General features: G+C 42.4%; 1 protein-coding gene across 1 annotated transcript; it reads right to left on the minus strand.

Moving 5' to 3' along the window:
• Window positions 1–50,940: 50,940 nt before the first annotated feature.
• NUAK1 (NUAK family kinase 1) lies at window positions 50,941–97,344 on the minus strand. Its single transcript, XM_056516279.1, has 7 exons — window positions 96,976–97,344; window positions 74,166–74,286; window positions 63,809–63,960; window positions 62,447–62,512; window positions 56,508–56,627; window positions 56,080–56,212; window positions 50,941–55,016 (listed from the first exon to the last, which is right to left on the minus strand). The coding sequence occupies exons 1-7, from the start codon at window positions 97,264–97,266 to the stop codon at window positions 53,863–53,865; spliced, it is 2,037 nt and encodes a 678-aa protein (XP_056372254.1). The 5' UTR covers window positions 97,267–97,344; the 3' UTR covers window positions 50,941–53,862.
• Window positions 97,345–119,044: the final 21,700 nt, after the last annotated feature.

Genomic DNA, 119,044 nt, shown 5'->3' on the forward strand with positions numbered 1-119,044 from the left:
ATCCAGTGTGTTTTATATCCATCATGTTTTTCTTTGTCTGATATATAAGGGTGATGCTGAGGTATGAAGAGGAAGAAGAGTGGATTCCTATGAAGAACAGCCCAGAGCCAAAGTACTACAAATCTCCCTTCTAAGAAACCCTTCCACATCTGTATCTGTAATTGCTATAGATTCTGTAATTTTTGAAGAGTCTCTTTTGTTATGTTTGAGCAGTTTTCTTCCTCTCTTTTCCTATTTGAAAAGACAGGAGCAGGAATGTGTCTGGCAGAGTACACAGATGCACAGATATTCTTAGCTGGAAGGGACCCACAAGGATCATTGAGTCCAACTCCATACAGAAGGATGATACTTTAACAGGAAAAGCAAATGATGCTTTGAAGCTTTGTGGCTTAACACAGATTTTTCATTTTATAAGGAGATGCTATTTTTGTATTACTGGTCAGGCTTATATTCCTGGTTGCTGGGCAGGGCAGTTCAAATTCCCTTTGATTCTGTATTACTTGATCTTTAACTACCAGTTTTGAAAGATTGTTTGGTCCTGTAATTTTTTCTCCATCTTTTCTTGCATTCATTATTATTTCTTAGCCATTGTATATTGCACTGTGAGGCACAATCTTCCTCCATATGTCCCCCCATACTGCAACAATGCAAGGACAATAATCATGATAGTATCCTTATTGCAGTAGACTATGTCAAAGGTCTTTTTCTAACCTTTCTAAGTCTGCCTTGGTGAAAAGAGTAAAGAAAAAAGCTGTTTGGGGTCAGTCAAGCCCTACAGCCAACCTTTTATCTGTGTGCAGCAATGGGACTAAATCAGGAAGAAATGGCTTGGAAATGCTGGCACAGAGAAACCCTTCTCTGTTTCATTCATCCTGCTTCCCCAGCAGCTTTCAGCTCAAATTTGTTGTGGTTTGTCCTAAGTCCTCCATGCTTTCTTCTTGCCTGCTAAAAAAAGTAAGCCACTGGTGGCCAGAGCTCTCCTCCACTGAAGTGTAACTACAACAGAAGCATTTGGGAGCCTGTTGCCTACTGCTGTTTTTAGTGCTTTTTTTAGTGGGGGTGGAAGGAAAGATTGCACTAAGTTTGGAAGTTAAACTGGGCTCTTTGTGGTGCTAAAGCATTTTGAACCTTCTCATTTACTTATTTACTGGAGAAAGACACAAGACTATACCTACTATAAAGGCATTTATAACACATGTCAGACTGCCCAGGGAGAGCCCTTCACTTTTCTCTTTGTAATTCAAAACAGCATTTGCATCCTTGCTGGAAGTGGAGCCCTCCTCAACTTTCCCTCACTCTGGGGAAAGGAAGTGCTGAAGGATGGAACAGTTAAGCATATATGAACCCAAGCATCTCCTGTGAAGGGGAATTTCACAGGAGAAAGGCATCTGTTGTGCTGAAATAGTTGCTCTCCAGAGCTGATATTTAAAGCTGCAGGCAGTCTGTCACTCTTTTGACATCTTGTTTTTACTGAAGGAGCTAACACCATCCTATAACCCAGATAACAAAGATCTATATGGAGTTTACCATATATTAAGTATTATGCAAAGCTGTTTGCAAAAGTCTTCATATGCATATTGATTTTACTAGAGTTAAAAAATCTTTTTACAGCAGGTTTGATTTGTTCCTATTGTTTGTTTGGAAGTTGGTCCTCACTAAGGCCTTAATACAGGAGGGGAAACAACTATATATATATTTTTTTTATCTTGGATTCAGACCTCAAGCTCAGTAATATTAATATTAGTTCATAATGGTAATGTTGCTTCATTGGCCCAAATATACCTGGATCAGGGGCACATAACATCAATGAAAAACATCACTTGCACATAGGTATGACAGCAAGAAGCTCTCTGAGCATGTCCTACCTGTTTTTACATGTCCAGTCCAGTCCATCACCAGTAGTACATTCGTCAAGTATTTCCCACTGACTATGGGCAATGCAAAGAGCATTCATGAATTAGAAAAATCTATTCCCTCTGCCCTGACAGACAGGGTAAAAAAGGTTGCCTCACCTTCCCAGTGCTGAGAGTTATCTATTTATATCCCCCTGTGTCCTGCATTATCAGATTTTACTGGCCCTATTAGTCATCTCTGCAGCAAAAGTTATTATAGATTCAATTAAATTATGCATTTCTTTAAGCTCAGATATAACATTTGGTTCAATGACTGATGCAATTTACCACTCAATTTCTCAGAATGGATTAATAACAAACTGCATGAAGAAACAAACCACTTTTGTTTGGGCTCATTTGTACTGATCTAATTATGTCAATATTCCTCTTTGCAGTCTCAGGAGAAAATCATATAAAGGAATTCATGCTTCTTGTTTTCAACCTCTGATAATTTAGATTATGCTAGTCAACCTTCCTTTTTCTTTCTGAACAAATCACTTACATTTTGCATCCTAATATGATGGTTCAAAACATGTATTTATTTTTTACTTCATTGCCATTACACTACCATATCTAGCATTCTTTGTATTTCAGGGTTTTTTCAGTCTAAATGACCAAGATCCTATTCACATATATTTTAAGCATGAAAGTTATTTAAAAAAAAAGTAATACTGTCAGTGAAGAATAGTAAGGTCCCATGGAAAAGTACCTGGATGAGAGTCAAGAAATCTAGATCTGGTTTATTATCTTCTTTTGACCACCCAGGAAGCTTTTAACAAGCCACCATATCTCTTTGTGCTTGTTTCTCATTCTACTCTGAAGAGAAACTGAGGCACAGTTGTGGTTTCTGGTTTCTTTCCTTTCCCCTACACAAGCCTTTTTTTTTTTTTCCCCCTGTGGTTTTATAATGCAAATGAGCAAGATGTGATAGTCCATTGTCAAAATACTTACTTTTCTCTATTGGGAAAAACAGCAGAGAGCAAATTATACTGAACATATCCCTGTACATGTGTGATTAACAGGACCAACACAAGCCTTTCTGGAAAAACATCTTTCACATCAGTAGCTCACAAGTCTCTCAATTTTTAATCAGATGGACAGTCACAAACTTCCTCTCAATAAATTCCATCTGGTCTTGCTTGGCCTGAGTCTTGCCAAGCACCTCAGAAAACTACAGCATGAACAATGAGCTGAGAAGCAGACAGAAGGTGAAGGCAAGCCCAGAGGAGCTTGGACCCCAGGGTGCCTGCCTGGCAGCTCACAAAATAAGAGTGCTCCTCACCAGCAGCACTGCAGGGAAGAATACCTGAGAGCAGCTCTACTGATAAATGTGGGGATTTAGGTTACCTCCCCACCCTTCCTTCCCAGAGTTGGGCACTGTCTTTCTGCTTTGATTCAGTTCTTTGCTCTGAACCAAATGGAGCATTTTTACAATAGAATAATTGGTTTATAGCAGCCACCAAAAGTCATTAGAAACCACTGCTTGCCACCTGTCATGGCTGGCCCTTTTCAGGAGGGCTTGTGGGTTGGGCTGGAGTTATGGAGAGCCTCCTGATCTTCACACAGGTTTGTGCCCTGCAGCTCTCCCCTCCCTGATGCTCTGCCAAAGGGAGCATGAGGTTGGGCCTTCCTGCCAAAGGGAGCATGAGGTTGGGCCTTCCTGCCCCCACATCCTCTTCTGAGCCTGCAGGTTGGGGGCTGACCTCTAGGGCACTGCTCCTTCAAGCTTTGGGAAGCCCCACTATGCTGAGCAAGCCCCTCTTGCCCAAATCCCAGCTGGTGACCTGTAAATGAGAGGTGCTACAGGAGGAAGGTGGGGAGCTGCCTACTGTCACTGATCTCCCCTGACTAGATTAATCTCCACAATCTGGGAAAACATGGTTTCAGTTTTCCTTTTGTAACAGCAATCCAACTTAGATTATAGAGCTGAATGGTCAGATTATGCTGTCAAAGGCTTATTTCTGAGAGGCTCTGCTGAACAGGCCAGGTGTTGCACCTCCTCTTGTTCTTTCCATAGCTCTTCTAGGTGATATTTTACACCCTGCTAAGACTGAAGATGCGCTGAACCAGACTTGAGCAGCAGAAAGAAGGGCTAACATGTCTCCCAGAGTGAAGGATTGCTGCTGATTGGAGCTGAGGTTTTCACACCAAAAGCAAATTTACACAGATATATCTCTGAACCACATGCAGGGCTTGGGACCAAGCAACAGAAATAGCACCGCTGAATTTTTTCTCTGTTTGGTCATTGAATTGAAATACCTTGAACTTCAGGAAAATTTGAATTTGGATTTTAAACACCTTGGGATCAGAAGCACCCTGGACTACTGGGAGATGGTTTTATGAGCCCAGCAGAGACGTGTACAGTCACAATGAGCTGTGGAACCCAGGCTTGTAGTTTCCAACGGACCCTCCTGCAACCTTTTATGTTGAAGTCTAATTAATTCAGTTGCACACAATATCTACTCTGTCCTACAGAATTTCATAGAGCATTGCACTGTTTCAAGGCTCATTTGAGCCTACAGTAATATTTTACCTGTTGGAATGGGCTTTTGCTCCAGCTAGTTTAAAGGCATGTTGGTGCAATGAGTAGGTGGGGTGTATTTAGCTGTAATGAAAATATTACCATTCTTGATCTGAGCATCTGAAGCAAGAGGAACCAGAGAGAAAACACCACCAAATGGGGCAAGGAGAGGGGCAGATGAGAGGAAAGAAGGAGTGTTTCTTTGATGAAGGTCTAATGAGTTTACAATTCTAGGGAGAATTGTCTTTGGAAAGACAATACATAAATTGGGAAAGGTCATGGACCCCTAAGCAAGATGATTCTATACATCTGCCACCCTGCTTAGTAAATAATCATGACAGAAAGGTTGCCTAGAGGACTGGACACAGGCTGATCCCCAGTGCTTCCTTTGCTGAGTCCTAGGCAGCATGCAGCTGCACTTGTTGAGTTAGAAGTTCTAGGACCCACTGAACAGAAGTGGACATTGCCCATTGCCCTGCAACACAGCCAAAAGATTTCAGATTTCCAGTTGTCCCATTTTTATGTTTTCCAAAATAAGTTGTCAGGTTGTTACACTCAAAGGTTTTATTATAACCTGTGGTATTTAGCAGGGAGTATGTCAGATTCACTGTGAATAAACTGTTTCAGAGGTCTGCTGTCCACTGTATCATTTTAAACCTTTTACTTTTCATCTCACAGCTGGAAAATGTTTCCAGTGAATGCCGAGAGCCAAGGGCTTGCTGAAAGGAGGGCACAGCTGGTTCCACTGCAAAACATGTGAAGCAGAGTGGTACACTAAAAAAGGAAAAAGCAAAAACAGTGGGTTAAACACTAACTAGTTACTGCTTATAAAATGATTTCACTTTCTAAGTGCTTTGGAGAGGAGCACCAATATGAAATGCCTTGGCAGAAAAAGAGACAACTCTCATCAAATGCTGACCATGACAAGCTCCACTTCCAGTTTGCTGTGTGCAACCACCCACTTGTAAGTGGTGCAGCTCCAAGCAATGGGGCATGCAGACAGGGCACATAATTGTACATCTGCTTCACAGGGATGTTTGTGTGCCTTGAACTTGGGATTCCCAGAACTGCTGTGCCTCTTGTGTAACAGCTGCTTCACTCTGAGAAAACAGAGAGTCCTCCCCCTCCCACATATGTTTGATTGCTAATTGCAAACATGAAGGACTGACATTCTGATGCCTGGTTTTTCAGCTTCCTCAAGTTCACACTTTCAGGCAGTTTGCTTCCAAGCTGAACTGCCTTCTTTTCATGAGTGTTTCCATGTGACTAGTTTAGACTATTCCACCTAGCAGCTTTCATAAATTTGGATGCTATGGACGTCTATGGTGGGCTTTTTTAGCCTTTTTTTAAGAATTATTAGGTCCACAGTCATTTTGGAGTGAGCAAGAAGCAGAAAACATACAATATGCTGGACACTTTTCTCTAAAAGGATGCAGTTGTTTGCCCACTTTTTCCCTGCCCATAATAGCAATAAATCCAGAATAAGCCAACTATGGCAAAGCATTGCCTCAGCCCAGAGCCTAGCAAGAAAAACATGTTTCCTTTTGTGGCAGCTGGGGAAGAGACCCCCAGACAAGAAGTTTTTGTTCCTGATTGTCCCAACTCTCCTGCTTTTCTAAAGCTAGGTCACATCTAGTCTCTGACCTGTTTGTCACTCCCCCCATCCCACCAAGCTGTTGTGAACATCTCCTGTCCTAGTCAGTTAAGAGTCTCTAATTAGTGACATAATAGTTAGGCAATGAATGAACCAAACCTGCATTATAATGAAGGATAAACATTGTTAGTGAGTCACTCTGCAGCAGGGATCCAGCACTGCTGGAGTGGTTTTTCCCCAGCAAGCTGCAGCTGGTTGTAACTGGGGTGTATCTTTTATATGTTCTGCCTCAGGGGCAAATTGCTTCAAACAGGACTTTGCTGCATGGCTGGTGAAAACAATCATTTGTTTGCAGTTTTCTTTTTAAAGGGATGAGTCTAAAATATCTTTTTCTAACTGAAGCAAAGTAGTACCTTCAAGGCCAATCCCTTTCTTGCAGTGGCAATTTTCAAAGGAATTGCTGGCTTTGTCCATGCAGGGCACTCACTGAAGGGGCTGTGTCTGTGCCCCAGGCTGCAGGCAGCTGTGTGCCCACACAGCGAGCAGGGAGTGGTGACAGGCATTCCCATGTCACCCACCACAGCCTGTTATGCCATTACTAGTGGAAGGCACAATGTACATTAACACTTCTCTGATTGCTGGATAAAGCTTTTCTAGGGTGAGGCTCAAACCAGTAACACTATACACAGTTGACTTGGGTTAGTGGTTTACCTCAAAAAATGGGGGAAATCACTTAGCTCTTTAACCAGAAGATTACCACAGCCATAGTGGTTTTGCAGCAGCATGGGTTTGGTGGATATTACTTAGAGATGGAGAAAAGGGAAAGTCTTGTGGCAAAAGTCAGGGATTTTCCATCATGGCCTTGGATGGGCAGGAATTGTTGCTGGGTTGTGGGTATGCCAACATCCACAACCAGAGCATCCCAGTAGCAACTGCAGAGAAACCAGCATCTTACCCACCTACATGTTTTTTCAGCAGATTTATTTATAGCCTGAAGCTGTCTGTCATCCAAACATCCTACCATCCAAGATCAGTCAGCTTTGGATCTCTGGGGATTGCACTGGACACCCCCACAGAGGGTGGAGAGGCTGCATGGCAGCAAGACACAGCAGGTAGAGAGCAAAACTCTGCTCTGTTTCCCACCTTGGGGGCTTCACTTGAGCAATAAGCAAATGCCTTCCAGTCCTGGTAAACCACCACCACCACACTGTGGATTTTGGGTGTGTGAGAGCCTGCAGGTCAAGGAGAAATGGGACTCAAAACAGATGTCTTTGTTTCAGTGAGTCTAATCACCCCAGCCTTCTCCAGTTAGCAGAGACAGCTTTCCCTGTGGAGAGATGCAAAGTGGCTAAGTTAGGTGCTCACTCTGAACCTTCCTGTAAAGGGTGCCTTTTTTCTTTGTTACACTTGAGAAAACTCTCACAGGGTTTTCTGGCTCCCATTTACATCCCTAGTATCACCTGAGTTTCAGGTTGTACATACTTCATCTATCTTCTTGCATGTTTTCCAGGAGCAGGCTGGAATTTCTTGGGATTTGAAAGGTTTTACTGTGTTTTCACTTAGCAAAAAAAAGTTGAGTGTTGCCTAAATCAAAGGGCCTCCAGACACGAAAGAAATGAATTCCAGCTAAAGCTGTGAGGAGACATGGATTGTGTTCCACATTGGCATGGAAACCCAACAATTAGAGGGTTTGTAAATAATGTGGAAGTGGATTATGGCACTTTTTATGCCTGATGATAGTGTTTTAGAGAGGCTGTGAAAAAGTGGCCTGTCCCTTTAGGAATCCATACAATTTTCATACCCATGGCTGGTCCTGGAAAAGGGATCTCTACACTGAAGATGGAGAGAAGGGCCTCATGCAGTTGGTGACACAAAGTAAGACACACTAGTGAGCCTATAAACTCCTTAGGTATCTCTCCATCTTCAGGCCATACATTTAAGCCTGGTCAGGCCTAGTTACACATTGCAAGGAAATGGCTGAATCGTCCATAGAAATCTGCAAGGGCAAACCTGAAAGAGGAAGTAAACCATTGCAGCAGCCCTGACACATACAAGAGAAAGGATCTCCAGATATCTGCTGCATGCAGAAGAAAGGTCCACCTCCTGTGTTAGAGAACAGCACCCTGGAAGAGACTCCTGGGTCTGGCAGAGTAAGGAAGACAACAGCTGCCAGATGGGGAGAGCAGCAAGAGCTCACTGGGGCTTCAGGGATCCCCAAGGACCAAGGAAGGAGGACACTGTAAGCCCACAGAGTATGCTTACAGTCCAGTTAAGCAGAGACACAGAAAGCAGATCCATGGCTTAGACACTGCTGGTTGGATGTCTGTCTGTCACTGAAAATCTCTGTAGAACAAAGAAAAACTGGGACTTTTAGTCAAAATAAAATTATCTTCAAAAGATAAAATTACCTGCATAAGCTATGTTCTCCACAGTACTAGCTCCTGTCACAGTTGGTTCTCATTCCAAACTAAAAGTGCTCTAGCATTTTACAGGAGGGGAAAAGAAAGAATTTCTAAGAAAGTGAGAAGATTCTTTAAAAGTCCCTCTGGAACAAGCATTAGCTGGCTCAACCATATGTGGTGAAAAGGATCCTGTCTTGCCCATCTCTTCTGTATCATCTGCCCTACTCTAAAAATAGCCTTCCATCACTGAAGGAACTCCACTGCTGTTCTCAATCCATGTGTTTTTCCTGCCTTGGATTTGTGCAGTGCTGTCATCCGTGTCAGATGTGCAGGCAGAGTGAAACAGCCATCTCTACTGACTGGCAGAGGGAATTAACTCAAACAAAAAAATGCTGCCTCACAGCAGTGAGCAGGACACCTTGCTCTTCTTGGACTTCCATTTTGGTCTTGAGTTAAGCTGGGTAACTTTTCTGCTTACCAAGCTTTGCAGGTGCAAAAATATTTGCTCTGACAGAGCAGAGAGCAGCCGCTATTTGCCACAGCCTCAATTCCTTGAAAATATTTTCTTGTGTCTTTGTATTCTCATGTCCTTCAGCTAAACTCCATCACAATAAGCCTTTGTAATGCAAACACCTTGGTATGACATGTTAGGATCTGTTGCACAGAGCCAATTTAGACAGAAAGCATGCTTGTAACTGTGTAATTGAACTACACTGATATGCATGTGCCAGGGAACATTAATGTCTTTAAACTCTCAATAGATTCACATTCAGGTATTTTTCCAGATGGATTGTAGCTGAAACTGTATCTTTAATGTCCTTAAGATACAGCACAGCAATCCATAAACTTATTGAGTTCCACAGAGCATTGGGTGGAAAAGCATTTGCTGTGCCAGATTTCTCCACTAAGTGTTTCTCCTGACAGTGGCATGTTGAAAAAACATGTAACTGTGACATGTGATAGTTACAGGGCTTTCAGAAAGAGTGAATAGTGTCATGAACAAAGGTTAACCTACAGTGATTGATTTACTTAAGTTTTAAGCAGTCATGCTGAACCTTTGGATAAATGTTTATTTAACATTGAAAATGTGTTGTTCATTTTCATGACACAACAACAAAGTCTCTGTGCTTGCTGGGACATAGCAAGGTTGGCTAAGTTCTCTGCCTTCAAAAACAGAGCCCTAGTACTAGGGAATAATATGAAAAACTACTTTGCCATTTAGTGGGATAACACTTCAGGTTAGTCTCCCATTTATGGGTTTGTTTGAGAGGTTGAGGAAAGAAATTGTCCCAAACAAGATGAGAGATACAAAAAAGTATTCACCAGCAAAGTGTAGTACTTCATAGGCCTGGTCTAACATCCATTAATCCCTTTTTCAGTTGAATGTCAATGTAATTAATCAAAGTGTAAATTTTGGAAGGGCGAGGTTTGAACATTATCCATCTCCCTTCTCTCTGTCTGTCCAATCTCCAGACTGGGTAACCGAGATGTTCCCCTTGATGCCATCAGCAGGAGAAGGTGATCAGCACCTCCACACACCAAGGATGCAGCAGAAACAGCTTGTCAGAAGAATCAGAGGCTGTGCTATGAAGGCACCAGGGAGCATTGAGCAGCCCCTCAGCACTGACTTGCTGAGGAATGGGAAGTTCTATGGCAGTTTTCTGGAAAACAGAAGCAGTGAATTTAATGCTGCTGCAGTTGCCATTGAGTGTTTCTGATATTTCCACGGCTTTTTAGTGCTGTGTGTTTGTTTTTTTGTTTGTTTGTTTGTTTAAGGTGAAGAAAATTCTTGTCAAGGTAGAATGACACAGGTGTCAGGGGACAGGCAATATTAATGGTGCTGACACCAACCAGGATGAATACTAAAGCTTCTACCAGCCCAGAAGAATTTTAGGAACATGACCTAAGGAAGGATCCTTATTCTTACCCAGAAGGACAATTCCTACTGGAGAATTAGGGAACAAGAAGGTTGCACACCAGGCCCCAGAATTGGCTTGTGATTTCACTGGATCTAAATGCTCCCCTCTCAAATGTTTTTGTTTTTGCCTAGGGGGACCAACCCAAACAGATGCAGTTGTTGCCTCTGGAAAAAGTCAGCCTCTTACAGCACTGATTTTAAATCAAGGGTCAGTGGGTAGGCTACTTTCAAAAGGTACATGAAAAACAATGAAGGAAAACCTTTCAACTTGACAGTACCTCAGGAGGTCTGCACTTCCCTTGGAAGTCATCTTGAGTTCTCCACAACAATAAAAAATATTGAAAAATCACAGTTCTTGAGAGATTTTCTGTGACATCCTGATTACAGGTGTTCTTGTTTCTGTTCTTCTATAGAGTCCTCTTCTGAGGAAAAAAAAAGTAAAAAGCAACCTAAATTATGATATCTGCAATAAAACCAGTAAATCCTTTTTAACTTTATATAAGTCCCATATTTCCATATAGACCATTTTACATTCATTAGAGTCTACATAGAATTTACTTAATGGGTAAGTAGAGAAGAACACAGATAATCCCTCCAGGCCTTAGTCTGAAGTTCTTATTCAGGCAAAACTCCAGTGACGTCAATGAGTCATTTCACCATGTAAGGATTTCAGTAACTATCAGATTAAATACAACTTTGCCCAAGACTTTACTCTACAAAATTATAGTAATCTCAGACCCTGGATCTTCTGGCTACAACTAAGGTGCAGAGCACTGCCAGTTTAAATCACAATCATATGAAATCTCATCAGACCTGCATGCTATATACATGTTTTAGTGTGGCACCAAACTGGCTGCCAAAATGTTTGTGTTTTTGGCCAAGTGTCATCTTTAGTAAGAAGGTGACAATTATGGTAAATTTTGGACTAGTTCACCATTAATTTTGACTATCTTATACTCACTTATATAACAACAGCTATGAGTCCTTTATTTTTAAATTTAGTCAACTTTATAGGTAATCTGGAGCAGTCTGGACCTTTTTTTTCCTTCTAAATGTGCAGCTTGTGGGCTTGGAGTTTCAAGAGGAAAGGGAGAAAATGGATTACCCTAATGTGATCTCTTCTATGTCAGAGTACTGCATTCTCCAAACTGCAACACGATTTTACTGAAAAGCTGTCCAAATTAGGACAGGGACATTGAATCCTGTGAGAAAGGAGAGGGATTGGGTAGAGATGAGCCTGACTTTTATGAGTGTGTGATCTCTATAGTGGAGGGAACATTGTCAGTGATTCATAAGCTGTTCTTCAGGTCAAAAGCAGAAAGGAAAAAGAATATGTTTCAGTGGTCAGTCAGACAGATCATCAGTCTTTCCATAATCCAAGATGTACAGAGGAATCTGGCTGAAAGGTCAGGTAGAGAGAGACTCTGTTTTTGTTTCCCTTCTGATTTTTAATAGATACTAATTTTCACACACATATTTAATCTTTTTACCATATCCTCATCATTGGTCCAAAGTTCCATAGGGGAAAAAAAAGCTTTTTTCAATGTGAAAAAACTCACATTAGGATGGAAGAGGAAAACAAACTGCAAAACCCAGGTGCCCTAAAAGTGAATATTTAAAGCAAATCTTGCTGGGCACAAATCTCGGTGATTGGATGGATCCTGCGGAAACTATTTTTTAGCAGTCTGGTCTCACTGGCACATAGGTCCAAAACTGTGTCATCTAGATATTTTCTGTATGAAAAATTAAATGTGCCTGATTTTTTTCTTGGGAGTTTGAATTATTGAAATGAAACCCTATCACCCAAAATTCTGGAAATCTGTAGTGAGGCAGGAAAAAAACAAAACCTTGCAAATCAAATAGAAAAATACATTCCTTCTAAATCCCAGCTAAACTCCAGTGTTTACTGGGCTAAAGTCTTGGAAACATTCCTTTGGAGAAGATAAATATCCAGGGTTTGTGACTTGTTCTCATCTATGTTGTAACAAGATGAGAGCATTGTAAGGTAATAAGCAGAGGTATGCTAATACAATGGTTAAATAATGCCTGGCATTCCCAACGGGAGTCTTTCTTCCACTGAAAGCGCAGGTTGGGCTGATGGACGAGAGAGCTGCTGTGTCTTCCACAGCCCTATTCACTACCAAGTCACAGAGAATATTTCATACCTGGAAAGCCTTCAGAATGTTGCCTGATTCGACACCCCCAGCCAAAGCTGGGCCAGTCTTGAGATAAGATGACATTTAGGTCACGTCATCGAGGATGTGAGCTTCAGTCAAAGTCGGTGAGGGAGCCCTTGATCCGAAATCCAATCCGGCTGCCGAGAGGGTCCCCTGAAAAGCATTTTAATCAGAGCAAAGGCTCACATTGACTTCCGTGGGAGCTGGGTCAGACATCAGTTCAGTGAGACTGCCTGCCACAGTCAAATTGCGGGATAATACAACTGAGCTTTTTTTGGCAGCGTTCAAGGCGCCAGATTGTGTTCTCTCCTGTATTGGTGTCTATCCAAAATAACTCCATTCACGTCACTACAGCAATTCCCTACTTGTTCCTGTGTAATTAGGAGAAGGATCTTTCCCACTAGGTTGGTGAAATCACTCAGCATCGGGGGTAGGGATAATCTGTTCATGTTCATCACTATCAGCATGAAAGGATTTAGGATCCTCTGCAGGACTGAACTTTTTCTGTGGGCTTCCATGTTGAAGTTGTAAAAAAAAAAACGGTTGCTAATAGGGACTTTTCAAAAATTAACCTCACCTGGCCCTGTATTTCTACACAGTTTGGGAATACCAAATTTTCACAGCCTGTCTCAATAACTGACACATATTGACTATGTGTGCCCTGACATCTCCTGGGAGCTATACTGCAGCGAAGATTTGAGTCTGTGCCCAACTCTGACTGATGCAGTAGGTACTGGAGACAGGGCAGAAGAGGTTTGTCCTTCCCATGTCTCCCACTACAGGTTTTATTCCTGTGATATCATGTAGTGGATGTCGTAAGCCAGAAGAAAAGTATTTAAAAGCTTTAAAATCAGAAACTTCTGAGCAAATCCAGAATCACAAGCAGAGCTAACAATATCAAAGCAAATGAAACCACTGTGACATAATTCCCTGAGGAAATTTTTCCCTGTGACATTTTCCTCTGAGGGAAAAATCTCAGAGGAACAGAGAGAAGAGAAGAGAAGAGAAGAGAAGAGAAGAGAAGAGAAGAGAAGAGAAGAGAAGAGAAGAGAAGAGAAGAGAAGAGAAGAGAAGAGAAGAGAAGAGAAGAGAAGAGAAGAGAAGAGAAGAGAAGAGAAGAGAAGAGAAGAGAAGAGAAGAGAAGAGAAGAGAAGAGAAGAGAAGAGAAGAGAAGAGAAGAGAAGAGAAGAGAAGAGAAGAGAAGCTGGAAATGTCAGAGGAAAATTTGGAGAAGTAAGAAAAAAGCAAAAATCCTTTAGAATTTGATGTCAGATTTCTCAAATACTACTACACATGCTATGGGTTTAGCATCATTGCTGTTATGGATGACAAAGTGCTGAGAATTTTTGACAGCACACAATTTCAAAGTAATACCTCTTTAAAAGAAGTCAATCACCCAAGAGAAGTTGCATGGTGATGTCGTTTAACTTCAGCCAGCAACCAGGCACCACACAGTCACTTGCTCAAAAACATAGCCCCACAACAGCCACTGTGAAGAAAATCGGCTCGACCCCTGCTGAAACCAGCATACATGGATACAAATCTTCATTTGCAGTACAAGAGAAACTTCTGTTATAATCTATAGACTAGATGTTTTTGTAGCACAGCACAACTGGGGCTGCAGCAGAGGGAGAGATGCTCGAGAACAGAACAATCACATCCTCCCTGACTGTGGCACAACTCACCCCGATCTCATCTGAGCAGTCAGAGGTAAGCAAAACAGGAGTCTCTGGGGTGTGAAGTGAACAGTGTTAATGCAGGGACAAGTGGCTTCATTCATGGTGATTCATGTTTCTCCATGCAGTAATGGGCATAATAAGGTTATTTTGGATCTGTGGTTTATCCCTTTCTTCCTGATTAGTGAACATCTCAGTGTAGGGATGCTTCTAAACATCAGCATTCAGAGGATCCTGTGAACAAAATGCACAGGAAAGTTGTGTTCCTTAATATTTCATGAGCACTGGGTAAACATCAGCTGTAAATTGATGCCAGAAGCCGACCCTTTGTAAAACTCTTCTTTTTAGGACATATACACCAAGTGGTTACATTTCACCTGGGTCACAAGACAGTAAATACCCTACTTAACACAAGTCACAGACAGTGTCTCAAGTTTTGAGGTGATGTTTTATCTTGCTATTTGTTTTGCATCAGGGCCAAGTTCATGTTCAAATCTCATTGCATTTCTTAAAATGTTCCTAGAACATCATGTGTTGGTATAATCCTATGATTGCTTGGACCACTCCTCGAAACATCAAAAACAGCTAATAATCCACAATTTAAACTAAAATTCTTTATGTGTGACAAAAAAAAGACTGGGCACCAGCAGAAGAATAAACCATTCATTGTGTGAATTATTTTCCAACCCAAGATGCAAAGCATATCACTGGCTAAGCCTTGAAGTAGGTCTGTGATGTGCGTAAGTGAGTAATAAGTGCCTTCTGATTTTTCAGGACCAAACTACTTTGGTCCTGGTTTTCAAACGTTCTGCCCAGCTGAAAAATATTCATGTTCATCTGGAGTTTCAAGGACTTGAAAAAGTCAGGTTTAGGGCTTTGACAGTAAGATGCAAAATAGTGACCGCTTATTTGAACCCTCTTATGCTTGGTTAATTTTGACATGATAGAAGAGGCCAGTGGCAGAACCTAGAGCTGAACCTGGGTGAGCAGATTTCATAATCTTATGATGCAATACTTTTCTCACATAGTGCATCTATTTTTTTACTGAAGTTTAGGGCTGCATCATAGCTTTGCTGATCAACAGGTCAGCAGCATTTTTATTTAGAAGAACACACTGCCAATTGTCTACTCTTTAATCATCAAATCAAACTGCTGAAACTTTGTCTTTCCAACTAGTATAATCGAGTAAAGAATCAAGCATACAATTTCCATTTGTCTTTGACTTCTTCCACATACTCTGGCTCAGACATTAGAGCTCTTCTGGAAGCCCCTTAGGTTTCAGGCACATGTGTGTGGTTGTCCTTGCTTGGTTGGTTTTAGTGGTTATAATGACCCTTTAATTTGGAATTTATTTCACATTACAGTAGTAGAAGGGTGCTTTAAAAACCCATGGAGGAGAGATGCTCTTTATTTAACTCTTTACAGATGTCACACTAATCATAATAGGTAAAGAATATATCACCTGGCTTTACTAAGAGCTGTAGCAAATGGCTTTGACCCACATCCTCATAAATTAGTACATGAGAAGAAACTTACACAACTATATCTTACAAATGTAATGAAAATCAAACCCCTGACATGTAACAACTCTATTTATCTTCTGTGATACCCTTTTGTGCCTCTCAATTATAGTCATGGACATAGTGATCAAATTGCAGAGAAGTTTTCAGTGAGGGTTTGGCTTATCTAGTTATTTGTAAATAAGAAGATTTGCTTTACACATTTTAGTACAATTTCATTATTTTCTAAATAGTATACTCTGCTTACACTGCAGAAATGGCCAAACAATTACCCTTAGAAATATTGTGCTGGCACATGACTTTTTTAATTGCATCATTTAAGGCTTGACTCTACACCTCTGAATTTAAAAACCATGTTATTACCATAGGACTACCACAGAAATTGTTCACAGCTCATGTCTTGGAGGCTTCTGCTTTCCTACATCAAAGAACTTACATAAAAAACATGATTATCTATAAACAGGTCTTCTGTCTAGTTTCTGGAATAAGTATGATTCAGAACTATCTGCTCTGCAGGGAGGATGAAGATAAAACTAAAGCAGCAGAGCTTTCTCTCATGTTTCTTTAGTGCCATGACACAACTTGCCTGGCATCTGCTGTCTACTCATTCCCTAGCTGCCCCAAAGTAGCAGAAACAATCTGCAGGTTTCCCTGCAGCTGGGCATTATGTGATCCTTTGTTCCACGCAGCCTGCTCCAGGCCAAGGTTATTATCAGTCCTTGCATCTGCAAGGGAGAAGGTGGCCCCAAGATTGTGGCTGGTTTGAGTCCCAGGTTCTGTGTACCCCATTTTTTGTGGTTTTGAGGAGTTTGGTGGAGAAGGATCAGCTCTGCTCTCCTCCATGCACCTACTCAGTAGAGTACGATGGTGAACCAAACCAGCACAAGAGTCTAGGAAGGACAGAAGATTGCTTTTCCCAGAGTTTCCTTATTAATCAGACAACACTGAAAAAACTCCTCTTTGCTCTATTTGCTGTAAAGCTCAAAGCATTTCATAACAGGTGAGAGTAAATCCAGTCAATATCTATTCTGTAAAGTGATGGGCTTGCGTGCCATGCTGCCAAAGGATCAGTTTACAAAATCGATTGTCCTGGCAGATCAAGAGAGAATTACCAATGCTTTCAGTGATTAGTTTCTCTTCCTGTTTAGTGTCCAGTTACTCTTAGAGCATAAAGTTTCCTCAGTAGCAATTTCTCTACCTACATATATTCCAGTACTGACCTTAATATTGGGTGTGTGTTTCACTGCAGGAGCTTGGTTCTGGTTTAAGTGTAAGACACCAAATGTTACCTTGAAAGAAAGCTCACTGGATTCAGGGAGCAAATATCAGTCTTGAATTTGGCTACATCCTGTGGTACTAAGGAAGAGGGCCACAAAAGTAATTGTTGATGTATGTACTTGCTAAATGGTATTTTCACCTCAAGCATACTTGAATCTTAGAAGAATGCGACTATTTCAGCTTTCTTGGATGACGTGCCAATGGTACGGCCTGCAGTTAATATGGATCATATCTTTCTTTTAGCTATTCCAGCCCAATTTTATTGACTCAATGTGCTATCATGTTCATTAAGAAGAAATACCACATATTCTAGATGATAGCTTTTTGAACCAGATCCTTGGCAGTGGAAAACTAGGATGAACTGCCTGAATACCCAAGTAAACCTATAAACTGCAGATCTTGCTGTGTACCTGCAATGTCTTGCTATCTGTTTTTGGTTATGCCATTGTAGCTTGAGAAAATAACATGAGAAGAAAATTGACATTACTGTTTGCTCAACCACATGACATAAAACTCACTCTATCATGTTTTAGGTGATCAAAAATGGAGAAGGCTAGGCAGATATTTACTGTCTACAGCAAGAACAAGGAAAAATAGAATTGCATTGCCTTATAGTTGTATTATATATATTATGTACACTGCATAAAAACACACATGCAAAGTGATAAATTAATTGCAGATGGAGTACAGTAAGCTCAGCCTCTTGAGAGTTAGACAGTAATATACAACAACAACACTACAGTCCTCAGGCCATGAATCCACCACCCACATCCAACACAGCACAGGGCTTCTTAAATAATTATGCCAAGTTGTAATGCAAACAGTGTACAGAAGGAGGAACAAAGAAAATAATTGACGTGTCTACCCTAAGGCTCTTCCAAAGATTAGAGAGAAAAGCCCCAGGACTGGCATGTTATTTTCTTTGTTCTTTATCTTTTTCCTGGTTGTTTGCATCAATTTTGGCACTGGATGATTTGGAGCACCCTTAGTTTTGATGGATGCAGGTGGTGGTGTGTGCATGGTCCCCTAGTAAATAATACTACCAGTGTGGGTTGCTTGAAGTGGCTCAGCTATCAAGAGTTCTGTCTTAATTTGAAAATGCATCTATATGATTAAATAATGTCTTAGAGCTAGATTCATTTGTCTTCTTTGATTTTCGTGGCATCTAATTAAAACTCCAAATACATAATTATATGAACCAGAACAGTGAGTGACTTACTTTCCCTCATTACAACTTAATGCATGGTGGAGATGCAGGAAGGAAATAATTTCACACACAGGAGCATTGCAGGAGACTGTGGGTTTACCAACAGCAGTTGAGTACCACAGGACTCAAAGCCCCCAGATGTGCAGCTTGGAAATACCTGCATCTGTTCTGGTCACAGAGGAGCAGGGATGTCACCATCATGGTCACAACAGCTGTTGCCTACAGAAAAAGGGGTAGCCTACAGGACAGGTCTATAAGAAGTTTAAAGAGAAATGTATATAGTGGTCAGGCTGTTGCCTGAACAGTACAGAGAGAAGGAAAAACATAGCAGCAATTACCAGAAATGTGAAGGGCTTCAGAGGAAAGTTTGAAGGCACTGGCTGAGTGATGGTATGAGGAGAGGTGTGCATAAATATTTGCAAGGGCTTAACACTCAGAGGAGAGTGGAATTACTTATCTAGGAACAACAGGATGAGCACGATAAAGTGGCTCTGTAAATGTGATACAGAGCAGTGCTGCAAGGTGGAATGTACAGCTATGTTTCCTGCAAAAACAGGAACCAGAAACAAGAGCTGCTGGTGGAACATGGTGCTTGGCATGATTAGGACAAATTTTGCCACATGCTAGTGAGCAAGAGGAGTTGCAAGAGGGAGCAACAGTTGCAGCTTCAAAATTCCCCAATATACCTATCACCTCTCATTAGAAAGACCACCCAGGCAAACCGCAGCACAGGAAGCCTCAGAGACTCACTGCATTCTCTCTTGCAGGGTTTTTCCCACATTCTTGGGGGGATCGTGTTCTGCACACTCACCTGAAATGCACTCATTTTTCTTGTGAATAGCAGTAGAGAATTAAGAGCATGCTGGTATCCAGAGGCAGGGGAAAGGGTAATGTGAAGAAGTATAGGAAATGCTTTGAGTCCTATTTCCGGCAGAGTATGAAGAGTTTTAAGGTCTTTCTAGATGGAGAAGGAAGAGGAGACTAAGAAGATAGCAAAGGAAAATATGCCCATACATCCCATATTGCATGAAACAACAGGGATTTTTTTTGTCTCAATAGGTGAAGGATTAAGATGATCTTTCCTTATTCTGCACATATTTTCAAAAAAAATAGGGGTATGTCATACTGTTAATTTACTTTCTCCAGAGAGAAAGATTAAATAAAATCCCAAAGAAAAACAGTAACAACAGCAAATCAAACAAAAACCAAAACCATTCTGTAAAACAGGGATTATAGAAGCTGAATCCAGAATGCTTACACTCTCTCAGCATGTTAATTCAAAACCTTGTAAATCTGGAAGTGTTGATGGAGATACTTCTCACACCCTATATAAATCTAGAACCAAAAATGTCAGAAGAAAAACAAATATTTATCACCAGCTGATAAAGAGTGGAAAAAAAGATATAAGGGACAATGGGGCACAATGCCTCCTGGGGACTGCTTTGTGCTTTCCACAGGCATCAGCAGCAGTGTCTTAAGGCACTGTGCAAACACAGCCCTTGTGATGACATGCACAGTCCTTTCCGTGATCCAAAGGCGTGAGATCGACATGAACATTTTTACTCATTCAATATGGTGATGAAAGCTCCCGCCTACAATACTGATCCACTGATTTCTTAAGGAATTTTCTAAGGATGAGAAAAATGCAAAAGATATTTATAAATTACACAAAATCTTATGAAAGGCTTCTGGGGTTTTTTCTCTTACATTTTTTTCTTTGAAAGGTAGGACTTGTTTTTATAGGTACTTCTTCAAGGGAAACTGCTGAATACCCCATCCTCTTTCTCATTCAGGTCCTTGGAATGAGTAATCTTCAGCTCAGCTTTCCTTCCTTCCTTGTTCCTGAGCCATTCAGAAATGCTGCTGTTTCTGTCTACCTTGTTTTGTCTTACCCAGGGTGACCCTTTGTATATAAGAGCCTTCCAACCACTAAAAATAGGCTTCTTTTTTTCTCTCTTTCCCTCTCTTCATTCTAAGATCACCAGTTGGTGTCTTTCTTCATTTTTACTGCAGCATTTGAAAGGACAGGATTTAACTTATTGACTACCTCTCCTGAGTTGACAGCCTAGCTCTTAATGGTGTCGCTCAAGTATTTTCCGTGTAATCATAGAATCATTGCAGAATCATAAAATAGTTTGGGTTGGAAGGGACCTTAAAGATTATCTAGTTCCAACACCCTGCCATGGGCAGGGACACCAGATCAAGTTGCTCTGAGCCCCATTCAACCTGGCCTCGAACACTTCAGCTTCTGCTCCTTGCACCAGCCACAAAACCCAGTGGAGTCAGCATGGCAACCCACCCAAGTCCAGGAAGAGCCAGCCCAGCTCCCAGCCAATATTACACCTTTTCCACTGGCTATGTTTTACTGGATGGGGAGAGAGGAGAAGGGTTACAGAATGAAGACCTTGGTATGCCTCCCACTGCTATAAATACCATTCAGTGCAGCACAGAGCAGTCTTGACTTTATTTCAGTTTTTTTCATAAGACACAAAAGTATGAGGTCACAGCTTTTTTGTATGAAAGTCTGGCCTAAGAGGCGAACTTTGCTGTTAGCAATATCAGCATTCAGCTTCCTCCTACTTTTATCTCATTCACCACTGAATTAATCTAGTAGGGAAGTCTATAAGAAAAATAAATTCAGGCTCAATTCCTCTGCTGGTACAAACTGATATTATTCAGAGCAGTTAACATCAGTAAAGGTCAACCTTTTTCGGTAAAATTTAATGCTTGATCTCATTTTCTTTCTTTCTTTCTTTCTTTCTTTCTTTCTTTCTTTCTTTCTTTCTTTCTTTCTTTTCTATCTTTTTGCTTTTGTCTTTTTCTTTTTCTTTTTTTTTTTTTTTTTTTTTTCTTTTTTTTTTTTTCCTGCAGGCCTCCCTTCAAAACGCAGTTGCTGAGATCATATTCTTTGCCTATCAATTGCCCATGTCAGTTCCTCCTGTCCTCTTTGATTCACTCTTCAGACTCCCTTGGCTTCAGGACATGAAGGTCAGGCTTTTTGTACACAGTTTGAATGCTGTCCACAGGCTGATCTTTCTGCCTACCTGCTCTTACAAAGCCTGCACTGTCAGAGGGTGCCTGAGTTCCCACCCTTTATGAATAGAAGCAAGCAGAAGAATCCATTGCCCTCTACTCCTTGGGGACCTCCAAATGAACAATGAACCAAGTCAAACTAACCAACCAAATAAAATCTCAAACCCAACAGGTCACCAAACAAGCTGCAGGATTCCCATATGGGTTCATTGTGGTCTGTGAACCTGAAACTATTTCTAAGCATGAAATACACTGAAAAACCAAACCTATGGCAAAATTGGCTTAGGAGAGTTCAATTCAGTGCAGAGCAATCTTGATGATGTATGGCAGGAACGCCAGTGAGCTAACCATTTTCAGCAGATTTTCCCTTTTTCTTCCTGAAAACCAAAGTAAAATTCAAAAGATACAAGCTCATGCAAACCAGAACCAGGAGACAAGCTTTACTGTGCCCACAGACGCCGTGCCACAGCACAAACTCCCCATGCTTCCCCATGCCCTAGGAAGAACACCAGGCTGTGTTTGAATGGCAGAGCTGGGCAGCCCCCCTTAAGTGCCAAGGAACAGAGGGTCAGGATATCCATAGGATGCTATGGAAATTCACCTTTGTAAAGCTTCATCTGCTGCTGCTCTCTGGCCTTAAACCTGAGGCAATGGTGCTGCCAGCTGTGTGTGCCTGGCTCCTGGCTGGGCCACAGGTCTGACTTCTCATTGCATGGAAATCAGGAGACAGGGATGGAGCAGAGGAAGGAGGGGAGGAGGGAGGAACATGGCCCAGGCAGTTCTTAGCCCTACACAGGTTCTAGACAAATATCCATACCACTAGACTTTCTTCCCTTCTAGATTAAGGACGTTGAATTAGAGCAATGAATGATCTGTTAAAACCTCTTCTGAATTAGTCAGCTCAAATCTATTCTCTTTTCCATTCTGTCTGCTTCTTTCAAAGGCTCTGGCCTTGTTAATTGCCAGAGTTTTCCCCCTGCCCTCACTTGATTATAGATCATTTAACAGGCATGAAGAAAAATATCATTTGGTTGCCCTTTAGACACTAGCCGGAAAGTGACAATAAATTTAAAGCAGAGTTTTGGGATAAAGCAAAAACTATTTCTGAAGAATGACAGTATGTACTAAGCATAAATCTTGAAGCTTAGCAGCTGAATTCTGAACCCATGCAATATTACTCTGCCCTGTGTCATTAGCAAGCTGCCAAAATGACAGCAAGCTGGATTATCTCCTTCATAATGTAGTCTGTTCAGCACAAAATAAATGACTGCTGACTTTTAACAATGTGCAGCACCATTAGAATGAAACTGTGTTGTGACCAGAGGCAATCCTACATGGAATTACCTTGGAAAATGAAGCTGCAATTAATCTTTTCTAGCTACACTTTACCCTAGGTTCTTCTTATCAAAATCATCTAATTAAGCACTGCATTATTTCCAGTTTCATACAAGCCTTACTCCCTTGATGTTATTGGAGAAATAGCACTATTGACTTGGAGCAGTACCAGAGGAAAGCAAGGCATATTTCCCACATATTGCCCAGCACAACCACATCATCATGGTTTCTCCCTCTCAAAGGTTGTCTCCAATACATTCTCAAATCACCACCTTCCAGGAGAAATTCAAAATTTAATACTGCTGTTCTCAGACCAGAAGCTTATGCTGTCAACCAAACCAGTAGAAATACTTGTGCCAGAGGGGAAAGATGACAGACCTTTAAACAGCTACTGTATTTTGGTTTATAAAGTCTCTGTTGTATACTGAGTCATAAGGAAACTCTGTAGAGATCTTCCTACTCATCATGAAACTGAGCATGAAAATCCAGATGAAGTTTTTCTAGGGCTTGGCAGAACAGGACTTCTTTTCACTCATTCAAGATGAAAGATTTAAGGAATTATATTGTCAAGCCTAAGTACAACATCCTGCATGTGTTCCTACGGAATTTCATCCTACTTTCTCCAGTCGGTTTTCCTAAGGTGATAATCTTAAATTCCATTCCTCACCCTGAGGCACTGCAGATCAAAAAAAACTCCATCACACCTTCAATATCACTACTACCAAACTTCAGTGTCACTACTGAAGACACTGAGCTATGCTGGAGTCAGAGCAGCCTCAGCTGTCCCTATAGTGCCACCAAACTGCCCTTCAAAGCCTCATTTCTCTTGCTAGTGAGAGATGGCACCAGAAATGGTGCAGGTCCTCAGCAGCCCAGAAGGGGAGGGGGGGTCCCAGGTATGGGTGTTGGCTGAGCCTTGGAAAGCATCTCCGTGGGAACCTGCATGGATCACCTGGGTCTGTAACAGACTGGGGCAGAAGGATGGGCAGCAGTCTAGCTCAGTCACTCTACATTGTGTTGTGTCCATCTATGGGAAGCCTCCCAAATGTTGACACCTGGTGTTTTCTCCACAGGAACCGGCAGAGTAAGCAAGTTCTCCAAAGGCAACCACCAACTGTGGTTGTTTTACCTTTCTGAGAGAATGAAGGCAGTGTTTTTGCACAGGAGCTGGGTGTGTCATTCCAGGCAAGCCCAGGCAGGTGGGCCACATTGCATGTTCACCTTCCTTTTTGGCCCTTCCCTGCATGTGTGTGTGGGCAGCCTGTCAGAGCGTCAGCCAGGCCATGGCTGCCTCCAGATTTGGAAGGAGCAGGCTTCTGCCGACCAAGCATGTGCTTCCTCAAAGCAGGACTCTTCAGCAGGGCAGGAGTTTTGCTAATTTTCTGTGTGATGTACACATCTCCACATGAGCACTCTGCTTGCTTGGCTGCATCCAAACCATCAGCACCTTGGAGGAGTCACAAGGGAGAGGCTGCCCACCAGTGCCAGCTGCCTCATCGGTCCTGACTATGCGTGACTCCCAAATAAGAATTCATCATGCAGCAAAGCTGACATGAACTGAGAAGGGATACAGATGCCCAGAGTCAGCCACAGGCATTCTTCCTAACCCTATCCCAGTTTTAGAAGAAACACCTGACTACAGAAGAAAAGACTCCAGATCCCAGCTCTTTATCTCTTTGACTGGAATCTGAAATAAAACCCCCAAAGAGACTCTTAGATGATCTAGATAACCATCTCCTATATGCTTATTTAAATTATAAATCCTGGAGGATTAGAGGTGTGTGTGAACAGAGCTTGGGGCAATAGGGCTTTGCCTGTGGTGGGGGCACTAATAAAACAAAGAAGTCCAGATTTCAAAAGCAGTTAGGTGTTTTATTAGGAGTTAGTAGTAGATCCCTGTGAGTAGGTGGATTTGCAGCATCTTTCTGGGTGGCAATAAAAATAGGGGTTTTTTACAAAAGGACTGTCCTCTGTCCCTACTAAAGGTATTTCTGCTTTGCTAAAATTCCACAATGATACACCAGGAGACATCACAATGCAACGCACTGAATTCAGAGGCGAGTATTGAGTGTTCATCCTCATGATACAAAATTGTTACATTGCTACATTTCCTCATGCTTAGGATAGGTTCTGCATTTTGCTATACTCAGTGGGAAATTGCAGGTAAAATGGGGGTGATTTCACCAAAAAGTATGCTGTGACTCCCCTGGTTTTTCCTGGGTACAGTTCCAGCCATATGCATGTCCCCAAGTTTTCAGCAGGGGAACGGTTCTGTTACAGACTGAGCTGCTGAGCCAGCACTTGAATTCACGGAAATTCTTTTCACCTGTGTCATTTATTTAGTAAAGCTTCATTCACATCAGTGACTAAGAAGATATTTTTACTTTTGCACATTTGTCCTTGATCTATTGAATTTTTTTTTTTTTCCAACTACCAGTCACCAAAAGGGCACGTGTCTTTATGCATGCGTGCAGGACAGTTTTGCCTAAATAATTGCCATGTTGCCTAGATGTCATTAATTAAAAAATAAAATAAATAAAAAGGATTCATTGCTGCAGCTCAGAAGTCTGAAGGGCTTAATGACAGATGTGAAACCCAACAAGACTGCAGTCTAGGCTCATGAAAACATATACAATCAATTTTCCATTTCTTTTTCTCTGTTCACCTCCCACAAAGAAATGCATGTTATTCACTGAGGTAGAACCTATTTTCCTTTTTATGTCAGGTGCTGGTTTGATGACAGAGAGTTGGGATAATTCCTATAGACTGCAATACCCCAGAAAAGCTGAAAGGTTGAGCCACTGGAGTATAAGCTATGGATTTGAGGTGTTCTAACTAAAATGCCAAGTGCCTCATCTCTACTGTGAAATAAATAGCATGGAAAGGTCTGGATTGCATGCATACAAAAACACAAACACACACTCAAACAAAATAGTTGGTGACAGTAGCAGAGCATTCCTTGGTCAGTGCAGGGCTTCACCACTTTAACATGACCACAACTGAAGGATCTTTGCAGGAAAAAGTGCCCCCTAGAAGCTTGCTCTTCAGGGTTTCAATGGATATTATTTCTGTCTTGGTACCAGGACACTGGAGAATTGCATAATGGGGCATACTGAAGAGTTTCTGAAGAGGAAGTGAGTCAAAGTTTGTTATTTTCAGCACAGCCAGGATTATGTTTTCTGCCACTTGTTGGGGCGGGGTGGGGGGGTTGATTTACCCAGCTATAGGAATCACAGCCAGGATGAAGAGCAAACATCTCAATTGCGACATCCTGGCAAGAAGCTTGTTCTAACAAGTAACTATTTTGAGAAGAGGAAGAAAAAACAACAAAAGTTGGCAAAAAGAGCTGCAAAGGGCTACATTGCTTGCAGATGCTCCCTCCTGCTCCCCAGACCTTGCAGACCTGGCTGTTCTGTCCAGGCTCCTGCTGCTTCTGCTCTGCCAAAACAACTTCTCTGTCTCTGAACACCCACAGTCTTTCTTAACTCTGTCTCTCTGTTCTTCCCGATCCATGGTTCCCATCCAGCTGCCGGCACTCCCGTGCACTGTTCCTGCACAGTGTAGTTGCAGGCAGATCCAGTTTTCCCTGCCTTGTTTGTTCCCTAATCCCTCAGCGCCCAGGTGCACTGAGGGGTATTGCACCATGTACCTCAGGCAACACTGCCTGCCTGTCACTACCCACAAGATCTGAAATATTCATGGAGGGCTTAACTTGCCACTGCCAGGCATCTCCTTGGGTCATTTACATCTGGGCAAAGGAAACGAAGGGGCTGTGAGATAGGACCAAAAGTGAGTAGCTGTAAATTGACAAGGGCCATTTGTCACACTGCCTCCAGATATTTCCTGTGTCACTGCTATTTTTACTTCTTTGCAAATAGACTGGAGACTTCAGTTTGCCAGTTTGCTCCTGCTCACATCAGGCTTGACTCAAGGCTCTGACAAGGAGAATGACATGAGCAAACTTGCATCTGCACAGGTTGGAAACTGTATCCTAGGTTCTCCACAGTTTCGAAATTATTGCAAAATGTATGTTGGTGCTGGAATACTAATCAGCATAAGGAACTAATGTGATATTAACAGTCTCTTGTAGACAGACTAAAAAGAGACTATTTGAATATTTCAGAAAGACTGGATTCTAGGTTCAGCGTTGGCTTTTTTCTTTTTTTTTTTTTTTTTTTTTTTTCATTTATTCATTTAATGCTATCTAACATCAAAGGAAATACTTTCAAGCATTATCCCAAACAAATCTCTGCAGCTGAGGTACAGCAGACGTCAGGCAGTGCAAAGTGCAGTAGCCTTGAAAGTGTTTGAGCCATGTGGACCTTTGACATTAGCATGAGGTTTGCTAAATCACTGACTTAGATGCATGGCAAAATGCTTCACACTGGAACAACCCTCAGTTGCTTTCCACTGGCAATTGATGGCAAAATAATTTGTGTTTGTGATATTTATATTAAAGACTTAAAATATGAACAGGCAGGATTTGATTAGGAATAGTGAGAGTGTACTTGTGGAAGCAAAATTTAACCTTTCTCTCAAAATCCTATAGTAAGTTTTAAATTTAAACTGAGAGCTTCACTAATTAGCATTTGCTCTGAGATCCCTATACGGCAGAGTATAAGTGTGAAGACAGAGAAAATCAGGATTATTGTTCCTTCATATAATGGGCTTCAGATTAAGCAAGCCAGGCATACATTGAATTGCAGTGACCTGGAGTCCTTATCTACCTCCAACAGTACAGCACAGCTCTGACTAATAAAGGTTTCTCAAACTCAGGCATTGAGTACTTGGTGAGACAATGATAAAGAGGGCGCCAGGACATGCCTCAGATATAGCAGGATCACTGAGTCACAATAAGGGACAGCAGAGTTTTAGTGACTTGGGTTTATAGTCCTGTGGTTACATTACCTGCTCAAGTGATATTCTTCCTTTCCTCAAATGACAAGTGACATCTTGTCAACTACTGACCATAGGAAGAAAAACATCCCAAAGTGGGAACCCAAAAGAAAAAGAATATTTTCACTCAGTGCTTTGGGAACTTGGCTGGAAAAATGTTCAGTGAACACCCCCAGGACTGAAAGATATCAGATGAAAATCAGCTAGTTCTGTCTCTTACAGATAAAAGGGATTCTTCTTCCTCACCAAGGGGATTTAACAGGTCTTTAGAGATTTGCAGTCAATAGAAAACTGCTTTACAAAATTGGCAGTTTTCTGGCAAAATACTTTATTCCAGTTAATCATTCTGTGCATTCTCTGGAAAACTGGTGTGATACCATGTCTGGTTATAGCTCTGGTTTTCTCTCTCTTGAGAAATACTGACACTGGCTATCACAACCACAGCACCAAGCAGCATCCCTGAGGGATTCCTTCAGCTGTTCAGCCCAGGAGTTGGCCCTCTGTATCTTCCCTCTAGGACTCCAGCAGCTGCATGACTGGTGGTTTTATCAATTTCCTTCCAGGTAATGGGTTATCTACCCAGGTGGAAGGTCTGAGAAGTTAAGCCTCAAGCCGATACATCAGTACAATCTGCCTGCACCCATTTTATTGTGCCTTTAGCCAGCTTCGTACTCAGCGTTTTCTCCAGTCACCCCTTTGAACTTCCTGTTGATGCTTGAGGTGTCTGAATGTCAGGCATGTTTTCCAGCCACAGTGTCATTCTTCTTCCTGCACCTATTTTTAAATTTTATAGCTCCTTTTGATGGTGGGCACAGTATCATTCATTGCAGTAATGCAATGGAAGAAGAATGCACAAGCAGATGAAGCATCTTTTGGATAAAGCTATAGTAACTAAACCAGACTGTAGTTCCTTTGCAACATTTGTTTCAGGTCTTGGCCTCTCCCAAAGTATTCTCAAGGAAACCATAACAGGGTAAGATGTTGCCCTGGCTATTTGTGTGACAGTTCCCAAAGTCCTGGTCACTAAGGGTCCTATATTTGGGCTTATGCTTGGCCCTTCAGACAGGACAGTCATAGCATCCAGGGGATGCTCAGGGAGTAATTGTATACTCCTGGTGCAAGGAGCATACATATAATTATGTATTCCCAAAGTGTGCAATGCTTGGTAATTGCACACAGTAGACCCAAAAATATCATTTAACACGTGTGCTGGTTTTTAAGGCAAAAATACTGGTGAATTTACTTTGTGATTATATGGTCCTTACCACATGCACTTTCTTCCAGTATTTGATGCTTACTATGTCATTAAATGGTCAGCAATTGCTTTGGAGGCAAAGACTGCTTGGAAAATTGCTCTGCAAAATGGAGCATTATTTTAAATTCATTAACATTTTTCACCACAGCATTTTTCTTAAGGAAAAATATATAAATCTTGCAATTTGACTTCAGCCTACATTCTTCTGGAGATCTGTTGTGTTCCTGTTATTATGAAAGCATAATGATGTTGCTTTCGGACTTTTTTAATCAATGTTTCTCTCTATCCATTTTCCTCTTTAAGTCTTTCCCTCCTAAGCCAGAAATAAAAATTGGAAGCTGACTGTATTTTTAAGCCAACAATATCCCTGTTTCTCCTGAAGCCAATGGATGTGGCATAGTTCCCACTGACTTCCCGTAGTCCAAGTTCTCTTTTAGGGATTCTTGCCATGTGGATGGAATAACTCCACCAAGGTCAACAGGTTTGCACAGAAAATGCCTGGGTACAATTGCAGCACGACCCATCCTACTGGTAGGAAGATCTCTTCTAATTTCTTCCAAACCAGGCATATCTACAGATCCCTGCACACATCCCAGAGTGAAACTTGCAGTCCACAAGTTCTCTCTATGTTTGCTAGTATGGTATGTTATTTTGTTAGATTGCTGGGCTGCAGCACAGAAACAAAAATCAGCCCAACTCAGCCTGGTTGCAAATTAAGGAAAATGTAGCCTGAAAGAAACAGAGAGGCAATTCTAGTCAGAATATTCTATATCAAGAATTATAGGGCTCTAACTAGAGTAATTTTTATGACTCCTAATGTAAGGACTAAATTCCTATTTAGCTCTTTTGCTTTTGCTTGAGTTTTCTATTTCTTCCAAGAAGCACTGAAAATATTTAAGTGGTGATTCATAACAATATGACACCAGTTAAGTTCTGAGACTGGAATTCATTCATTTTCAGAGGACCAACAGAATGGCTGTACATTACTGCATTGTCAAAATAAAGCTCAAAGGAGACTGTGGTAAAGCATGCACCCCATTCTGGCTGCCTACACAGGGGAGAGTTTCATCCTAGTTTGCAAATCTTTGCCAGCATGGCATTCTTCAGGTCAAACTGTACCCAAAAGCAGTGTGAGCATGGAGACATGACTCTCTTTAGCTCCTGTGGTCATGGTATCCATCCCTGCAAACAGGATCTGTTAATTTGTGATGGCTCCTACCACATCTTGTTTTCAGTCCTGGTGAAAGCAATGAGTGGTTTATGGAAGCCAAGACCAGAGAGCTAAGGACAGCTTGGGTGGAAAAGGAAGATATGAACACAGCACCTTGGCCACAGAATTACTTGCTGGCTGGTAGGTGCAAACAAGTGATTTTAATAGCTACAATGCTGGACCACATGGTACAGTTCAAATGCTAAATGTCAGACTAAAAATGTTTTGAGGACTGGATTCTTTAATAATAATAATAATAAAGTATTTCTCCTCTGAAAGCCACATGCTTTCTTTAGCCATTTTCCTTTTGAGGAAAACCACCCTTTTTCAGATGTTTCTCAGCTGACAGATTGCTACATCGCCTGCCTTAGAAAACAGATGCATCCTTCTTGTGCATGCCTGTGTCAGAAGAGTGAGTTGAAAATAGCTGGCCCTATGAGAATGACCTCCAGATCATATGGCAATGCAAAGATACTTCAGGGGTTCAAAGCAACTATTCCCCTCAGGCATCTTTGTATGGGTCCAAGTAATATCATAATCATTTTTTCCTTGAACCACTATTTTAATTGCCTGGGACAAGCACAACCCAGTATGGCCACAGAATGACTGCCCTCAAATGTTTGTTACCAGCTGGGATAAAACCTAGGCTTTGGGGCACCTGTATTTTATAATACTACTAAAAATACTATGTGAGCCTTTAGGTTTCATCCTTTCCCAGATTCTCTCTGCTCTCCCACAGAGAACAAAGTCTACCCCTGTTTAAACAGCAAGAAGCTCCAAAAAGCATCTCTGCAGCCTCATCTAGCAGCAAAGCCAGCAGATCTGCTCTGAAAATAGAAGCAGCAAAAGAGAAATAGATGGTGACTCACATCTTAGCAGTGCTCTTGTTTATAGTGGCATAAAACAAGAGTAACTCCCTTGACATTGGTGAAGTTAACACCCTTTCAAGTAGCCACATTTCTTGGGTAATTTTAGATCAATCTACATTCATTCATCATTCCTCAGCTTTGATATTGGATTGGCTCAACTGGTTTAAAATTCAGTGAGGCTCCAATGCATCTGATCATTAAGAATAATGAGAAAAGCTGAGCTGATTTGTACAAGTGCAAATAGTGACACTGCTTGGGGGTGACACAGACCCTACATCATGCAGACTATACTTTCCCAGAGAGAAGCTCCCCTGCAGTCACTAGATGGGTATTAGTTTAAAACAAGTGGAAAAGAGTGGGAAGAAGCTTGGCTGAGGGATGAACGAGAGTGTTTGTTGGTTTCTTGAATTTCCTTGGCATTACACAACACAATTTTTGCAGACATGGCTAGATTCCTTCCTGGATGAACTTGCTGAGCACAAGGGTGGGTTGAGGATTTTGCTTGCCTGTTTGTTTTCTTCCAAAAAGCAGGAGGTTTCTCATTAAGAGCTTACAGGAAATTCAGTTATATAAAGGTGTTTCTGTTTTAGTGAATATATTTACTAGGGGGAAAATGTTTCTCATCTGTCTGTGTGGTGTACTTTCAGTTCCTGAAAAGAGATAAGAAAGGTGCCTGACCTCCTGTGGGAAGTCCCAAAGGAGGACAGTATCACATATGCGCAATAACCCAAAAAAAGTTTGGCAACAGACCTAGCGCAATCAGAAGTACAAGAAAAGCTCTAAACAATGCCCCACTTACTGAGCTATCTATTGTCATTGCCTATGTAAATGCTGATGGAGGTATTCTGCTGATCCAGTAGTGTGCTATTCTCTGGCCAGACCCCCCACTTAGATTTCTGGGCCACCCCACAGCAAGCAAGAGAAGTTACCAGACCTTGTTGATTGTCCACTGAGGAGTGGAAATGAAAACAGCTAAACATCTGCTATTCTTCACAGCAACATTACAGCTCAGCTAGGCAATCCACCTAGCTCACTTCCATGCAAATGAAATGTAGTGCCAGTATTTCCAGAATTATAAATCAAGGTTACAATCTGAGACGCTGTTAGAGATCCTATAAATAAAGATAAGTATATGTGGGATGGGGGCAAAGATAATAAAAAAGATCCCACATGTGTGGGGATTTGTGCTGTTGCTCAAACAAAGGGATGGGATTCAACAGGCACAGCTGTTCCCTGCCTGTTGCTGCCTCCGCCCATTTATTTTAAATAATATCCATATTTAATTGGGCAATCTCAATGATATTTTCTCAAGTGCTTTTGAAAGGTCTGTTTGGTTCATTTTCCTTGGCACCTTTATCCTCCAGCTGCTGATTTTCCTATTATTAGGGACACTATCACTCACAGGAGGTCTAAATCTTGACTGGTCCTGCATTCGGTAGATTTTAAAGCTGACGTGGCAGGATATTATCCATTGTGATATAATAGTATTTTTAAAAAGTAATTGTAGTCAGCCTTTAAAGATGTATATGGGAAGTCAATGCCCAGGATTTGTCCCCCTTGGAACAACAGTCAGCAGCAACCAAACACCATGCAAATGCTGTTCTATGCCTGCCTCCACACCTCCTTTTGGGCTCATCTCTGTAGTAATTTGCTGACAGCAGAAAATAGCAACTTATGGCTTGCCCTGCATTTGGCTACTGCACTGTGGAGCTGAAGCCTGAGAAAAAGGACATGTGTGGTATCCACACAACTGTGTGCAGAGTGAGGTGAGGAGACAGGAGCTGGAACAGAGCAGTGGCTTTTAACCCCCACGGAGGACCCTTGGCACAGATTGCACATGCTGGATAAAGGAGACTTACCCTGAGTCTGGGCTACACTGCATGGATCTGCTCTGACACCCTGGAGGAGCCACAGCAGGAGAAGGGGAGCCCATAGGGAATCAAACCCTCATATATCTTCATAATTTCTGGATGCTAAGCCATGCTTCTAACCCACTGTAAAGTCAGATATACAGGAAGTATGAAAGGCAAAGGAAGCCAAAAACATCTTGGAAATTAAGCTGTTTTTACAATTTAGAGTTGCTTTCATTTTTGCTAAAGCACTGTCCAGTCAAATCTGGTCTATGATCCCAACTCCAAACATCAGGGCACATTAAGTTCTGGGCTGGACACTATTCCCCAGCCAGCTCTTGGGAGTGAGGAAGGTGATGGGTGACTGCTGAGATATCCCAGAAAAGGGAAAAGCTGCTACCTGAGGCATGTGGTGCAGACACCTCAATGTCTCTGCAAGTAGTCAGTTTGAGCCAGTCAAGCTCAGCTCCTGCCAGGTTACTGGCATTTGAGGCCAGCCAACAGAGGCAGACATTCCTGCCCCAATGGCCCCCACCCTGGACTGGGGAGGTTAGAGAACACCAGCAAACAGGATGAATGAAGCATAAGATCAGTGTAGATAAGTGCTAGAGACTGTCTAGTGCTCCTTAGAGGTGGATTGCCTTTGTTGAAACCAATTAAATTTTGCTCGACAGAGTGTACAATTTCAGGACTTGTTCTGGGATGTCTGAATAAATTCAAACAATGGAAAAGAATCACATAGCAGTTGCAGACAAAGTCAGCATGAAGGCAACACTTTTTATGTCTTTAGTCTCCTTTATGGCTCTTTCCATCAATTTCAAAGTAGTTATCACCTCTTTGAAATTCAGTACTGCTGAAGGGCATGGTCGGTCTGTGACCAAGTAATAGGATAGAATTTTAAGGGGAATGAAGACATGAAGCAGTGAGACAGAACTATTCAATCTGCTTTGCTTAATGCATTTCTGCAAGCAATAGAAGTGGCTAATGCAGATCAGAGGTAGGGGAAACATTTAAAATCTGTAAGTTAAATATTTATATTAAAATTAATATGCTTGTGCGCCATAAAGTATATAGTTAAGAATTGTTTGCTGAAATGTACAGTTAGCAAAGATTAGATGTAATTGCTATGGCAGTGTTGTGTTCCAGTATTGCAATACCATTACATTCCACTTTGTTTCCCAGGGAAAACCTGGGATATAATTTATTGCTATGTAGATGAACACAGGAGAAGAAATTGTTTTCACAAGATGGGCATTTTTAATTACTTAGAACTAAACTGCAGTGTCAGTGACATTTGTTTAATTTTGAAATGCCACATACTAGGAAAGCATAAGAAAAGTTATCTGATAGATTTTGTGCATGCCTGCAAAGGAAGACTCCTTCTCTTTTTAATGGTCTAAAAAACCCCAAACCCACTCATAATCCCAAAATGGGATTGTGCATTTAATCCAATTATGCACTAGACTCTGGAAAATCCTGAGAGTTTCCTGTTATGCTGTTTGGCTTTATTCTTCATCTCGGCTGAAACCTCTGAGCTCACTTTGAGTCTCTGTGACACCATGGATCCGATTCAGCAAAACACTTAAGTATACTCTCAGCCCAAGCACTTTGAGGACTTGCATCCTTGCTTGGCAGCACTTTTAAGCACTTACAGAATTTAAAGCATATACTCAAGTCCCTTCAACTTCATTGAAGCATAAGATCTACTTAAGTATTTTGTTTAATGAAAGTATAAGTGATTAAAATATTACCAATGCAAGTGTATTTTTCTCTGGCTTGCATTGCTCACTTCTTTTTCAAGTAACCCAGCCTGTCCAATCTATTTGTTTTTACTCACTTTAAATGCAGAGCTATGTGTGGGAACTCTACAATTAATTTCTCCAATCTGTTTGTTTGATTTTCCCTGCAGATGTAGGGCTCCTAGCTTTTTTGGGAAATGCTGTGCTGAAAAGTATTTAGCACCATGCTGAAGCCAGAGCAGAGCTACAAGTCAGGTTCACAGCATGTGACAGCAGCAGATGAGCAAGCTAAGCCCTGTTTCAGCCTTCTTAGGCAAGATTTGTGCATCTTTGGCTCTAATCTTGCAAGCCACATATGAGGAAATAATCTTCATCCTCTCAAATACATCCTTGAAGTTGGTGGAAGCAGTTGATGCACAGAAAGCTTGCAAGGACTGATCCTTATTTAAGCCAAAAAAAGAGAAAACAGTGCAAACCCAATCTGAAGGAGATTGTGTGCATCTGCCACTGGAGTTGGTGGCAATTTAGTACCAATTTCAGCTTCAGCAGGCACAGTGTCAAGGGCAGGGCTGCACCCTTTGCTGTCTGGGCCATCCACAAAAACAAGGAGAAAGATTGCTTTTCCCACAATATGATATAAATGAGCTCAGGCGAGACTGTCTATAAACCCTCTTCTCTGCAGTCCCTTTCATAAGGCTGGGTAATTATATAGGAATTACCTCTCAGTCTGATTTTTCAATGGCTCCTGAAAAATACAAGGAAGGTATTTGACTCCATCAGAAAGCAAGTTTTGTACTGCAGAACTGTTGTGTTAAACCCATGAGAAGAGCCCAGGCGGCACAGCCTATGTGTCAAGTTGTCTCCCACTAGTCTTTCCCTTTAGCAGAGGAGTCCATCCTAATTTTGCTCTGACAAATTAAGAGACAGCTTAATTCCTAAAGCTACAGGATGACATGCCAGCTGCTGGGAAATTCTGCATCTGTGATGAAGCAGGAGGAATTTTGGCACTGGATTGTGCCCCACAGGAGAGCAACTCTGTTTGGCAGCTTGGCCAGAGAGAATTTTAAAGCAGGATCTTTTCTGAGGACATACTTAAGAGAAAAGTCATCTTAGAGGAGGGAAATGCAAGTGGTAAAACTGTACCAGGTTCAATAAACTATGTTGACAGAGACATTGATCTCAGCACTAAAATGAAAAGAAGATTAATCTAGTTTTGGAGATGCTAATGCACTGGGGAATCAATTAGTACAAAGGGACTGCAGAAATCCCTAAAAACTCTCACTATACAGAATTCTAGTCAGAAGGTTCTTTTCTAAAAGACCAAAACACCCAGGAAACCAGAGAGAGGTACAAAGACAGAGGTCAGCCAGAGAAAGAAATACTACTTTTTCTCTTAGCTTTGAAGGGTTTTACCCTTGAACAGAGCTGGTCAGCAATACCAAACAACATCTGTAAGAGGAAGGGTAGCTAAGCACAGGACAGACCTCAAGGACACACAGTTTTATAACCATCATCTTAAACAGGATATCTTAAATCCAATTTAATCTGGGCATCTTGAGTAATTTATCTGAAACATCCATACAAAGTGTTTTTTTGGCCTATGCTCTTTTTGTATTTAGGAGAGAAGATGATTCAGCTCACCCCTTTTTCACGTGCAGACTCAGGTGATGGTCTAGGCAGTCGCATCAGAGAAAGGATTTAAGCCTTGCAAGTCAGGACTGGGTTTCCTTGTCTTACATTCTTCACAATTAGTGATAATAACTCTTGGTACTACTCTTCCTTTGACTTTGAAGATTTTTTCCTGCCTGAGACTAGATAATCACCATTTTTAATATTTAATTTTCAGGCAGCAGTAGGGCAGGAGGTGGAAGTCCTTGGACAGCATTGCCACAGAGTGGATAAGTCGTCCTTTCCCTGCTCCCTTCAGGGAGAGCAGGAAAGTGGCAGGGCCCAAAGTCTGGCTTCTCCTCCACCTTGTTCACCCTGTCACTGACCCCCCAGGGCCACCAATCACATAAAAAACCTAGTTTTCAGAACTGCCTGATACCTGCAAGTCTCCAGCAGGAGCTGCCAGTGCTCCTCATGCTGGCAAGTCAAACACGAGGCCTGCAGCAGCGATCAGCTCCATCCATGCATGGCCAAGCTCAGGTCTGGTCGGGTTGGCACTGTGGTGTGCCAGGGAAAACCTGAGTACCCTTCCTGTCTTCACAAGGAGAAGAAAGAGGTGACTCAGGGTGCCAAGGCAAGCCCTGAAGATGCCTGTGGAGCAGCGCAGCCCCGCGTGGTGACGGGACACCCTGCAATGGCTCTGGCCAGCCCAGCCCAGCTCAGTCCTTCTGGGCCCGCCTCAGCAAAGCCCCTCAGAGGTGCCACGAAACCCGCAGTGTCACCCTCCTTCCACCCACCTGCTGCCAGGTAAGGCCCTGGGCTGAGCTTCTGCACCTCAGGCACTGCCTGGGCTGGCCATGGGCTCCCGGGCAAGCCGGGACAGCCAGGGCTGTGCAGGACCCTCGCCATGCCGCGGGTGCCCCTCGCAGGCCCCAGCGGGTCCCTCATGGCACAGCAGCGCCACGCCAGAGCACCTTATTTAACCCTGCTGAGGGAAGCACCAGCTCTTTCCCCTCTCAGCATTTGTTTTCAGTGGCTAATCCAGGAAACACACGTCCTTTCTATTTACTTAGCAAAGAATGAATAACAAGCACGTTTCTCCCCGTCGCCAGCCCTCTCCTCGCTCCCCTCCCCACCTTGCTATTAAAATGGCAACCTCTGTGCTGCAGACATGGCCAGGCTGCTGGAGCACTTAAGCAGCGCCCTGTGAGCTGCAGCCATTTACTACGTGCGATTGTTTCTGCGAGACCTAATAATTCTACCATTGTTATTACAACACTGTGCACTAATACAAATGAGCTTGTAAATAGGAGTCCAACTAAAATAAAACCATTATAATCACAGCCCAGGCTGTAAATCACAGACTAGTGTATTCTGCTGTGGTTTGACCCAGAGCCAGGCAATAGTCAAATAATCAAACTGCAGATGTTGGGATAGCAAATCTGCTTAAATTTAAACAGTGGCAAAGATCCAAACAACAAGGGGGGAGAAAAGAGTCCTTTTCACAATGTAGGAATTCCTCCCCCCACCTCTCTTCTTGTTAACTGGGTCTGTAAAGTAACCAGACATGTTACCCGGTAATAGCGCGGCTCCTTGTGCAGCCAGCCCAGCTCGCAGGAGCCGTGCCCTGCAAAGCATCCTCAGTGACTGATAACTGGCACCATCTGCCAGGCTTGCAGTCCCATGGCCTGTCGGGTGAGCCATGGCCAATGGTGGGATCAAACCTTCCAAACCTTCCCAAGGGAGAGACCCAGGGGTATCCAATAATATTCTGTACCATGAGCTGCATTAGAGTCACCCCAGAAACCAACAATGCAGAGTCATGGATTGACTCAGTCTAATTTCAGGAGCTTCTTGATATGAGTAAATCCTCTCCCTTCTCTGTCTCACTCTCAGATATCCGTATTTCCCCACAATAAAGCCCAGGACACAGCTGCAACCTGGTCTCTTGCTCAGGGGAGCTCATGGTGGGCCGAAGGTTTGTGTCCCTACCTCAAAGCATCCTTGGCCAGGGCACACAGAGAGACCTGCCTAGAAGTGGCATGCTGGGGGTCATTTCACTGAGCAAACCATCATGCACGGGGCAGCAGGGACTCTGATGCAAGTGTGGGGCAGCTGGGAAGAGGCTCCACATGAGGCTGCCAGGCTCTGCCAGCTGTTCCTATGGCTGTGGGAGGTGCAGTGTGGCTGCCTTTCCTCCAAGCCAGAAAGCAGGATCTGTGTCGGTAGTGCTCACAGGTGGTGTGTTTTTTGTCTGGAGAATACAAAGAGCCTTGGCTCTTGCCCCATGACATTTGAAATGATGCTATAAGCTTCTTTAAGAAAAGTCCACGGTCATTTGTTTCTCTGACAGCCCAAGGCAAACAAGTTGGATGGGTCCTGTTGCTCACCACATTGTCACATGTGGTCGCAGGAGGACTGTTAAATGTGAGAACCTCCTTGATGTAACTTTAACTTACTAGGAAAGAATTTTTTATGCTTTTTATTTTTTTAATGTAATATTTTAGCCACTGCCAGCAAGTCATAAGAACAATCAATCACACAAACAGATGCCGTGTAAATACAGCTTTCAAGCAAGTAGCTCAAAAAATCATTGAGGGAATGAAGTAGTGATCTCTCGAGGGGAAAATTAGCAAAATGAGCTCGCCAGTCTTGGATGAAGGCTGGACAGGATACAAACCAGCCATCCTCGTGAATCTTTCTTCTCTGTGGCACTGACACAGCAGCTGTGAATATTAATATTATTTCCCTAAAACCTTGTGACTAAATTCCACTAGCAGAACAATTTGCCCTTCCTGCTCAGGAAATATTTGCTGTTAAAATTACTTGAAGGCAACATGAACCAAGCTGGAGGGACCCCAGAAGGAGATTTTGGTTATAAAAAGCTCTTTCACTTATTTGGAACATTTTCCTTAGAAATTGAGAAACCAAGTTGGATGAAAGTTCTCTTTCCTCTGTTTTCCCTCTATTATTGGTTCTTTTTAAGGGATAGTCTATCTCCTGAAGGTGGCAAACCTTTTTTGGCCTCAGTCTCCTCCTGGAGGGAATACAATGTTAGAAACAGAAAAATGTGCCACTCCAAGTACATACTGCAAAATTAACACCTTGGCGTGCACTCCTTGAAAAGTCATTCTGCTGCATCCAAATTTTCACAGATTTTCCTGCTCCATTTGTCAAGGGCACCATTTTTTAAAAGTGCTATTTTTTTAGCCTTTGATTTACAGTAAGCCCATTGCTCAGAGGAAGCCTGCAGAAAGAGACCGGTTTCCTTTGATGCATTCCTAAGTGTCTTGGTGAGAGGAATTGTTCTGGTGTGTGAATCACCTCTGCTTCCTCTGCCTGTCAGAAAAACAGTGCTACCTTGTTCTGCTGATATATGCCACGCTGCATGGGATGTGGTTGATCTCCTCTGCTGCTGCTGCTGCTGCTCTGCAGAGATCTGTTTCACAATGTGAGCAGTAACCAGATTAAAATCAATGCTGGAGGTTGTTGTGAACATTAAGCATTAAATAAACTCCAGCATTGTACCATAATTCCTCATGAATGATTAGATCGTCCTGCTGGGAGTGCTACCATTATACATAAGGCAAATGTCACTGGGTGCCTCATAAATTTAGTATACAAGCACTAAACATATTAGGTCTGATTCACTGCTGCCTAGCTTCAGTTTATCCTAGTATGAGGCAGAGGAGTTACACCAGCACAAATGTGCAGAGAAACACTAGTTCCCTTCTCATTTTAAGGGATCAGCTGTTTCCACTGACTTTCATGAGACTGATGCTAAGTAGATTCACAGTTGCTCCACTCCAGCTATATTAAGTCTCAGTTGTGGTAGATCATGCAGGAGAGCCAGTCCTGGGGAAAAATATAGGCTGGTATTTCTGGCATAGAAATGCAACTCCTAATAGTGAAGGCAGGTCTAGATTGCAAAGAAATAATGTGCTTGAGAGCTGGGTTGACAAAATCAAATTAGCTGATTTAGGAGGAAAAAACAGACTCAAGGCAGGTTGGCTTTTGACACAGGATAGCTGCTCAAGTGCAAGTCCACCATGCAGCTTATGTTGAGCAGGAGCTACATACATGATCCAAACCCCAGATTGTCTCCAATTCCCTTGCACTTCCATGAGAGCACTCCTGTCATCTGTACTGAAACTTTCCTGGGGACAAGGAAGGTTGGCACAGCACCGTTTCGGTGTGTTCCACTGCTCCCATTCCAAATACAGTGACTTTCTCTTGATGTTTCAATTTTTCCATAGAAAGTGTAATTTCCCTCCAAGAGAATTTTCCTCCATCTACTGTTTGTCAGGGAAGAAATAAAAGTCTCGTGCCTCAAAAACATTGTTGGAAAAATCTTTAAAATTATATGCTGTTGACAACAGCAGCAATAATGGAGAGAATGTGGCCTGTGAAGCTCCCTGGTCCCTGACTTTCTCACTGAAGGATTATTCCCTGCAATCCCCCTCAGTCCATGTTGTCCAAGGTATTTTTTTTAATGAGGTGTTGACTAATTCCCTCGGGAAATTTTTCTGCAGTCTGACAGGTCTCATTGTTAGCATTCTACCCAGAGTAAATTTTGCTTTACCAGACTTTGTCTCAAACTATTTCCCTTTTTCCTTGGTGTATTATGCATCTTTCAAATATTTGTAGGCAGTTATCATATCCCCTTTTTTAGCTGTCTGTCAGCCAAGTTAAACATAATTAGCTTTTTTAATCTTCCTCCATAAATCCAGCTTGCTTTCTTGAAATCCAGTCCCCTTCTCCTACTTACGTGTCTTTTTGGTATGATGAAGCTACATATTTTGTGGTTCCTTTTCACACGCTATCACTGATACCAGCAGGAAGAGATATCAGAAAATCAGACAGTAGATCAGGGATGGTTTCTAGTCTAGGTCAATTTTTTTGCTTTTTGTAACACAGACTTAACTTCACTGTCAAATAACTGAGTGTTTCCTTTGAATTTTTATATCAGTTAATATTCACAAAATTCAAACCCTGCAGAGTACTTTCAAAGCTAATTGCTATAAAAGATTAATTAGGAATTTTGTGCACATTCTATGGGTAGACTTGGAACAGTAGAACACTGCTGGAAAATTAATTTACCTGTCATGACAATGTTCTAACTGATGTGGAAAAAACTACTTTTTAAAATTTTATTTCCAGAAACAATTAGAAAATATTATCCAGGAATGCTTTGGGGGTTTTTTGTTTGTTTGGCACTAGTGAAACAAGTGTTCCAATGTCCCAGCACACATTCCCTGAGCATTTGCTACAGGATGCCAAAACCCCGTTTTTCAAATCTATATAAACAACAGGGAGGCATTTCCCATAATTTGCATCCCACAGGACTGGATGGAAGCTCAACCAGAGCATTGTTTTGCACTTACTGATTCTGGACACAGGCAGTATCTATTTACTCATTCACTCATTATTTTTATATATTATATATATATATATATATATATATATATTTGTGTGTGTGTGTGTGTGTGTGGATGGGTGTGTGTGTGTGTGTATGTAACCTTTGGGAAGAAAGAGACAGGGGATTAAATGCACACAGAAAACATTAATTGAGTGTTCACATTTTTCAACCACTTTTCTCCTTGAGATGAAAATACTTCAGGGACTTAAAAGCACTTTAATTTCAGCTAGGCTCCAGAGGTACACTATCAAAATGCTGAAGAAATTCCTCCATATGGAGATTTTAAAGATGAACTGCCTTGGTCTGCTCACTTCTCAGGGTGACTCTCAAAACCTCAGCTTCATGTATTAGTAATAAATGGCTGAAACAATTTCCCAAGGAATGTGATTGATTCTTCATCCACTGGAATGCTTGTACCCAGGCTGGATATTTTTTAAAAGATAAGCTGTAATTTAAACAGACACGAGTAATATCTGGTAAATCTGTACAACTTCTGTTTAGCAAAATGAGCAGATTAGAAGATAATCCTTTGTCTGCCCTTAAGCATATGCTAACACCTCCTTCCTTCATTGTATGCACGAAGATTTGTAGATTTGCACTTCTCTCCCTCAAATACCATAGCTATGAAAAAGTGTAAAGAGGCATCCTAGTTGTCAGAATGCCTTCAGGGAAATTAGCAACTGAAGCAGGAAAATCCCTGCTGGAAGAAAATCCCCTGAAGCAGGGACAGAAGCATGCTCAAGTGTAGGCCTCCTTCAATATTAATATCCTTCCTGAGGGCAGATGTCTTTGTTCTTCAGGCCTCTTACGGACAAATTCTTAAGTCTTCACTAAATAGGACTGCAGAATGACTGATCTGTGTGGCTGATTGAAGTTTTTGATATTTTCAATTTTCAATTACAAATTGAAGGTAAGCTTTTGTTTCTTTCAGTGTCTTGCAGTGTTTTCACAAATTTTCCTATGAAAATGTGTCTGTACCAAAATCACTGAGACAGTGATTGTGTTATGTAGGTCTCCAGTTTCTCTGGTTTAGCTCACAGTAAATTCATAAAGAATTCAAGTGTGGAAGACTGAGAGAAAGATCCAAGTCCAAGCAAAAGAAAATTAAAAGAGAGGGAGCTGCTTTTGTTATAACAATAGCTCAGAATTTCCTGAACTGCAGATTTTGCTCACTGACAGAGGCCAAAATCCTTGTTGATTTTAATTTCTTTAGCTGATGATGGTTTTTTTGCAAGATCTCCCCATAGTCATTTATGAAAGTGGAGCAAAAGGCCTGAAAGCCACCATGAGACATTTGACATCAGTGATCAGAGCTGTGCTCAGTGAAGGACTGTGGGACAAATGCACATAAATATTGCACAGCTGTGTAGGTATTGTACTCCCACAAGGAGTTCACAACCTGCAGTGTGCCCCACACAGACAGCAGAGACCAAACAACATAGGAGATGCAGCCTGCAGTCTGGTTTTGTAGTTCTTATTTTTACAATAAAAATAACATTACTGGTTTTTACACACAGGAAAAAAGCTGGATGAGCAGCCAAGAGCAGACGCTTTACCGAGCAAAGTCCACTTGGATGAGCAGGTGGGGCAGAGCCTGAGAACTCCACAGGTTAGCACAGATCTGAGGCACCCAAAGTGACCCTCCCTTCTTGCTCAGCAAACAAGAGATTTTGTTCAGCCTAATGGGGATTCCCAGAAAGGAAACCAACTGCTCCAACCTCCCCAGCCTCTCCTTCCTTCCTGAGCTTGGTTATCTACTCTTAAAGCAAATTGCCTGCCCCAGCAGAAGGTGTGAATTAGCCTTGGGTAAGGGGAGCCAATGAGAAAGAACTCAGGGATGTCCAGTTAAGAATCAGTCTCTGATGTTGTCTCTGCAAATCCACAAGTCAAATGAGCTTGAACAAACTGGAGGAAAACACATGGTCCAGACACCCTGGGCATTGAGTAGCAACGAGCAGCAGCAAGCCATGCTCCAAGGGGCAAAAAACAGAACAGTGGTGGAAGTGATGTACAAAAACACCCTTCAGGGGATCCCTGAAGTCATTCAGCTCAAGGTGTGCATGGTGCAGAGGGTATTTGTGAGGGACAGCACAACAGGGATCCTGGAGGTTTCTGGGTGTGATGGCACTTTTGGAGCAAGGTGTGCCCAGCCTGTGCCAGTGCTAGGAAATGCCTACATGGCCCATGGGGTGTCAAGGAAACTCAGCAGGGCAAGAGGTGAGGAAAGTCTCCTTAAGCTCTCCATTTGCTTTGAGATCTGACTTTGCATCTTCTTTCCTTTCAAGACTGTTCTGGCACTCAAAAAGAAATCAAGCAGGTTAAAGGCCAGCTCTATTATTTTTGTTGGGTTTTTAAAGAAGTTTAAACCACAGCCTAAGGAGCCTACCTATGCCATCTGGGAAATAAAGCACATAAAGCCAGTGATTTTAGATGTCCACTACAGCAGAGAAGATTTTATGGGCTATAAAATGAAATATGACAGTGACCCTGAATGTACTGGAACAACTTCTTCAGTTTTTCTTTTCATCACTAAGCTTTCTGATTTAATTCCTTCTGAATCCATAATTACATAAAAGAAGACCAGGGTTATCATTATTATCTTGCCAAAATGTTCATTCCTTATGCAATAACTCCTACAATGATTCTTCCAGAAATGGGGAAATACTCTTCTGGTTATAGGATAGGCATATGAGGGGCTATCTGCAGAAAAAGAAAAATAACATCTCTAGGGGTTTTGCCAGAAACTTGAACAAGAGTAAAGCTGGGCTTCTGCTGACTGTTTCTGAAAATTCCAGCATTGATTTGTTAATGACCATTTGCATGATGGACTACTGCAAGCCATTTATCTGCAGAAACAAATACTCAAAATAGAAGAAGAAAACAGGACATAGCCAGGCAAGCTGTGGTTTGTGCCAAAGCTCATATTTGCAGAAAGACAGATACATAATATTGCTCAGTTTTTTTCAGGAAAACCACTACTAAAGCATTTTTGCCAACCTCTTTGACTTCATGTCAAAAAATGATACTGAAAACTGACCCTTGGGGATTTTCCTGGGTAGCATTTCAGTCAGATAGAAAGCCATGGCCCTGAGTCAGCAAGCAACAGGCAGGCCTACCTTTAAACATGTGAAAGTTATTTATAGGAGTAACTTAGTGAATCAGGGTTCATATGAGAGAGATAAGGGGGAAGATTTAATTAAAAAGACTAAACTACAGGAAATACTGGCAGAGTTATAATTGAAATGTCTCATTTCAAATGGATCCTCTCCCTATCCTCCCTTTAAAATGAATTCATTAGTTGTAGCAAAACTCTTCTTAATAAAAGTGGTGGTGGTTTGCTGGAAGATGGACTTAACACGGTTGTTTACCAGCCTGGTGGTAGATTTACTTTATGGTGAAGTATGAAATCCAAGCAAAGCCTCCAGATATCAATAGAGAGCAGATTAATGGAGTTTGTTCCTCTGCTAACAACTAGCTGAACTCATAACTTCCTGAATGCACCCCTCAAAGCAGCAACCACCAAGACCTGCAAGGCAGACTGAGCATCTAAATTTGCTGTGCCCTCGTAGGAACCACTCATTCTCTAAAAATCAAACCTCCCCAGGGTTCCTCAAGTGGAACACTCAGGGACCATGATAGCTAAAGTTTTTATAAAACCTCTAGCCTGCACCTACAATTAGTCAAACACAAAAATAGAGATTTCTAACAAAACCTTGCCTGTTCTGATGAAAGACAGTATTTGTAATCACTGGTAAGACGACCACATTTGGTTATTTTTTCTCGTTATTCTTTACCCGTCAAAGCAAGCTGAAATGACCTTCCAACAACAGTTTATTTCTTCTTGGCTTAATCTAAACAAAGGCTTTCTATTCACATGCATGTGAAGGAGAGTATGGATGCTTTAGTGGTGAAAACCCAAATCTCTCCTTTGAGCTTTGAAGGCTTTCTGCTGTCCTCTCAAAAACCAGTCCACCAAGTGTTTGTGTGTGGTGAGGAGTGTATTGCAGGGCATGGGACTAAATTAATCTAGAGCCTTCTGATGCTTCCAACACCTCCATTTAGTGGGCAGTTAGTCAGTATGGTCTCACAGTATTTCTGGGAATTTGGCACTAGACATGGAATGGAGTGTGGACAAGTTTTGACTGGTCAAATGTCGCTTTTGTTCCATTCCTCAAACTGACTTGAGCTTAGTTTCTATAACTAGAGGACCTTGTTTCAGCTTTTGACTGAGGCTTCTTCAGAAGAAAAGGTTTAAAGGGAGAAGGCAGATAAACTAATGCAGGAATTCCTGTCTCAGCAGTACCAGCTCTGCCAGAAGAAAAGCAAGATAACTTTGTGGTGGAACAGTACAGTTTTAATTAAGGTTTAGTGAGTCCATTGACAAAAAAGGTTTTTCTGCTGTTTGAAGCAATCAGGTCTGCTCTCAATATGTGTGTTTTCTGAAGTATTTTTAGAGATGCCCTCTGTGGCAAGGGCGCTTTTGCAGGTGTTGGGGAGTGTGCTGATGTCAGAGGGGAAAACATGCAAATCTTTCTTTGTTTGCATGGCAGAACTTTAACAAAAGCTGTGCCTGGCAGCCCCATTAGAGCACATTAAGGGCTCTGATCCCTCTCTCACGCTAAAGTTGTCTTTGTCCCAGGGCTCCCGGGCGGGGCTCTAAGGGCTCTCCCTCAACATGCCAGCCAGCAGGGTCCTATTGTCTGGGCAACTGCGCTCCTGCTGCAAATAGTGACAAGGGACAAATCTGCATCTCTGGTGAGCAAACCCAACTGCTTGTACTTGCCCTGGAAAAGAGAATGACGGAAGCTCCAGTAAATCTGCTCCAATTTCAGCATGAAACAGTAGGAGGAAATGAATTTATTCACTCATAGCCAGTGCAAGAGAAGATTGTCTCTCTATTCTCTCACCAAGATGAAATGCTCCCCCTACTCTGCCACATTTTCTGTAATCATCAATAGTTTTGTTTGTTCCAGAGTTACCTACCTTAGTCATTGCTAGATCAGGATAACAATTTGGAACTTTTCAGAAAACAACATCCTGGCTCTAGTAAAAAAGGCAACTGCAGTTATTTCTTCATAGGCTAGGTGATGTTGTTCACGTGCTACTTATCTGGGCTTTTTTTGTCTTCTCTAGTAAAGCCAAAACAGGACAATTTCCATGCCTACCCAGACTAGTCTGGTGGGATACCCTGGGATAAGATCACGTTAGAAACTTGACCAAAGCATCATTTCCCTCAGGAAAGGACAGATTTATTGAACTGTAATGCTCAAATTCTGGGGCTGTTGAAAGCTTTGCAAGTGTCTTGTTTTTCTAAGGGAATGAAGATTCCTGTCTTCTATGCAGTACTCACAGTCATACACTCCTGAGAAATTAAAAACATTTTGGTTTCCTAAAAAATCACCACTAATGATAAAATTCCTATTCCTATTAAGCTGAAAAATTGTTCAATTTCCCCAAAATTTTACAATGCCCTGGTGTGCCAGTGTTTTGAAAGGCCCCAGACAGCTAAGGAAAGACTCAAGATTTCAGAGTATCTATTTTGAGATGTCCAGACTGAGGTCCAGTAAGCCTTATCCGTGTAAGCTCAGGCTGCGGTCACAGAGAGCAGATGGTGGCCATTGGTTTCAAAAATTCAGGTGTGGGCAGCTGAAATTGGCTTCTCAGAAACAGGTATTTCTAACATTACTTTTAAAAATACAGAATTCCTCATATGGAGAGATCAAATGGTGAACACATGGGGCTGGATGCCATTCCCACTCAATCCAGTCACAGTTTCACAATGATAGGAATTTGCTTTCTGAGGCTGGATGCTTGTCCAGGTTGGGTCACCATCAGTTTGCACCATCCGGGGATGTTACCCATAGCCTTTTTCCAGTCTGACACAATTTTGTCCTGAGAATGCAGGGGTCTTAACTACCTTGGGGCTTCTAAGGGCTGGAGCTAACCGAACATTTCTTGTGGCACTGGATTGTACGGGAATTTAGCAAAGATCTCTTCTCAGGCAGCAGATCCCTTGTCTCAAGAAATCTTCTGATTAAATCATCAAGCTGTGGGACGTGCAGCTAAAGAGAACAACAGAGTTTGAAGAAACATTTAAAGAAATATTTTTGACAATTCCCAGTGCAGCTGGGATGATGACACACGCTCTGGTCCTAGCAATCTTGCCTGGCAGGCGAGGACTAGGGCTTAATATGTAAATACAAATATATATTTACATATTTTCTAACATCTGTTATGAATTTGTTTTCCCTTTGGTTCTATTTAAAGTATGTCTTGTCCTATTATCTCTGAGGCTGAAATTTGGAAGGGTTTCTTAATAAACTCTATGTACTGCAGAGCCATAAGAAAAATTCTCCCTCCTCCACAGCTTTTCAGACAGTCCTTTACAGTTATTCCTTCCTCGTATTTCTAAATGCATAAACATCTCCCCAGCCTATGAAAGGACCAGTTTTCTTAGGGGATTCCTGCTGGGAAGGGTATAATCTCACCACCAGCTTCCAGGGATTTATATTGGGTCAGTCCAACCCGTTTGTCCTGGCAGCCCAGCTTTGTAATTGCCCCACTGCTTGGTGCCTCTTTCAGAGAGCTCCTTGCTGTTAGCTCAGGGTCCCATCCATGGTTCTGCATCCTGGAAGAAAAGCTGCCTGCTGCAAAGGACCAGTGCTGGAGCCACCACTGCAGAGATGGATCCCAAGGGCCTTTGAGGCCGAGCAATGCCACAGCCTGGGTTAGAGCTGCCAAAGGACCTTGGGAGCAAAGGTCAGCCCCCTGTCCTGACAGGAGATTTATGCAGTCTATGGAGCAAAGCTAAATAGGGCAGCAAGCAGGATTTGGACTATGTGAGAGAGAGATTCACGCTTTATTTGTGTTAAGTAAATAGGATAAAGTGAAAGGGGAAAGGGCAAAAAAGAAAATGTCAAGGCAGGTTGATGCCAACATTCCCACGTGGTCTCTGATAGCAAAGTCTTCAGTGCAGGGTGCTCATTGTGAGACAGGTCAGGCATGGATTTTTAAAGGTGCTCAGTGCTAAAAAAAACTGTGTTCACACTGGCAGTCAGGATGCTTTGCTGAATGAAGAAGTTGGGTGATGTCCTGACCCAGAAGAGCACCTATAGGCAGCACCCACAGCTGATTTCCTTATTTTGATAGCAGTCACCTACCTAACTCCCTCGTGGCCCTAAGCCTGGTGCAATACTCAGCACAAACTTGAGTTGGGATGAGGAGTCTTCTGGAGATTCATAAAATTGTCTTATAAAATGCTTTTCCAAGGAACAATTAAGTATCAGTGCAAATAAATATAATTTCCTTCAAAGTTCAGGGCTCTCTATGGCCACATGACATGCAAATCAAAGGGTTTTCTGCACTGATAAAATTCCAGGAAATATGGGGCAGGGAGTAAGGAATAGAGAGAGATAGCCAGAAACAAAATGCTCAGATCATCTATCCAAAAAAGTTGCTTCTCCAGCCAAATTACTCAGTCTTTTATGGGAAAGATGTCTTGGTTTGGCAAGAAGGAAAAAACAGCTCCACCAGACAATAAATAAAGGCTGCAGTTGAATTCTAAATATCAATAATGCAGTGGAAACTCAGCTTGTTCTCTGCTGTGGCAAAACTTCCAGTTGAAACCCTGAAATGAGTAACAGGTACAAGAGACCAGGAGACCAGGGGCTGATGCTAGCAAACATCGGAGTTTCTATTGGCTCAACAAAAGCATTCCTGCAGATTTGTCTCCAGAAGCAGCTCATTAAAATGAGCTGTGAATCACTGAGATAAATGTAGAATCAAACTGATAAGCTTCTTATATATACCAAATTTACATAAGTATCAGACATCTCCCTTCATTAGGCTAGCTATGACTTACCCTGTAGCTATAACTGGGGCTCTGCTGTTGCAAAGTTTTACTGCACATGCTTATGGAGTCAATTAACAAATTTATCTGCAAATTCATTTGTCTGCAGTAACTGAAAACGCTCCTCTCTTGCTTCCTTGCTCCTTTCTTGCCCAAACCATAAAAACTTTACAATTTCTGAGAACCACTGGAATGCCTACACAGTAAACATAAAAGAAGACCAGGTCTGTCTACAGATTTACTATGTGACTTCAGCTAAGGCATACTGCTCTGTACTTATCTTTTGTAATAAACAGGAAAATTAAATCTCTGAGCTCCCACCCCACCCCAGAGCTGTGCACTCTCAGAGCTGTACAAACATGTACTCCTCAGAGCTTGCCACAAATGTGCACCATGCCCAGCCATCCAGAACTTTCTAAAAGTCATTATTTTAGAAATGAAGCAGTTTGCCCTCAGCTTCACTTTCTAACTAGCGTTTTAAAAAAAAAAAAAAAAAAAAAAAGAAAAAAAAAAAAAAAAAGTTGTTTCATAATTGCTAGTACAGAAGAGACTTGCAGTATATTTTCCACCACCAGCACAATTAGGCCTTACTCACCTTGGGTGCAAGAACAGGCGTGCTGCTGACTTTGACTATACACCTCATAATTCCTGACTCAATCAGCACACAGCAGATAATCATTCCTTTTGTAATGTAACACCTGCTTACCCTTCTGCACCACTGGATTCTTCCCCTTATTCCCACTGGGTTTTAAGTGCTTGTAATCTAGCAGCTACAGCCATGGATTCTTCTTTTAAACAGCTCAAGAGAGAGAAAATGAATTGGAACAATTAAAGCCTGTTTCTTTTATCATAATATCCAAACCTTGGATCCTAATCCAAACTGCCTGTAATTTAAAAAAGCAGAATATACACCACAGGTATCTTGGCTGGCTGCATCAAGGGTGAAGCTTAATGGTGTCCTGCTCAGAGCCAATACTAAGACATTGCCAACCATTTCCTTTATTTTAACAAGTCCCCAGCACACACAGCATACCTGACACCCAGCTTCCCTTATGATGCTCACCTGTTTTCCAAGAAAAACAATCTAAAGCCTTCTGGTGGATCATGGGGATTCCAAAAAAATGAAAACTGACCCCCCTTTTTCCCCTCTCACCAGCTGATTACTCTGTCTGTTCAAAGCCATCTGACCAAAATCAACACACACTCAACAGCAGTGAATGGCCATCAGTCTTTTTTGATCAAATTACTGCTCAAACCCCCTAAATTTTACCAAGAAAAACACTGTCAATAAACTGTCCCTTTTCCAGATGGGGAAGAGAAAGGACCATGACCATCTGACTCTGAGCTACAAATGAGTTGTGCTGTGTCTGCTCAGCCAGCTCTGTCTCACCTGGCCCACAAACCTCATTTATCTTCAACAGAAAACCCCCAGCCAGCTATTCTCCACCAAGCTTTTCTAGAGCTGAAAGCTCTGCGTGCTTTGCAGTGCCAAATGCTTCACAGCAAGGGAGTCTCTGTGGCCACCCACATTATATTCAAATGCACAAATGAGCCAAGGAGGTTTGCATAAACAACTTGGTACAAAGTGCTGAGATGCTGCTGTATTTCTGCATGACAAGTTCATTACCATTTGGCATTGGCTCACGCTGATGTACAGCAAAAAAGAAAAAGGAGAGAGAGAGAGAGAGACTCTTCACAGTTACATTAATTTCATTTTATTTAATAAAAAACAGTATCAGATTAAAAATACAAACACTTCGGGTGATTATCCAGCGTTTTTCCCTGTGTGCCTCATAGAGCTCAAACCAACCAAGGATTGGGAGAAAAAAACAAGAAACCCCAAAAAATAACACCAAACAATTTTGGCCGGAGCTGTAAAATAATGTTGCACCAATTAAATTACACCAAATATATTATTATAACTTTGAAATGGCTTTCAGACCAATAAATAAAAAAAAAAAAAAAAGAAGACAAATTCAAATAAAAAAGTTGACTTTGTATTACAAAAAAAATTAAATAAGAATCACAACACTAATAGTAACAATGTGCAGTCAAGTTTTTTTTTCTTCTCTTCTAGGAATGATAACATGCCAGTAAACATGTAACATGCCAGTAACATGCCAGTAAATCCCTACATAACATTTCCAGTTTGGCAGCAAGCAGTCACTCACTCATTCACATTTGTACACAAGGAAGCAGGCCTGGGCAAAAGCCTTGGAGACAGGAGCCTTCAGAGTACTCCTCCTTCCCTGCCACAGCCAGCTGAGCTCCCTCCCCTTCCTCCTGAAACCTCTATAAATTCACTCAAGGTTTAGTGCCAGATGTTCAGGGAAGGTGTGATGCTCCGGCCTCAACAGGATAGCACTGACTCACACCAGCTGAGGATGCAGCTCTTACACCCCAGGGCATGAAAAGCTGTGGCTGCAAGGCACATCCCCCCTTGTTTCAGAAAGGCCATGGAGACTATGTTGAGTTGTTTTAAAATGCACCACAGCAAACCTGTTAATTCAACACACTGCAAAATGGGGTGCTGGTTTGGGATGGGGTAAACGAGCACATGCAGGGCTTGTGAGAGAAGATGAGACATCTGAATATCATACAGAGAGGTACACATCTGTAGAGACATCACCTGCAGTTGCCCTTCCTGAGCAAATGACAGTGAGCCACTTTTCACTTGACCACCTGAGAGTATTCTCTCAGACATTTCATGGTATTGACACTGTTTATTTCAGAGTCAAATTTGGTCCAGTGTAAGTGAATAAGTAAAAAGTAAAGTTTCTCCACAGAGGCAGATTAACTGATTTAAGAAACTCAAGCTGCCTCATCTTTATGCTAGGTAGCCCACTTAATTTTTAGGAGGAACCAGCAAACTTAAGTACCATGACACACTGAGTAAGAGGAACCTGCAAGTGAAATAGCTCCCTGTCTCAGATGCCAACGATGTATGGACTTATCCCCGATTCCCAAAGAATCCCCAGAGGAACTCTATTCGGTTTCTGCACCATCTCTAGGATCTGGGACACAGTGAGTCAAACTCCGCTTTCAGTTCCAGTTACAGGGCAGGAGTGAGACCAGAACTTGCCCCATGTCCCTCTGCTCTGGGTATGAGTGTGGATACAAGCTTTGCAGCTGTGGATCATCTGACGCCATCAGCTGAAACCTGTGATTTAATCACACCAGTGCACCTCCAAGAAAGCCACAGGCTATGTGCTGAAGGAAATGAGACCGAAATGGGCCTGAAGATTCCAGTTTGCCCAGGCCTGTCAAACACACAGTGCCTTTCTGACATAGGCTTACATTCAGGTAATCCAGTAGACCCATGTGGTACCTTTATGGGAGTGAAGCCTTCAGTCTGGATAGCTGGCTATGTCTGAGAACACAAACACATATCTTTTTTTTTTTTTTTTTTCAACCTGGTATCATTGCACACTCAGTACCAGCTACACTAGATAGAAGCAGGCCAACAACTTTATGCTAACTTATTAAATCTACCGTTATCATTTCATCACTCAATTCTTTCTGCTCCATTACCACCAAACTAGAAACACTTTCACCTGCAGAAAGGCATCTTCCCACTAACTTTCTGACCTCTATCCATTTCCTACATTCTACAACCTTTTCCTTACCTAACATTCTGGTTGCAAACTACTGTCACCCCCAAATACTACAAGCTAGCAGCAAGGTGGCACTATTTGCTGACAGTGACTGAACTCTAGATTGGAGGGTCAGTTAACCCTTGAGACCCTTTGTCAGATCCATCTTTGTTTGGGCATTCATCTGGCATTTCAAACGAGTAACAGATTGAACATATGGGTTGAAAAGCCTTAAAAAGTCATTTTGCTGCTGATAACATCCATTCCTTCCAGTTGCCACTATAATTTCTGTGGCTCTATTTTTGCTGGTAGCTGGAAACAATTTTAGAACTTTCTACTCACTGAAGAGCAATGGCTCTGGACACTGTGGGAAGTCCAGATATGAATGCCTGCTCCATTGCTTGTCCACAAACACCTCATGAGGTTTTTCTGGGGCAAGTCGCTCAAATTATCTTAGAACATGTTCAGAACCTCTCAGGTCAGTCTGGTGGAAGGGACCATACTGACCATCTAGCCTGCTGTCCTGCATAATGCAAGCCAAAGATTCCCACTATGCTATCACTGTACTCAGACAAATAACTTCAGAGGGAGATAAAGCCTCTTGTTCTAAAAGGCATCCAAATCTGACTTGAAGAATTCAGCTCTTCTCTTAATAAAGCTTATCTAATATTAATTACAAACCTCTCAAAATGTGTCCCTCACTTCCAGTTTTAATTCTGTCTAGCTTTGACTTCGAGCCATCAAGTCTTGATGCTTTTGTCTGCTAGCTCCTGATGTGCTTTCATCACAGATAAAAAGACCAAAGGTTTTTTCTCTGGTCACGTAGGTAATATTTTGAGGACACAAAATTAGAGAAGTGTGAGATGGCTTTGGGGCAACTTTACTCAGAGTTCAGCTAAGTAGGTACAGTCAGCTACTCTGAATCAAAACCTACCATTGTCAGCAAATCAGTGACCTGGCTTACTCCATCATAAAGGTACACAGAATAACTCCCTTCCCTCCCCTTTCCATCTTCCCTCTGCTAGTTGAGCTTGTTACAGATCTCTAGGGCTTTCTTGTAGACCTGAGTCACATCATCCATGTCTGTGAGAAGAGAAAAACTGCTGTCCCCCAGACGGTTGCGGTAACGCTTTAGATACTGTGGCCGTGGGCAGTTCTGAAGTCCTTCGAAGTCTTGGATCTGGAGGAAATTTTCAGCAGAGACACAGCTTCGAATTCTCTGCCTGTTTGGCCTGTTCTCTTGCAAATCCAGCAAATCAAATGAGTCACTGGACAAAATACTGTCATCACTAATTACGCTGGAAGGGCGACTGTAACTTCGAGGTAATGCGTCCCCAGGCAAGACCATTTCTTCCATGGCCTCCAGCGTTGGTGTGTCAGGGCTAATCAAAGCAGGTTCAGTGCTGTTGGTAGAATACTTGCTGTTATGTTTCAAGATGCCCTTACGCCTGCAGGAATGGATGTAAGACCCATTTCTGGATGGCTCTGTGACCCCTGGAGAAGTGTCACTGTTTACTGTCTCATCATTATTGTCCAAGAGTTCAGAAGATTCACTTCTTTCTGGAGAGGAGTAATAGCCAGACTCCCTCTGCTGAGTCTTCTTCAAGATTCCTTTTTTTGGCATTAGTGAAGACTGCTTAGTGCTGTATTTTCCAGCTACCTCTCCCTCTACAACACTTTTAATGGCCACGCCAGTCCTACACAACTCTTGCTCCAGCTTAAAAGCGGAGGGTAACACTGGGCTGACAACTCCTTCAATGAAACCTGCACTGTGAGAGCGATGTTCACTGTTGCTCCTTTTCTTCAGGATGCCTTTGGGTCTCTTGGAGGTTGGTTTGGTTGCATTTTCAGCTCCTCCTTCCTGGATGGACTGTGCAATGTCATTTTCCTTTTTTGATTTTTTCAGAGACCTTTGTCTCTCTAGTGTGACTTCAGGACCTTTGGGCTTAGAAAGGCACTTGATTTTGGTATCAGTCTCTGGTTGGAGGCCAGTAGAACGGTGATGCCAATCAATGAACCGTGCCAGCAGTGGGGACTCAGAGTCCCTCATGGCATCACAGTCACAGACACTGCTCTTGTAGCCCCAGTTAACCCACCAGTGGTTGGCAATGTCTTCAATGGTTGCTCGGCGTTCAGGGTTCACCATCAGCATCCATCTGATAAGACCACGAGCATCTAGGGATGAAGAATGGCATATAACATCTTTAGAACATGGGCATTCTTAGGTTTCTCAGTTTAAATTGAAAGTGTGAAGACAATCAAATGAGCAAAAATAATGCTTCATACTACAGAGAAAGGGAACAAGGCTTTGACCACCAGTCAATGATGGAAAATGCCTCTGAGCACTACTTTTTATCAGAAGAATATGATTCACTCTGGAAAATGTACACTATCCAATGAATTAATGCTTGTACTGTACTAGATAGTGAATAGTTCCATATTACTGAAGGAAGTCACCAACCTATTGACTCTAATGACAAAACTTAGAGGAAAATAAAATGGAATTGGGATATTTTAAATGATCTACACATTATTGCTTTTGTATTTACTTTTTCCATAAACAATGTAGTAGTCTTCTGTGTATTGTAAAGGTTTATTTTCATACAGAGAGTGAGAAGACAGAAAACTGAAAGGAATGGCAAACAACTGATACAAGATAAATATTAATTTAAATATGATATCTGCATAGATATTTAAGGCTGGAAGAAGTCAGTATCATCAATAAGGAGGACTTAGCTGCTACTTTTCTGTCAGGTGACTGCTTAATGTACTATCCTAGAAGCCAGTGTGAACACAGTAGCATTAACTCAGATTTTGGCCTGTCTTCCTTAATAAGAGACTGCGTTGCTCTGACCACTCATCTTCTCTCTGCTTATGATAGCCCACAGAGTGGTGAGAGGACTGATCTGTACCAGTATGTTGTTTACAGCTTATCTGAACTATTCAGTTTGCAATAGCTATCAGACCTTCCACTGCCACAAATCTACTTAAAAGAACCCATTACAGCTCCCCAAAGCAACAACATCTATCTGCTACAAAACTTTAATTTCAATAGGGCTTTTGGAAAGTGCTGTATCCAGATGGGAATTTATAGCAGATGAACTCAGTAGGAGAATGAGACTTTTTTTGGTCATCATTCTAATCATCATTCTAATGTGACACTGTACCATACTGAAAGGGGCCAAACAAAATGTTCCATTCTGAATTGCTGTCAGCTCAGTACAGTCCTTTTTCATACCTGAGGTCTGTGTTGGCTCACGATATTCTCCACTGCTGATCTGCCTGATGAGATTTTTGTGATCAAAGCCATCAAAGGGCATCGTTCCATAAACCAGAGTGTAAAGCAATACACCGAGGGCCCAGCTGTCAACCTGAAATACAGACACAACATGTGTGAAGCCCAGGAAAGTTAATCCCTGCCCTTCTCCATGCCATTAGCACCACAAGAGCAGCATCGTGTCCAGCTGCACCTACTGCTGGTCAAAGTTGTATCTAATATCTCACTAACCACCCACAGGCAATGTAAAAAAAAGTGAAGCAGCTTCAAATATGGCACAGACCCAAGTGAACTCACATGTACAGTAACATGTGCATTAAGATTACCCCTCAAGAACATTATCTTCAAAGACATCCCCATACCACCACAGAAAAACTGACCCTTCTTACCTCTGGGCCTCTGTAAGGCCGTCCATTAACTATTTCAGGGGAAGCATACAGTGGGCTTCCACAAAAGGTCTGGAGAAACTTGTCTTTATGATAAAGGTTGGAGAGTCCAAAATCAGCAATCTGCAAACAGATTTGCACAAGGCATTTGTAATATTAATGATTTCATCAAGTAACAAAAAATCCTTTATCAGGAAATACTTAGCTATATTTGTCTCTGCCATAGGGCAAGGAACTTGATGCGGATTTTACTTTTCTCTCTAAAAGTCCCTCAGAAAAGAAGGGCTCCCAGGTTAAGTCCTCCTGATTGGGAACAAGGATGCTTTGGGTACATTCACAGACAGGCCACCAACAGCACAACCACCAGCTGGTAATTTTATCCCAGATGAATTGCATACGCTTGCAAAGACAATCTCACACTGCGAAGCCTGCTGTCCACTGACTGCTCTTCATCTTGTATAGTCATTAATACCAGAGGAAAGCAAGCAGAAAGTACCACCCTTCTTATCACACACATGCAAGCCAAAAACCACCACCTATAAATTCAACAGGAGGAGGGAGGCAGGAGTGCTGCAGGAAGCTAAGCATTGCTGAAGAAGGTGATTTTTGAAATCATCTGGAATGAGGGTCAAAGTGAGGCAGTCACTCACTCCTCCAGATTCAGGGACACAGGGCTAAGGAATCTGAGCTGTTAAGGCCATGAGATGTCTATCACGAGATAATAAACACAAGTCTGGTTCCTAACTGGAAACAATGGGCCCAAATCTGGCTTTCCCAACACAAACAAAACTTCCCTTGGGACTGTTGGGAATTCTGCCCATGTAGGAATTGCAGGATCAGGTCCAAATATTTTGTTTACTTCAATTCTCTGTTCTTGTTCTTACAAAACAAAGGCTGAGGACAGCAACACTAAATACTCCCACAAACTGCATTTTCTTTGTTTCTCTAGCACAAGGCAACACATCTCATTTTCCTCTTGTTTAAAACCCAAATGTTTCTGCTTTCCAGAGATACTTGTATTACTGCCCACAATCAATGTAATGCCTACATAAAAGACATAAAGCACAAAGGCAAAAGACATAAAGGCATAAAAAGGTACTGTAGATATAAAAGACAGGAGTTTTCTCTGGGTTTTCTTCACCTCATCCATGTCTTTTCTACCAGAAAGGAATTAAATGCCAGGAATTTTCACAAGAGAAAATTCAAGAAAACACAAAGTGAGTTGTAAAGAAAAGGATTTGCCAGCACCATCATTCTACTCTTGGCTTTCTAAAATGTGTATTATCAATGTCTCTAATACCTGTTGAATTACAATGTTCAGTGAACTCTTGGAAGAGGCAAAGTCTTTGTTTCTACTACCTCAACTGGTACAGCTACACTGAAAAATGACACAATTGAGACCACAACAGGAACATATATACCCTTTCTAAACAGATATAGATATATAGTTGTTAGATACTTTCACATTAGAAATACAAACTTTTTAAATATATCCTTTTTACACAATTTTTAAAGTCACAAGTCAGATACGAGATTTCATGCTTCAATCTTCCCTATTTTGATGTTCTTATTGTGCAGGTGTTTCACTGGCAATCTGTATTCATCCTGCTCAAAGAACAGCTGATTTATGTTAATTAATTTTAATTCATCTCACCATGTTCATTCATAGATTGAATTCACTCAGTCCCTCAGACAGCGTATTATCAACCCACAGCAGAAAATTCAACCCTTAAATAAATGTGGTTTGTAAAATCTTCATTGTATGGTTGGAATGTCATTGAAAACAGCTGTTGTAGGCTTGCAGTCTGCAAACATATTCTCATGGCTCAGATTGCACTTAATTGCCTTAAATTCCACTTTCTTATCAAGTCACCCTGCCTGGCTTGCAGGAAGTTGGTTTTAAGCCTTCTGAAGTGTGCCCTGTCAATCAGGGGAAAAATGGGATCATTTCAGTGTTAAAAATTCATGCTGGTCATTAATTTTTATTTTAGTTCAGGATGCAGCTAAGGCAAGGAAAATCACTGCAGTGTGATTCTTTATGAAAATACATTCCCTTAACACCATGGAATGTACAAAATGCATTTGGATGTGCACAAATATATATATATATATATATATATAGGGATACACATACCATTGTTCACTCTAAGAAACTTTCAGACTTGGGCATTCATGTTTTCATTTTGACCATTCAGGAAAAGAGTATTTATGTTACAGTCCACTCCCATGCTCACAGACTGATGTTTATCAGCTTTTCCCATTAAAACTGTCATGCCCCCCAAAACAAGATTAATAGAAGCCAACATTACTTCATGTTCTTGGCACTTAAATGGAAGTAAGGCATCAAGTCAAAAGAACTTCCTAAATTGGGAGGAGCAGAAAAGTGGACTTTTATTCCCCTTGCTTCAGGAGTGTATGTTTCATATTTACTGTTAGCTATGATAAACCAGATGTAAGTTATTGTTGAAGTGTAGAATATAAATTCCATGAAGTTCACACTCATGGAAATTGTCTGTTTTATCCCACTTAAGAATCTATCTCCCTGTACTACAGATAGAGAAATAATTAGGTCTCTTAAAGCAAATGAAATGTATGTGCAGTTGGTGAGACTTCCAGCAAAGTAAATCCCAATTCCATACACTTAGTCTGTATATATGAAACCCTTGTGGGTTTTTTAGTGGTTAGTCTGATTGGTGTCCCCTCACCAGTCCAGGAGAATGTGCAGTTAGCAGGATTATGTTACTGTTATACTTGCATTGTTCTACTCTTCTATCACTTTGGGGTTGATGATACTGTTTACATCAACCTCTGCTAGACATCTCTTTTAGCTGCAATTCCCAGCCCAGGAACCATTCTCATCCCTACCGTGAACACGGATGTTCAGTCTCACAAGTGTTTAATGCTCATTTGAATTAATTTATATCTGCTGCATTCAGTGGCTTTCAGTAAAAGTCTGCAGGAAACAATACTGCATACAACAAGCCCATGAAAAACCTAACAATACACCACAGATTGGATCACCTTTTCCTCCTCCACCTCTGGCCTGAGGAGATGCAGAGCTCTTCAAAATGTGTAATTTTTTTGTTGCTTCCAGACACTGGTGTTTCCTTGTTGCTGTATTCTAACACATGACTCTGCTTCCAGAGATTTTTACTCACCATCACAACTCTTTAAACAAAAAAACAAACAAACAAACAAACCCTTCTTATGTCTCCATGTCTCCATATCTTTTATGACCTTCATTTAATTATCATAAGCTTAAGAATAGTTTCCAAGTTAGTGTAGTAAAAAGTAAAAAGGCCTGGGGCCCTTTTAGTTGGATAATGATTTGTAATGGATTACTTGTCCTCTTTATTTCCTGGTTTAAAAGTATTGTTTAAGCTGCTATGCAGGGATCCATTTTTACAACATCTTATTTTTTCTTCACATTATTATGACATGTTTTTGTAAATCATAATGCATAGATCACTGGCTTCATCAGAAACATGTATTTAATTGCAGACTGCACCCAAGAACAGACATTCCTATAATTTTCTCATTGTTAAAATCAAACTGCTAGTTTTGTGTTTATAATCCACTGAATGAAATGTAAATACTAGGAAAGTACTGATAAGACTATAAATCCATTTCTAGAAAATGCCTTCCCCTGAGTAATTGAAGCCTTCAGTCAATACCAAGCCCCAAACCGCATTTTTTTCTGCCTGAACTAACCACATGTAAATACTCTCAGAATAAGGACCTGATAAATTTACTCCTAATAAATAATTTACTGTTCCATATGTGTTTCCTTGCCAACGGTTACTGTTTAGTGACACAAAGAAAAAGAAAGTAGGGGAAGTAAAATTCTGTGCAAGTAACACAGAAACCACAGCAACATATTCAAAGCTTCAGCATCAGGAAATAGTGGCTGCATGCTTAACATCAAGTATTCAAAGCTGACCTTACTCACAAGGTTTAAAAAAAGAGAGCACAGAGAAAAAGGAAAACCATACCAAAAGTCACCTCTTGAAGCAATCCAAATTCAAACACTATGGACTGTAAGATGTATGAAATATCAGTACTGTCCAGAGTTCAGTCTGCTTTTCAGTTTCATGAGACCCTCTGCAGAACTAGTGACTAGGGGACAGCAAAGAAGCCACTTGCCCATGCCAAGGCAGCCTTGCCTGCTCAGAGGCCTTAACACTGAAGAGATGTAGCTGAGGAAAGGCTGGAAATATGAAAAATATCTACAGCAGTTTAAACACAACGCAAGTCACGAAAGGGAAACCCTCAAGAAAAAGATGTCCAAATAACTGGAAGGAATCTGAGAAGGCAGAGCTACCTGAATTTCTCCCACAGCAGTGCCACTCACTATGGAGGCTGAAATGCATTAGGGGTCCTGAAGCCCCTGGGTCAGCTCCAAGTGTGGACCAAACCCAGCTACCTGTCCCTGCCCCATCCTTCTGCTCCACCCGCAGGAGAACAACTCCCATAAAGGAGAGAGGAGCAGAAGCGGAGCTGTCTGACAAAGCTCAGCTCCCCAGAGGCTTGAGGAAGTGATTGGTTTTGCATATGAGGACCACAGTGCAGAGATCCAGCCCTCTACAGCTAGCAAATTCCACAAATTCCTCTTTTCTCTCAAGAATTCTCTGATTAGCTGGGAAGATAGTTTGGCGTGTAATGTGGAAAGAAAGGTCATCCTGCCTGCGGAAGCCTGATTCGTATACAATGTCCTAGAAAGGCTAGTTTTTGTTTTCAGCACTGCTGAGAACAGCTCTGGCTGCTGCAGACAGTGTCCCTGTAGGAACAGGAGAGGGAGGGTCTGTTCCAATGCTGGATGCTAACAGCAAAACATCCAGATATTGCATTGCATGGGCCTTCCGTAAAGGACTATTTTTGGAAACCACATATTTATGTGCCTTTAATCCACTAGTTGATTCAAGTTAGCTTCTGCCATCAGCGTTACACAGATGGCAGCTACCACATGTTACTTTCCATTTCCAATGGAAATGCAGACAATCTCTCCAGTGTGAAGCACAGAAGGCAGTGCCTGCAGCCCCGGGGCTTTCAGGAGAGACAAAAGGAAGGCACAGGGTATTTAGGTATTGGGCTACGCAAGTAGCTCCTTGATTACTTTTTTAATTAAAGAAGGATGCTTAAGCATCAGCAGAAACTCTTTGGTGTTCCTCCCTCTGCTTGCTTGCCTGTGGATGAGCACATCCTGCCACCCTTAGCACATGCAGCTACCCAAGGAGGAACAAAGTTGAAAGTGAAACACTTATTTTATAGAGGAATCTAAATAGGATATATATAGGAAATTACTCTGGAAATTAAATCTTTGCATTATTTAACTTTGTGCTACAGCTATAAATAATAGAAGAAGAAGACAGGAAAAAAGGTCATTCCCATGCTTTCACTGGGGAGAAATGGCATGGAAATGACATCACTGACATCACTATCCAAAGTATACGTTTGTGTCTGAAGTTCCAAGGCCATTTCCTAATGAAGCACATGTGCTTTACTAGGTTTATTTTGAAACTCTATTTGCTTATTTTCCAGCCATGATCAAAAGAGCATTCAGACTGTTCTGTAGGAGCCACTTGAACCCTGTAGACCAGAACAGTTTTCCCCTAGCCCCAGAAGCAGCCAGCAGTAATATTTGTACAATAAGCCAAATTGCACAAAATGCTCTGCTGTTTTCTACCAGTGGGTAGATACTGCATTGGGAATTGTGGCCTTTGCATGGCAGGACAGGGCTTTCTCCTCCAAAGTATGCAAAGCTTCATTTACTGTTATTACTGGGAATCAGCGGTGTCTTCCCCCAACCTCCAAACCTCTGAGCCTCTTGCCAGATGCTGTTGCTTAGTAGCTGTTACCATAACAATGGCTCTTGTAATACCTTTGGGTAAAAATGTTATAAAACATGCAAATCCATTCTGAGAAGCTGAGCAAAAGAATCCTACCTTAATATTAAAATTGTCATCAAGAAGAATGTTTTCCAATTTTAGGTCCCTGTGGACAACACCATTCTGAAACAAGGAAAAAGAAAATGGGGAAGAGCATGAGAAAATTTTGGGAAAACTAAAGGTGAACTGGCAGGGTGGTCTTTGCATCTACATTTCAGGGCTGATTTCACTGTCATAACACTCATGGCCCAGTGACTAGTGGCAGGCGCTGTATTAGTCACTTGGTGTGTGGTTAAGGGAAGAATGACTGGAATCTGTCCTCCCACAAAGACTCTAAAACAGCAGGGGGGTGGGGTGTGCAGGGCTGGGGGGTGTCTTTTCGGCTTAATTTCATCCTGGATCCTGCCCCCACTGTGTGAAAGCAGGATATTCTTCCCAGGCACCAGAAACCAGTATCTGTCAATGACGTATGCCCCTACAAAAGCCCTCATTCCTCCAATGAGCAGCCACGTGGATCGGGGGAGTTATAATCCCAAAGGATTGTAAATGTTAGGGACTGAAGCAAACAGACTTAGTCTAGGTCAGAGTCTTCTTTACAGAAACTTGGGAAAATTAACTGCAGCAGGAATGGCACTGCTGCTTTTCAGCACTACACAGTGAGGACTTTGAGAAACCCCCTTTTTATCAGAATTCAAACAGTGACTTAAGTTTTTCATGAATTCAAATTAAAATTGTGTTAGCTGCTCATTACCTTTAGCTTCACACAAGTTTTGGCTCTATGCAGTTTTTTCATAAACAGGGATACAAGGTCCATGATGACAGCTAGTCAGCTACCTTGGGTTTAATTGCTTGACTTGTCATTCCAAGTGGGTACCATGATGGATAAGGTCATTAGCAAATGGTATCTTTCCCGCTCCATCTGGCAAAGTTACTTTTACCTATCCAGAATGAGTATGTACTAAAGCTCATGCACGAACCTCATAGCATTCTCTTGGCTTTTACTTTCATATATTATATCTCCTGTTCTAAAGTTGTTTACTAGCATATTCGAATCGCAAACTAACATTTTTTTGAATGCATTAATATTAATGCTGTGGAGGTTCTATGGGATGCCTTCCCTAGTTGATAGTGTAATTTTTGAGCTTTTAATGTCAGGAGAATTATTTTAAAGGCAAAAATGCAAGGTAGGTCTGAAGTAAGGGTGTGTCTGGTATCTGCCATAACACAGGAAAACATCATTAGTCCTTAAAAAAAGGCAGTAGTTCCGTCTAGCGCTTTTAATGAAGATCTCCTGTTGTAATGATAAAATCATATGCTCTGATACTTAATAATGAATACTGTTGCCTCAGACATGCTTTGAAATATATGCCAGTCATCAGCCTTGAAACAGCATTTTTTACTATGAAGTCCTTTGCTCACCTTGTGGCAGTAATGCACAGCAGAGACTATTTGTCGGAAGAAGTGTCTTGTCTCTCTTTCACTTAATCGCCGCCTCTCACTGATGTAATCGTACAACTCTCCTTTACTTGCATACTCCATGATGATCACAATCTTATCTTTATTTTCAAACACTGCACAGAAGAAAAGAAAAAAACACCACAGTTGATTCAATAATTTGAAAATTGATGCTTCAAAGAGTAAAGAATTCTCAGGATGCCTGATCACATCCTAGACCACCATTGCAGGCTGGAGAGATGTAACAACAGTCCCACTGCAAAAAGCAAGTTCCAAAGCTACTTTTTACCAGAGGAAGATTACAACATCTCAGACACAAGAGAAGGAAGTTGAGGTTTTCACCTCTTTCATATGGCTACATGAACCTCTTTGCCTCAAAGATATGGGGTCACAAGGTGGCAAAGTCAACTTTTCCTACTGAGGTGAGGTGGACACTTGTGCCAGTAACACATGAATACCAGCTCCTGCTCCAGCACGGAATTTCTCGTACAAGTAGCCTACTTGAGGCCAGAGGATAGAAGCAAACGGGAGCCCTCATATCATTTGGAAAGGTTCATAAAAGGCATAATAAATTTTTGTCTTCGATGACTGATACAGGATTGCCATCTGGCTTAGAATGACTGATGGTTGGCTTTCACCTACCATCAAAATCCGACAAGTGAACTGATAGATGTGTCCTCCTCCATCCCAACTCTATGTGACAGCATGGCTCAGCTTGCTGTGGCAGCAGCGCCTCCAGAGCTGTACAGCTCTTGTTGGTGTGGCTCTGTACCCCCTCTCATGCAACCAACTGTTCCTCAAGCTTCCTTATCTCCTGCCCTACCCACATCCCACTGCAGGTCCCAGACTGCATGCTGTAACCCTCTGTCACTTGCGTGGAGCTGGCAGCAGTGCACAATGCTGGCGTAAGCAGAGCAAGGAAAATCCACCTCACACACGTCACAGCCCGACTCTTTTTTGAGGCTGAGAGTATGGCAGCTGTGTCACATGCTGTCAAGGACTTCACTGTGAGTGGCAGATAACTAATATTTAATCTAGTAAAGCAGGCTTTTAATAGTCTGGAATTGCTGTAATGTCCTGGCTACTAAATAGTTCTTCTCTTTTGTCTCCAAAAATCCATTGCAACCCACTGGAAACTTCCTGCACCTGACATAAGTAACCACTGCTATATGAAAACATGGCAATTTTCCTTTTCCTTTTGTCTGTGGCAGCACTGGTCACACTAGCAGCAAGGCATATACAAATTAATGAGGTTAAAGGGTTTATTACAAACAGATGCTAGTTTTGACCAGCCTTACTGTAATGATGCCTTCCTAAATATCTTCATCAAAGTTCAGCCAGTAGTCTTTGGTGATTAATAAAAAAAAAACCAGAATTAAGCTTCAACTTTTGCAGTGAAATGCAAAGCTGCCTCTCTCAACACACAGATATTTGCTTCTCTTGGGCATTGTCTCATGTCCTCTCACACCTTGTCACTCAAATCTACAAGCCAAAGCCTCTGCAGCTCACTCTAACACCCCTGAACCCATGCCAAACAGCTCTGATAAAAGAGAGAGCAAACAGCCAGATAAAGTTGGCTGCTTACTTGTCTGCTGGCCTCACTGTACCCCGAAGCAGAGGCCTCTGCCAGCGATTACATCCTATGTGCATCCTCATTAGCAATAAACTTCAGAAACTGGAAAAGCCGTCTCTGGATGGATTATATATACAGTATCCTCTCCAAGAATGACAGACTGATACTGTCTGGGAAAAACTGAACATGCCTCGTGTCATACAGGGAAGTTTACCAGTAAAACAGCAATGTGGACATTCACTTCTCTAAGCTCAGAAAGGCTTGTTAGGTACAGGCTTGCTTAAGAAGGCAAAAAAAAATTGTTTTAGTAAGCTGAGACAAATCGCTGAAAATGCTCACAGATAAGAGATCTGATTTAAAACAAACACATAAGCCACACAATAACAACACCAACAAAATTCCCCCAAAATCCCCACTGATTCCATGAGTTAGGCATTGCTGTATCACGCACATATAGGTGCCACATGGCACAAACTATCTGAATGCACTTTCATGGGAATGCACATCCCAAGCACTTCCAACTGAGGACCACCCTCAGCTAAGAGGTACATTTGCCCTTGGCTCTTCTTGCCCCACTCTCCCAAAAGCTGATGCTCCACCAGGTGTTCAGTGCCTCTGATGGCAATAACAGCTCTGCCACGATTCTTCCAGGCTGTGTTTTTATGAAAGTTTTGCCTTCATTACTCAGTCCTAAGAGTTTTCTCAAATCATCCTTGATGTACTGAAGTTTTAAATTCTAAAATCTAATTTCTTTGGACTCAAATTTGCCATATTAATACAAGTCCCTATTCAGATGTATTTTCCAACATTTCTACAGAAATGAGATGGAAAGCATTTGGTTTGGAGAAATGTGTGCACTCAAAAGCACTATCCATTTCAAATTTTCTCTTACACCCTCTAGGAAACTGAGATAATACCATCAAGCTGAATTTAGGAAAACGAAAATCCCTGTTCTAAATTTCAAATTTTTGTCACAGAGCCACGCTAGAATCAATGAGAACAAAATTATTCCAGAAACTCATATCTGGCTTTCAGTTTACTGGCACAGTCTTCTTCATAAGGGAGAACTTTAAGAGGGAAACTATCCTTGAACTTAGGCGACATTACAAAGGCCTCCTCACCATCACCATATCTGAACAATTACAGAATTAAACAGCAATTTGTTCCTCCACCCAGGAGCAGAGGGGAATAGGGAGGTATTTTTTTACAACTGCGTCATTTCTCATCAGAGCACCTCCACCATATCAGCTGAAACTCATGAGTGGGCACACAGCTACTTCCTGCAGAGAGGGAACTGAACAGCAGACAAAAAAATCTGAGAGCTGGGGCTGAAGGAAGAGGAGGTTGAAAGGCAGTGGAATTTATGTGTATACACATACACAACCTTAAAGAGGAATTCAGTGGTCAAGACTATCAGGCAAATGACAAGGTGGTATTCTGGCAAGTCTCACACCATCAGCCACATACACCATGAATTTTCACAGTACTATTTAGGATGTCAGGCAAGTTTCACACAGGCACTTCTGAATTTCCCTTCTGAGCACAGCATGTAGTTTTATAAACATATGCTCAAGAAAGCTTTGTAGCCAGTGGCTGGCGGAAGACAGGAGGGTATTAATTAAAGGTTGGATTGACTTTCTGCAAAGAATAATGAGGTAATAAATACACTGCCCTGTTAGCACCTGGGCTGTAACCTGTGGGCTGATGACGGACAGGTTGCTGCCATATAGCTTCTGGGACTGCTCGGTTCACTCTTTGTTTTTGCTGCAGATGATTTATTACCTGCCATCCTACTGCATATTCATTCTGAAACTCACCCCCAACTAGAATTGTGCCTGAACCCTGGCTGCACCTACTGCCAACAGAGAAGCATGGCTTTGGCAGGATGCTGAACCCCAGGAACCTTCCAAATCTTGCTACTTCTGGGACAGCCATGTCATACAAGCCTGCTCCTCAGCCCTGAGCAAGATCAAGGGAAGGAGGCCATGTACAAGCAAGGTGGGACTGCTTCAGCATTTTTCAAATCATCAATACTCTGCAAATAAGTAGTCAATTTAGCTAAGCAGAGACCTGCCAGTACCAACACCCAGGCATGGATAGCAAAGGAGACGGCCTGTCACAATTAAGAATGAAGACAGGGGGGTTGCTTACAAAACATGAGCTTCACATATAAGAGGGGACAGCAGCAGAAGAAATGCTTGCTACTGGCTGTGCATCATTTATTTCTGAGCCACTGTGTTTATTTTCACCACTCTGCAAGCTGAGTTACTCTGAGAGCTTCAACAAGACCTTGATGTGGCGGGAGGGCTGCTGCACTGCCTCAGCCACAGCGGTCAAGCGCTGCAGAGTAGTGTTTGCAAATCAGTACTATTCCTTAGCAGACAGAGGCTGCTGGTTGAAGAGCTGACTGTGGAGATGACTGCACTTTATGTGGTCACAGGGAAGGAAGCAGGGACAGCAATGTGAGAACACATCAGGAACCAGGAGCAGGTACAGCATGAACCTCAAGGTGTGAGGAAAAACACCATGTGTGATTGTATCCTCAGGAGATGAGAAAAGGACTAGGACATTGGCCACAGCAACGTGGAGAAACAGCATTTTCCAGAGGGCTACAAGCTTGCTTGGGCTTGGTCTGGTCATCCCAAAAGCCCTGGAAACTCAAGCAGAAAGGGTGCTTAATATACAGTGGTCAAAGATTTCTTACTTTTCTTTAAACCCCACCCTTAACTAATGTGTTTGTTTCTTTTTTAAAAGTGAAGAGAAAAAGTCGGTACCTCCAGGCTCGTAATTGAAACCAAATCTGCTGACTTCAAAGTTCCTTGAAGAACGTAAATGTGAAATTGGGAAAGAATTTCACTTCTCACTATCAAAGACACATTTGAGACAAAGTACATTTTGTAACGTGAACAACCTGTCCCTCTTTTGCAGGTTGTTCTACTATAGTAATAGTTCTTGCATATAATCTCTCCACTCATTTATATTTAGAGGCTGTGAAATCATGAACTCAGCTTCTATTTACAGCCTTCCACTTCCTAAATGGCGCTGGTTGACCTCTTGCTCATCAGGACTCTTCTTTTCAACCCTAGTGCCAAATTCTTCTCTAGCTACACTAAAGTCACCTCCTCTGAAACTCGTGGGACAAGTCTGACACCAAATGAACATACTCACTACATTCATTCACTGCTCAGATGTGCTTCACCCTGAAATTGTGGAAAGCCCAGATGGGAACAGTTTTGCAACCATCAGTCAGAAAGATTTAATGGTATATTGTACTTTTCTATTAGGACAGTTCACTTTGGACTGACTTACTACCAAAATCAAAAAAAAGCAGGAGGCTTTTGCCCTTCCTCCAAGCTCATAGAATACTAAAGTCAGAGTGAGTGCTGGGGGGGTGGATTCTCCCCCTCCCCAAAGGACTACCTCCTTGTGGGCTGATTCCATTTGGTTTACATGTAACCCTGGGGTAAGGATTTTAGTTTGTTAGTTTAAGAGGGGCGGCCAATCTCTTTGCACTGGAACCATTTGAATTCTCCTCATGCCTTTGCTCTCTATCAGAGCAATCTCCTAAATTAGTTCCAGTATGTTGACATTCCTTCCATCTGGTGTCTTTCCATTCAGTGGTATTTTTATTACTCTCCTAACAGCCGCAGACAGAAGTACCTTTCCACTGCTACAAAATGCTCTTTTATTAAAGGTCAGCCAAATCAAAAGAATCAGCGAGTTTGTTTTTAATTCCGGAGATGCAGACTAGAAAAACGTTTTCATTCAGAAAATTCATGTAGACCCAATTACCTCACTTGTGCAATAAGCCTTGAATTATTCTTCAAAAAGTCACGCAAGTACTGAAAGCCGTCTTTTACCTTAGAAATTTAGCCTGATTCAGCTTTGATGGTTTTGACTGTTTTACAGCCGCTTAGCATAATTTTTATTTAGTTGTTTTTTTAGTAGTAGTAGTAGTACTTTATTACTGCTTTTAACAGAGCATATAGCAGACAAGAAAATAGCCCAGGTCCAATGAGAAAACTACTTATATGCATACACATAAACTTATGCATATGCTTAATTATAATTGAAGATATCAAGATACAAAGTATGTGTTTTAATGCTAAGCTTGTGTTAAATTGTTTTCCTGAATTATGGCCTTATTCAGCCGAATTGCATCTCCTTTTAAATTAAAGGAATGTAGTTAAGATACTGCAATAATCTTTTTAAATCAGACAGCATGCTATAATTTACTCCCCAGTGAGGAGATTAAATCAGAATGGGAACTATTATCCTTGGTGAGGTTGTTTCTCACACAGTAAGACTGAGGATACGCAGATTATGATGATTTGCTCTTTAAAAGCAAGGAAAAATGACAGTTGCTAATTTGGCTACAATAACATGCTACACTAATTGTCTTTGTTTCAACAAAGAATACAAGAGCTAGCTCCCCTTTATTTAAATTATGACTTAAACTGTCGAGGAACTTCAGAGAAGCAAATATTTACATTGCTATGGTAGGACTGTGTAAATGGGAAGATGCAAATAAATTTCATTGCTGCTGGCAATCAGTCTGACATTTAAACTGGACCTGCCCGTGATCTCACACATTCCAGTTTATGTCTTGTCCGATGAAGTGCTGTTTGAGTGATCACCCTGAATGACAGGAAATTCATAAAGCTGGGGTATGGTAACTAAAGAGTTAAGTTTGTTTATTCTTGTTTCATTAATATCTCCAGACACTTGAAATATTACTTGATGTTCTTGGATGTTATCAACTGAAAACAATGAGAATAAAGCACTCAAAGGTCAAAAACCTACATAATTAGAGGAAATCAATTAGAAATGTGGCTAAACAGTATCACTGCTGAAGTACTTTCTGCGAGCCAAAAAAAAGAATCATTTCAGCTTTCCAACTTCCAACATTCTTGATCAAAGCCCAGTCATCCACGTGATGTTTGAAGGGACTTGTGGCTTTTTCAGGTGTTTTGCACACAGAAGGGGTGGGGTCATTAGGCACCAAAGTTTGTTTTGATTATATCTGAAAACCAGGAGATAGCAAAGGCTGGGACAGAGGCTGGGATTGCACTGAACTGTCACAGCCTGAGATAGGTGACTGTTGTGCCACCCTGGCCCCTGGCTGCTGCCCCACCCTGAGGTCCACATGCAGCTGACATTTGTCTGAGCTGGTACTGCTGCAGGGACGCAGCTCCCCAGCAACAGCTCGTGTCCACACACCCTAACAGCTGCCACACAGGCAGATTTCTGACCAGGCAGCTGGTTTTGCTGATGATATGGCTGGTGACTTGACTGACACAGCTCCCCATACTGGAGACAGGCCTACATATGTGTGTGAAACACCAAGTGGGTTTATGCTTTGTTGCACCAAGTCTGGCACAAAATGTGAGACTGAACGTGTATACGGCAAGTGCAGTGAGTACCCTGGTATACTATGCACTGCTGTTACACACTGTCAGATTATCTCCCATTGCCTTTGGGGTTTGAAAGTAGAGCTGAACCAGTCTCCTGATTAAGCATGCAACCCAGCTCAAGCCATGGTGGACTGGCAGACACATGATGGAGATCCCTCTGCCTTTTCTTAAGAGTACCAAAAATCCAAACTAGAAACGAAAAGTAAGAAGTGCATCTTACTTGGGAGATCCATATTTTGTGCCTTGTTAATGCAAAGGGTGTAGCACTCTTATAAGGATCCTGGCCCCAGTTCAGCAGAGCACTTCAGCACACACTTTCCTTCAGTTACTCAATTACATTAATGCCATCATGTTCTGCTGGCACCAAATTTTGATCCTAATGTTTAATCATCCTCCAGGGAGGATCTTCAGTAAACTATTTCTACAAACATTTTAGCTAATAGTCTATTCACCTTTAAGTGCATTTTGCAAAAGGGGAGACTTTTCTATATGGTTATGCTGATCAAGGACAACTCTTTCAGCACAGGAACAGTCACAGACATCTGTATTTCACACTACAAAGACTCAAGAGCTCACTCCTAAATGTACCAAGTGTAACTTCACCCTCATGATTGGCCCAACATGTGTTTAAATGTCTGCAGAATGTTCCTTCCCTGGTTTAACTTTTGTAAAGTATTGCCAGATGAGGTAGATTTTGCACTCAAGCTAGCCCTGGAAAAATATGTTAGCTCTCAAAGGCTTTATTATAAAATCCTGGAGTTTTCAAGGCAAAAAAGCAATAGGGCAAAGGAAGGGCGAGGGGCAGGGGAGAGGCAGATGAATGGACAGAGGCATTATTCTATAAATTAAAATTTATGTGCTGAAATCAAACATTGCCAGCAAAGCTGACTTTGCTTATCCAGTCCCTTTCAAGGAGTTTAAAGTCACTTAAAGGAGCACTTCCCTCGCAGTCACACTCGACAGATTGCCAATTACAGACCTGCTGAGAGGATGGATTTCTTTAGTCACAACTGTACATCTGCCCTGGTAGTAATGGGCAAGGTACATGCCTTATGATTAGGTTACAAAGAAGTACCTCTAAACTGGAAAGTTGGGTTCCCACACATCTGAATTTGCTTGGTATCAATAAAAAAGATAAGGTTGTGTTTACATGAAGTAGACAAATTCAGAGGTTAATTGCTATTAGCAGGAAGGTCAAAAGGATACCTAAACAAGATCCTACTTAAGGAAAACACATGTTTGCAAATGTAGTACAAAGAGCTTTAAAGATTATTACAGGGACATCCAGCATTGTCCAAGCTATGTAAATCTGTGCAACCTGGCACCTATAGAGAGAGCTGTCAGACGTGCAGTGGCAGTCTGGAAACCTACAGTAAAAATTTGTGAGATAGGAGTAAAATATCTCTAGGGTGGCTTCAGTTTCAAAGTTAAGCATCTGATCTAAGTTATTCAGCTAGACTCCAACAGGAACCTCCAATATGTCATTTATCCCATTTATCTAAAAAAATAGTCTCCCAGGAGGGAGCCAACCACCCTGTGAAGATGCTGAACTCTCTTGACTAGAGAGGGACACTAGACTTCTAGCATACATCAACTGCAGAAATGTTGGATTGCTTAATTTTGGTGAGATTAAGCCCATCTCTCAGGATTTACTGACTTCAACATTTTGTGTCAGGGAATAGCAATATTATCACTCTTTATGCATCACTCAAGAGGAATAGCCATGTGTTTAAATCCAACTTCGAGAGGATACAAATACTTCAGCCCTTGATATAGTCCCTTAACTTCACAAGTACTCTTCAGCTTCAAGAGAAGCACACACTCAAGGATGCCTGAGGTCACACCCTTGCCTCTAGGCAGCCCCCTGTGGGTTCAGCTGCACAACCACACATCTTCCCAGTGCTACCATATCTAAATTACAGCATCTAAATTATCTGGCTGCTACAGGCCAAATACTGACTCTGACTGCTTGGAAAACTCACCAGAACCTGACACAGGTGCTCATCCTCCTCAGGCAAGATGAATTCTCCATCATGGAGCTCTGCTGCAAAAGCACTGCTCCTCCCTCCACAGGGCCAGGGAAGGAAGTTTTGCTCCCACAGGACTTAGTGTCTGCTTCCTAAAAATGCTGTAATCTTTTTCAATTTTACAAATATTTTAACTCAGTAAAAACTATTTAAAGTAAGGATGAGAAGGGCAATTGGTCAAAGAACCACAGCATGCTTAATATTTTTTCTTCCTGAGTTCCCATCCACATTTGAAGAAACTTTTGCTCCATTTGCAACCCACATGCTGACACAGCATCCCTCCCCTTTTCTGTTTCCAGATCCTTTTATGAGTTTATTCAATAAAAAGACAGATACTCATCTCTTTTCAAGTACAAGAACATGCTTTTGAATAACTCAATATGCGATAGTGTAACAGTACGCCAGGACAGCCCCTGTTTTAATCAGTCATATCAACTCTCAGAGCAGAGCTGCCATACACATCTCATCACCTTCTGCATTTATCTCACGGCTATGGAAATGTGTAGGGCTACATTCAGGCTTCCCATTCTTCACAGAGGAAAAAGGGGTGATCCCCAAGGACAAGGCTGCCTGACCCAGCTCCCTCTGAACCTCTGGACTCTACATCTCAGGTCCAACAAGCAGCCTCCCTCCTTGCAGCAACAGACCTTTTTGCAGGTTTCTTTTAGCATGTACATGGCCTGACCTGCCCAGCTAGTGCTGGGACATAAACAAACTGGCAAATCTTCCTAGCCACGTCCCAGGAAGAAAGGAGGTAGAGGAGGAAGGCAGTATAAGAAAACAGGAATGGTAAGATAAGCCAGCCACCAGACTGACAGGAAAATGTGCAGAGGTGGACAGGAAGTGGATGCTGGGATTCAGGGGAAAAGCTGCAATGACAGAACTAGCAACTTGAACTGGCAGGTAAGGGAGGACCAAAGTCCTAGACCAGGTAAGAGCAGTGCAGGGAAATAAAGCAAATTAAGACTGTCTTTTTCTGCTCCCAGTCCAACAGAAACAGACATCAGGCTAGTTCATGAGTGAGGGTGAAATGAAACTGAACTGTGCAGTGGGAGCAAGGACATGAGGTGACACATGCAACCATATCCCACCTGCCACCGACACACAAGAAGCTCTTCCAAGCAAAGGTTTATGCATCTGTGCAACACTGGCAGCTCAGAGGGAAGGCAGTGCTCAAGGCAGTCGCTGGTAAGGGATGGGTTACACAAGGAGTAGGGGTTGGTTTGGTGCCCGATCTGAAGAAACATGGACATCAGGTCTGCAAAAACGTAACAGAGCAATCAGAGAGGAAAATCACATTCACTAACCTTCATATATGGTGATGATATGAGGGTGGCTGAGGGATGACATGATCTCAATCTCCCGTCTGATGTGAACCATATCTTGTTCATCCTTAATTTTGTCCTTACGAATGGATTTTATTGCAACCTATAAATTCAGGAAATCAAGCATTATTCTTGGAACTCAACAGATGCATCTAATCCACTAAGAAGAGTTCAAAAAATAAATACAGATGTTAGATGTTGGCAGAACGTGGAATGACCAAAACAAACCTTTAAAATACAAATCTCCATGCTCCAGCTCCCTCACTGTATAGCAATAAGTACACTCTCATTACAGTAATGGTTGACATGAGGTTTTGGGCTCTTCAGGTCTTCTCTTCAGGCCTTCACTGAGGGGGAACTCAGCATCTTTTGGAAAGATCTCTGTGCTAGCCTAAGAACTCTCCTTATGCAAATGGCAAAACTCCCCAAGAGATTTTGATAGGAAGTACATTTGCTAAGACATGATTGCTTCTGACAATTTTGAAAAGAAACTTTAGAGACAATTTCTCTAAAAAGACTTTGAGCTTTCTGATGGAACAGAAGCAGGAAATCCAGGGTGCCAATATGCACTGATATCCATGTTAATACATAAAGGATCCCATTAACACAGGTTAGTCCATGGTTCTCTAAAGCAGGCAAACTATTCAGGAGTTATGACTTATTCCAAAACCAGAAGAAATAAATCTTCGAAATTCACATCTAAAATCATCTTCATATTAACCCAAGGCTTCAGGTCCTACATAACACTTATGCAATCACTGCAAAACCATATCCTTCCTGCATCCTTCCTCAATCAGCAAGCTTTTTTACAAGCATATCATGTGACTGGGTATCTTTCCAAAAGGCAGGGTGGGAACAGAGGAAGTGATAGCTGAACTTGCAATATAAATTCAAATTATAACAGTCCTTGTGAGTGTGTGTATGTGTGTTGCCTGTGAAAAAAGGGCTTATCTGAACACCCCCATAAATAATCATGGAGGTTATCTCATGCCCTATGAGAAATGCAGAAGGCAACAATGCAGAGAAGCTGGTGGGAGAGGGAAGGTGAGGGCATTGTGCACACTGAATGGCAGCATGGCCTCTATTATACTCAATATTTACCCTGCATTGTTTTTTAAGCTAGAGTTCAGGGAATAAATTATCAGCTAGCTTAAAATCAACAATAAGTCTTTGAAAAACATCACTGACCTGCTGAGATGACCACCCTTTTATGGGTAAACTAAACTTGTGTCATTCTCTGCAGCCAACTACTGTGGACTTCTCCTGGGAAAACATTTGTAAATCTACGATTTACACTATTTCCCCAGTTAGCCTAGAAAAAAAAAATTCACTGCCTACTTCAGTAATTGCAAGTGGCATGACCAGTATTGCTTTCATTATATGATGTAGCATTGAGGATATTGAAGATAGAAGAGACAAACTTACAATATTATAACATTGAAATGTATATAAACAGGAGCCAGCTTAAAGGATGAGGTTTCCTACAAAACCTTCAACTCTAAAAAGTAACATTGTTCAAAAAAGCATTAAGCATATGCCCCATCCCCTTGAATTCCCAAAGATTGCTGCATGTGCTTAATATTAAGCTCTTACTGAAGTGCTCACCTACTTTAGGACAGCAGAACAAAAAGAAGTCAAGCAGCAAAATGATTTGCCTGTTAAAACCAAAACAATTCTTTTTTTTCTCTTGACCCAAACATTTGGAACAGAGATTTGAAAAGCAATAACACAGCTATAGCCTTATTTACATGGTACATATTTCTAGAAAAGGTAATACAACAGATCTTAATTGAATGAGTAACCATGATAACCACCAAGTAATTCTAGAGATGAAAAAGGCAACCAGCTCTAAAGATGACATTGGATTTTTCCCCTTCCCATGTTTGCACTGGGACTGACTGCAAATGCAAATACACCCTGTATACAGAAGGATGTGGGTGGCTCTTGGAGCAGTATGTGCATTCCTGCAAGAAATAAATATAGACAAGGGTAAAAACAAATTTTTTATTAAAAGACAGCCTTGTACTTGGCTCTGAGGAAGAATTTAAGAAGGGTTTCATTGTCAAATATACAACAGGGAGTATATTATTCCCCATTCATGGCTGGTAAAGTAATAACAGCAGCCCAAAGGACATGCCAATCTCCTGATAACTTGACTGTGCTTCACAGACAAGACTTTTGCACATCTACCCATAATTACTGCAACTGGCCTCTGTGAAGTAATTGTATTTAAGAAAATATATTTTTAGATACAAAATGCAAACATCATTGAAAAGTGTGGTGGCACTTCGTAAATATTTGTTGGGCTCAATACTCTAATGCAAACAGATGTGTTTCCTGGGAACACATCTTTTAAGAGAACCCGAGAGTTTACAGTCTCACAACCCATGCTGAAAATTAAGGCACCTTAATTTAAAAAGACTATTCCTAAAAGTTTACCCAAATTTCAAAGATGGTACTTAAGCTCTCCTGAAAGCATCACTTCCCAGTTGCAGGGGTAGAATTCAATAGCCCAGCCAAAGTACTTGGGATTTTGTCAGTGACATCCAGGCTGCAACATCTCATCCCAATATAAGGAAAGAATACATGCTGAACTCCTCTCTTGGGTTTTAACATTCAAGACTTTCTCTTCCCTCATTCAGCTCCTTCAGATCACAGTGACCAGCAAACAAGAAAAGACGACTGGCAGGTGTGAAGTATCTTTACTCCAGTGGTGTCAGTGGAGCCAGGGCAGCTCTAAGCCTCCACCTGGCCACGGTCAGCCCATCCCCTGCAATCCTGAAAACAGCAAAAACACTGTGTGGGAGGCAGTGCCTCTTGGACGTGACCAAAACAAGCCTATTTGCACAGCACATCAGCTGTAGCCATTTACTGTTAAACCTTGATATGCAAGTGGTGAAACAGCACAGTTTATCCACTTTCAGAAGATGAAGAAATCAAAACAGAAAGGTGACATGACTCCCAGAGGAAACAAGGACCGCAGCATCTCAGAAATTGCTGCCTGCCTTTCTCCCAGACTGCAACACACCACAGGAGTGCCTTATTCAACAAACCACCTGCTTATTAAAGGATGACTTCTGATATCCTTCCCCATTTTAATTGCTATTTTTCTCCTCAAAAAGGGTGTCAGAAAAGTGAAAGGTTCAAAGGCATCTCAACAAATACTTTTCTCCCCATGCCATCTGCCTGGTGGCCTGCACAATCCCCAAGTGGATAGCTTCCACACTTCAAAAGCTACCAAGGCCAAACAGTGTCAGCAGACTGTCACTGCCAGAGGTGGCATCCTAGAGCAGGATTAGTGGAGCAGGACAGTATTCATTTCAGCTCTTCCCTTCCAAGAAACTGATTTCTGCCAGTCAAGTCTTTTACCTGCACCAGTTTGCTCAGACCACATCAGCAAAAATACCTGGGCTCCAGTCTACTGATATGAAAAAAACAACACAAACAAGAAAGCATCCCAGTTGGGTTTTATTCAGTATTTCATAGAAACATTACAAATCACAATCACATTCAAGGTATTTTATTACATGTTTCATTGTTTTCATATCTCTGAGCAAAATAAAACCCCTAGCTGTATGTTATGGTATTAGACCATAAAACAAGCCTGTCTTCCAGGTATTCTAAAATACCAATAATGTAACTTCTTGAATGAAATTTATTTATTTCAAAAATATATTCCAGAAAACACATTTTCAAAGACTGCTTATGCTTTTAACACCAGACAGAGCTGGCTCATTTATTCTAAACCCCACTTACAGGACTGCTGCATGATGAACCTGAATAACTCCAGCATAATAGGAAATAATGTCAACTGAGAAATACCTTATGAAAGAACTTGTTCATTATTATGGTTCTTTTCTTTCTTTCTAGCCTGCTTTCTTGCTTTCTCTGAAAGCAGCAGCTTCACTGTAAGCAACATCAAAATTTCTTAAGGGTCACAGCCTATGAATCAAGAGTACAGAAAAAGCAACATGCTTTTTTACATCAGCTACATTAACTGCTCCAAATATTCCAGCTTAATATCTGCAGAGAAAGTGCTGTTAGTCCCTTTGGTGCTCTCAAAACACTATACTTATATCTCTACCACACTTTCCCAATATATTTTACTGGGTTTAAGACTTAGATAATTTAATTATAGTATTTTTAGTAACGTTACTAGTGGAGGAATTTGTATTTTTCCTAGCTTCTTGTCTTAATGAGAATTTCAGGTAACTCCAAGATCCTGCACTCAGAGAGAGTAATATATCAGATTCCTAATAATGAAATCTAAAGCCTCTCACCCCAACAAAACGGGTTCAAGTTCACCCAAAGCCCCTATAGACATAGTATCCAATCTGGCAAAACACTTTAGCACATGCCTAACTTCACACATATGAACAGGCCATTGACTTTTGTGGGACAGCTCACACATGCAAAGCTAAGTACAAGCATAAGCACCAAGGTCACGGCTCAGAACTAAGCCATGTGATGTTTCCCTATGGGGATCATTATTGGCTGTGTGCACCAAAACCATCCCCAGTATCTCCTGCAGCTCTGATGGCTGCATGGTCCCACACATGGGGACAGGGGGAGAAAAAGACCATCAGAGATGGGAGGAAATCGCCTCCACCTGCACCACCAGTTCTGGTACCAGCCTCTGCTTAGAAGGAGGTGAAGAGAATACCCTCTCCAAAATCTATGGCATAGGCATAGCCTCTAATATTGCCAGGCACTTCCAAACTGCTCTGCACAAGCACAGCCCCAGCTTCACTGCTGCTCTGCCTTCCAGAAGCAGATAGGAAAGAGGGAGCACAGCTTTTGGCTTCCCATCCCTCTGTGAGTCAGCTTGCAGAGTGTGCTGGGCAGGAAGCGTAGAGAAATAAATTGCTTTCTTCAAGGCTGCAATAAATTACTCGTTTCCATTTGCTGGAAAAAGGATTTATACTCACTCTCTGAACTGGTGTAGAGAGATTATAAAGTATTTTCCAACACACTTCATGCTTCTTTGCTTTTGTTTCATACAAATAACTGGAATTGAACTATAAATACTTCAAAAGTATGATGGTTGCAAAGGTTTCTGTACATTCAGTCATATCTGTGAGAGAAATGTCTTTCTTCTTTTCAAGCTTCTTGGCTGCTTAGCAGAGCAAAACAAGTAGAATTTATTTTTACAGAGCATGATCAAGATCACTGTGTACAGAAAAGTATGTCCAGGTCTAAACATCTGAGCAAAGGGCATGGCAGGCAGTAGGTGCCCATTTCCATACGAAATCTCCTTGTCTGCTGAGTCATCATCATTTACAGCTGAGAAAAAAAAATAAAAACAGCTGTATTTTCATTAAAGTGAAAATCTGTTTCTCTTGATTTCAGGAAGTTGGTTCGTGTGTTTGTTTTAGACTAATGAACCTAAGTTTGTCTCATTTCCAGCTGAGTTGTGTGAATATAAATAAAGGTAAAACTAGCCACAGTGCGGAGTCATAGACTTTTAAGTCACTGAGTGTTGTAGCTGAGTCTGACTACTTTAAATGCCAAAAACCACTGACCCTTCCCCAGCAATTTCTGCATGCAGTACATTCAGACCCATTGAAAACAATCTTCCACTCCCTATTATCTACCAAGGCTATTTTTAGGACCATAGTGAGATATGAACTGTTTTTTTCCACCGAGGGAGGCTGTGACTTTTAAGATGATTCCAGCACTTGTACATACCACCCATGCTTGAACAAATTCCAGTGGGCTCTTGCAATACTATTGCGGAGAGTCCAAAAATGAGCATCAGGAGTGAAGTTCCCTCAAAAAGGGAAACCAGCTTGTTCCCACTGAGTGACATGTTAAAAGAGACGCGTAAAGAAAATTATTAAAAATTCTTTTCTTTGGGTGAAGAGGGAGGGGGAGGTTAAATACACATAAACCTCTCCTTTCTGAAAGCCCTGAACTGAATCCATTCCCACCCAGAAATGGGAAGTGGGTGAGCCCAGCCAGCTTCACAGCTCTGTTTCCTTTCTTTGAGAGTAGAAGGTGGGAAGTGCAATGTGCCAAGTGCCAATGGGGTGTGGAGGTAAAGAATAGGTTGATCAGCCAGGGGAGGAAGAGAAAGGGAGAGCAGAGGATGTTTGGGGGTGGGGAGAGAAAAGGTACATTGTTCTTTCTCCAGCTCCACAGAGCCAAGTAAGAAAGAATAAAGTCTGGCACCATATAATGTTTTTTCCAGGGGAGTCTCTGCCTATGGCTCTTGGCCCAGACATCACCAAGCCAAGAGCTAAAGAAACAAAGCTACAAAATTATGTGGTCCCTGAGGTGGCTGCAACCAAATGATAAGGAGAGGGATGCTGATAATGCAGTTGTATTGAAATGCCACTTCCAGAGGTTGCACAAAGGAGAAAGAGGGAAGGCAAGGGGTGGGCTGAGTAACTGTCTAACTGGCCTCTGGACCTTCCAGGTGGGAAGAAGGAACAGATACTCCTACGGAGAAATGAAGCATCCAAAGGATTCTGGAAAGGTATTCTCATGAGGACTTCTTCTTGTAAGCCTCCTACCACATGATTATACCTTTGCTGTGTCCACTTGCTGAAAAAAGTTATCCTGAGATTCCAGCCCTGAGTCAGATGGAGTACTAAAGAGCATCATACAGGACGTGTAATTCTAAGAACAAGCTTCTGCACAGTCACAGAAAACATTTCATGCAGTCAGTGAAAAGTTGACAAAAGACCACTGTGAGTATAAACAAAATTAGTGCCTGGCGTTGTGCAATCTGCTAACACATCTCTGAGAGCTCTCTCTTTCAGGGAAAGAGTAAGGTTGACACAATGCCATTGTTTCAGAGATTGTTCGTTTTCACATCCTAAAAGCCAGATCATCTCCATGGTGATACTGCCTGGGAGACAAGGATTCAACAAAATCCTTATTAATTATTTATCAGCAGCCCAACTATTGTTCGATACATCGGCAAACTATGCAGTAATCGGGGGAGTTGCTCAAAGCAGCACCCGGTGCCATCTGCACCCAAGTGAGCCTTTGCTGATTTAAATCTCGGCTTCTGCTCCACTTTTTTCCATCACATTTGTTCATGTCGTGGATGTTACCAAGGATAAAACACTGGTATTGTTGTTGCAAGTCAGCAGCTGCACACATAAAGGGCAAGGATGAATGTGTCTTGATGCACCTCTCAGGTCCATGTGCTTTTATGAGGTAAAGGTATTTTTTTACAGCCACCTCACTCTGCATGGTACCAGAATATAGCAAATATCAGCATCTCCCTGTTCCATTCCCCTCTTCACAATGTACCAGACAGATTATATTTCTAAAAACCAAAGCTGATGTCACTACTTGTAGAGAAACTCATTCCTGTGCCAAGGCACTAGAAGTCCTGAGTCAGTGTGATAAATGTTAAATCAAAATTCTGTTTGCATAAGCTGAGGCACAATGGGCCACTGTCTCTGGGAGAATGAAGGTATGATTACCTCAGGTTTAATTTTCCTTTTCTGGTTCTGTTGGACACAGTTGCTGCTATCATATCATAATCACCAAGTGGAGAAGAGGATTTAACTATTCACAAGCACTCAGCAAGAGGATTATATATTCTCTCTGGTTCCTCCTTTATTCACAGAGAAAGATGCTTGTGGAATCAAGTTTTTATGAGCAGTAGAAGGTACCAGATGAACACATTTATACTGTACATACATAAAGTGGGTGCCAGGAGGAACATACAACACCCTTCCTCCACTTCTTTCCTTGCCCCCACATACTGTGCTTGTTACCAGGATTTGTGAGCACATTTCCTGAGTAACTGCTGCCTTACTGAGAAATTTGCATCCATCCCTTCATTGTCTGGTACGCACTACCTTCAGCTATGTATCAAAAGCCTGGCATATTTACACCATGCACTCTCTGACAAATTTCCCTGGCAGACCTTTCTTCATTTAATGCTGAGAATCCTTGCCTCAAGTCACCTATGTCAGGAATATACTAAAAAACTTTTCCCCTCCCAAAAGATTTTTACACCACATTACTGAAGTCCTAAATCAAAGCACTGTTCAGTTCTAGAAGAAAGATCCTACAAAAAAACACCATTCCTACCAATAATCATGTGTTTCCCATAGTGATGCCTCAATTGCCCCTTCTCACCCCTCCCCACTGTCCCAACAGCATGCTACCACAAATCTGCATCCACTTCAATCCTCCCTGATCCACAGTAAAACAAGTTTGCTGTGGTAGCAGCAGAAGTTGCAGAAGATTAGTTGAAAAGCAAAGGTCTGATATGACCAGGTCATTAAAGATGTTTGCAGCTGTGTCCTGTCAGGTCTGGAGCCCAAGGCTGGTCTGGCACCCTGGGAGAGTCCCTATCTGCAGACTCCACCTTCCTGGAGAAAAGAGTGAGACTGCTTACATTTTCTCTGATACACTTCTAAATGTAACTCCATATCCTCCATATCATGCACAGATCAATGGAATACCATCTCCTTTCCAAAGTCTAATAACTAGACTTTGGAAACTCCCATCCAACTACCTTCAAATTTTCAAGAAAAGATCATGCTTTGGCACATAAGAAGTTAGATCTGGAAAGAAACTTGGGTAGGGGATTCCTCCAAGGCAATGGATGTTCATAACTGTAATTTAAAAAGAAAGAAAACTGCTTTACAGCCTCAACTATGGATCATTCTCCTTAATAGATGTTAACCAGCACTGAATGCCACATTCACTCAAAAGATGAAAACTGCATTTACAGTTAACTTCTGGTGAAGTTGCCAAGCAGATGTTTATTTTTGGCTTCCACATTTACCAAAGACAAATGCTATACTGAGATGGGATTTCACAAAGTCTAACTGCTTTTCTTCCAGGTTACAATTTTGTTGGAATCTAAAAGGAAAAATAAAAATAAAAAGGGGGAGAGAGGAAAGTAGGGAAAAAAATAAGCTGACTTCACTTTTAAGTAAGAAAAAAACTGGTAGCATCCGTTTCTATCATGTCTGTTTATATCATAGTTTAAATGAGGTTAGAATTGTGCAATCATTATTGATCAACTTCCAAACACAGCATAGTTCTATCCAGCACATGTGCAAAAGAGGAAAAGTCACTGAAAGCGAATCCTGTGTCAGTCAGTCTTTTAACTTCTGCAAGTCTGTGTGCAGACTGTTTAGCACTAATTAAATTACTGACAAGTCAGGATAAAGAGGAGTGAAAGAATTCACAAGCCCCAAGTTTACTGTTCTCAATGTTACATGGGTATTATAGATCCACTCTCCAAAAACTGGAAGATAGATTTCACAGTAATTTTGGGGCTTGATCTCACAGCTACCACAGCTGCTGATGTAATGCAAAATGCTAACCTGAGGCAGCAGAGAGGGACTTTAATTCAATGTTGTTTTTTCATTGTGAATAAGCAGTGAACCACACTGAAGTAATCCTCCAAAGTAGGAGTGCACACTGTTCAAGGCATCAATTTGGGGATGAAACACAAAACCAAAATCTTGGCTATGTCGTTATAAAAAAGTCTTTATGACTTTCTTAAGAAGACAGGTATAAAGCCCTGGTGCCTGGGTCTAGCTCCAGTTTGAAAATTACACAGTCTCCTGTAATTCCTCCAATAATTTAAATTGGAAATGGGGTTATTCACACCCTCTAAGCAACCGCTGCAAACTGTTACAATGTGCTGCTAAATAATGGTAACCTCAGCAGTTACCAGAGTCTCTAAAGTGATTTTACAGGCTTAGGTGAAAGGTACTACATCACTGCAAGGCTGTAATTCGCATTAAACAAGGAAGAGGCTTAGACATTGTTTGAACTCTTAGAACCAGTTTTTTTCCCCAGAAGCCACCTCACAGCATATTTTCATTCATTGGTGTATTCTGCTTGAAAAACTTGTGGATAAATAAATGTAACTCTGCTTATTCTCTCTTTTTCACTGAAGTTTCTGTGAGTTCAGAGAAATCTCAGAACCCCTGAGAGCTTTGCACATCTTTACAATGCCTCTTCCACCAGAAATTTGAAGTCAGCTGGTATTGTGTGGATCTTTTGATTTTACTCTCCGGCTCTGCAGTCCTTCAGAGAAAAAGAAAAGAAGTGCTGTTTCACCATGAGAATTACAATAGTACAAGGAAAAAGCTTGGGAAGAGTCTTTTTTTAAAAGAAATGTCTGTACTTTCATGCACCACAACACTCATTAAAACCCAACACCATACTGTTCGACCACCTCAAATTCCTAATTAATAGAACGGAATTTTTAACTGTGGAGAGATTTTTAAAGCTGACTTTATAGACTTCAGTCTTTTTGACTAACATTGATGAGCAAAGATTCATTGTGCAAAGATGGTGGGCCACAGAAATTATATGATGAAGAGTCATAGTTTATGTTTAAACAGCAAAGTAGGAAGGGTTAATGACAGAATGATCAGAAGCACCTGCATCTAGTATACTTTCCTAAATTGATCAAAATATGAACACCACTTCCTGGTGGGAATCTAGCAGACCATAAACCCACATCCTATCTGGAAAAATACTCCTGGAAAACAAAAAGACTGGCAATCATGTATCAAAGCCTCACCCAGATTATTTTGCTCCAGGGCTTACAGATTGCTTTTCAATATTAAATTCGTTTTTGTTAACACACTGCTTCAGTATTACATTGTTCTGCCTGGACATTACCTATTTAATGGTCCCTCCTGGGAAAGGACCATCTTAGAATTTATGACGGAATGTGGTGGAATTACTACAGCAGGAGGAAAGGAGTTTGCTAAGATTTCTTCCTTATCCGTCTCTGATTTCTGAGAAATATTTATACCCCTGAAGGTAGAGGAACCTCCTGTTGCTCCCCTCTGTTTATTGAAAGTAAATTACCAGGGCCACCCTAATGCCTCAGTGGAGAGAGCAACACATGAACAGCAACACTCTCGCTCCCTGCAGCCAGTTGGGCTTGGAATAGATGTGAGAGGGTGAAGAATGAATTATGCTTTCCTACAATTAAGTGGCTGGTGATCCAGCAATTCTGCAGCCTTAAATGCATAATGTCAACCTTCCCTGCTAGAAGAGGAGTTCACAACTGCAGGCAGTTGTTCTAAGTAGTTATGAGGAGACTTAACTCTGGAGGGGAAAAAGCACAAAGCAATTATTTTTCAGGATGGAAAGTTTTTGCCTAAGAACTCCCACAAACCCTTCGAGCTCCAGGACTGTTGCCCCCTTCTTCAACATCCACAAACACCTTTTCTGGCACGTGTTTTGGCTGGAGTCAGTTGAACAAGCGAGAGTTAGAACTCATGTTTCTGGGTTCCCCTTGCCAGAAGCTAAGCTGTTAGGTAGTGTAACAACAGCAGCCCAGGCTTCCCACTTCACCCTGCCAGCGACCTTCGCACAGACTTGGACATACCCCCTTCCTCAGAGTGAGCAGCAATTCCCTTTCATGCTGCTCGATCCAGAAACTCATCTCAGCAAGTACCACAAATCATGTCAAAGCGAGCAGGACTATTAAAGCAGTGCTGCATAACGTGAATTGCTGTCCACAAGGGACTGGACCAAGAGACTGCCTAACCCACTTTGTTTAACTTTTTAGTTAAACAATCCTGAAAGGGGAAGCTGCATTGCTACTCTGGAAATTACAACTTTAATCTCATTTGAACCACACATTCCTCAGCTAAACTGCAGAAATAATTTAAGAAACAACTCCCATATAAGACATTTTTCTACATTTCCTATACTTCCTGGAAATATATTATTTCCAATGCTGTGAAGTAAAAGCAGACTTATTAATGTACCCAGGTTAAAGTTCTTCCAGTAGCACCAATAAACTCTAATGTCAGGCTAATTATATGCATTTCACCAGTTTTGCATATCCACATTGCTCAAAGCAACACCCCACAACACCAGTGGAACACCGATCGCTTCCGACTCAACCCCACAAACCATTTGCGCATATTGCATCCATCGCTCACTGGCACTGCACTGCCTGTGGCAGGAACCCATAGTGCTTCCCTGAAAACAGAGCAAGCTTCATTTCCCTTCCTCGGGCATGCATTAATGCAGCTCTGAGGTGCCAGCTTTTACTAGGTTATTTAAACAGCGTCTAGAGTTTTGCTGGGCAGATAAGAAGAATAACTTGGGCAGTAAAACAAAGATACAGCTGTTTGTGCCAAACACTCAGTTTATGGCAGTACTTCATAGGAATTACTCCCCATAACAACTGAACTGTCATATCCTACAACTACATCCCAGGCAACCTCCCAGCTGAACTCACTACGGCTGCTGTCTGATGTGCTCTACACACAAACACCCAGAACTAACCAGATGTTCTCTATGTAAAACATTTGGTTTGAAACACGCAGTGCTTCTTTCCAAAAATCCATTACATTTGTTTAATGGACTCGCACAGTTCAACTAAAATATCCTGGAGCAGACATTTGACTGCAACTCTACTCTACAAGCCCCATCTGCAAAAAGAAAAAAAGAGAAAGAAGGAAAGAAAAAGCAAATGAGAATGCTTTACATGATTTATGCTGTCTTTATGATCAGCCAGTTCATAAAATACAAGCTCTGCTCTACAGACAATAACACAAATCGCTTTCAAGTGTATTGTTTAGTCCTTGCCTGTGTTAAACAAATATTTCAATTGAAACAAAGGAACTCTACTCTTCAGCTTACAAGTGTTAATGCAACTGAGAGCAACATTTTACCCACGTACATCACAAGGGATGAAATTTTTTCGTTTTATGCTCAGACTGAGTGAGCAATGACATCCAATAATGATAACCAGTTACAGTCACAGTTAAAGTTTTCCTTTCATCCAAGAAAGGCTTGAAGAAGGTTGAAGTACAGCATGAAATCTTTTTCCCTGATAAATTCCTTGTGAGCAATGCATAACGCAAAACCAGGCCTACCACAGGTTCCCTTAGATCACATCTGCATAATAAAATGACAGACAGAATGGAAGAATGCTTTGTTTTACTGAAACACTGGTAGAAAATTCTCAAACTGAGTTGAATAGGACGGCCAGTCTCTGGCCTGGATGCAAACGCACTGCACAGCTCACTTAAAGGCCCTCCTGCCTGGTTGTGCTGAACCAAGTTGTATCAAACAGCGCTCAACAGTGATGAGATGTCTCCAAGGTGCAAGAGATGGTGGGCTTTTGAAAAACTGGCACCATTCAAAGTGTGACTAAAGCCATGGAAGAGGACATTCATTTTAAGAGCAATTTTCCTGAGATGGTTATACGCACACAAGGAACGGCTCAGCACAGTGCTGGAGCTGTGGCTGACCTCAGCGCTCTCCGTGGCTCCACCACAGACTTTCTAGATGAACCTCAGGGAAACCACTCATCTCCTGGATGCCCAAAGCATGGCTGTAACAACTGGCTCCAACAGGAGTTGAAGCTTCAACCAACAGATCACCATTTAATTATTTTACCTCATTCTGGTACCCTGAAGAGAATAAAAAATATGACAAAGGAGGTAGCATGAAGGATGTTGTTCCTCATGTACAGTCCTGATTAAAATGGTATCTTCCCAAGAGGGTAACATGAGCATCTCTCAGTTACATCCCTACACAAGTCAGCTAAGCCTGCATTGCCTCCAGCAGGTATTTACAGGAATTTTCCAGGTTCCAGGCCACATGCCATTACAGCATGCACCAGATGGGAAGGTTGTGCTCTGCCCTCTTCTCCTCCCAAAGGCTATTTTATCTTCTCACACCAAAACAACAGCCTGCAGCTCTGCCCTGCTGGATCCGCTGCACCAGGTGTCCCCAGGCATCTCCTGGCACCTTCATTCCTCCTTCCTGAGCTGCACTCTGCTGGGGAAGCCATAAAGTTTGATTTGTGCAGGGTGGCAGAAATATGCAAATAAGTGACAGCTCTGAACGCGTGCCTTGGAAGCTGTTTCTTTAACAAATGCTTTGCTGTCTTTCCCTGTCAGACTTGTGTGCAAAGGACTTAACCTTTTTGTGTCAACAACAAAGCACCATTTAACAAAAAGGAGCATTTGTTTAGTTACCACACAGCTCAAAAAGATATTTCTATCCGGCCCTCATCGCTATCTTCTGTGATTAAAAAAATATTCACAGTCATATTTAAAGTAACACTTGTACCTCAAATAAAGGGAGATATCTTTCATCATCAGGCATTTAATAGAGATTAGAAATATCAGCAGAGATCAAATGCCTTACTGTGTACAGGAAACATGGTATGAAGGCTTTGAGATCTCCATCAACAGCAAGACCCCAATTTTTCTGATCTACCAAGGAATAGCTAAATTTAGTCTCTGAACTTGGTATCTTTTTGCAGGAACAATAAATTACTATTTTTTAAAGCCTAATGCCCCTTAACTAGTGTAGTAATTCTGAGGCAGTGCTGCTCAGGGCCAAACACGCTGACTCAGCTCCATGGCCCAGCCAGACATTAGGATAACTGCAAGTCCCTCAAGCCGCCAGACCTCAGAACAAAGACACTGCTCCAGTCTTAAGTCGTCCCACATGCGGCTGCTGCGCCAGAGGAGCCGAGGGGCTCTGGGATCACCACAGGCCAAGGGTCCCCAGGAAGGCAAGGCAATAGGGGAAGCACAGCCAGCCAAGCACCCATGCTTCGTCATAGAGGCAGCCAGCCCCACACAAGGTGCAGCAGGCCCTCCCATTCACCAGGCCAGCATCCCAGGGAACCAGCAGCAAGGGCTCCCAGGCACCACGCTGAGGTGAAGTGGGAATGCTGACAGTGAGAAGGGAAGGCTGAGGAACAATCCAGAAATTTACAGTTACATTAGGAGCATGTGAAACTCAGCAACCTCAGCTGCTGTCTTCTTAATACTTCCAAAAACAAGACCTGCATTTATTTTGAGATTTTTGCATTCACCTACAACTGGCTGAAATGGTGTGACACATGCCAGCCATGCCAACCCCTTGTCCCACAGCTGCTCCATGACTCGGTTTTTTTTCAAATTAAAGGAACCACCCATTAAACCATTTTATTATCGCCTACATTGGTAAGGATAGAACCTGGAAAAATCCATACTTGAGCAAGACCCAGGACTTCCATCCATCACATTATGGACCAGTGGCAGCTTCAAGGACTGATGGCTCATAATACATCAGAGCTAAGCAAGTCCCATCTGTCTTTGGAGAGCTGAGAGACACAATGAGCTTGTACCATGCAACAGTTTAACAGACTGAACTGAGGATTGCCTCATGGTCTGCAGTTCAAAATATAGAAAGTACAGAGTTCAAATAAGAGTACAAGAACCGTGGAAGATCAAGGGATGGCTACAACCTTGCCTCCTCCATGCTTTGCAAAGGTTACAGGAGGGCCTCCATGTCTACTGAACATCTGGCATTTTTGGTGTGGGTCCAGGATGTTTGATGGGTATGACCAGACACAGTACACACACGGAGTACCTCACCCAGCCTCCAAGTGTTCAAAGGTCTAGGATCCCCTAATTTATACAACGTACTATGCTGCCTGTGAAGACACGGTGATAAATACATTCTGTTTAAAAGCAGATACTTCTCAAATCATAACTTGCAGATGCTCAAAGTCTTTCATGTGGGTAAGACAAATGAGAGCCATAGAGACTGATTTTGTAGCCAGGGAGTACAGGAAGCAACAGCAGGAGAACACTATTGAAAGCCTGGATACACTTATGGCTTTAATGAATTGGTCATCAACTATAACAACACACATATGCAGTTTTTACCTTGCTTTGTAGTTCGCTCCCTGCCCTCCCCAGCTATTCCCCATATATCTAGCAAAGTGGAAATTATTTTGAGTTTAGTTTATTAAATGGACACACATGGTACTCACATCTGCTGGAAGATATTTGAGGGAAACGCTGACAAATATCATTTACATATTTAGTTGGAGACCTTTTCATCTGAGACATTTCCTCTGACATATGAACTATCCTAAGTACATTGACCCATCAGTGCTAATGACAAGAGGCTTTTCTATGAAGTGTCTGGAGCACACCTGGGCAATTTCGGGACAAATCCTGACTTACGGAGGAGGCAAGAAGGAGATTCTCTTGTAGGTCAGAGATTCCCATGCCAACGTGCCCATCAGTGGTGGCATGCAAACCCTCAGCACAGAACACCCGAGCTGGGCACTGGTTGCAGCCTCCAGCCTCACCCGGGTCAGGAGCTGCTGAGGCTCTGGCCAGCACACGGAGCACACTGACTTTGGCTATCTATGCAGTGAGCTCCTATCCCACCCCAAGCCTGGAGGCAAACCTGCACCTCTGGCTTCAGAGCTGTGGCAGAAAACATTGTTTGGTCCCACTTTTTACAGGAAAATATGAATGGTTGCACAGAGAGAGGAGGTGCTTTGACATCAGCATCCCAGTTCATGTAGATACAGGGTATATTAGCTTGGTACAAGGGGGAGAGACGAGAACCAGGTAGACGCCTATGTCAAACCAAAGGTCATAAATCAATTTCCAAATGCCTGGTATGCAGGTTTTGGAAACACGTCCCATATGCTCTACATTTAGATAACCATGGCTGTACATACATTCACCTGCTGGGGCTCAAGGCTGATAGACCCAGAGCTGGTTTTCAACCCACACATTTGTCATTCTTCCTTGGCACTGGTGTGGCCACCCTGTGCCTCCTCCCAATTCCTCACTCCAGCAGAGACTCTCTAGTTACTTATTTACCAGACAAAACACAGACTAACTACAATTAGAGTTCTGTAGAGAATAAACAATTGCTCACAAGAACTGCACATTCCACACGGTTTTATTCAACATGTATGACCCTGAACTACAATATATACAATAACCGTCTCCACATGGCAAATCCACATTGTGGTTCCTAAAAAAATAATAATAATTTTTAGAACACATGCCACTAAAAAATGCAGTACATTTTAGCAATATCGAATGAAAGACTTTGTACCAGCAATTTCCATTCTCTTGTGCTCTCTAGCACATGGTGCTATGAAACCATTTGTAAAAACACTTTGGCATTTTATAGTGTTTTTAGCTGAAAGCTGCATTAAAAACATTGGCTCAAATTCTGTTGTGAAATTTCACATGTAGAGGGAATCACGCTAGGTATGCACCAAGCCAAAATGTGCCCTGTTCATTAGTCTAACTTTCCCATATTAACCCTCCCAGAAAGGAATACACTGAGACACAGGGAAGTTAATTATTTGCCCAAAATTGTTCAATCCAATGCAGGACGAAAAAAATAAGGCAACAATCTCTTGGAAACTTTAAATTTCTTCACCTGTAAGGAAGTGCAACATCACTGAAGGAATTTCACTTGATCTTCACTCAAAGCTCAAAGAACAGGCTGTTCTTTAATTTAGTAAAAGATTTGACAAACTAACATACTCAGATGACCCCTTCCTGGCCAGTCATTAATTCAGACTTCCATTCTACTGACCCATACTCCCCTGAGCAAATCTGCTTCTCCAACAGAAATTCTCAGTGCAGAAAACTAGTATTCTGTTCTAGTGCCTTTCTGCTGATGACCCTCATGCTGTAATCAGTTATTTCCGTCTGCACCCCTCAATGTTAAGGTCTTCCTTGGCATTTCAATTATCCAAGTGTTTATATGAAAACTGCAGCAATTTGATACAACCAGGTAGTAACTCCTATGGTAATAAGTCCAGAATATTCACTGTGAATTACATTAGAATAATTCCGGTGGTTTTTTTTTCCATTTGCTGCTTTTTCTTCCTCTTTTTTTTAAACCACAATCTCGGAACACATCTAATAGTCAAGGGTGGAACAAATAACAAATTAACAGCAAAACTATTTTCAAGCCCATATACTCTTTCCAACTTCTATTCATTCCAGATCTAGAATTTCCATGCATGCAGAAGATGACCTGAGTTTCACTAACATGCCTTCAGCACCATGAAAACACTGTCCAGATTTAGACACATTACAGCTCCCTAAAGGAACTCAGTTTGAGCATCATAAATAAATACACACATACATACATGCACACATCCATACATGCACAAGACCTAGGTGATGATTTCTGCAGGTATCCCTTTTGCCCTGAGGAGCCTCTGGCCCCATGTGAGTGCGGCGTGGCGGGAGAGCTGCCCGCAGCAGGCACCACAGGCTGTGCAGATCCTGCTGGCAGCTGCCAGCTTGGAAACAGGGAGCAAAGCCGCACGCCCCGCGCGGGTCAGCGCGCTGGCACGCACAACAAAGCGAGAGCAGCCGAGCACAAAAGGGCCGGGAATGGAGACCGAAGCTGGATGTCACACTGGGACAAAAGCCTGGGTAAAGACAGAGGCCAGGAGGCAGGACAGTCTGAGCTCCGTAGGAGGGTGTTGTGCACAGGACCCTGATGTTACATACTCTACATGTCTGGACGAGCCAGGTATTAGGTTGTGCACTCAAAGCCAGCTGAAAAATTCTGCTGATTTTGGCTTTAATTGGCAAGTTTTTCATTTCTCATGTATAAAATGGGGTAGCAATACAAGCTATTACTATAATTGAAATGTATTATCAGAGCTGAGGAAGTCACATTCATGAATCAGGAATCTGCTGAGCAAAGTAGTGTACAGACACTTCACATCTACACAGCAGCGTTGTGTAGATGCTCATAACTGTGTCTGCCACAAAGGAAGATGTCTTAGTAAGAGCAAAAAAGAACCTCAAAAGAAATAAACAGATTCTGTGTCAGATTTGGACATTACCCTGCAGAAGATGCACACCGAGCAATCAAGATAAATATAAATATGAAGCAGTGACCCAAGTGCTAACTGAAGAAATTCTCAGGCGAAAAAATGGAAATATATAATTAAAGATTAAAAAAATCCCATGCATCAGAGGGATACTGACATTTTCTGTGATATCAGCAGCACAGGTGAGAGAACTGGGACAAACATTTCACCTGGCTTTCACTGCCCCCAGTGACCCACGAGCACACTTTTATTCTGTTACAAGGAGACCTTAAAAAACACTCGAAAGAGACAAATGGTTGTGTGGCCAACAAGGCCTTAATTACTGACGTGACAGAGCTGTCATTGTTGGCATTCAAGTTTTGGTTTTGTCATGATATGAAGAAATACAACCAGCAAAGCAAAAGTCCTACTTTCATGTAATCTGTTGCTCTTCCAGGTTTCAAAGACTCTGTGCAACTCTTCAAACTCATCAAGAAGCAGACCTGTTTCAAAGCAAACCTGATTTGCACTGCAGTTGTAAACAAAAAGATTGGTTGCTTTAAAGTTTGAGGGTTTTTTTACAAGATTTTGATCCAGAAACCAATTTCATTTGGCAACATCCTTCTACCTGCACTTATTTTGCAAAGGAGATAAATAACACACAGCAGCCACCACACATAACATGCCAGTCCAAATATGCACCACGTGCCTGTTCCTCATGTTGGGCTGCTGCTTGTCATCAATTCCCAAAATAATTAACTTTCTGGAGGAATGGCTGAAGGAGAATAGTGCTTCCTCCACCTGCTGGCGAGGAGGAAGAAAAGAAGTCGTGGCTCAGGCAGAAAGAGGGAGATGAAGGTGGAGGGGAGGCAGGCTCCTGCAGCTACTCCCTGTCGCCTCCCAAGGGAGAGAAAGGGAGACAAACTTCCTGGCTTTTGCAAACGGCCAACAGAAAACGCCTATCTGTAATCTAAATCTGCATCCTAATGAGTATTTACTCCAGTGATATCATTTACTCAAGAAGAATCCAGCAGCATTTACCATCTTTGTGCACCGTGCACAGAATCAGCCAGAGGTGTTCAGTGCACACCTTAAGTAAGGCTGAAATAAGTGTAACTGTGGATTTCTTGGCTAACAAACGAATACAGAACACGAACAAAAGTTCTGTTCTTTTGGTTTAACATGTGAGACATGACAAGTGGAAAAAACACCCACAGAAACACCAGCATGAGTGTTACTTCACAGGCTTCAGATATCATCTCTTCATCCTTACACTTGCTAACAGGTGCCCTAATTTAAAATGTTGTAAGTTACGAATGTGTATACTGAGACAGCACTAATGAAGAAACCTGGCTGGCAAAATTAGGCACCTCATACATCATATACTGGGCAGTATTTTAACTGCTCCGTGCAGCATGCAATACTGTCTGTAGTCACTGTGGTAACTAATGCACAAATTCACCTAAGTTGTTTCCAATAACAAACCAAATGTATCATACAATCTACCCCGGAGCTTTATGGCAGGAAAGTTTATGATCATGTTCCACTGCTTTATAAGGAAAGACAATAAAGTTAAAGTTAAGAGGAATAACAATTTGAATAAACCTGTAACCTGCTAACACGTGCCAAATACTACTTTCATTCAAGTCAACAGAAATCCTGCTATTGATTTCCAATGGCACAAGATTAAAGCACATCTGTACTTTGCATTGAACTGTCTTCTCACCTTGGTTTTACTTTATTTACCCAAACCTGACAGTTTATTTCATTTCTGAGCTCCGTTTATACAGATGACGACAAATCCAAAGTTTGTGCTTCACATTAAAAGCCTGGCTAATCATGCAGATGTCTTTATTAAATGCTATACAGCTAAAGAAATTCTTGACAGAAAAGAGAAGTGGAAAGGCTAAACAGGAGAATTGCTTGAACAAGACTGATGAATGGGAACACAAGGTCCAACTTTGCATCTGTTATCGTACAGCTTCAAATACCTGCTTACCACTGAGTAAAGAAAGAGAGGATCAGCTAAACCAGCAGCAGAATAGGAAGCAAGCAGCCTGGACAAGAACACCCTTAGGACTCTCGCTGCCAGCTGCAATAGGATTGGCATTGGACGTGGTGCAACAGACAGTGCTGGCCACATCCCCTGCTCTGTGCATCCCCTGCTGGACACAGCAGCATCTGGTCCAACCTGCTCTTGCCCATTAACAAGAACTGAGAAGAGGAAAGGGAAGAGAAAGAGAGGTGGAAAAAACAAAGAAAAACTGCCCCTCTGATCAGTCATCCCACCGGTTCTCTTATCTCACTGAGGGAAAGGAATCAGTGTTCACTGTAACAGCCAGACAAGGGAACTGTCAGAAAACAAGAAGCGCTTTCCATTCACGAGATCTGGCTGGATTCCTGACAACTAGCTTGTATTCTGCAAGCGGACAAATTGTGGATATTTTACATACACTCACAGATGTTACAGTTCAAATAGACACATTACACCACAACTCGCCTGCAGACTAGTTAATAATTACAAAGTGCCACACGCCAAGGCTTGCATTACTCCAGTAAAAAACTCACACCCTGGTAAGGACTTGTTCAGCTTCCACATACCAGCTGATACAGCGAATGTTACATTTTTATTGCATTTAAGATTGCGTAGGTATTCTGATTTTCACTCTCTCCATTTCAAGATGGCATTAACCATATAAATTCAGTTCAGACCACCACATCAAAGTATCCTTTAGCTGTGCAGCTGAAGAGCTTGACAGTTAGCAAAATATGTAAAGACCTAGTGTGTTAAGTTAGATGAGACACACATCTATTCCACATCCTTTCCTCTGTGAGGGCTCTTTCCAAAGCCAAATCTCATTGTGCATTACTGTCACCTTTTTTTTGTCAATTTCTCAGCTCCTTGAAAAGAGATGTTTTCAATTTATTTGCTTATTTACATTTTATAAAGCAACTCAAAATTAATCTACTTAAAAAATAATAGTTAACATATAACATAACCCTGAAGCTGTTGTTAGCCTGAAGCTGTAAAACAGCCAAGACAGCAAACTTTAAAAATCATGGACTTAGAGTGAGCATGTGCAGAGATGTCCATCTCTGGTTTCTCTTTAGACAGCCTCCAAATGAGCTAATAAACTGAAAGCATATACGATATAACTCTACAACTTGGCTGAAACTCTCATTTTCACTGTCGACACAAAGATATTCAGTTGCAAAGTAAGTGTTCCTTATTAAAGTCATAGCATCTGAAATTTCATTTTCTGTTTTACAGATCCTTCTGTCTCTGGGTGCCTGTTGAGCTCCCCAGCAACCGAAAGGGAAAGATACATGTAACGTCACCAGGGAAATGCCTTGCTTTCAGATGAAGTCTAGTGAAAACTCAATCAGTGTACTTCAGGATGAAGACCTCTCTAGAAAACCACCTATTTCTCTAACATAACAACGCCTGCCTTGCATTTGCCTGCCCTCTGTGGATAGTTACGTATTTCTGGGCAGGAAAAATGACAATAATTCTGACTAACGTGTACATTGCTTCAGTTGCATTTCTGCGCCCGGCTGGAGCGCTGCACCAGGGAGGAAATGCTGAAGCTGAATTATTGCTGGACAAGCCCCGGGCTGCTTGAAGTCTCGAGCCAGCCGGCACCGCTGAGCGGTGAAACGGATCGTAAAAACCAATGGGGTGGGTTGCAGTCCCTGCAATTTTTTTAGGTGTCAGCAAAGTTCAGGTCACAAAAGTATGACCGAATCACGGCATTTTTAACCAGAGAAGCAAACGTTTTCCCTTCTGACAGCACTTTGTGAGCGGTGCTGGTTAGCCAGGGGATGTGACAGGTTTCTCCAAAACGTGAATTTCCACTGGGGAAAAAACTATTCACAGTGGACTCGCACGTAAAAAACCAGAACAAAAACAATAAGCCACCCTATTTTTCCAATAATATCACATCCCTTCAAAAGGTACCAACGCGCTACCACAGTCCCTCCAGCAGTGCCCCAGATGGAGGTCTCCTGCAGGGCTGGCACCCCGAACAAAGCCCGGAGCGCAGGCAGGGTGGGATGCTGAGCGGGTCCCGCCTCGCCAGCCCCGCACACAGGACACAGGGGCTCCTAAGGGGATGCACCCGGCCGGCGCTGCTGGAAAGCGGCGCTGGAATCTGATCCTATATATATATACCTGTACACATAAAATAAAGAGGCAGAGAGAAGCCGCTCCTGTTGCCTTACCACTCTGCCAGAGAACCTCTCGATGGCCCGCTTGACTTTGCCATAGGTGCCTTTGCCCAAGGTCTCCTGCAGCTCGTAGCGATGCTTCAGGTTGTGCTTGTGGTGATGCCGTTTCACCCCCTGCTGCTTCCTCGCCGCCGTTACCTCCGGGGACGGAGCCGCCCCGACTGGCTCCTCCATGGCCGCCGCTGCCGCCTCGCCGCCGGGCGGGCCGGGGCCGCAGGAGGAGCAGCGGGGCTGCGCGGGGCTGGGGCTGCTGCTGCCGCGGGCGGCCGCCTCGGCGCCCTCCATGCCCGGCGGCGGCAGCCGCGGTGTGAGCGCCCCGCCGGCCTCGCCGCCTCTGCCTCGGCCCCGCGCCCGCGCCGGCACCACGGGGCGCGGCGGGCGGGGCGGGCCGGGGGGCGGCGGCGGCGCCCCCGCTCTCCGCCCCTTCCCCGCCGCCCGCCCCGGCGGCCGCACCGGCGTGGGGCGGCCCCTCCGCCCGGCCCGCCCCGCCCCGAGAGCCGCGGGTCGGGCGGGGGCGGCGGCTGCGGGTCGGTGCTTCGGGCGCTCCTTTGTGCCGGGGGGACCGGGGTTCGGCGGCGGCTCCCCCGGGCCGCTGGAACGCGCCTCACGGGGCCGAGCCCCGCGGCGCCGCCGGCCCGGCCCGAGCCCCTGGGCCCCGGGGCCGCGCTGAGGCGAGGCGGAGCACCGGGCCCGCGGGTCTGGCGTCTGCACCTGCAGGGGCGGCGGGCACGGGCTCGAGACCTAATTTAGGTCTGGAAAGTTTTTCCAAAAAACGTGTCATTTTCCCCATTCACCAAGCGGGCGAGGGTTTCCTGTAGGGCTTCCATGTTGGTGGAGCTGGAAGAAAAACTCAGGCACACCCAGGTGCCGCCTGTCCTTGGCAGGGGCAGGCGCTGTTTGCCTGCTCCACAAGGTTTTTGCCGGTGAGAAACCTTCCTCGGCCCAGTCCTGCTGTGGTCGCAAATCTGCGCCAGGAGCTGAGGAACACCTCGTGTCTGCTTTCGGGATCTGGGAAATACAAAGAATGCATCGGTTTTACGCTTTCTTCATTTTAAAGTAAGGGTTATTTCTTTCACAAAGAGAGCTTGAAAACTTAAACCGATACAGACATACAAATTATTGTGAAGGGGAAGATGATTCAGATGTTCTCTTTAGAAAATAAGCCATCCCCAAGTGCATGGCCGGAGGAGGCAGATGGTCTCTTGTAGCAGAAATGGGAAATTTGCATGGGGTGGAATCATTCTGGCATTCTCCACTATGGCCGGTTTTCTGGATCAACACAAGGACTTTCAAGTGAGAGCCCTGGTTCAGTGTCTCTTCCCCAGTGAGTGTTCTTAAGGTGCAGGTTACAGCTGGGATTGTCTGCTCTACAAGGATAACACACAGACTTTTTTAAATTTTGGGTTCTACTTTGTGGTCAGAGCAATATCAAGGCAAAGAATTTCAGGAGTTGATAGTCACATTCCTCCGATTTGCTGGAGGAGTGTTAGCACAGAAACATCCATGTGCTCAGAGAGTTTCACTGGCTGGATCCTGCAAAGGCTTAGGTCTGTCAAAGGCAACCAACTCTGGAGTGTCAAGGTGATACCTGGGCACCAGATTTGGCGAGGATTCTTGTTTGGTTCCTCTAACTCACTGGAACCTGTGTGTAAATCTGGACTTCTGCAAAGTTTCTTCCTGAGACCATGAACACTCTGCCCTGAGGTTGCAGCCTTAGTTTCTCTGACTTGAACTTGAAAACAGAAGTTTCTCTGTAGTTACATCACTACACCTTCATTTTAGGATCAGCAGGAGTGTCCAGCTGGCTCAAGGCAAGTCTGCCTAGTGCAGTACCCTGTTCCTGGCAGGAGCCAGCACCATGCCACAGGGCTTGAAGAAAACAGAAGGAATTCTGCAGCAGTCAGAAGAAACACATCCTGTGCTGGCTTCCTCATCTTTGGAAACCTGATACTCATGTAAGTCCAGGGGCATGAAATAAACATCTCTTTCACAGAATGCACCAGAAAGTGGCTGTTGCAAAGCAGGAAAGGTAAGGGAAGCTTCTCTCCATTACTATTAAAAAAAAAACCAAAAAACAAAAAAAACACACATTTTCCTTCTGTAGCCCCTTCCTTTATGTTGAATGTGGAAAGCATAAAAATTCTGTGGCCTTCTCTTTGTAAGAAGCAAGATGACATTTGTAGCATGGATGTTTTTGTTGTTTTATTTTAATGCTCTGAGGTGCTCTTGCATTCCCCCCAGCTGGCACAGAATAAAGCAATGCTTGGGCTACCTGAACATGCAGGAGAGGGACAGAGGGACATCTGCTACTGCCCTGGCTGACTTCCATGCCCCCAGTTTGAAATCCACTTACATAGCTCTTCCCACATTTGAGGGGATGCCTCAAGACACATCCATGTGTAGGAATGCAGGACAGACCTGCTGCAAATAAGGACTAGCACAGGTGAGGGAGTGCAGCAGCAGCAAGAGGGACCTAAGAGAGGGGCTGGCAACACAGAGAACATGAAGGGTGCCCTTGACTGCCAGGAGAAGTGAAAAATTGTCCTGGCATGTGTTCACCTCCGTGTTCACTTAAGTAGATTAAATCAGAGTCCCAGTCTTGCTGGGTGCCGGGGGTGCAGTAGTCTGTCAAGATGACAGTGACAACTGCCTAGTGGTTTTGCATGTCCAGTGCAAGCCCTATTCCCACCAAAGAGCAGAGCAGCCCGGGTCCTGCTCTGACCTGTGCCAGCTGACCGTGCTGCAGAAGCAGCTCAGGAGTGGCTGGGGCCCCCCAGAGGCAGCAGGGAAGTGTCAGACAGTCTGGAAGCTCCCTTCAGGCTGAAACTCAATATAGCCTCAGGTCCTTTATACCTCCTGAATAGCAGGAAAGCATGAATGCCCATGATGAAAATAGGTTTCATTATGTTTTACTCATGAGCATTGTTAATATCCCCAAGAGTGGACCCTTCTAGCTGCTTGGAAGCATACATCATCATTTTCATGGAAATCATCAGTTTCTAGGAAATATGTCATAAATCATTGCTATATGTGGGAACATTAGAAATACCACTTTTCTTTTTAAATTTCCATGCTCTTAAATTTGAAGCCAGTGGGCATTGAGCACATCAGATATGTAAATTGAAACTGGACACAAGAAACTTTATGTGCTCATGTATAATAGCAATGATAATTGAAAATAATGATGAATATAAAAGTATACATATGTTTGAATGTATCACCAACATACAGAGATGTTTCCTTCCACTTTCTAGCAAGTCCATGTAAAGCATGTAGTATTTCATTGTTTCAGAGATAAACATTTGGTGAGAATTTCAGTTTTTGAGTTTATACACACCACTAGGGAATTCTTCATTTCTGACAGTATTATTTTACGTAACTGCTTTTGCTTATTCACAAAAAGGAATTATCCTCCCATTGAAACCATCAGACTTCTGCTAGCCAGCTTCAAAGGAAATAGGATTAGGCTCTAATTTGCAAAACAGTATTGGAGGATATGTTGTACCAAATCTAAACTGTAAGGATTATCTCAATGACAACAAAAAGCCATTGATTTCAGTAGGCTTACCTTCCTGAAATCAGTGTGGGTTGGAAAATGATCTTAAAAGATTGTGACATGCAAGCAGTAAAAAATTATTATAAAATTCAGTGCATTTTTAGGATTCATTCTGCCATGAACTTTCAAAACAGCACAACTTATTTTCTATCTGGCATAGAGACACTCAGGATTAAAAAGCCCACTGACTTAATAGGACTCAGTCAAATATTTAGTGCTCCTCAAAAAATTGACAGCTTCTTTTATGAGACATGAGTTTAATACAGCTGTTATTAATTCATTCCATGTATTGAGCTAAATAAAAACAAAACAGGATTTCAGAGATACTTTCTAAAATACTTAATTTACCAACCAAGGCCAGCTACTCTCTGCAAGGATTATGGCTATGGCAATTTAACTTGGTGAGATGATATCATCTGTACTCAGACGTTTTGCTCATCAAATTCTCCAGTGTTTGTGAATTGTGTAACAGTGTTGCTACCATGCTTACAGAGATCGGCTTCTGGGGGCTGTTGAAGAGCTGGAATATGTTCCTTGACTGTTCCCTACAGTGTAAGATAGAGGAAAGAGGAGAAATGAGTACTAAATGGATTCCTGGATGCAATAGATGTGTTCTTGGATACTTAATATGCTGCTCCTTTAGGTTTCAGTCCTCTCTTCTGAGCTCCATAAGCTGTACATGGAGAAAAACATAACCATAGTTAAGTCAGTTGAGTTGCTTTGACTGCTCCTATTTGATGATCAAGCTAAATATGGGTGCATGCATTTGCTGGGCCAGGATTTAGTGTTCAGCACTGTCCAGACTGCAGAACTAAAGATGACATGACTTTCAAATCATTGGAAGATACTGACATTGTCTCAATGGAACTGTCTCTTCTGTATTAAGTACCTGCTGAGAGACAGCTTTTTGATCTGATGAAGTGAAAGCATGCTAATGGGTTCCACTCAAGGATAGGGATTATCCTTTAGAAAGCAGTGCTGGCAGAGACAGCTGGCATCCATCTGGTTGCTGTGGCAGGTATCTGTATATTATCTATCCTGGCAGATCACATCCAATCCTTGTAATTGCATGCTTTATAAAAATTGCAGGAGTCAAGAAAGCTCAGGATTAAGACTGTAATGCTGATTTTCTCTGTGGTGAGCCATATAAAAAAACTTTGCCTTGACAAGTAGTGGTCTTTTGAGGTGTGTCCTGTTTGCATCCAGACATGTCAGTTCATTATTAATACAATACTTCAGTCAAGTAATGATCACTGTCAGGGCCCACATTCAGAAGTTATAACATTCATCTAAATTCATGTGTCTCCTCTTATTCTTTGGTGCTACGACTCTGGATTTGTCCATGCAGTAGGAAGAATAAAGACTTAAGTGAAATTGAGCCCTCTGAATCTGGATCCCAGACCCATTATAGAGCTTTATGAGCAGGGAAGAAACTGAGGAATATTTGTAATGCTTTTTTGGAGAAGACTGAAGTTGAGACTGGGGTTCTTCGTAAGACTATAAGACTTTGAATAGGAGAGGAGCTGAATGTCCATAAAATACCTTTTAGAATTCCATTTCCAAGCCTCAAGCTTTTGCTTCTGTGGCTTTCCCAGAGAATTTAGACAATGTGTTATAATTTTTACCTGTAATACTGTTCCATTTCTTCTGATGCTTGATATGTTTTATTGAGGTATCCATAGCACAGAGGATAGCAGCCACCTGCTCAATATATATCTCCAGATCTGAAAATTTGTTTACATGTGCATGTGTGCCTGTATGCTTGTTGCATGATAAAAAATATGCTTTTCTACAGTCAACATTTCCTCAAAACTCCCCACTGTTATTGCTAACCTGGGGCTCTCAAAACCAGAGAAGTGAGAGGAAACAACCTGAACTGCACAGAAGACAAAAGTGAAATGTAGTGTCTTTTCTGTTGCACAGCTTTGAGAATGGCTGAGCACACACAATTCCTTCTTCTGTTGCTCTCCTATTTCTCATTCAGTTTATATGTTCTTTTAGTAAAACTCTGTGGTGTTACTCTATATTAATTTTGTTAAATATATTAGCAATACATTCCAAATTACCAGCTCCCTCTCTCTCCCTGCACATTAATCTTTCAGGATTAAAATTCACATACAAGTTGCAACACTGTGAGCAGAGAATTGCATTGGGTAACGGTCAGTGGATTGTGCATTCCAACAATGCAAACTGCAAAAAAAGACATTTAAAACACAACTGAGTCATTCAGCAGCGCACTCCCTTTCTCTCATCACTTCCCTTTGTTGCCCTCAGTTCCGTTCCTTCCGCTGTTTCTGGTTTTTTGCCCTTATTTTGAGTGACTGACTGAGGGCATCGCTTTCCACCATCAGCCCATTAGGCCATGTGCAGGAAGCCTGATCTGCACCCAGCCTGTTTTCCCCACTGCCAGCTCCACTGGGAACAACTGCTCTGGGCATAGCTCATAGGCACCAGCTCTTCCAAGGCATCACCACGAGTGGTCATCCCGAGCCACCCTCGCTCAGTTCCTCCAGCCCCAGCTCACCCGGTGCAATGGTGCAGGCAAGGAGGTGTGTCCTGCTGGGTTTTGGTGGTGAGCCACAGGCCCTTATCCTGCAAACATAGGTGGTGCTCGGTGGTGCCTGTGGGTTGTGGCGGAAAAGGGTGGAGCTGTGCAGTCAGGGGGTGGTTTGGGGTGGTTTGGGGCTGGGAGGCAGCAGGGCAGAGAGGGGGGAAATGCAGCCAAGGTGGTGATGGAACGGATGTCATCCTGCTGGGGGCTGCCCCGGGGAGCCTTCACTCAGAGATGTTTGTGTGGGAACATAATGGGGAAGCTTGAACTTTGGCCATTGTGACCCCTCCATCCTGGATGACTCATGGATGAGATGGGGCAGATACATCCCTCCAGGACTGGGATATCCTGCCCAGTCCGACTGAATGGAGATATCACAGCCACTGAGTAGATCCTACACGAAGAGAGGTATTAGCTTTAGTGTGGTTTTTGTGTAGAAAACCAAGAGTATGTTTTGCATGATACTTGTTTTGATGTTGAGGTCTGTGGATCTGTGTCTAGATTGTATCACTCCTTTCATGCTGCTCTTTGGTGCATAACCACTTTTCTTGGAAATAAAAGGTTAAAGTGGCTCTAATAATATAGGAAATAAAAAAAGATATAGATAAAAGTATCTTTTTTTTCTTAAATATTCATCATTTTTAGAGCAAAGAAGATTAAGTGCAAGATGTTTTGCTAAAAGTCACCCTGCATGTGACACCAGTGAGTTACCAGATGTTCATACCTTTGGATACACCTGAATAAACCTTTCCACAAGACTATCACTGACTGGCAGATGTCAGGGATAATGACAGCAAATCCTGCCCAGTTACCAAATATGGACCCTATGACATTACCATGTTATGACATACAATGTACCCCATCAGGCAGAGGAGCATTTGTTATGTTTGACTGATAGCCTGCATCACTTCCCTTGGCAGTGTGGGTATGTGGCTCAAATGGAGTGGGGAAATGGGCACTGTGTGCCACTTGACTCCTGTTGGGACACAGATGTAGGGCATAGATGACAACATGGCTCTCTAGTCCCTCTTTGCCCACAGGTGCTGCAGGCTGGCTGATAACCCCTTTGCCCTCCACTGACAAAGGGGAGGAAGGACTGAATCATGCCTTCTCAAAAGGCAGTGCTTTCCCCTTCTGGAAGTGTTCTCAGGGACAGTGGACGACTCCACACCCTTGTCACAGGCTCCATGCTAGGGATACAACCTGACATGGAGAAATCATCTCATCCTCCCCGCCTCTCTTTAAATTCCCACTGAAATACTGGAATTCATAGCTGTAAGACTGGCTGTATTTTTCCTTCGCTGATCATTAATTTGTCAAAGTCAAAACAATACTAAATTAGAAAATAGATTTAGCACAGAGACTGCCAGCTTCCTTTTGCTTTATTTTGTTTATTTTTCATTTGTCTGCAGCCAGTTCCTGGCTTTAGAAAATAGTGTTTTCTATGACTTGTAAAAAAAATTAGGTCAAATAGTAAAAAAATGTTAATGGCAACATAATAATTTTATGGCAAGTGATTAGAATATTATGGCTTTAGGATGTGTACCAACAATCCAGCATGACTTTCACAGGAAAAAGACATACCCAGAATTCTCAGGCAGCAAACTACAAAGAGCAGTTAAATGGAAAATTAATCTGTTTGTGTATAGATGCCCAAGAACCAAATATAATTTTCTATTAGATCTTTTTAAAATCCCATTCTTTATGCCTGTTTGCTAGCAGAGAGGATTCTTTAAATCAATAGCAAATTGGCTAAGTGACAAACTTGATCAAAGCCTCATTATGCATGAAAATTTCATTTTGCTGGCTAGGGAATCATGAGAGGGAAGGTTTTGTGACTCTGTGTGTTTCTTTGTACTTCTCATGCAGCATAAAGGGAATTGCAAATTTCTAAAATCCCCATAGTAGGTATAGGGGAGCAGAGGATGCCAGCTCCTCATGCTCATCCAAGAGTGACAGCCCCTATGACTCCAGCACTGTCCTCATTGCTGGGCCCACAGCAGGGTGAGTGTCAGGCCTGGGGTGGAGGGCTTTAAGGGTGGGAGAACATGTTTTTGCTATGCTGACAGGTCATTTTCTTTGGAGCTGATGCTAGCTGGTCCACGTGACAGCCACCCCCAGGCTTCTCCAGCCTGCATTGAAACCACAGACACTCACAGTTCAACAACCCCAAAAGACAACACAGATCTTAAGATTCAGTCCTAATCCCCCAGGGAGAAGCAAGGCAACACATTGATGCCACCAGGTTGCCTGCATCAATGCAAAGTGCACAACATTTTGGGCACTGTTAGCTGTAGGAAAGAGCCACCCTCCCCAGCAAGTCCACAGAGGTTTGAGGAGATGCCTCCACCTCGCCTGTGATCTATGGCCAATCAGAAAATCTGGCCCAGGGCCTAAAAACACTTTTAAACTTGTGTCTCCTTATCTCTCCTAAAGAACTAGTATACTCTTTCCTGCCTCCCAAGAATTATGCAGAAATAAATCTTCTCGGATCTGCAGAATGCTTTGCTGACACTAATTGTATTATAAGAAAGAAACAGATTTATTTTTAATGGAACAGGACAGTTATTTTCAAAGAGCATGTTTGAAAGTCTTTTAGTAAGATGAAAAAAGTACTCAAATTTAATAAGAGGAGCAACATGACCTCTGCATACTTACCATTGCTTTAGCAAGACCAAATCCTTCTCAACTTACCTCAGCTCGTGCTAATCTCTGTGAGGGCTCCACACACAGGAGCTTTTGCCAACACTGGTGCTTATGAAGATGAAACCAGTTATGCTCCTAGAATAAACCAGATTTTGTTGCAAAACAGCTGGAAATTACTTACCTTTTCTCTTACCTATCCCATATGCATCCCTCCTCATCATGATACTGTCTGAAGTCTTCTGTCTCATCCTTCTGTTCCCTTCCATCAGTCCCCAGCCCACTCTCACTTTTTGGGACAAATGCAGCAGGCTTGTTGAGAACACTTCCTCCTTTAGAACCTAGACACAAAGCTCAGTACTTTGTTCCATCAGGGTTTTCATCACCTTTTTGCCCTGGCTTGATAAAAGAGAAGGGTTTAATCTTTCATCCCTGTGTACCAGCTGGGATGGGCTGGAGTATTCCAAGGAAATGAAGGGGTGTCATTGCCCAGCTCTCACTGGTTTTACACCAAGTGACACACATCCCCTGCTCTATGGTGTGAGCTCTTGAACATGCAATCTGCTTGATTCCTGCCAGCATTAGTGATGACAGAGAAAAAGAAAAATCAGACGTGGATCATCAAGAAAAGCAGGTGTAGTGTGGGGCACATTCATTTTCAATGGGTGAATTCTCCCAGGACATTGTCTCTCCTCCAATTTTCAGCTCCATTGGAAATACGTAGATCAAATGTCCCACAGAAGGAAATGAATTGGCTGAGATTGTAACTTTACACACACATTCTCTGGAGAAATACAATAGCTAGATTTCTAAGATTTCAACCTGACCATTGCAATGATGATACTCAAATGAGAAAAGAGAAAGGAAGAAAGGTGCTTCTTGCCACAGCTTTATCTCATGTGATCTCTGGTTACTGCTGATGACAGAGAAGAAACCTGCTTTGCTTTAGAAAGCGAAGCAGACCTTTTCTGTAGCACCACCAAGTGGTTGAGCATCACTGGAAAAAATCTGTCTGCAAAACCAGCCTCAGCAGTGCCTCACAGCAAAATTTTCCAACTATTTTACAGTCTTGTAAGTGGTAAATATGATTTTCTTTCTGTAAACCTGGATGTAAATTGGGATTGGTGTCACTGAAGCTGGCCAGAGTGTGGGTGAAGACAATATTAGGTGTGTTGTACTCAAAGTTGTCAGGAGAAGCCTGACAAAACCTTAATGCTTATCTGTTTTTTGTGTGGCTGAACAGATGTCTTGAGCTGTGAAAACCAGGACTGGGATGTATTAGGAGTGCTACAGGCACAGAGTGAGAGACAGGTCTTTCTTTAAGAGCTTTTTTCACCGGGAGATTGTATCAGGAATCAGTGGTAGGCAAATTCTGCTTTTTTAGCAGAATTTACTTTTCTTCTCCTGAAAAAAAAAAGTGAATTTATAAATCATATTTGAAAAACTATGAAGGGTGTGCAATCACAAATAAATATGGGGCCTGATTCCTGATGCCATGAAAGACTCCTGGTGTAAAATTGCCCTTTGCAAGTGATAAGTGATCAGTGAAACTCTTTCATATGTCATAAGTTGTTGCTACTCTGCCTTCAGGGCTGCTACTCAAGGAGGATTCCTTTGCCTTCAGTTTTCTTATGATGGAGAGAGGCCTATAACCTGAGCAGCTTGGTTGCTCAGCTTTTTCCCCACTACAAAGAGATTTCCAGGCAAAGGATGTCTCTCATAAAACCTGGCTCCCAACATGGTTGTCAGGATCCAAGAAGCATCTGCCTTAGGAGCCCAAGCCACTGCCATTGTTCTGTTCACAGGGTTTTTTTGAACCCACAAAGTTGACTCATGGAAAGACTAAAAGTACTGCACCTTGGACCAGACCATCAGGCTGCATCTATGTAAAACAGATTTCAACAGGTTTGAATGCAGGAGCAAAACCTTTGTGTCTGTGGTGATCAGCCTTAGAAAGGCACGTGGTGTAATTCTCTTCTCAGCTATCATGTCATGCTTTAATTGCTGCATTGATCAGTTGTAGGTATCATTAGGTCTCAGCCAACAATCCCCACTCATTTTCTGGCCAAAAAGCAGTACACTGAGGCTTGTGTTCATCACTGACCTGACCTTTTGCATTGCCACAGCAGCATTAGCTCCTTTCTACCTCCAGGAATGGCAGGGGCCAAAGGTATCTCTGCCCTGCACAGGGGCTGCCCAAGTGAAAAGAGCCCCAGGAGGAATAAAAGGCCACCTTCCTCTATACCAGCTAATGCTTCTGTGATTAAAAAAGCAGGTGCTCAGTGGCCATTCTGTTTGCCTGCCTGCAAACTTGCAACACAGCCAGAGATGCCTGAGGTGCCACTGTTTGGAAAAGCAGCAGAAGGACTCAGCATTCCTAATGGCAGAGATATGTTTTCAAAAATACATTTCTTAGCATGGCAGGCAAAGATGAAAGGGAACTGAGGTGAAGTTTTGCACAGCTCCATTTCAGAAACAGCAGCTGCCAGTGATATGGCTATTGGACTCATCCTCCAATACAATACTGCTGATAAATAATGGGAATATTTTCATTTGAAGAGAAGCACCAAAAGATCAGGACCCATCATAAGCAGGCTCGTGAGAGCTCAGTGTGTTTTTCAGTGGAGGTGATTATGCATGTTTGCTAGTGTTCAGGAGCAGTGGCTATTCAGCACTTCTGAAAAGAAGGGCAGATTGATCCTGAGGGATGTTAGATAAATTGAGACAAGACACATGGCAGAGTCTAATTTCTGAGGGATTATTGTAATCATTAATAATTCTTTGCATTTGTGCATGTATGTCCATGATATACCAAACAGCAGCATGCATATATGAATATATAAAAACAATAATTTCTACATATCCATCTGTGTGTGCATATGCAAGCTCACATTGCTTTAGCAGCTATAGTAGGAATCCTGTCAACACTAGCCATCAACATTAAAAGCCCTTTTATGTTTATCTTGGTGCTTGAGGATCTAAAAGTCAAAGTTCACAAGGAGTTGAAATATTGTTCCCATATAACTTTAAAAATATAATCACAGCAGAGCATAGCACTATGTCCAAGCTGAAATCAAGCTGACAGTTTTACTACAGAGCTGGACACCCCATTGTAGCTCTGGCCATCTGCAGACTACACTTAAAATGGAAAAAGGCCTCTGGGGAAAATGAACCAAATTCACTGTGTGTACAAACAGGCATGATCCTTTGAGGTCTGTGGAATGCATTTGTTTACACCAGTAATGGATTTAATCCAGAGACTGATGTTCTTTATAAGACCTCATTTTTCTTTGTTTTCATGCCAGTGTAATTCCACTATGGTAAGAATAATACTAATTTATAGAAGTGGTGAAAATTTTTATTTTTGCTTTTCAGCACAGATGGTGGATGACAACTTTCATAGCCTGTTTCCTTTCCTTTCTGTAATTTTTCTGCAGGTGCTGTTCCTCTGATTTTTTACATGTACTTCATATTTGCATAGTCTCAAACAGAAGGCAACCAGGTGTTCAGTGCCCACATCCAATACTGGCTCCTTAGAGTGAATGGTTTTCCCCAGTGCATATCCCATTCCTGATGCTAATGATTGCCATGTTGCCTTCACCAGCATTTCCCTCCTGCCACTGTCACAACCCCACCATTCCAAACAGGAAAGGCTGCCTCCCCCAGAAGTTCATTAATGCTGCTTGTTAATTGCCTGAAGACAGAGAGGTTTCACATGCATGAGGCATCCCTTCTCTTCCTTGTGGGTTGGCTGGATAACGTGATTTTTCCTGGAGAAAGAGCTTGCATTAATAACATGGGCTGTGTCAATGAAACTAGGTACAAAATAAAAGTGTGCAGGTAGCAGGCAGCATTGTAAAGCATCAGAGCCAAAGTAAAGGGCTCAATATTTAGTAGCCAGGAGTGTAGGCTAGAATGAAGATAATCTGAACTCTCTCTATGATGCAGTTAGCAAAAGTACACATCTCTTTTACAGTCAGATTCTGTGTCTCTGGACTTAACTTTGCACTAAGTGCCACCAAAAGCAATTCCCTTTTCTTAAGTTTTTAACTTTTGCATTCCTGAAGATCAGTGGCAGAATAGGTGAACAGATCTGCACTGTTGACTTTATACAGGCTACTTAAAAGAGACCAAGGCAGAAAAGGCTACCTAAGCATCTCACCGAGGGTGTGGTAGGAGAGGTTAAAGTACAAGCCGCCTTTCCTAAGAGCCTGTCCTCTCACCAACTGATGTAATTTCCCCTGATGGCTCGAGCATTAGCTCTCCTCGGTTTAAAAACGAGTCCCTGAGGAGCCTCAATTAAAGATGCCGGTACAAAAGTGCAGGGCCTGACCTCTCGCAGCTGCACCGGGGCTAATACTGATTCATTGTGCTGCTCCGTGTTACAGAGCAGGGGCAGGACGAGGGCCAGGGGAGGCTGCGGAGGCATTGCAGGCTCCTGGGTAGCTCATTCATAGACACCTGGTGTCCCGCCCCCTCCTCACGCCTCGCTGCATCCCGCCCCTGCTGAATAGAAAATCCACTCCTTTAGAGATCTGAGCTGCTTGGGCTGGACAAAGACCAAAATTAAATCCGCAGCTGCCCAGGAAGAGGCTTTCTCTGTCAGGGGTTATTACCGAGGATATCTGATGAGAGAGCGGAGCGGGGAGCTCCCTTCACCTCTGTCGGTTCCAGTTACAGCTTTGGATGGATGCGTTCGGAAATGTGCTTCTTGCTTCACGTAAACAACACAGACCCCTCTGTACCTGGTGTGGACTGGCAGGCCTCCACTGACCCAGTTTAGCTCCAGAGCTTTCTGAGAGGAATTTGACCTGCTGCACTCACCACGTCTGACTGGACAGCACTCCGTTTGCTGCCTGCAGGAAACACTCAGTGTCATGGAGCAGTGAGGCCAAAATACCCTCATGGCAGCTCCTTCACTCTCAATGAAGTTGCATCAAGGGTAAATTTGAATTGACAAAGGCCAGCTCCTATTCTCACCCTAGAGAGAACCTGGAATTGCACCATTAGTTTGTAGGGAGTTATTTTGGATCTACAAGGGCACAAGCATGAGCAGAATCTGGCACCAAGTTTAAAGGAGCAAAACAAAGAGAGGTTTATGTCAAACAGGAACAGCAGCAGGTAGCACATATAGGCTATATAGTCCCAAGTTCTGAGAGGAAAAGAAGCATAAAGTTAATAGAAAACCTTTGTGGTTACTAAATATGTTTTATTCTTGAATCCCCTGTAGAACTGCTAAGTCCCACAGCTTATAAAAATAGATGCAACAGGTGTTAGTTTGAAGACTTCTGTGCTTCATGTTAGGGGCACTCATGAAAAGTTTATGTTTAATGAAACCTGGAGGAGAAATCAAGATTACTGTGGAAAAAATTCTGCCCTGCTACACTAGAGAACACCTGGAGCCATTGACCAGGAGAATTTAAATCTACATCTCAAAAGCTTTGCATATCTGATCACCATTCCTGCTATCTCTGTCTAAATAGCCTCATGATGGCAGCCTGACCTATTTAGTTGGTGGCTGCTCCTTCTGTTCTCTACATCTCATTTCCTTCTGTTCTCTATGTCTCATTTCTGTCAGGGTAATGAGGATGAGTGTTGTTACCTGATTTTCTCTTGATTTCTTTCTTTAATCTGATGTGTTTCCTGTGTTTGCTTTGGGCACATCAACCTAAATTGCAGCCCTTTAAGACAACCAAAGACAAGGTGCTGTCTTGGGACTTACTAGCCAGGCTGCAGCATGGGGGTGTGAACATTATGCAAAGAACAAGATATGGAGCTGAGAGTGGGATTTCACAGCTGCTATGAGGAATTGAGTGACTGAATTCCATTAAGGTTGCAGTGAGGTTTGGCAACTTTGCTTTTCCTGGCTTCCTTTGAAGAAGGCTCAGCAGAAAGCTGAAGCCTAAATCTTGCATGAAGCAAGAGACAAGGTTACTCCCACAGGAGTGAGTACTGCTCATTGCTATTGCAGTAGCTGAGCACAACTCTCTTTATGCTATATAAGGATGTAATGGAGTATAAGGGAAAAGTAGGAGAATTTTAGGCATTGTCAGAAGATATTATCAAAGTGTTGAAGATCTGTCCAAATCTGTACAGGCAAATCAGCTAGAAAAGTAACTGGACTTGGGAAGACTTGTACATAGAGAAAGCTTGTTGATCCCTATGTATTGCTAGGGCAGCAAACAGGAAATTCTGCCACACTTTGAGAACACAATGGCATTTGGGAAGCAAGAGGCAGTTAATCAATGTCTAGCTCAAAGACAGGCACTACCAGACCTGTTCTACCCAACATCTTCAGCAATTGTTCTTGACTTATTATGGAATTGTTTTACCTTTACACTGTCCATTTACACTGTCAGAGTGGTGAGAGAGGGCTCTGATCTCAACAAAACAAGCTGCAGAATTAGGGCCTTCAGCAATACACCTTGCAATAAGGGGACCAGAGTTTTCCTTTGCCAGCTGCTGTGAAGGCAGAGCAGGAGGGTGAGCAGGCAGGGATGCTGTGCATTCCTGCTATATACCCAGTGGCCTGGGAAGGTGTCCCACAGAGCTGCTTACTTACCGACAAATATTTAACATCCTGACACAATAACAGCATTGTAACAAAGTGCTGTTTTCTTCTTGTTTGTAAGTATGCAAGAGTTGCTTTGATAAGTAAAAACCCTACTTTAAAATGGTTTCATTTCGACTTTGAAATGAGTAAGTGGAGTTGAACTGCCTTGAAATACAGCCTTTGTTTTTGCCAAATGCTTCTCTTGAAAGGAGCAGGAGAAGGCATGGCAAGAACCAACAGACCCCACAGATCCCTACCAAGGGTTATTATAAGGCAGAGCACTATTAAGATTCTCCACAAGTCCAGGACTCATATTAAAGAAAACGTTTTAAATAAACTTACTGATAGAGTCTACATTAGAGATCTGCCAAAATACCCAACCTTTTCCTTGATAACTGCACAGGAGACTCAAAAATACAGCCAGACAGAGGTTTCATTGTCAGAAATGTGTAAATAAGACCAAAATGTACAAGAAGAATTCCAGCTACACCTAAAATATTGCTGTTATTTTTGAAAGCAGGTTAATTGGTGGTCTTGAGCCTTTCACTGCACTTAGGATCTTTCCCCAGAGGGAATTCTCTTTAACTGCAAGGATTCATTCTACCACATGTACTGGAAACAATGTGAGAAAAGGATTTCTTCCAGCGGTAAAAGCATTTCAACAAGCACGTTGATGAGGAATGTCTGGGATTCAAATACAGGGAAACCCATAGCTGACAGCTTGGAACAGAGGGAGATGTAACAAGGCAACTTAAAAAAAAAAAAAAAAAAAAAAAAAGAGAAAGAAAAAAGAAGAGTTAATTACAAACATGTGTAAAGCATAAGGCAAGAAAAAGAAAACAGAGAAAGAATGGCAAGGATCCCGTGGCAAAGTGACCAGTGGTGAGCTGTCATGCCCAAAGCCACAGGATGAGGCCCACAGCATTTATTGCTCACTGGAAGTAATTTTTCAAGTCAAGGAGCAATACTTCTCCAACATAAATGAAAAATTCCAGTCAGCAGAGGGTAACTGAAGCCCTCTTAAAACAAAGGTATCATTGAAGAGAGACTAATAAATCACCCAGTGACTAGATTTTTTCATTTGTAGTGAAGAACTCCTCTCTCAAGCCTGGTCCCTGTGTCAAGCCCATCCCTGTGGTATTTACAAGCACTTCAGGATGTGTTTATCTTTATTCAGTACAAACTTCAGAGGGACCTAATCACTTTGAATTGGGAGTCAGCACTTTGGCTAGGAGTTTTGACTTGATGCTGGGAGACTTAACTGCTAGCCTGAGCCCTCAAGCCTCTCTTTGCCTGTATAAATCCATAGTAATTCCCTGCTTCTACTTTTTGGAATGCAGACGAGAGGAGAGGGAAAGAAAGAAGCTCCTCTGGGTTCCTCTGACCCAATCTGTAGTTAACCCCACTCTTGAAGCACAGGCTTTTGCCCAAATGCTTTAGGTATAAAGGAAGTTTGGGCTCACACTCAAGGTACAGTAGCTGCACACTCCAAAACTCTCTTCCATTTTGCAGGCAGCAATACTGAGGTGAGCAAGATTCACCTGGTGATGGACATTTCCATGCTGCACTCTTGATTCCTTTTTGCAGGAATCAAGTGTTGATCTCTAGACTCGGCCACCATCCCAATACAAATTTATCTCTAGATTTTGTCCAGGAAGTGTTGAAATCAGGGCTGCCTCTAAATAGTTCAGGCAAAAATGCATACATTGAATTTCACTCACTACAGTACATCTTTTCTCAGTTCTCTTTTGCAAGAAAGCACACCTACTCCTGAATGTGGGTTGTGCTGTGAAGTCTGTAAGAACTTAGATTTATTTCACTGTTCTTCAGGACGAGAACTTTTTGTTAAGATGACATGAAAAAAAATGAAATGGAACAATGAACAGCATTCTGAAAACTCTTCTTAATAGATGTGCTTCTTTTTGTAGTTCAAATACTTTCACAATCAAGGATTTAGCTCTGTGCAACCATTTGAAACAGAAGCTCTGTTACTGAATTAATTTTGTAGGTAAGTAGTAAATTTTACCAGTTCTAATGAATGTGAAACAGTAAATCTAAGGAAACTGAAGAGCTTTGTGAAGGCAAGTGAAAGCAAATCAGGATCTGGACAAAGGACAAAGTAGTAGGGCTCTTGGATAGATTCAGCCTTTACTCCAACTGTTTGAGGTTTGGGGCAGATCTGGCTCATGAGTCACGAGAAGCAAGAGAGTCAGCATGTGTGCTGCAAGAGGCAGGTCCCAAAGATGTCATATGAGACACATAATTCTCTGCTAAAAGTACTTGTAGATCATGCCCAACAACAGCAAGATTACATGTCAGTAGTAATCCCCTGAACCAGATGAGAATGCAGCCCTCACCCTACCCTTGGTGGTTCCTGTGGACTTTGGGGAAAATGCATGAATTCTAGGTAGTTCAAACATGTGATTCCTGTCTTGCATTTATGGAGCAACCAGCACTTCTGGAGCACTTAGTTGCAATGCTTAAAGTCCTTGATCTTACTCCTTGACTTGAAGCAAAAACTATTTTTAAGGGTTATATTTAACAAATAACACCTGTATGTATTGCCAACTTCATTATAAGTATTCCTTACCCATACTAAAAGAATGGAGAAAGAAAGAAGATCCTTTGCCTTGGGAAGATTTATAAACTAATAAAGGTCCCTGAACACTGGAAAATACATCATGGGGCTGGAAAGCAGCAGGTATCTATTCAATTTGGTACTTCTTCACCTTCCCCTCTCCTTGTGCCACACACACACTACTCCAGTGGCCATGGAAGTCAACAGAGAAGTATCTGTCTATGTCCATAGGCCTTGGATCATGTCCCATGAAAGATGTGATTCTACAAGAGGCAGGAGAGGATGCAGAAACACCTGAAAGGTAGCACCACTAAAATGTCAGAGGTGTGGTGGTTGCCACCAGCCACGTGGACTGGTGGCTGTCTCTGCTGTGTGCCTCAGTGCTTTAGCACGCCTCATCTCTGTCCCTCTCTGTTCTTTGGTTGCCCAGCTCCTTTGGCCAGGTGGTTGGTGTCTGACTGCACAGTGGATGAAGGAGCAGTGACACAAAGGACAACTGTAGCCTGCAGCCTCACTTCTTACAGCTCCACAGCTTAGTTTTACCCCATGTTATCACCAGATAACCCAAATGTGCTTGTGTGATAATACACTCTGGAAGGTCTGCAATGACTTAATCAAAGGAGGTTCTTCTGAACCCAAAGAAGCCAGCAGGAGTCACCCTGCTATCTCTATAGCTGCTGTAGCTTTAAAACCACAGTGACTTAGGGGGTACAGGGCATTTTCCAGTAGTGTCCCCAAACTGCAGTCACGGAGAGGCTGTGACATTCTTTTGGGATGCAGTAATGCAGTTCAATCACTGAATGCATTCAACTACAGAGGTATTTTGCACGGCTCTAAGAGGTTATTATCCCCTCAGTTAATTATACGTAAGGATTCAGACTCTGGCAAACCTTAATTATCCTTCCATCAATCTCAAGGTCACTAAAGCTTAGTAGGGCTATTATTAGCAATAGAAATATCTCCTTTCTGAATAGGAAAGCTGCTCTTTTTCTTGCATGTCTTATTTTTAAGTGCTAAACACATTAGACAAAACCAAGAAATCACCTTGAGAATGTGGAATCCTCAGTGGATGTGCTAAGACCAATACCATCTTCAGACATGAATGTATGTATGATGTTAGAAATCTGGTATGGGGATGAGGCAAAAATTTTCAGAATGGAGTGCTTGAAGCCTATATTTAGTCCTAAAAAATATGCCCTTGGGAGAGTGGTTTGGTGCCAGAGCATTCCAGTGGACAGGTGCCCAAATAAATCTTCTCATCCAGCACCTGTTTGAACCTCTGGGCATTGGTGTTGTACGCATGATGTAGGAATAACAACAGCTTCATTCACTCAGGGCATACACATTCAGATCAATCAATGTCCCTTTTGTTCCTGTCTGAGGGCTGTGATAGCGTCTCTGAAGGCATCAGCTGAACATGTACCAGGTAGCTGCCCTGTCTGAAACTCTAGGCAGCTGGAAACAACAGCATGGAGAAGGCTGTCCCTCAGTGAAGAGCCTAATGGTGAGCATTGGGCTATCTACATTGTCAGTCTTTTGAACAGAAATAGCTAATAAGCATGCCCTGAGGCCCAGCCTGCTTCCCCAATACCACAAACCATATTTGATTAACCCATAAACCATAAGCCAGTACTACCTCCTCTGATAATGTTCTTGTGCTGCTGTGTCCAGACCCTGAGAAGGGATCTTGAAAAAGGAGAGCCTTGCTCAGAATGGGAAGATTTGTTAGCTATTAGGTGTTCTCGTAAGCAACTCTGATGCACTCATAGGAAAGGAGGGGATTTTTTTGAACTTGAGGCTTTGGAAATCACTGTTGGGTATATTTGGGTGAAGTGCTTTGGCCTAAATTTTGTACCAGGAAAGAAAAGGGGAATGTAACTACTGGCTTGAGTGGGATCTGGATCAGAACCCTTGTCATTCTCTATTAGTTTCCCATCTGGGTGGAAATTTTCTTTTCACCACACTGTTTCAACTTACAGACTTTGCACACTCAGCAGAGGTTGTCCAAGAAAAGCTTCCGAGGCTGAGCAGACTGGAGGTAGTGTGCTGCCCTTCCCAGTCTCTGGCTCACAGGCACACCACCTTGCAGGCTGGATCTTACTCCCTTGAAAAAGCAGTTTGAGTTTCCAGGGCAGGCAACTGCTTGTCAGTAAGGTTTTTTTGGCCTGAGTGACACCAAAGTGTGAACTATTCAAACACACTCTGGGAACTGTGAAGTTTTTGTTTCACCTGCCACTGACAAGGATATCAGTTCCTGTGTTTAGATCACATCTCTTGCAGTGCTCTCTCTAAACAAATAGCTCTTCAGTGGTTCTCATCTTAAGGCATGGTTGTGCTTGTGACTTCAGATTTTTACTGTATATCAATTAAAATCTAAGCATAATATTCTGTATCCCCCTACTATGTACAGACAGTTGAGAAGTTTGGTGAAAAGGGAGAAATGATGGAAAAAGAAAAAAATTGTCAGAACTTTGAAAGTCAGAGCAATAAAAAAATTCCCGTAAGTAGCCCCAATTCTTTCTCCACTTGTTATGTTTTCCATCCTTACTCATAACTCTAGGATTCCATCTCAACCCCAACCTAAGCAGTATTGACAGGAAAGGATTATCCACTGGAATTTGACATATTTACATCTAGAGAGTGCCAAAGCAAAGTCTTTCTGAGTGGAACAAAGCCACCCTTATTTGAACTAGCTTCTTCCTGTAGAATTGCACATGAACACCAGGGTGAGGCACAGGAGTTAAATGTGTAATAAGTGTTTCCTCAAAACCTTTTTTTTTTTGTTTTTCCCTAAACAGGATATGCAGTAAAATGAGAAATTGCTTCTTTGGCTTGCATTCCTCTCTCAGTGAAATAGGAATCACTTGAGAAAATATTTGTCCCCTAGATGCTAAGAACAGCATCTAGTAGCATCATCTTGGAAAAGATTTTGAGATGTACTATTTGCAAATCTGTGGCAGCCAAGGGAACACCTGCTCCATAAGCAAAAAAAAGCAGAGTTCAGGGATCTCTTTGTCTGAGGTCTAGCAAGCTGCCACTGTGATGCTGTATTAACTCTGAATAGCTCTGGGCTTTAGTATTTGCATTATAAATGCAGGAATTATCGAGCTCTGCTCACATAAAGAGATTTCCAAGTTCTTTCACTTTCCGAGTGCATGAGCAAGCACTGACTCTGGAGAAATTACATTATATGGGGAGCTTGCAATGGATTGTATATTAGAGACTCTGAAGAGGTTTTCCTATGTGAGCAAGGACAAAATACAGTTTTTGTTTTGGTGTCCAAGGCAGAATTGCCCTTTGAGCATCCCTGGTCAGCGTTAGACTAAGTGGGTTCCTGGCAAAGGAATCACTTTGTTTACTGTTTGACTTCATGCCAAGATTTACAAATAGGTGTTCAAAAAGTCCTGAGTGTAAATATTCTGAACCAGCATGTCTGACGTTGGTGAGTATCTGCTCCTGGCTGGTGGAGGATGACAATAACTGAAATGCATGCAGCAAGGCCAGGGTAGCAGTAATGTACGAGTACTCAGAGGACCATCAGGGATTAGCATCTCACAGTGCTAAGTTTCACATAAAGCTGATATTAAACCCAAAAGAGCCACAGCTTCCCACTCCTAAACATTATAAACCAAGCAGGTGATGATGATACGACAAACGGGCCAGGGACTAGCTATTAGCAAAATGGCAAAACTGGGCAGGATGAGTGCCAGTTGCTTCTAGAATCAGCCCCGCAGCGGATGAAGGATTTTTCGGGGCGGTGGTAGCGCAGGAGAGCGTTGAACAGCGCACACGGTGCGTGCCGCGGCGGGGCCAGGGGCGGGGAGGCAGGGCTGTCCTGTGCCACTGGATGCGCCAGGCCGGACATGTTCCCGGCCCCGCCCCCGGGGGAATTCCAGCGGCCCGGGCTGACGGACAGACAGACGGACAGACAGACGGGCCGGCGCAGGGCCCGGCCCGCGCCGCTGCCGCGCTGCCGCCACCGGGGGGCGCCCGGCGCCACCGCCCCGCTCGGCGCCGCAGCCTCGGGCAGCGGGCGGGCTCGTTCTTCCTTCCGCGCCTCCTTCCTTCTTCCTTCCCCTCCGCTCGCCGATGGCTAACAGCCCGTTTGGCCCATCTCTTCTCCTGAAACACCTCGCCTCCATCATCGCCATTGTTCTCCTGGGGAGTCGCTCCAGCCCAGCC

The sequence above is a fragment of the Oenanthe melanoleuca genome, chromosome 1A (genome assembly GCF_029582105.1).
Source record: "Oenanthe melanoleuca isolate GR-GAL-2019-014 chromosome 1A, OMel1.0, whole genome shotgun sequence".
Classification (NCBI taxonomy): domain Eukaryota; kingdom Metazoa; phylum Chordata; class Aves; order Passeriformes; family Muscicapidae; genus Oenanthe; species Oenanthe melanoleuca.

Excerpts from the sequence above, each read along its gene's own strand:
- NUAK1 (XM_056516279.1), bottom strand. The coding sequence starts at position 97,266 with ATGGAGGGCGCCGAGGCGGCCGCCCGCGGCAGCAGCAGCCCCAGCCCC. Across the intron at positions 74,287-96,975 it reads AGAGGTTCTCTGGCAGAGTG|GTTGCAATAAAATCCATTCG; the intron begins GTAAGGCAACAG and ends CTGAATTTATAG. Across the intron at positions 56,213-56,507 it reads GGCCTTACAGAGGCCCAGAG|GTTGACAGCTGGGCCCTCGG; the intron begins GTAAGAAGGGTC and ends TCTGTATTTCAG.